Source organism: Podarcis gaigeae (genome assembly GCF_964106915.1).
Source record: "Podarcis gaigeae genome assembly, chromosome: 5".
Classification (NCBI taxonomy): domain Eukaryota; kingdom Metazoa; phylum Chordata; class Lepidosauria; order Squamata; family Lacertidae; genus Podarcis; species Podarcis gaigeae.
Window position 1 is genome coordinate 19591408 of NC_139681.1, and position 144179 is coordinate 19735586.

At 44.2% G+C, this 144179-nt stretch overlaps 5 long non-coding RNA genes across 5 annotated transcripts; 1 reads left to right on the forward strand and 4 right to left on the reverse strand.

Moving 5' to 3' along the window:
• Positions 1–2464: 2464 nt before the first annotated feature.
• On the forward strand, positions 2465–38630 carry LOC310844451. Its single transcript, XR_014564140.1, has 3 exons — positions 2465–2570; positions 27378–27482; positions 38513–38630. It is a non-coding gene; the product is annotated as an uncharacterized lncRNA (long non-coding RNA).
• Positions 38631–46124: 7494 nt separating this feature from the next.
• Positions 46125–48111, reverse strand: LOC310844404. The gene is made up of 3 exons (XR_014564087.1): positions 47910–48111; positions 46907–46938; positions 46125–46716 (listed from the first exon to the last, which is right to left on the reverse strand). It is a non-coding gene; the product is annotated as an uncharacterized lncRNA (long non-coding RNA).
• A 5609-nt stretch (positions 48112–53720) lies between these two features.
• LOC310845320 lies at positions 53721–57985 on the reverse strand. Its single transcript, XR_014564635.1, has 3 exons — positions 57903–57985; positions 57231–57400; positions 53721–54355 (listed from the first exon to the last, which is right to left on the reverse strand). It is a non-coding gene; the product is annotated as an uncharacterized lncRNA (long non-coding RNA).
• A 3686-nt stretch (positions 57986–61671) lies between these two features.
• LOC310844432 lies at positions 61672–62747 on the reverse strand. The gene is made up of 2 exons (XR_014564121.1): positions 62175–62747; positions 61672–61865 (listed from the first exon to the last, which is right to left on the reverse strand). It is a non-coding gene; the product is annotated as an uncharacterized lncRNA (long non-coding RNA).
• Positions 62748–67529: 4782 nt separating this feature from the next.
• Positions 67530–116703, reverse strand: LOC310844399. The gene is made up of 5 exons (XR_014564083.1): positions 116600–116703; positions 93952–94118; positions 92290–92347; positions 68662–68807; positions 67530–67835 (listed from the first exon to the last, which is right to left on the reverse strand). It is a non-coding gene; the product is annotated as an uncharacterized lncRNA (long non-coding RNA).
• Positions 116704–144179: the final 27476 nt, after the last annotated feature.

The following is a 144179-nucleotide window of genomic DNA, read 5'->3' on the forward strand; positions in this document are numbered from 1 at the left end:
GCTCCGCCTTTGGTCACTGCTCAGTGGTCTGGACACTTTTCGTCATAGCCAACCTGATGGTCTGGAACAGGAGAACAGAGACTACTCCTGCTGACCGTGATCTGGAACCCTGATTGGTTCAGGGTCCTAAAACAGGAGTTGCGGAGGCTCCCTGGTTAGACGTTTAGTTCAAGTGCATGGCGAGCTGCTGAGATGCAACGGAGAGGGCAGGGCACACAACAACAGCACTCTCCCCTCTTGTGCAAGTGTAATTTAGTGAGTGGGAAGGCAACTGTATAGGTCTAGACTCTAGAGGATTTTATTATGGGGGGGGGATAAGTGAGAAACATATGACTGTTGCTATGATTTTAAGCTGAGTTGCATGATGGAGCTGCTTAGTTGTGTATATGTGATATATATAAAACTTGATTTTTAGGGTCTGAGGTGGGACACATGGGCTTAAAAGCAATAAAAATCTGTTTTTTTAAAATCCAGATGTTTCCCCTGAAGAGAGCAACTCCCACAAAAGAGTAACTTGCTTTAGAAACAAGACCATTATCAGTATGATGGATAAAATATGAATCATCTGCATCCTTAAACAACAACAAGAACTAAAATTGTGACAAACCTTTGTAGCAATGTTGGAGGAGATAGGGCTTCACAAACAGGCTAAGTAGCAATAGCTACAGAGTGCTTCAAAGTGAAGTGTAGTCTCTCATATCACTGCAGTTTAGCACACATTTGGGACCACTTTCCCTTGGTTACCACAAGTTGTACCACAAATAAATACTGAAATTAGAAAATATGTGGTGCAGCCATACTCTTGTGCTTTGGATTTGTAGTTGACCCATTTATTAAGGCCTCATTTCCTTCTGTCAAAGCACTGTTGGTGATTGAAACTTGTCACAGCCACCTGACAGTTACACATTTGTTCACTGAAACAATTTCTTCTTGCAAAGGCCAAGGAACCATTGGACAGGGGAAGGGGTCGTGTACAAATCCAACCCCCTTCGCTTTATTTCCAGAGTGTGCTTTATTTCCAAAGTCGGAGTTGAATTAATAGTCAGCACAGCTTCGCACAGCGTTATGAACTAAGTGGGTTTATGGTGAGCTTTGATGGAAAGGATTTATGGAGCAAGTGGGTTATGCGGAGAGATTTGAAGGAACAGAGGGAAGTGGCACCATATTGATTAGGAATGGGGAACCTGTGCCCCTTTAGATCTTGTTGGAATACAACTCCCATCAGCCCCAGTCAGCAAGGGATGATAGGAGTTGTAGTCCAACAACATCTGAAGGGGCTCGGGTTTTCCACCTCTGAAGAACTAGGGCAGTAGTTTTCAATCAGTGTCCCGTGGCACCCTGGGGTGCCTTGAATGATGGTCAGGGGTGCCACAGGCAACACTGGCCTGTATCCCTCTTTCCTTCCCTCCCTCCTCTGATGCCCTCTCACACCTCTGCCTCCCAAAGGCTTGCACAGCTGTTGTTGCAGCAGCCCTGACTACAAGCTCCCTAGGCCACTGGTGTGTCTGGGGCTGGCCAGGGGTGCTTCCCAGGCTCCTGTGGGGCAGTGTGAGGGGCAACCTCAGAGACCAGGGCCAGCAGCAGAGGCTGCCCAGAGGACCCCCAAGGAGAGGGGAGGTGAGAGGAGGCTGAGGGAACACCCCACAAGGGAGGGTGTTTGAAAAAGGGTGAGAAGCTCCTAGCTTTGCAGGCAAGGGATGACATAACTGGGCTCCTGAGCCCCACAGGGGTGCCACAGAAAGAATGTAGTTTGGTCAAGGGAGTCGTGGACTCAGAAACGTTGAAAACCTCTGCACTAGGGGCAGCAAAAGAAAACAAGGGAGCAAGAGATCTTTGATCATGTTGTCGTCTGGATTGTTTGCTCCTAAAAGCAAGCAAGCAAGCAAGCACCAGAGAGTGAATGAAAGAGAGAAAGAAAAACAGAGAGGTTACAAATCAGCATTAAGTAGGAGGAAAACAATCCAGTTCCTGAACAGTAAGCACTGCAGCCTAGCTAAATCGTACACTTAGAAACCTGGTGTTTTGGGGCATATTGCTGCAAACAGATGGGAAATATGCCTTGTGATTGCCAAGGTTTCCCAAGCCCCACACACTTTGCCATGGCAGTGTATCTGGAAGTTTACAAGTGGGAGGCAATTTGGGAACTTCTCTCCAGCGCTTGTGTTCCCTCCCTTCCCCCCTCTTCTGCAAGAGGAGCAAGAGATGCCTTTGGCTTTTCTTTGGCAACACCAGCAAATGGCGAGAACCTCACATTCCTAGAGATCTTTCATCCAAATGGCTTCCTATATACAAAAGCAATTTGCAGGCATCATTGACTGATTGCACAAACCACGGCCCCCAATGCTCCTGATTGGCCTGTCGCAGCAGTGGGACCGTGGCTGCGTCTATTTTTGCTGCCAAGGCAGGTTTAAAAGCAGCAGGCTTGAGGCCCTTCTTGTCATTACAGCTACAGCCATATGCATGCCCACCATCTGGTTCTGAGGGCAACATATGTATCTGACAACAAATGCAGGACCTGACTGTACGACTCACTGACAAAAGCTGTACTGCTCTGGAGATGTGAATCAGAGGTGAGTTTGTGCTCTTCTACTTGTGATTAAAAGAATGCTGTCCGAAAGGTATCCTTCTCATGGGACTGGATGAAAATAGAGCATAAAGGAATGATGCATACTGACTAATGTCATATAGGTTACACACACACACACACACACACACACACACACACACACACACTTTATTTATTTGGTCTTTCATATTAAAATTTTACAAAGATGTATTAAACATAAATCATCAAAACAAGATTCCAAGGAATCTCCTGGACTTCCATCCTCCCCTTTGTGGGTCCTATTATTGATCATTTCATCCTACATCTTTTGTTGTTGTTGTTTAGTTTAGTTGTGTCCGACTTCGTGACCCCATGGACCAGAGCACGCCAGGTACTCCTGTCTTCCACTGCCTCCTGCAGTTTGGTCAAACTCATGTTGGTAGCTTCAAGAACACTGCCCAACCATCTCGTCTTCTGTCGTTCCCTTCTCCTTGTGCCCTCCATCTTTCCCAACATCAGGGTCTTTTCCAGGGAGTCTTCTCTTCTCATGAGGTGGCCAAATATTGGAGCCTCAGCTTCACGATCTGTCCTTCCAGTGAGCACTCAGGGCTGATTTCTTTAAAAATGGATAGGTTTGATCTTATTGCAGTCCATGGGACTCTCAAGAGTCTCCTCCAGCACCATAATTCAAAAACATCAATTCTTCGGCGATCAGCCTTCTTTATGGTTCAGCTCTCACTTCCATGCATCACTACTTGGGAAAACCATAGCTTTAACTATACAGGCCTTTGTTGGCAAGGTGATGTCTCTGCTTTTTAAGATGCTGTCTAGGTTTATCATTGCTTTTCTCCCAAGAATCCGGTGTCTTTTAATCTTGTGACTGCTGTCACCATCTGCAGTGATCATGGAGCCCAAGAAAGTAAAATCTCTCACTGCCTCCATTTCTTCCCTTCCTATTTGCCAGGAGGTGATGAGACCAGTGGCCATGATCTTAGTTTTATTGATGTTGAGCTTCAGACCATATTTTGCGCTTTCCTCTTTCACCCTCATTAAAAGGTTCTTTAATTCCTCCTCACTTTCTGCCATCAAGGTTGTGTCATCAGCATGTTGATATTTCTTCAGGCAATCTTAACTCTGGCTTGGGATTCATCCAGTCCAGCCCTTCACATGATGAATTCTGTATATACGGTAAGTTAAATAAGCAGGGAGACAATATACAGCCTTGTTGTACTCCTTTCCCAATTTTGAACCAATCAGTTATTCCATATCCAGTTCTAACTGTAGTTTCTTGTCCCACATAAAGATTTCTCAGGAGAGAGATGAGGTGATCAGGCACTCCCATTTATGATGATCCAAATCTTTTACATCTCCATTGTGTCTAGAATTCACCCTTGAACTCCAAGTGATATTCCAATCCTACTAATGATTTCAACTGTTTACAATGATCTTTAAGATGTTAAAATTCCCACCCCCCATTCCTTATTAAAATTTTGGTCTTCCTGATATCTGATTCTTCCGGCCATTTTAGCCATTTCAGCATAGTCCATCAACTGCCATCTGCCATTCCTCTCTGGTAGGAACTTTTATCTTCTTTCCAGAGATGCACACACACATATCTTTTGTCCCTCACTCTCACACTCTGCCGTTACACCTATGAAGTAGCATACAGCCCACACCTCTGATCCCAGATCTTTTCCTAATATGTGAACCCAGCCAGTCGTAGCTGTTCCCAGGGTGTGGCTGCTGTCGCATGCTGACAGCTTACCTTGGGGCCGCAGGTGAGAGCTGAGTGCAGGGACAAAAGGTGGACAAACTGCCCCAGAAAGAGCATGATGTGTCCCCCACCAAAGGTACTCTCCCTCCCCCTAACACCCCATACAACCCTGCAATGCTTCCCCCCCTAAAAAAATGTTTAGGGGTACAGTGGTACCTCAGGTTAAGAACTTAATTCGTCCGTTCTTAAGCTGAAACCGTTCTTAAACTGAGGTACCACTTTAGCTAATGGGGCCTCCTGCTGCCGCTGCACCGCTGCGATTTTTGTTCTCATCCTGAGGTAAAGTTCTTAACCCGAGGTACTACTTCCGGGTTAGCGGAGTCTGTAACCCAAAGTGTTTGTAACCTGAGGTACCACTCTACTCTCCTTTTGACCCAAGAAAATCACTATTTCATAGTTCAAATCGGGAAAAATAAATACAGTAAATGGACAAAAGTACAAAGAACATGCATTACACCGGGAAAGCAAATGAGGCCGCCATCAGGGGTAGCAATGGAACTAATGATTCACCGTGCTAGAGAAGAAACTAACATTTTTTAAAAAATTAGTTTCTTCTCCCATTAGATTTACAAAATGTTTAGGGGTATGCGTATTCCTGCTTCCCCCCCCCCAAATCACTGCAGTCCTGCATGTATACTGCTCTAGGCTGGATCTACACCACTGACCTGTTTAACATTATTAGAACAATATTAGATATATTGTTCTAGAATGTCACAGGGCATACAGTGGTGCCCCGCAAGACAAATGCCTTGCAAGACGGAAAACTCACTAGACGAAAGAGTTTTCCGTTTTGGAGGTGCTTCGCAAAATGAATTTCCTATGGGCTTCCTTCACAAGACAAAAATGTCTTGCGAGTTCCTGCGGGTTTTTTCCCCTTTCCCCCCTTTTTCTAAGCCGCTAAGCCGCTTATCCGCTAAGCCGCTAAAAGCCGCTAATAGTGCTAATAGCGCTAATCCGCTAAGCTGTCAATGGGCTTGCTTTGCAAGACGAAAAAACCGCTAGACGAAGAGACTCGCAGAACGGATTCTTTTCATCTTGCGAGGCACCACTGTACATGTAATTTAAATTGTTTTCCTTACTTTGTTGTTGGTTTATTTCCGTCAAAATGCTGCAGGTTGCTCTGCAGAGCCCTCTGGTGTGACGTTTTAATAACACATTAAGAACGTTAAAAACAACGCGCCATTTATCCCTCCACGTTACCACAGCCCTTCATTGACCCTTTCTTAGTGCGGATTTCATAAAGGGAGATTTGGATTTTTCAACATCAAGTACAAAACTGTATTTTAAAAAGCACACCTCTGGCTAATCGCCTGATGTTATACTTGCCCTGAGTGTTAAGGATTAGTACGTCAGGTCATACCGCATGCAAATTTACCACCTTTCATCATATTCCGGCAAATAATTCTCTTGGTGTGCGTCATTTTAAGCTGTCACAGCCCTCTGCTTTTCCCATGGACCTGAATCAATACTGATCTCAGTTTGAAAGCACTTATGACAGGGCTCATATTTGTAGACCCACAAGCAGAATGGATACGTGCTAAAGCTAGTCACCTTGGCATTTTTGCAGCCTCACTGACGTATTAAATATAGGTATTCACCGTGACTATTAACCTTACAATGATTAAGCAATAAACCCCCACATATTTATTAGATGAATCTTGTATAGTTGCATAGTGTCTTCCGAAACAGATGTGGTTGTGGAAGAAGGTGCTACGAAGCCAGACTATAGAATAGGCAGAGAAAGGGGGGATCAAAAGTGGATATACCCTCTTGTTTCCCTTTGATGTCAGTGACTTGATATTGATCACGCGATAAGAAAAAGTAGTGAGTTTCCCTTACAATAGGAAGCGTCATTCACTCTAATATCAGGTATCACCTGACGATCTCTTGAATGCAGTGCTAAAAATACTGCCTAGAAGGGTACATTTAGGAGAAAATTACACTTGCCCCCCAAAATGTCACCTAAAGTGATTTATTTCCAGCTTCTTCTTCAGGTAAAAGATCTGAGGAGTTACAACTGAAGACTAGCGAATTTTCCTGGGGCAGGCTCCATACAACCTTAGGTTGTCATTTGATTTTGCCAATGATTAAAAAACATATTATTATTATTATTAATTTCAAAAGGAGAGGGAGAAGGCAATGTCACGCAGATATAAGGAAGAACTGAAGTTACTACAATGAGGTCACTGGAAGAATCAGTATTAATTCATTTTATTAATTGAATGATATTTGTTGAAATTATTTAATTATCAAACATGTTATCATTTTTCATTAATTAAAGCATCCTTAGGGCACCTCTCAGGGCAAATACCCTCGCAAGGTGGCTTCCGATACACAAAATGCAAATGGCTGTAAAAATGGATAAAGTAAGATACGAGCAGCCGTTTAAAAACATGGCAAATGGACAGCACATAAAATCTCACCGTCATAGCTTTGAAGATTAAATACGGTAGCATTAGAAGACCAAACAGGTAAAAAAAAAAAAAGGAGTAGGTCAGATTTGAAGAAAAAAAAAACTGCTTTAAAAATACCCGCTAGCCTGGATAGCTCAGTAGGTTAGAGTGTGGTGCTGATAATGCCAAGGTGTTTATATTATTATTATTATTATTATTATTATTATTATTATTATTATACCACCCTATACCTGGGAGTCTCAGGGCGGCTCACAGAATAAAATGAAGATATAAAACCACAAAACACATAATAAAAATAAAAATGACAACCCAATAACTGCTCCCCAAGAGCCATATTTTAAAAGGGATAGGACTCATTGTTAAAACCGAGTTTATGGAAGACAATCTTACTCGGCTACGAGTGATCGCCAAAGAAGAAGAAGATGTCAATCAGATCAACCGAAGGCCTGGTTAAAAAGGAACGTTTTTGCCCGGTGCCTAAAGGTGCAAAATGAAGGAGCCAGACGAACTTCCCTGGGGAGACCATTCCAGAGATTGGGAGCCACTGCAGAGAAGGCCCCGTTCTTGTGTTGCCACACTCCGACCCTCTCAAGGAGGCACATATAGGATGGCCTCAGAAGATGATTTCAGGGGTAGGTTCATATGGAAAGGGGCGGTCCTTGAGGTTGCGAGTTTGATCCTCGTACGGGACAGCTGCGTATTTCTGCATTGCAGGGGGCTGGACTAGATAACTTGCAGGGTCCCTTCCAACTCTACAATTCTATGGTTGTGAATTCTATGAGCTGAAGGGGCCAAATGCACCTCAGTGGGTGAAGAGTTCCCTAGACCGAGCTGCCCAGGCCTAATGCGAAATGAGTCTGGGGGCTTCCTTGAATTTCAACTGGACTGTACAGTGGTACCTCAGGTTACATACTCCGCTAACCCAGAAATAGTGCTTCAGGTTAAGAACTTTGCTTCAGGATGAGAACAGAAATCGTGCTCCGGCAGCTCGGCAGCAGCACGAGGCCCCATTAGCTAAAGTGGTGCTTCAGGTTAAGAACAGTTTCAGGTTAAGAAAGGACTTCTGGAACGAATTAAGTACTTAACCTGAGGTACCACTGTATTTATATGCCACCATATAAGTTGACATAATGTGCAGTGTGGTAGCAAAGGATTCCTCCTAAACACTAAGCCTCCCCTGTATATCTCTGCCCTGCTCACTTCCTGACCTCCCATGCTGATGGTTTCTTTCAGGGACTAAGGCTTCTGCCCGCGATACCTTCCTGTGGTACTAGGCTGGAGCCATGCCAGCGCATATGCACTATGCTAGCACATTTCTGGACTCTTCTAGTGCAGGGTGGGGGATTTAGGAATGAAACCACCCCCTACCCTGAGGAATGAGTAAAGGTAAAGGGACCCCTGACCATTAGGTCCAGTTGTGGCCGCCTCTGGGGTTGTGGCGCTCATCTCGCTTTATTGGCCTAGGGAGCCGGTGTATAGCTTCCGGGTCATGTGGCCAGCATGACAAAGCCGCTTCTGGCGAACCAGAGCAGCACATAGAAATGCCGTTTACCTTCCCGCCGGAGCAGTACCCATTTATCTACTTGCATTTTGATGTGCTTTCGAACTGCTAGGTTGGCAGGAGCTGGGACCGAACGACGGGAGCTCACCCCATCACAGGGATTTGAACCACTGACCTTCTGATCGGCAAGTCCTAGGCTCTGTGGTTTAACCCACAGTGCCACCTGTGTCCCTACCCTGAGGAATAGGGACAGGCTATAACAACCAGCTGATAAAAACTCCCATGAAGTGCATGTGTTGGTAAATCAGATCTGCATCTCGTTTGAAAGAGAGAGAAAAGCCCACGGGAAATGGAGATATTGCTTGGTGTACGCTCAGCATATGCTGATGTTGAACATGGTATATTTAAGAAACGAACTGACAGACACAGACGCGAGTCTCCATGTTCACTGATACCCCTGGTTAAAGGGGGCCGTTTTAGCAGTCTCACCAACCCCTGTCACTAATTGGGCCTTTCACGTGAGTTACCCTGTTGGTTCCCCCCCCCCTTAATAAATGAGATGTTTCCATAGTAACTGCCACATTACATGGGCCCGTACTTGTGATCTGTCGGAGACACAGATCAACAGCTCAGATAAAGAAACTTCTCAACATGACATAAACACCAAGCTTCCTTAATATGCTATTGAGATGAAATAGCGACAGGCAGAATATGCTCCCCTCCTTCCATCTCTCGCCCTCCCCTAACTTTTGCATTCAGCTTGGCTTTTTTAAAAAAACGGAGTCTTTGAATTCAGTCTAGCCGGCTAATGGAAGTGGAAAGAACTGCGGCTTAAAACATAAAAGGCGTCATCATGGTTGCTCTGTCAGGGAAGGGCACCAGGTGCGAGCCTTGCCCCCCACAAAGTGTTGTCGGGTGGGCTTCTTCCTGCATTAGTGAGCTTTCTGACAGCAGGTGGCGGCGGCGAGCCACAGTAGCACCGCGAAATTGATTTGATTATTTAATTTCTATACGGCTTCATCTCTTAAACATAACTCAGAGTGGTGTACAAAGGATTGCAGTGACAGCAGACAGCATGATATAAGGTGTGAAGCTGAATACCGCCTGCCATTGGGATTGCCCACAATGCTCTCTGGGAGTACGGCAAGCAATTTAAAATGGCGGGTTCCAGCTGCCCACCACTGGCCCTCAAGAGTGTGTGCGAACAGGAGGTCTTTGTATCTAGGGGTCTTAGTAAACCACAAGCCTAACATGAGTCAACAGTGCGATGGAGCAGAAAAAAAGAAGCTAATGCTATTTTAGATTGCATCAACAGAAGGAATGTAATAGTCCCATTCTATTCTGCCTTGGTCAGACCACACATGGAGAACTGTGTCCGGTTCTGGGCACCATAATTTATGAAGGATACTGACAAGCTGGAAAGTGTGCAGAAAGGAGTGACCAGGGCTGGATTTAGATGAAGAGAGGCCCTTGGCTACTCCACTTGTGAGGGCCCTCCCCATCCCCCACCCTCACGACTCGAAGAAAGTTTGGTTATAAACAAAACTGAGTGAAGCCAAGGATAATGACAGGTACTTAAAATTCTGCAATGGAATTAAACCTTGTAAAGTTGACCTGAATAGTGAAACAGCCCAGGTGGGGCTTGTTAGCTTGGGAAGTAGGCGTATGATGCCTCAGCTGGAATAGGCTCATGTGAGGGTCAGATGCCTCTTAAAGTTCATAAAACCCAGAGTATATAACAGGAAGACTGACCTGGCCAGGCCCCCTTTGATACTTGGACACAGACTTGGAAAGGCTACCTAGAAAGTGTGGAGCAAATATAAGTGTGGTTGAGCCGCTGGTTTCAACACCTGGTTTCCTTGGGCACAAGCACCCCAGCAGGGCTCATCAGTGCTATCGCCTGTTCTATAGCCCACCAAAGAATCATAGAATGGTATGGGCCTCGGCCTTGGCCCAGTATACCTAAAAGAGCATCTCCACCCCCATCGTTCAGCCTGGACACTAAGGTCCAGCTCTGAGGGCCTTCTGGTGGTTCCCTCACTGTGAGAAGTGAGGGTACAAGGAACCAGGGAGAGGGCCTTCTCGGTAGTGGCAACCACCCTGTGGAGTGCCCTCCCATCAGTTGCCAAGCAGATAAACAACTGACTTTTAGAAGACATCTGAAGGCAGTCCTGTTTTTAATGTTTGATGTTTCATCACATTATTATTATTATTATTATTATTATTATTATTATTATTATTATTATTATTATTATTATTATTTTGCAAGGGACCCCAAAGGTTCTTCTAGCCCAAGCACCTGCAATGCAGGAATCTCAGCTAAAGCATTCAAGACAGATGGCCATCCAACCACTGCTTAAAAACCTCCAATGAAGGAGACGCCACAACCTTAGGAGGGAGTCATTTCCACTGTCAAGCAGCTCTTACTGTCAGAAAGTTCTTCCTGGTGTTTATTTGGAATCTCCTTCCTTGTAACTTGAATCCATTGGTTTGGATCCTAGCCTCCAGAGCAGGAGAAAACAAGCTTGCTCCATCTTCCATGTGACTGCCTTTTACGTATTTGAAGATGGCTATCGTATCTCCTAATTGAAGAGCTGATATTGGTTATGGTGCCCTTATTGAGTGTATGAGCAAAATTGAGCTAACTGATATGACCCCATGACTCAGGTATCACACAATGCAAACAGGCTCAGAGGACAACGAGGCTCTGACACTATCCTTGCGAGAAAGGTCTTCCAGAACCGAATTCAGGACCATCCTGATTGAAGAACACAGTCTTGCCACTCTCATGTGATGCTTCACTTGGAGCCAGACAGAGACGGTATCTTATTCATTTGGTAGAACCATAGGAACTCTCAAAGAGCTTTCAGGTGTTCTGGGTGCTTTGAACTCTTAACTGAGCACCGCTAGGCTGCCCCTGAAAGCTTTGAGCTCACAGATCAGGGCACTAAAATAGCATTTATTGGAATAAGTCAGGAGATGAAGTGCATGATCCAGCCCTAATTAAATACCTCCTGAATCTCACCATTTGCAGCGGGAAAGTTAATCACACAATAACATCAGAATGAATTAACAAATACTTCGCTCTAATATTTTTCAGACAATCCTCCCCACTCTCCCTGCTGGTTTTTGTAGGGGCACAGAAGAGAACTACTACTGTCAAATTTGATTAATCTTCTTCCACTCAGTTTTGAGGGAAGATTTGTGGCAACAGAGTCCAAAGGAAAGTGGCTCAGAAGGTGTTAAGAAAGAAGCCAGTGACCCTGAATTAGTTGGCCTCTAAATGCCAGTACAAAAGAAAGAAAGAAAAATACACTGAATATTCTAATTTGGCAGAAACATTAACCATCTACGTCTAACGTACTTGATAGAAGAACTGAAGGGTAAAAATGGACAAATCTGGAGGACAGACCAAAGTCTAATTTCTGTCAAAAGAACATGCAAGGCACGTGATAAAATAGCACCCGAAACAGCAAAGTGCTGTTCAGATTTGGCAGCATTGTTCAATAGAATTGCCCTTCAGCTAGGCAGGGCTTCTTAAATTTCTGATGGATGAGGTTAGCATTAGGCAACTGTTAGATCCCTGAAGGCTGGAGTGAAAGGGGAAGGGTGTGTGTGTAATGGCCTCTTCCAAAAGAACTACATCTGTGGAAAGCATTTTGGCCTTGTGACAGAAAATGATGGATATATGAATGTGAATGGCGTTAGGTTGTTTGTTTCTGTAGACAGCAGAAGATGCCCGTCAAAAGGAATTTATTCATTGACTGTATTTGTTACGTTAAGTTGTGCCATAACCCAGGTTTTCTGGACAATGTACAATTAAGGACTTTAAAACTACCCAAAAGTGTTTAAAAAACCATATAATTCGGTCAAATGCAACACTAACATTCAGTAAAACCAAATAACCCTAAACATAGTGAATAAACATAGTGTTGGCTGCAAACATGTGACCTAGGAAGCAGTATTGATTGCATACATTCTCTGTATTTGTGTATTTCTTTATTAGATTTATGCCCCATTTCTCAACTGTCAGGTCCTCAAAGCAGTTTGTTTGCTATTTAGATTTATTAGTCACCTCATAAAATAGGTGACGCACAGATATTTCAAATACAAAACAAGGGTAAAATGCAAGAAAAATGTAATCAAATCAATACACATTTTTTAAAAGCCGAAAGCCACCCGGTTGAAGCTAAAACCAGCCACTATCCATCAGAGTTTTGAGAACAGAATCTCCTGTTCAGGGGTTGTACACAGAGAGCTGTTGCTGCCTCACTGAGTGCACTTTTGATTCTTCAAAAGTAAAACTCTTACTCAGAGTAGCTCCAATGAAATGAATTAACATGACTAAGTTAATTCCATTCATTTCAGTGCATCTCCTCTGAGTAAAACTTAGCTGAATACCACCCAGTCTTTCCACCAGTGTCTGCTCCTGTGAATGTTTTACTGTGGTAGGAATCCCCAAACTTGGCCCTCCAGATGTTTTAGGACTACAACTCCCATCATCCCTAGCTAACAGGACCAGTGGTCAGGGATAATGGGAATTGCAATCCCAAAACATCTGGAGGGCCAAGTTTGAGGATGTCTGCACTGTGGACTCAGCTACATTAGTAAAAAATAAATAAAATAATGTTTTAAACGCATTATAACACTGTGACGCTAAATGGCGCTGCGGAGTTCTGTCTCTCGGCAATGTGATTTCCCATTATGAGGTTTACAACGCCTTTTCCTGAAACGTTTTTTTTTATGTGTCTAGATCCAGCCTATGTCTCATAGGTGTTAGCAGTCTGTATCAGCACACTTCCCAACTGAGAATAACACTTCATGCATCTGACCAAGAGAGCACCAAACATCAGTTAATGAAACTCCTCCTGAGCTCACTCTATTCTCACAGATATTTATAAAAAATTGGCCTGATTATTTACTTCACAAAATTTATACACCGCTTTATACAAAATTTATACACCTACCAAGGGGCCGTATGCGCTTTGAATGTGAGATTTTAAATAACCGATGAAAATTGCCATTGAACTTAAAGGTATCTCTGATCCAACTGTATCTTCAAATTTGCTGACATTATTTTATCCATCTGTTCACATGAGAGCTTTTTTTTTTGAGGGGGGTGGGAGCAGCATGAACATTTGCAGTAGCTCCATCTGCAATGTCTTCTACATGCTAGGAGGTGCTCTCCCCAGGGAAGAAGAAGAGTTTGGATTTGATATCCTGCTTTATCACTACCCAAAGGAGTCTCAAAGTGGCTAACATTGTCCTTTCCCTTCCTCCCCCACAACAAACACTCTGTGAGGTGAGTGGGACTGAGAGACTTCAGAGAAGTGTGACGAGCCCAAGGTCACCCAGCAGCTGCGTGTGGAGGAGAGGAGACGCGAACCCGGTTCGCCAGATTACGAGTCTACTGCTCTTAACCACTACACCACACTGGCTCTCGGCGGGTGCCTTCCTTACATATCTTTAGGTGCCTGGCAAAAGCCTTCCTCTTCTCCCAGGCCTTTGGCTAATTAAATAATCTATGGCCTTTTAAAATGTGGTGGTTATTGTTTTTGTTGGTTATTATGGTATGTATGTTTGTGTTTTTATATTGTCCTTTTATTTTGTACTGTCCTATGATCCTTGGCTGAAGGGGAGTATAGGTGCTGTGGGTTAAACCATAGAGCCTAGGACTTGCCAATCAGAAGGTCGGCGGTTCGAAGCCCCGCAACAGGGTGAGCTCCCGTTGCTCGGTCCTGCTCCTGCCAACCTAGCAGTTCGAAAGCACGTCAAAGTGCAAGTAGATAAATAGGTACTGCTCCAGTGGGAAGGTAAACGACGTTTCCGCGCGCTGCTCTGGTTCGCCAAAAGCGGCTTAGTCATGCTGACCACATGACCCGGAAGCTGTATGCTGGCTCCTTCGGCCTATAAAGCGAGATGAGCACCGCAACTCCAGAGTTGGCCACGCCTGGACCTAATGGTCAGGGGTCCCTTTAGCTTTACCTATGATACTCGGCTGAAGGGAAGTATAGAAATTTAATACTAAACAAACAAGCAAGGTTGGCTGCTATGAGAACAGGATGTTGAACTAGATGGGTCATTGGCCTGATGGGTCATTGGCTCTTCTTATGTTCTTATTCCCCCCCCCCCCCAATGTTCTTAATCACATAACTCTGCTCAGAATGGAAACCATGTGCCATTAAGCCCAGTGTACATGTGATGCTCAACAATTATGTTGGATATTGTTATGCAGGGTGGAGTGGGTGTTCTGACTTCTGATGAATTTGGACAAACACTTGTATATCTGTATTGTTTTATGGATATTCTATTACATAATTTTGTACTTCATTTCTACTGTAAATCGCTTTGGGACTCTTTTCCCTTGTGTGAAACAATAAATGCACCTACTAAACCAACGGATCAAACAGCATTGAGCTATTTGCTTTTGTAGAAGGCAGAAATTATTTTCTAAAATCCATCAAAAGGTTTCACACACTTCTGTGGCTTTATCAGGACAGCTAGGTTTGATTTTTGCCTTCTCACAAGACATTGTCCAGAAAAGCAGAAGTGCCTATTTGTGATAAGGTCAGGTTAATTGTAGAATGGGTATCTGCATCTGCTGAGCATGAATTTCTGGAATGCTGTCTTCATCTTGGAACAGCAGGGTGATGGGTATTGCCGAGTGGAGAGGCATAACACTACTTCAAAGTCAAGTCCGCCAGCCATAATAAAAGCAAGCTGCAGAAATTCAAATAAAACAGATCTGGGGAGGAGAATGATTTTGATACTAAGATCTTGTGTGATGAATTACAGATCTGCTTTAAGCAGATCGTTATGTTTTGAAATCACATGCATGGCATACCCAGCCATAGCTGGTGCAAGGCCTATCTAATTATGGCTCCAGATGGACTGGAAAGCAAAGTTTTTTGTGCTCCTCAGGCCATGCCTTCTTCTCCCCTATAATAGCTTAGGGCATGCGCCAAGAGGTAGTCTGACAGTGCAGTTCTCGCATTTTATTCAAAGCCCAGATCCTGCAATTTTTCACAACAACCCAGACACCAAGATGCTTTGCAGCTAAGCTCTTTGTAACACTTACCCCCATGACAAGATAAGCTTCACTTGCTAAATTTAATTTCTGTATATCCAGGCAGCTGTTGAAAGGCAGAGCTGTTTAAAAGGGGATGGGGGAAAGCAAAACTGCAACTCTATTTGGCAACCTGGATGAATTGTTCAAATAGTGCGCATGTATCCTGCTCACCTGAGCATGGATGGCAGCTGCGACTGCCTTGTGAAGGTCCTAATGGCTGGTGGGAGAAATATCCCAACTGCAGAAGTTTGAATTTGCCCGTTTGTAGAATTGACCAATCACGGGCAGGCAGAAGACTGATGTCACAGACGGGGTGAGGCTTGAGGGGAAACCCAACTGGAGTCTTCACTTGGGTCCACTCCCTGGCCTTAAATTGGGCCCATCTCTTCACCTGGCACTGCAGTCATGCCTGTTTCTGAGTGTCAACTGCAGATGGGCAACTTCAAGGCCTCTGATCAACTTTCTTACAGCTTCTTTCTTACCTTTGACCTGGACTTGGACTGAACAGCCCTTCAAATAGAGGACACCTTGAAAAAGAGGACTGTCCTCTATAAAGGAGGACATGAGGTCACCCTCCTCTGTCCTGATTTCCTCCCCCATTTTTCCAGGCTATCACAAGTCTAGTTCTCCTCCTCTGCTTAAATAAGGATTGTTTCGAGCTTTGTTGAGAATGCTGTTCCAGTTAACGTGAGGTATGGGAAAAGTAACCACAGCAAATGCTTTTGGGTCGTGCCTATTTTATCGCTGGGTCAGTGTTATACCATAAGGTAAAAGGTACCCCTGCCCGTACGGGCCAGTCTTGACAGACTCTGGGGTTGTGCGCCCATCTCACTCAAGAGGCCAGGGGCCAGCGCTGTCCGGAGACACTTCCGGGTCACGTGGCCAGCGTGACATCGCTGCTCTGGCGAGCCAGAGCCGCACACGGAAACGCCGTTTACCTTCCCGCTGGTAAGCGGTCCCTATTTATCTACTTGCACCCGGAGGTGCTTTCGAACTGCTAGGTTGGCAGGCGCTGGGACCGAGCAGCGGGAGCGCACCCCGCCGCAGGGATTCGAACCGCCGACCTTTCGATCGGCAAGTCCTAGGCGCTGAGGCTTTAACCCACAATGCCACCTGCGTCCCGTGTTATACCATACCAGGGAATTATTGTTTCTGATCATAGCAATGGCACAAAGCACCCAGTGCTGATGAGGCTGAACGGGCCAGGCACAAATGGTGCTGTTTTTGTACCAGTCAAGCTGCAATATGGACAATAAAGCAGGATGATCCTGCCAGTGCTTTGCTACAGAACAGTGCTTGCTCTTGGCACAAAGTATAGACAGTTAATCCTTAATCCTTGTGATCAGGCTTCCAGCACAGTAGCATTGCCATGTCTCGTAATCCTGGCAGTGGAAGCTGTGCCACAAAGCCAGTTGCTTTCTGCTGCTGCTGCTTCTGTGACACATGGGTGTGTTTATGTCTGTTTGTAGCACATATTTGCCAACTACAGCTGCACCCTGCTCCAAACCTGGTCAACGTGAGCATGGGCAGGAATGAAGCAGGAAGTGCCATGAATGATGATCCATGAATGAGGGTTCCTCAGCTTTTTGAATGGGGATGTGGAACAGAGCCTAAAAGCACAACTTAGTAGGTTATGGGTGGAGTTATTAGAATCTGGTGGGTCACAGGAGAAGCCTAGAAGAATTTGGAGTCTTTCCAATAAAACGTGGCTCTGATGACCGAACCAGTAAAATACTGGCTGGCTGGCAACTCTGGGCAGAAAGTCTGTTTTATCCCATTTTCACATGCAGGTGTGCATTTTTATTTCATTTTTGTTTTCCAGAAGTAGAGGACAACCAGGTATGGAGATGGATAAGAGAGCTGACTTGGGAATGGAAAGTGACTTAACATTTTCACCTCTGGTTGTAAAAAGGATAAAAGATAAACCGATATAAGCCACTTCTGTCCAGCCCTGATTTCTTCTTTTATCATGACAAAATGCCTAGAATACTGCTAGCATATTGTTTCTGCATAGCTGCTACCCCTGGTTCCTGCAAAGTCCATGGGGACAAGATCCAGAGAGCAATGTAAAATACAGAAAGCTGGGTCCCCTTGTTCTGATAAGTCTGGTCGTGGAAAATGTAGTAGGCAAGCTACCTTTTGGGGATCCTTGTACATCCTTTCAGGTCCTCATTGAGGAACTCCTCAGTCAGTCATTCAATTTAGAGAATGTACCGTATATACCACACTTAACCTTTCTGGCAAAAATGTTTACAGGAATTACAGGTGGTTTACAGAAATGATAAAACCAAAATAGCATGAACAAAATAATATGAAGGAAGATAAGAACCCAATGCAATTTAAACATGCATTGTATTTTAAACGCCATCCTTTAAAACAACAAGTCAACAACTGAACAGGATTAACTTCTCAAGCATCCAATAGGCCTGGGGTAAACAGCTGGGTTTTAAAAAAGAATTTTGAAGCACCCAATGGATGGAGCTTCCTGAATAAAATTTGGATAGTTGGCACGTGTAGAGGACCACCTCTGAGCACAGCCCCGGCATCTATGTAGCTGAGGCCCCTTAGAACAGCCAAGAGTGGCGTACCTGGATGTCATATGATAGGCATGTACCTTTGGCTCTTGAAGCAGCCTGAGATCCGGCAAGTAGAACAGCTGGAGCTGATTAGGGGAGGCAGAGGGATGCTGGAGGATGTGGTGGCAGCTTCAAAGAGGGATGAGGGTGGACTGGAAAGGGGGGGAGATGTGAGACAGAGGAGGCAGAGAGAAGTGAAACAGAGGCCGCTGGGGCACAGAAGGGGAAGAGGGTAACACTGAGGAAGATTGAGGTGGAGAAGAGAGACAGTGGGGGGCAGGGAATGAGGTCCCACCCTATGGAGTAGACACGGTGGCAAAGCTAGACACTTTCTCACTCAAGTCATTCCATTTATTTATATAGTGAGTTTAGTGTAATATCAGTGGTAGGAAGAGGCCTCTCGACCTTCTCATAAACTTAACTGCTGCACATAGATAAGATTTATATCTGTTGCTCTGGCCACTTTTGCCCCTGCCCCTGCCCACCCCCAATAAGGTACCATCGGACTGAAAAAGGTCCCCTGCCCGCTGTGATTCATGGCCCTTTTAAAATTAGGGGTGGAAGGGATTGAAGCTGGGTGAATGCAGCCTGCCACCATATTAGAGTCTTCCATTATCAGTACAGTACACTGGAAGCTGGTTTGGTTTTTTTTAGAGGTCAGGCTCTGAAAACCCCTCCAGACAGCTCATGCTTGTTCCAAGAGGCACTGAGGGAGACAGGAAAATATTTGGGAGCAGCAATTGCTTTTGCGTGGACAGACGGAGTCCCCAGATCCCGAGCGGTCCCCCCTATCATGTGGAATAACAACTCAAGACAACGTGCTATGGGATTAAATTGGCCACAACTTTATTAAATTTCAAATGTGGGTAGACCATGGCTCAGGCATTGGGCGTTCTCCCTCCCCAGTCCCCAGCCGGGGACCTAGGGAGCATCAGGGTTATCCAGTGTGTGTGTGTGGGGGGGGGTGGGCCGGCTCTGGAGAACATATGTTCAAGCAGAGATAGCCGCCCCTGTTACGCCGCCACAGGGGAGAGCAATGATGACCTTTCGGCGTACGGTCAAAGCCTCCCTTCAGAAACCCCTTTAACGGGGAACCCTGGTATCGCCGCCGCAAAGAGGAAGATGGACAAAAGGATTCCACCCAAGGCCTGATACCGCCAAAGTTGTGACGTTTTGCTATGGGAAAGGCGAAACCTGCCAATGCAGGGAAATTCATTTCCGGCCCTTTAACAGCGACCTTAACGTAGCAGCGCCCGCATACCTGTGAAAAAAAGTTAACCTGCAAAACCTGTGAAAAAAAGTTAACCTGTAAAATAAGACATTAACTGAGGGTGGGTAGGGTGGGAGAAGCTCTGGAGCCAAGTGAGGATTCCCAGGTAAGATCCTCCCTCTATTGTGTGGGCAGGTAATCCCTCCCCTACCTGGCCTGGTCTCCTTGGTAACGCTTCCCCCAGGTGGGATTGGACAACTGACTGAGGTAGGCGGAGACCTCCATTTATCCCACCTGAGGGAAGGCGGAGCCAAGCCTATGCTGATGGGGCCACTCCAGATCCAGGGGCTGCGCACGTCCATGCAAAGGGCGCCCCCCGTTTTAAGCGGGGAGCGGTCATTAAACACGCACCTACACCACCCTGATCGTGGCCAAGATGTCTTGTGGCTGCGAAGCCATTCTCTAGCACAAAAGGATTATTTTGTCTAAAATGGTTATAAAAACAGCGAAAGGTCTGATTTTTGGAGCATTTATGCTCCCCTCCTCCTCTTGTTTCCTAGAAAAGGTTTGTGCAGAACCAAAAAAGGGAATTAGTTCGGCATTTGGGTAACACAACACACACCAGCTAGCTGCTGAGAAAGCCAGCCTAGCAAGAGATCTTAGAACAGGGCTCCCTCTGTTTATTTATCCCTTCTCCCTCAGGCAACGCATGGATTTGTTTTTTATTTCTAATCTCCACCTCCCTTCCTCCTCCTGCAAGGAATCTTGTGCGGCTGGGAGGTCTCCAGTTTCAGCTGTAGCTTCTGCCAGCAGAGGAGGCTGGCTGAAATGTTCTGATACTCAAACATCTCATTCTCAAAGAGCACACATGCTCCTTAAAAAAATAATCACTATGCAGAGTGGTGGCAGAGAGAGAAGGGGCTGCTTTATAAATCTTAGCTTTTCGGATTTTTGGTAATAAGGATCTGGGTAGAATCAAAGGGATGCACATTCAGTGGAAGGGCCACCAATTTAAGGACATTTTACACAATCAGTAGTCCCATCCCTCCCATGTTTATGACTGGACCTCTGAATTGTTCAGTGAATAGCCTCTTTTCAGCCCGTGTGGGCTACATTTCCTCATGGGCAATTTTCTGAGGGACCCTTGGAGACCCCCCCAAAAAGTGCCCCTATTTTCTAGGGATAGCCCCAGATTTATAGAAGCCATTCCAGTTTCTGATTTGATCCCAGAATGCCCCACTTTTCCTTAGGGGGTCCATATTTTCAATGGATAAATGTTGGAGGGTATAGTAAAGGTAAAGTAAAGGTAAAAGGACCCCTGACCATTAGGTCCAGTCGTGACTGACTCTGGGGTTGCGGTGCTCATCTCGCTTTACTGGCCGAGGGAGCCGGCGTACAGCTTCTGGGTCATGTGGCCAGCATGACTAAGCTGCTTCTGGCGAACCAGAAAAGTGCATGGAAACGCCATTTACCTTCCCGTCGGAGCGGTACCTATTTATCTACTTGCACTTTGACGTGCTTTCAAACTGCTAGGTGGGCAGGAGCAGGGACCGAGCTACGGGAGTTCACCCCATCATGGGGATTCGAACCGCTGACCTTCTGATCAGCAAGTCCTAGGCTCTGTGGTTTAACCCACAGCACCACCCGCTGTGTATAGTAGGATGTCCCTATTTTCATGGGAGAAATGTCAGATGGCATGGAGTTATGTGACCTCCGAGCCAAGGAGATAAGTAATTGTACAACCTTTAGAAGACATTTGAAGGCATACTTTAAAAGCTTTGTCATTTAAGCAGTTTCCCAAGATCTACTAAATGATTCCTCAAATTATACTACAGGATGGTGCATGTATTTGAGATCATTTCCAGAACACCTATATACATAGATATTCTGGCTTTTGTTAGTTACAGGGTCTTTATAGTGGAGTACTTGTTTTTTCAAGAAGAGCTACTGCAGGATACAATGGGTAAAAATATCCTATCAAATTTTGATCCACTCTGGATCCCAATCTGGCCACATGGGATTAAGCAATATCCCCTGTGTCAGCCTTACTGCCACATAACATTTTTTAGGTTTTTGACCTAACAGCTGTGTGAATCAACTCTCAGGACCAAAGAAGATGTGATGTTACTGAATTGCTATCCAATAAATAGCACAGGGACCCTTATCTGGATCAGAACCATCCTGTGGGAGAAAGGGGGGGCGTCAGCCCTTTGGACCCACTGTGGTCCCAATCTGAATTGGGGTGTGTGTGTGTGTGTGTGTGTGTGTGTGCCTGCAATTTTTTGGGAGGCGGATTCCACCCATGCAAGGTCTAAATATGTGAGGTTTCAGGGTACCAGTGAAGGGGTGGAATCTAGAGATCTGTCCTCTCTCTTACTTTGATCTCCACTGGCAACCTCATCAGAAGACCTTATCATACGTTATAGATTGCACTGACTAGAAGGGTATGCTAGATTCTTACTACTGGCTCATGGGTACTATGCATAATTTATGCAGATGCTCATCTATGTGAACAAGCCTTTTCTACTTCCTTGTTTAATCATTGTTCATGGGATTTTTAATGCAGATGGGTTTTTTTAATGGTTTTTAACAGTTGGATAATTACTTTTTTATTTGAGGAAGAAAGACTTCAGTACCATTAAACTCCCTGAGAATCTTCCCTCAAGATATTACATAGCTGCCATCCAAAAACTGGAAGTTCCACTGTATCCAAAAATCAAGGTCATGGCCAGTGTTTGCGCAGTCGATCATAGAATCATAGAACTGTAGAGTTGGAAGGGACCACAAGGTTCATCTAGTCCAACCCCCTGCAATGCAGGAATCTGTTGCCCAGTGTGGCAGAAGAGTGGGCAAGTTGTTTGGGCAGATATCTGCTGTAAATACAGTACTGTTGTTGTGCCTTTCCTCAATACAAAGTCCAAGAGAAAAGCAAAGAATTCAGTTTTAGGAGAAGCAGATTTCTGCTGAGCCATGAAAAGATCCAGAATAAGTTAGGTTGTGCTACTGGTGCAAATAATTTCTTACAGGTCAGTGTGTGTGTGTTTGGGTGTAGATATACTGCAAAATGTTTTCCCCTAGTCTTTGTGGTTTAGGTTGTTGTAACGATTACCAGGATAATGTAATGTGAAGTACTTTGAATATTTATTTATTTCATAACCCACTCTTCAGTGTTCACATACCCCCTATGTGAGGAACAATGTTAACATACAAAAAAAGTCATTTAAATAAAACTTAATATAAAATCAAACAATATCCTAACAATGTAACTACAGCAGCCAAGTATTGGTGCTGATCGCATGGGAGAAAGAAAGGCATTCCAGAGTCGGGGTGCTACTACTGAGAATGTCGTCTCATGAATTGCCACATATCATATCTCAGTGAACTGTGGTGGTGTGAGAAAGGGATTACTGGATGACCTCAGTCACGGCAGGTGGATAAGGGAGCAGGCGATCGTTCAGGTATCTGTGTCCTGAGCTATCTACAGTGGTGTTGCCATAGTGAGGAATTGGGACTATATGACATGCTTGCATTTAATGCAACATTGCAAGCAAATGGCACAGGTTCTGCATTGCTACATCCCTAGGGGGATGCGGGTGGCATTGTGCAAAGTCTCTTGGGCTTGCTGATCAGAAGGTCAGCAGTTTGAATCCCTGTGATGGGGTGAGCTCCCATTGCTCTGTTCCAGCTCCTGCCAACCCAGCAGGTCAAAAGCACGCCAAAAAGTGCAAGTAGATAAATAGGTACCACTGCGGTGGGAACGTAAACAAGGTTTCCATGCACTCTGGTTTCTGTCACGGTGTCCCGTTGCACCAGAAAGCTGTCTGTGGACAAACGTCAGTTCCCTCAGCCTGAAAGCCAGATGAGCACCACAACCCCATAGTCGCTTTTGACTGGACTTAACCATCCAGAGGTCCTTTGCTTTTACCTTATTTACCTATCTGAAAGACCTATTCCCTCATACGAACCTATCCAGGTTTTCCGATCACACATTTTCAGGTCTATCTTTTTAGTCATAAGGGCTAGAAAGTGATTTAAAACATAAAACAAAAAACAAAAATGGAAGCTGAATTCTGCACTCAGCACCACCAACTTGTGTGTTTTTCCTCTCCACTCTGAGAGCCATCATGACATACACGCAGCCCAGGCTATAACTAGCTGTCTCCCTCTGAACTAGCGTTGCAGCTATTAGTGCATCAGCGAGACATATTTTTCCTTTAGAGTCATTCTTTCAAAGCCCTTTTATTTCCTTATTAGTAATTTGTGACTTGACTGGAATGTTTTTGGCCGCTCCTGTGTTTTGTTGCTGCTTCTGAAACAAAATCCAGATCCTGAAATACCAAATAGCAATAGGTTTGAAAATAACGGAAGGGACTTTTTCATAGTAAGCAAACTGTGTCTTTTCTGTTCACATAGCAAATATGTACTGGCTGTTCGGTGTTTGTGAAGTACAAATTGTCCCGCCTGAGCATGTGTTTTGCTTTCTTCAGCACCATCTCCGAATTCCCCACAGATCCTTTGCTGATGTTAGCAAAGCATCTCCTCCCTGCTCCTAGCCAAAAACTTTATCCTGACTTTTAAAGATGAACTCACCCATGCGCATTACTTACAAAAGAAACAGGATGGGAGCAAAAGTTTTCCTGGGGGAAGATTGTTGTTTTCTGATACCCTGAAAGCACAGTTGCTTTCCAGGGGGTGTTGCTATTATGTTACTTGTTTTAGATCAATTGCCCATTTATGGCTTGTTCAAAAATGTTCTGCACAAAGGCTGAGCTGACGCAGCCTACTTAATTGTGTGTTTACTTCCGTGAGTGCCAAAATACATCTTGCATTTTTGACACTTTGGAACGTATTTGCAAAGTTGCTATTCTCTCTCCCCCCCCCCCCCCGTTTTGTCTTTGCCTTCATAGTTATTATTGCCTGTTGTTAGTACAGTGGTACCTCGGGTTACAGACGCTTCAGGTTACAGACTCCGCTAACCCAGAAATAGTACCTCGGGTTAAGACCTTTGCTTCAGGGTGAGAACAGAAATCGTGCTCCAGTGGCGCGGCAGCAGCAGCAGGTCCTCCACGATGTGTGTACAGTGGTACCTTGGGTTACATATGTGTAATGGTTCTAGGGGTTGCTCATGCGCAAGTTGCCGCCACTCCTGGCTAGGTTACCTGGTTGAACCCTTTCTGTCTGGACAGCCCTTCACTTTGTGGCTGTCTCAGTGGCTGGCAGAATCCGTCATTGGGCGTTTCTTGAACTTCTTCCAGCAAATAAGTTCTTTGACGCCAAGTCTCCTCCTACTCTCCCTGCGTGGAAGTCTTCTGCGCAGGGAGGGTGTGGGCAGCGGAGGACCCGTGCTCTCCCCGCTGGTCTCCGGTGAAGAGTCCTGGAGTCTCCTCTCCGATTCCCCCATCTGCCCCCCTTCTCCACTGGTGTTACGCTGATTTCCTTCCCCGGCAGATGGGCTGCCTCTCTCCCTACTGGGACCCTCTCCAGCATCCCTCTGGAGCCTTCCCTCCGCCTCTAGCTCCAATGGCACTTCCCTGACGATACGCTTCAGGTTACATACACTTCAGGTTACAGACTCCGCTAACCCAGAAATAGTGCTTCAGGTTAAGAACTTTGCTTCAGGGTGAGAACAGAAATCATGCTCCGGTGGCGCGGCAGCAGCAGGAGGCCCTATTAGCTAAAGTGGTGCTTCAGGTTAAGAACAGTTTCAGGTTAAGAACGGATCTCTGGAACGAATTAAGTACTTAACCTGAGGTACCACTGTATTTACAACCCATTTTTTTCTGGGCTACATCCTCACAAAGCACCATAAATAAAGGAAAGGATACAAAGATGCAGTATATATACAATATTACATATTCAGTGCTCTTTTTTTTTCTTAAAAAAATGTTTAGGGGTGCTCTCATTTTGACTCAAGAAAATCACAATTTTATAGTTAAAATTGGGAAAAATAAATACAGTAAATGGACAAAAGTACAAAGATTCACAAAATATTTGGGGGTACACGTCCCCCTGCATCCCCCCAGAAAAAAATCACTGTACATATTTGTGTGTGTGTGTGTGTGGTGTGTGCATTACTGCAATAAAGTTGCTCTGAATCGCAAAAAGTTATTTGCATGTTCAGACCTTTAAACTCCCCTCCCTTAAATAAATCCAGACAAGACTCAAATCTTGGTTTGGTTTTTGGCACAATTTAGGCCACAACTTTATTGATTACAGCAAGTGAGTGGTTGCATAGGCTCTGGTTCGACTAGCTCCCTGCACCATAGCAGGTAGCGCTGATTCAGGGCACCAACAGAGGTCAGCCTAGGGTGAACACCTGGATAAGTGGAAAGCTGGGAACAGGCTATCTCTGCCACCCAAATGCCCCCCCCCCCGGACTCAGGCACAGGCACAACCCCCTCTCAGGGGTTGGCCAAACCACTGAGTCCCTGAATTCCTTTAATGGAATACCCTCCACATAGGGATGGCAAGAGCGTTCTCCCATCCCTATCACCTGAACCAGAGCCTATCCACAACCTTACAAGTTGTGACAATTTGATACACGGCAGGCGAAACCCAAATGGCACCAGCCAATCAGCCAAGTGGGGAAATTCCTGCCGTGCCCCTGTCCCAACGAGAGACAACACACAACGGCATAACAAGGTCAAGCGCACAGCCCTAAAAGTAGGGAGAGGTGGGCGGGTGTTCCGAATGTACGGGCTGAAAGAGGAAGCTCTGGGTCATGTGCATAGGTATATATAGGTCCCTTGATCTGTTTAGGCTGTGTCCCATTGGCCTGATCAAACCCTGCATCAAGGGACCTACCAATCGGGTGTTGTGGCTATCCAATCGTACCCACCCACAACACAGGGTTTGGTTGCCAAGTCTCACTGCAACACGTGCCCTCTTTAAGGGAGGACCTGATTTACACTCTTGGGAAAAAGCAACACTGAAGAGGTAGGTTTTACAGGTTCACTTGAAGGCTGGTCTTGTAAGAGCTAACTGAAAACCAGTCAGAAGGCAAATGGCAGAACTGGGCACTCTGGTGAATTTCAAGTGCTGCAAATATTTATTTCCGCTCTAAACAGGAGGCAGCTTAGTAGGAGAGGTGGTTGCTGATTTTGCTTGTGTCTGTTGCCTCAGACAGGATGGCTATGCTAAGTTGAAGAGAAAAGCTCAGATCCTATGAAAAGTTCTACATATGAGCAACCTCAGACAAGCAACCATGAGCACTCACACTTTACATTGTGGGTGCCCTTTGAGGGATTGCACATGGTGCTACAGTTCCCAGGGAGCATACTGGCAAACAGGGGCTGGCTTGCCTCTCAGTGTTAATTTTTGGAGGTTCATTCCCAGCCTCAGCAATCAAGTTTCTTGCTGGGAAGTGGGGTCAGCCCCATTTATAAATAGGGGGTGGAGCTGACAATAGCCAGGCAGTCAGCTCTGGAGATTCACCCTCCCTACCCTCCCTTTGTTTAATGTTTCTTGTTTGCAGGTTAACTTTTTCTTCCTGTATAGTGGGCGCTGCTACAGTCTTTGACTGGTTGGTTGCTGTTGAAGGACCAGGAAGAAATTTTCCTGCAGTAGCAGGTTTTGTCTTCCCTATAGCAATTCGTCACAACTTTGGCGGTTATGGCCTTGGGTGGAATCCTTTAGTCTTTTCTTCCCTATATGGGGTGTGTGTGTGACACCCCCTTGTGGCGGTGATTCCAGGGTCCCCCTCTTAAAGGGGTTACATAAATAGGTGTCACTGGCTATAGACTGAAAGGATGTCAGTGAACTACCCTGCGTGCGGGGATATGGGCTTGGCTGCCTGCTACACTTATGTCTCTCAGAGCACCCCCATATCCCATTTACCCTGATGAGCCCCAGTTCCCCCCAGCTGGGGGGCTGGGAGGGATACACACCCAAGGCCTAAGCCAAGGTCTTCCTACATTCGGAAGTTTAAGAAAGTTGTGGCCTAATTTTAATTCCATATAACATTGTCAGAGTCTTTATACCTTCCTTATGATCCCTGGGAGCTGGAGCTGTCGCCACCTGGTCACGCAATATTGAATCACCGGTGAAGAGAAAGCATAATAAACACAAAGCAAAGGGGTGGAAAACTTCAGCCTTGAAGGCCAAATGTGGCCACTCAGGTCTAACAGGCTGTGCTTTGCTTTCTCTTTCAATGATAAGTGCCTCTCGCTTGCCCAGATAGAGGGCAGAGAGGTGTGTCAATGTATGTAGAAGCAAGACAGGTAGAATTTACATATGTTGCTTGAATCCTGAAGCATTCAATATCCTTTGCACCGCCCCTCATTTTGCAGCAATAAGGAGATGCCTGCTGCGAGGCTGGAGAACATCTGCTCAGTGACAGCGGCTGCACTTCTCGGGCTGCTCTTACCTGCGGAGCTGAGAGAAGGTCGAGCAAGGTAAGCCACACGTTTTCTAGTCGTGTTAAAACCTCAGCAATCTTCATCACACGTTCAGTGAAAAGAGCAGGCCTGTCTTCCAACTAGCTGCAGGGCAAAGGCAGGAAAGGAAGCAGTGAGACACTTCTGAAATGAAAAGCAGTTAACTGGAGCAGTCGTGTTGTTGATGGTTTGGCTAGTGGTCCACATGTCTGTAACAATCTGTACTTCCTGCCCTGAGCTTCCTTGCAGGCTGACTTAACCTTTCCCAGCCGTGCGTCACACATTTTCGGAGACTTGGGCAGGAGGAGAAAAACAGCTCACTCAAGAGTTGGTCATGGAGAACTGCTTAGGTATGTGTTGTGTAATAAATGCGTCTTGAAACACACATATAGCAGTAGTTCTCCCTCGCAGAATTCCTATTTTGTTTTTCTTGGTTCTTTGCACAGGGAATATATATTTTGTTCTATTTTTACCAAATGATTCAGACTAAAAGGACTTTAGGCTACAGCAGTTTATGCCAGATGTTTGGTTCAGGTACTTGTAGGGTACAAAAGCCCTAGGAATCAGGCAGCAATTCTTTCTTCACTTCAACTCATCACCTCAGGGATACCTGAGGGAAACAAGGATTTTCCCAAACCTAACCCTGGTGCTACCAGGCCCTGTCCAAGGTGTGGTGGACCAGCAAATGCCCCTGCCCTCATTTTTCACCAGATGTTAAGAGCGGGGTTTTAGGGTGGGTGGGATCAGAGCAAGCAAGCAATGCAAGGGGAGGGAGCAAGTTTTGTTTTGGAAATGTTCTATGTGATTTAAAAAACTTTCTGATGAGATCGTTGTAAGCTACCCTGGGACCTTCTGGTAAAGGGCAAGTCAGAAATCTTCCAACTAAATGCATAACTAGACAGGTGAATAAATGGGTGGGGGAAGAGGGCAGGAGAGGGGGACAGAGTGGGCCAATTGGTAGGTAGGGCAGAGCAGGATGGGGAGGCGAGTGAGTGATTAGGGACAGAGGGAGAGCCACAGAGATGGAGAGGAGAGTGGGGCAGTTGTGGGGGGGGGAGTGAGCAGGGCGACCAAACAAGGTGCAGAGAGAGTGGGCAAACTGATAGATACATCTGGAGGAGAGTCAGCAAGAAAGTCAGATGGGCAGAGGCTGCCACTGATTCTGTGCTCCCCTCCAATCTGTCTTCTGATCCATGAGGCTCACTTTGCCTCGTGACAGAGCTGGCCCTTCAAGAGAACAAATGGCTCAGCAGCTTGTGATGGCCAAATGCAAGCAATTCATTGCAGACATGGAAACTTACACTCCACACTGTGGATAGAGTGCATGCAGCTGAAAGTGTGTTTAAAAATAGCTAACAACCTACTTAGGTGTTCTGTTGGAGGGAAATAGCAAGCTTCTCTATTTATTAAGAGTTTTCTGTTGGGTGTTGTTGTTGTTTAGTCATTTAGTCGTGTCCGACTCTTTGTGACTCCATGGACCAGAGCACGCCATGCACTCCTGTCTTCCACTGCCTCCCGTACCTTGGTCAAACTCCATCTTTCCCAACAACAGGGTCTTTTCCAGGGAGTCTTCTCTTCTCATGAGGTGGCCAAAGTACTGGAGCCTCAGCTTCAGGATCTGTCCTTCCAGTGAGCACTCAGGGCTGATTTCCTTAAGAATGGAGAGGTTTGGTCTTCTTGCAGTCCATGGGACTCTCAAGAGTCCCCTCCAGCACCATAATTCAAAAGCATCAATTCTTCGGCGATTAGCCTTCTTTATGGGTAGGAATGGATGAATCTGTCAATTTTGGTCCTCCCCTCCCCCCTATCTTATCTTCAGTTCATAACATTTCTCCTAGTTTACACTTTTATTGTATGCAATTTGCCTAATATACACATTTCTGCAAACATTTTTGTATGTCATTTTTAGTAATACACACATTTTTATGCACTTCTTTTGGTTGGAAAACTGCACCACAAAATTCAAGGAAGTGCAAATTTCGGAAGATAGCTATGTGCCGGTTTGCATATTGTTTCAGGAAGTGCAAATGAAGTAAGTCAGCCTTATATTGCAAACCAAACCAAGCTACTTACTCATCCCTAGTCCTCCCACAACGCTAGTAAAGATACATGTATGTATTCATTTTTACACTTACTCACCATATCAATTATTGCAGTCACTTTAAAATCAAAGATAAATTACTTCTTTGGAATACTGCTGCAAAGCAGTTCTTAAGTGTTTAGCTCTTTCAGCAACCCAGAAATTAAAATATAGCTTCTCAGTTTGTATTGATACGTATCCATTGATATGTTTTATGTTAGGCAATTGTCCAAGCTCAGTTGGTTAGAGCATGGTGCTGATAACGTCAGAGTTGAAGGTTCAATCCCCATATAGGGCAGCTGAATATTCCTGCCTTGCAGGGGGCTGGACTAGGTGATCCTCAGGGTCCCTTCCAACTCTACCATTCTCTGATTCATTGAAGTGGATTTTAAACAAATGAAAACAAAACCTGTTTCTGGCTATTTCAGTTTATGTCGAGATGATGTCTCTTTGCTCTGCTGCCGTTCTCCTTGCAAATCTAACCCAGCTTCCTTTTAAAGGGAATCATCTCGTCCTTCTCCCAATTCCATCCTTTGTTTATTGTAGGCTATTATATATCATGGTTCTGTATTGGAGAGTTGGCAGTACTATTAAAAAAACCCACACGCTCTAATTCATGTAATGCTTCCGCCCATTTGCTTTTATGCCATAATGGAAGAAAAAGATTCTTGTTCCTCGCCTCATCTTTGAAGGTGGAAATCCCGTGTGCGGTTACCTAGAAACAAATCCCATTTGACATAGTAGTAATTACTTCCAAGTAAGTGTATACAAGGCATTGCACCATACATTGCTTTCTTTTCAGCAATTAAAGAGCACAAGTCCATTGCCTCCAGTTCTCTCCAGAGTGAACCCCTTTTGGGTGCAGAGCAGAATCATAGACTGGAGAAGAGAAGAGAAGAGAAGAGAAGAGAAGAGAAGAGAAGAGGACTCTGTTATGCACGCCAAGTGAAAATGCAAGAACGAAAAGGTTCTCCCTCCCCTCCCTGTCGTGAGTTGAGCCTTCTTGAAACCTTCCTCAGAAGATATTGATGCAGAGTTCTACAGTATTAGTGTTGTGTCCATATTTTGCCTAAAGGGAAATTTTGTTTTCTATTACCTTTTGAAGATGGCCCATGAATGCAACAAATGAAGACAAAAACTGCATTTGACACAAGAGGGGTTATCAGCTTGTTAAAAAGGCAGGAAATGGGTTACAATTCACGTATTTTTGAATAATTCTAGTAAAGTTTGACATTTGCTAGTCTCTATAGCATCTACATAGCTCCTGTGAGCCAACCCAGCGCTTGATTCTACGCCTTGACATGACACATTCCCACATCCTAGGAATCTGAGGGGAGTTTCCAGTATTTAGATAAAGCAGCTCTAGTTGCCACTATCAAATTAGAAAGTAAGACTTTTTCCCCCATTAGAAACTTGATCTTTTAATTCCTAGGTTCCCAAAGTGCTTTGTTCTCATAAAACAATAGCATGAGGTATATTTTTTTTTCAATTTCCCAAGTCTACCAGCTATAGAGAACATCACTGTTAATTTTTGCAAATTTCAACAGAGATTGGAGATCTAATGGTTTATTCTTGGCACTTGGGCTGGTGTTTGATTCCATTGCACTATCGCAGGCATAGGCAACCTTGGCCCTCCAGATGTTTTGGGACTACAACTCCCATGATACCTAGCTAATAGGATGAGTGGTCAGGGATGATGGGAATTGTAGTCTCAAAACATCTGGAGGGCCGAGGTTGCCTATGCCTGCACTATTGTCTTAAATAACTTTTAAAGTGAAAAAGCTGCAGTATATGTGTTTATCTTTTTCTCAAGGTGAAACCATTCTTTCATCAGTCTGGTGACTGGGTTGCCCACCTGTTCACATAACCTGGCTTTTCTTACTCTAGATATAGTAGGACCTGATATATTAGTGCTAACATCCGCTTAGGGACTGAGATCAGGAGGTGTTCAAAGCAGGCCTCAGTCGTCATTAAATTTGTATCTTATCTGCAACTACAAAATGTGGCGATTATGCAATTTTTCTTTATCTATTTATTTCAAAAGGTTGACCTCACATTTCTTGACAAAGTTGCTCATATGGTTTTAGGGCTGGATGAACCTGTCAAGTTTAGTTTCTGTAAATTTCCTTCTCTCCCCCCATCTTAAGTTCAATTCTCACAATTTCCACATCTGTTTGACTCATACCCATTTTGTAGGCTTTTTGTGTGCATCCTTCCCCTAAAATGCACATTTGTGTATTGCAAAATTGAGAAGAGTGCATTATCTGATTGATAGCTGCATCCCAATCTGCATATATATTTAGCACTGGGGGAGTTAGGTTGGTTATGCTTTAAAATGTAGACGAAACAAATTTCTCCTCCAACTCTCTGTTTGTCCAGTTGGGAGTTTGATGCTGTGGAAAAAATGTCTCTCACCATGCGCTGAGTGAAACTGACAATTGGATCTGGGACTAGAGTTGCCGCTGCATTTTGCCTGCAGTGAAATTTTAAGGTGAAGCTGTGGAATTAAAAGGGAAAGAGCTGTGGAATTGCACAGGAAAGGGGAAGAAAAGGATTAATGAAATGGCTCAGAAGAATCTCCCTCATGCTTAGCTCTTGTAATGTTATCAGGAAGTGCTACCACTATAATGCCTCTTGTTTACTTATGTTGCAACTTGTTCCTGCATGATGTACGGATGTTAACTTCTCAACCTCCGTTCTTGCCAAGAAACTGTCACTGGAAGCAGTTAGCATTAGCACAGCTAGCCACTCAACAAGCGTTCTTGTCTACTATAAATATAACAAGCGCAGGTTGAAGACCTCAAGCTTAATGCCTCACCATAGGTTATGGGGCTGCCTGGCCAGATAATAATAATAATAATAATAATAATAATAATAATAATAATAATAATAATTTATTATTTGTACCCCGCCCATCTGGCTGGGTTTCCCCAGCCACTCTGGGCGGCTTCCACAAAGACCAAAAATACACTAAGATGTCACATATTAAAAACTTCCCTGAACAGGGCTGCCTTAAGATGTCTTCTGAATGTCAGGTAGTTGTTTATCTCTTTGACATCTGATGGGAGGGCATTCCACAGGGTGGGCACCGCTACCGAGAAGGCCCTCTGCCTGGTTCCCTGTAGCTTTGCTTCTCACAATGAGGGAACCGCCAGAAGGCCCTCGGTGCTGTATCTCAGCGTCCGGGCAGAACGATGGGGGTGAAGATGCTCCTTCAGGTATACTAGGCTGAGGCCGTTTAGGGCTTTAAAGGTCAGCACCAACACTTTGAATTGTGCTCGGAAACGTACTGGGAGCCAATGTAGGTCTTTCAAGACTGGTGTTATGTGGTCTCGGCAGCCGCCCCCCGTCACCAGTCTAGCTGCCACATTCTGGATTAGTTGTCGTTTCCGGGTCACCTTCAAAGGTAGCCCCACCTTCAAAGGTAGAGCGCATTGCAGTAGTCCAAGTGGGAGATAACTAGAGCATGCACCACTCTGGTGAGACAGTCCGCGGGCAGGTAGGGTCTCAGCCTGCGTACCAGGTGGAGCTGGTAGACAGCTGTCCTGGATACAGAATTGACCTGCACCTCCATGGACAGCTGTGAGTCCAAAATTACTCCCAGGCTTCGCACCTGGTCCTTCAGGGGCACAGTTGCCCCATTCAGGACCAGGGAGTCCTCCACACCAGCCCGCCCCCTGTCCCCCCAAAACAGTACTTCTGTCTTGTCAGGATTCAACCTCAATCCATTAGCCACCATCCATCCTCCAACCCCTTCTAGACACTCACACAGGACCTTCACCGCCTTCACTGGTTCTGATTTGAAAGAGAGGTAGAGCTGGGTATCATCCGCATATTGATGGGCACCCAGATAGATGTAATATGGCAATGCCGTGGGAAGTGCTTCGTACCATGGGCCCGAAACAGATGAGGGGCACCACTGACTCTCCTGCCTAGATTTATCTGATCCTGGAATAAAATGTCTAACATTTTGCAGCAGCTGAATTGCACATTCTCTCCACCCAGTTAGAGGTAATGAGGACAGATCCATGTGTTTAATCATGGAAGTGACCCACGGCGGAAAGACCATGGCTTAGGGGCAGAGTATGTGCTATGGATGCAAAAGGTCACAGGTCCAACCCCTGGCTAGAAAAGACCCCTCTCTGAAACCCCAGAGATCCACTACCAGTCCATTGTCAGGGGCTGGCTGGACGCAGAGGAATGGTGGAAGGAACCAGCTGGGGAACCCCCAAGGGAAACAAGCTCAGAGCCTGGGGATTGGTGGTGGGACAATGATGAGTGGTCAGCAGGAGAAGACTGTGAGGAGAATGGGAGGAGGGAGGCCAAGAGGCAGAGATAAGTCAAGCTGATGCAGAGTCATGGGTGTGTCTCCCCCTCCTGCTACAATAAGTTCCCATCCCTCTTGTCCCCCAGAACCAGAAGAGGCATGAAAAGGGCAGAGGAGAGATTGGCTTCAGGCAGGCACAGTCTCCAATTGCTTGGGAAAAGCCCTGGAGAGGAGGGGGACTTAGACAGCTGTGGGGACTCAGTCTCAGCAACTGATGCATGGGGCAAAACCTACCAGGAATGAGCTGCTGTGCTCATTTGGTAGGCCTAACACTCTGCCAAGTTTGTGCAGATCTTGTTCATGCTAATAAAGAGTTAACTCGAACTTGAAAGGTGTGATTTGCGGGCAGCTCGCTCCTGTTGTCAGTATAGCCAGCATCGAATCAGATGGACTGACACTTTAAAACTCCATTTCCTGCACTTCATTTAGAAAATGGTGGTGGGGATTTGATTTCAAGAACAAACGAGGTGAGCAGAGCAGGGAACGAAAAGGAATGCTAAACCTTCCCAGCAATGTGCCCCTTGACACGACTTTTCCCTCAGCCAAACTCCAATGCAAGAAGAAAGCCCTGCTTGCAGAAAAACATTTGGGGTGAGAGACAACATGGGATGAATGGTTTAGCACTATTTGCTATCACACCCACTTTGCCCTTAAAATTGGAACAATCCTTCACCTTGCATTTGATTGGAGCAAAAGGATCTGCTACAATCATGTCTAGCTTGGCCCTCAGTCAAAGCAGTCAGATTTCTTGGTTTCCTTTAGGGGCCAAACTAGATTGTACATAAAAGGCATGGTTGCCTTTCATATTTCTGATTGGTGGTTGTTTTAGAAAACACAACTGTAGTGTATGCGTGTGTGTGTGTGTGTGTGTGTGTGTGTGAGAGAGAGAGAGAGAGAGAGAGATTAGGACTGAAATCATGGCGCTCAGTGAGTGTTTTTTCCTAACCTTTCCTCCTTTTGCTGATGAAAATCACCAAACAAAACTATTTCCCGTCTTGATTTTTTATATTGAATGGGAGCAGACAGAGAAATAAGCAACCAAAACATGGCTCTGACGTTGCATAATGAGTTGTTTGCTTTGTTCATCCACACACCATGTGTATGACAGGAATAATTTTCTGTTTTCTAACAAAGTTCTATCCCATCCAAATTCTCTTGGCTTCTACCTCCCGCCATCTGGCAGAGGTTTATAGAAAACTCCATCAGGTCCTGAATGCTTGTGCTCTAAGTGGCACTGAGCAGATCAAGGACGGATAGATATCCTGCTGCTGAATTCCTTTATAGCATCCTTCGCCAACCTGGTGCCCTCCAGGATGTTTAGAACTACAACTCCCATCAGCCCACACTTTTGTATTCTGAATGTGTGAAAACAGAAGCATGGAGTGTTGTTTCACACGTTGCATTCCATGCTGTGAACAAGGCTGTCTGAAGCAAATTTCTTCATAACCAAAAGTGGAACCTCCTTCCAAGACATTCCACGTTAGGGTATAGCCCAGGTGAGCCTGAATCCAGCCAACATAGCTGTCTGTTCCAGGATATACCAGGCAATACCAAATCCTTGTAGCAAATTTGCATAGGTACAGGACTGCCATGAAAATGTGGGAAGACCCATGTCTTATTCATGGGTCTTCCCACATTGCTGTAGTGATATTTAAAGACTTTCAAGCACAGCCCTTTTGAAATCTTAACTGCATCCACATAAAGGGTGATTGGGATTACGCTGGTTGTCCACCCCTGTATATCAACTGTACATTCAGTTGATGAGGTACCAGTTGATCAGGAGAAATAGCAGAGATGGGTCCAACACAGAAGCTAACACCAAAAGCTAACACAACTCCTGTGTGAGTGTCTGGAAGCGGTTGGAGGATGGATGGCGGCTAACAGATTGAGGTTGAATCCTGACAAGACAGAAGTACTGTTTTTGGGGGACAGGAGGCGGACAGGTGTGGAGGATTCCCTGGTCCTGAATGGGGTAACTGTGCCCCTGAAGGACCAGGTGCGCAGCCTGGGAGTCATTTTGGACTTGCAGCTGTCCATGGAGGCTCAGGTCAAATCTGTATCCAGGGCAGCTGTTTACCAGCTCCATCTGGTACGTAGGCTGAGACCCTATCTGCCTGCAGACTATCTCGCCAGAGTGGTACTGTTGGTTTCTGCTTCCTTCACTGTGCAGCGAAGTGCTTGTCACGAGACAGGTGTTTACATTCCACAGTCAGCGTACTGTTGGGCTTCCCACGGGAAAGGGAGACTGGATGTGACGTACACTGGTTTCCTGTTTTTCTCAGTTCTCTCTGTGTTTCCGAAGAGAGAGGATGCTTCTCTGCTCGCAGCAGAAGCAAGATGCATGTATGTAATCTCTCAGCTTTGAAGTGTAAATAAAGTAATGTAGAGTATGTGGCACGTACTGCTCATTATTCCACTGCGTAAAAGACTCTGCAAAAACAACAGGTACATGCTCTGGTTATCTCCCGCTTGGACTACTGCAATATGCTCTATGTGGGGCTACCTTTGAAGGTGACCCGGAAACTACAACTAATCCAGAACGCGGCAGCTAGACTGGTGACTGGGAGCGGCCGCCGAGACCATATAACACCGGTCTTGAAAGACCTACATTGGCTCCCAGTACGTTTCCGAGCACAATTCAAAGTGTTGGTGCTGACCTTTAAAGCCCTAAACGGCCTCGGTCCAGTATATCTGAAGGAGCGTCTCCTCCCCCATCGTTCCGCCCGGACACTGAGGTCCAGCTCCGAGGGCTTTCTGGCGGTTCCCTCACTGCGAGAGGCCAAGTTACAGGGAATCAGGCAGAGGGCCTTCTCGGTAGTGGCGCCCGCCCTGTGGAACGCCCTCCCATCACATGTCAAAGCGATAAACATCTACCTGACATTCAGAAGACATCTGAAGGCAGCACTGTTCAGGGGAGTTTTTAATATGTGACATTTTAGTGTATCTTTCATCTTTGTTGGAAGCCGCACAGAGTGGCTGGGGAGACCCAGCCAGATGGCCGGGATACAAAAAATAAATTATTTATTATTATTATTATTATTATTATTATTATTATTATTATTATTTTCCCAACTCCCCTCTTGCTTTATTGAAACCACTTTTCCCATCAACGTGCTGCCCTCACTTGCTCTGCTCAAACTTCGGCCATAATTTAAAACCACTCTTTTCTTCCCATTGTCTCTCTCCGCTTGATGTTAAAAAACCCACCATTTCCCTGCCAGTGTTTCTGCATTTTGGTTTGATCAATTCAAACTTCTACCATTAGAATTTTAGCATTAGCTGTTTTTGCAGCTGCATCACTCTGTCGAATCATGCTAAGCTTGTGGTCTGCTACGACCCTAGACCCTTTTCACGTGTACTACTGGCAAACCAGGTGTTCGGCATCTTATATTTGTGCAAAAAGCTGTCGAAAGCAGTGGATGGGTGATGTTTTATGTATGGCAGAGGGGCGAGCATTCCACAGTGCAGGGGTAATGGCAGGAAATGTGCATTTTCAAGTCAACCTCCCCATTTTGTGATATTCTGTAGGCTTCGGTGCTGCGAGTAAAATTTTCCCACAGGCACTATATGCTCCATCTAGGAAAGATAAATAACCAGGCGTGCCACCCCCCCCCCCAAAAAAAAAACAACCAAATGCAAAATGGGATAGTGGTTCCTTTGGCCTGTAGCTATCTTCTCTGGGAAGAGGGATATGGAGGCTGTATCTGCAGCCCTTGCCTCAGGGTTCTGTGTGGCCAGGTTTGGGCTAATGGGGCGCCACAGTCCAAAAGAGGTTGAAGATTACTGGTCAAGGTTGAGGGTGGTTTTAGCTTCTGCCATGAGCTCTCCGAAATCAGCAAGCACAGAGGCTCCTGAAGATGAGTGTAGCTGGTTTCACATGCTGGCAGACTGAGTGTTTATTTTACCCTGCCTGTAATGAACTCCATTCGCCTGCACTTCCTGCATTTTTAAAATCACATCAATATGGTTGCTGTTTCCTTTTGAAAACTGAGTGTTACAGAGTCACAAGGTCAAATTTTGATCAGTCTTGTTCTCGTAGAAACTGCACAAGTAGATGTCAAAGGAACAACTCCAAGTTTATAAAGAAGTCTCCCCAGGGTTTCCCCCCACTCTGCAGATTGCTGGCATCCTGAACTCATTTGTTCCTTTACTACTTAGCCATAAAGGGTTTAGTCTTTCAAGGTGCTGTTTGCATCCGGTGAATGACATAATTTTGTATGAATTTTAAGCACGAGGAGGTCTGTGGAAGTTCATTTTCTCAAAGCTTAAGCATTTGCTTTATCCTTTACTGAGATGAGGAATTGAGTTTTAATTTGTACCAGAATGAGCTCCAAAAACATTGCATCAGTTTTTCAGTAATTCTGAGATCTCAGGAATTATTTGCTAAAAATTATTCCAGCCCCTCTATCTCTTTCCTTGGATTCACTTTTCTTGAAGAACTGAAACAGGAACAATGTAGAGGAATTACAGTATATACAGAGAGGGAAAATGTGCAGTCATATAAGGAAGCAGTTCTTTGAGAACTCCCAGGGTCCTACTATGGTAACTGAACGAGATGTTGTCTCTGCAAGTGTCTGGCTGTAGCTGAAGCCTTACTGCAACACAGTGAGCCCCACCTTATTTTGGAATCTTTTTCTGCAGAGGGCTGAGGTGACAAGAGTACCGTGAACCAGAGGAGAGTGACAAGACTGTGTTCTTCAGTCGGGATGGTCCTCAAGTTAGTTCTGGAAGACTTTTTCTCCCAAGAATAGTGTCGGAGCCTCATTGTCGTTAGAGCGTGTCTGTGGTCTCAGAGTAATAGACATTTCATGGCAACGAGCCCAGGTTTGCTCATAGACTCAGTAAACACACCATAGCCAACATCAAATCTTTGATCAGGAGTTATGAGAGCCATCTTCAAATACAGTGGTACCTCAGGTTACATACGCTTCAGGTTACAGACTCCGCTAACCCAGAAATAGTGCTTCAGGTTAAGAACTTTGCTTCAGGATGAGAACAGAAATTGTGCTCCGGTGGCGCGGCAGCAGCAGGAGGCCCCATTAGCTAAAGTGGTGCTTCAGGTTAAGAACAGTTTCAGGTTAAGTACGACCTCCGGAACGAATTAAGTACTTAACCTGAGGTACCACTGTACCTAAAAGGGTGTTACATGGAAGATGGAGCAAGCTTGCTTTTTTGTGCTCTGGAGGGTAGGACCCTTAATGAGTGACAGCCCTTTAAATGTTTGAAGACAGTTATCATATCTCCTCTCAGTGTCCTCTTTACCAGGCTAAACATACCCAACTCTCTCAACTGTTCCTCATGAGGCTTGGTTTCCAGATCCTTGATCATCCTGATCACCCTCCTCTGCACGCATTCTGGCTTGTCAATATCCTTCGTAAATTGTGGTGCCCAGAACTGGACATATTATTCCAGGTGTGGTCTGACCAAGACAGAACAGAGTAGTACCATTACTTCCCTTGATCTGGACACTAGACCTATGTTGATGCAGCCTAGAATAGATACTGAATGTGTGCTACCAGATTATGTGTAGTATATGTCTAAACATCAGGGCAGCTGAAAACAACTAAAATGCTTGAGCCCTCGTGGGTTTGTGTGTGTGTCCTGATTAGTAACTGCCATGCAGTTAACTATCCACAATTTTATTTGGAAACAGAGGCCTGTAGCTTCTGTCCTTCAAATGCTGCAGTTTCTCTCCAAACTATTCTGAGCTGAAAGCATCTCGCTGATCTCCCCAACTAATGAGATGAATTGATTTGCTGTATAATTCTATGCCAATGAGTTCATTTACACCTAGCACCGTGTGTGGAAACATCATTATGAGGGGGAAGCAAGCTTTTTGTAGCCAGTCTCTACCCTACGAAAAGCATTCAATTGTATCATTTTTGCCTGTTGGCAACGACTACTGTGTGTGTGAAAGGTAATGCCCAGTGATTTTAATCACTTATTATTCTTACATAAATTACTGGCATGGGTGACATATATTTTTATTGTGCTTAATTGATTTCAGCATTGAGCAAAGCAATCATTTGGAGCAGAATGTCATGGTTTCAAAAAGAAATAGCCACTGTTTAGGTGCCAAGGAATGGCCAGGCTGTTGCTGTTGCAGTTGCTTTGGCCAGCTGGTAAAGTAGCTTGCAGAATGTTTGTTTTCCCCACTTTATTTCTGCATTTCCAGGAATTTTGGATTTGTGTTCTTAGGTGAAAGGGGAGTTTTTTCCCTATTCAGCAGAGAAGATGCAAACCTGGTAAATTCGGCGCCATTTGTAGATGTAAGTTGTTTCACCGTACACCAGATATGATTTTGAGAGGCCAGTACTGGGTTTGGGGCAGTAAACTTGATGTAAGAGGGTAGAACATGGACCATTTCTGACCTGGCTGGTACCCCTTTTTCCTGAGCAAAGTTTTGGATTTCAAAACTTTTACCTTCAAAGAAATTCATACACAAAACATACATAAAACAAAGTTAGCGGGCATATTGATCTCAGATGCTCAGTAGAGAGACGGCTTGGCTTCCCCAGCTTCAATTAAAACCTAGGGTAATTCCTGCAATGGGTCTTTTTTCAGATTAGGCAGCTGGGAAGGCTGTAGAATGCTCCACAGATGCTTAATGGGGGGAAAACACCCCTCAGCCACCTCACAATTATATGGTAAACTGAGTCCTACACCCACTGAAATTTTAAAACATCCAAAGAATGAGGAAGACAAATGAAAGCCTCTTTCTAAGGAACAAACACTTTTGAGAATTGCAGGATACGTTTCAACATATCACTTTACTTACATAGAACCATTCATCAGAATTAAGAATTCTGCATAGCTCAAAAAACACATGGTGCGTTGTCTATAAAAGTGTTCAGATAACATATAATGGCATAATCCAAAGCAAAAAACAAAACAAAACCCTATCCCATTGAAATCCATGGTATTAAAGTGCTTAATGTTAGATGGGTTGCTCTGAGTTGATAATTAGCTGTTGTTCTCTGCTCTTTACATGTGAGTGTTTAACCTAAAATCACTGAGGGTATTCAATTGTAAAACTCCATCTTGAAGGAAGTTGCCTCTTTAGTCTTTCTCTGGATGCCACAGAGACAACAAAGGATGTGATAATGGCTCTCCAGGATGCAGGTTGGAATGACAGAGAGATAACAGTTTTGATTTCTGGAAGAAGTAAACTTATTTCTTGTAAGATGCTGAGTCTGTGCTGGACATGCACAAGATATGGTATGGAATTTTTTGGAGGAACCTTTGATTGTTTTTGCTCTGTTTTGAAGTAAGTTATGCAAGTAAAGTTTTGAACAATACTTATTGGTCTGGGCAATGTTTTATTTCAAAAGGAGTCGGTTTTTATGCATCCAGTTGCTTCAGGCTGCACAATATTAATATCTGCAATACTCTTGCCTGGGAGTCAGCTCTGTTTACTTACTGGGGCTCTTTAAAGCTGGTAGCCACCATGTTGCTTTTCCCTGAGTGCCGCATTATAAGGGCCATTTTAGGTAAAAGCGGCGTTCTTCACTGAGAAGGACTCCCATTTTTGTTTCCCTCCAAATGCCCTTCAATATGGAAGGTTGTGAGCAATCTAAAATGGCAGCCATTAACCAAATAGACAACAGCTCTCATGTTGAATGAGGACACAAGATGGAGGGTGAGCTTTCACTCAGCCTTAGAAGCAAATACGAAGGGCTTTTACTGGAAGGACTGCCAATTATGCTAGCCCTATGGCCACAATCTAAAGAAACCATGTTGCATATAGGGCCTTCTTTTATGAGCAGGGAGGTTTGCCTCATTTTATATGTTTTTGTATGTTTTGTGGCATTTTATGCATTGTGACTAGCTGTTCTTTTTATTCATTATATTTTAGTAATAATTTCTTGTAACTGATAAGTGTAAACTGTTTAATTATTTAATATTTAATTTTACTGTTTACTATTATATTCTAATGGGTTACTGAATGTTGCTTTATTTGATATAAGTGTTTATTTTAAAGCTTTTGTGACTTTTGCATATTGGATCAGATTGTTATTATGCATGTGATCTCTGCTGTCTATTCTGTTGCTCTTTCAGCTTGTAAACTGCCTTGTGCATAGTAATATAGGAAGGCAGTATACAAATTAAAAGTGAAATGAAATAAAATTTTCTCTGTGTATGCTGGAAATTCCTTTCTCAAAGGGGAACGAGGAATCCCCTGAATGCCGTGAGCTCTGGACTGGCGTCCACCAGAATGCCTTTTGAGATTGTTGGGGTACTAAAACACTTCATATTATGGGGTGTAAAATAATGAAGATAATTACAAATAAGGAACATTTTCTCCCTCTTCCTGCCTCATCCACTCAAAGCTTAGTTCTTCTGTCCTTATGAGTGCTGAAAGAGTAATTTGGAAGGGAAAAAAAGAGGCTATTGGAGTGAAACGTAGGCTGCAAATGATTGGAAGCTGTAATAGCATTCCTGGTATCTACCTGGCAATTTTATATAATCAGATGCCTCCTTTATTTAGCGGTTTGTTAAATCGCCGGTTATAGATTTTTAAATGTGTTGCTGTATTTCCGAGGACTTCCAAAGCTCGCCCTTCTGGCCCCGTGATTGCAATAGATGGCCGGGAAGGGCATTCCATCCTTTATTGCCTGTTTTTAACCCTTGCCATTTAAACATTTAGGTGGGGGGAAGAGAAGGTGTGGGAATGAGACTCCTATTTTAGTGAGATTAAGCCATTAAAGAAGAGGCTTCTGTGATGATTCTGTTGCAGTTAAAAGGCTTAATGGAGATGCTGCGACTGCAGCAGGAGCAAGAGCCTTGGAGAGAGACTTGTGGACTTTTGTCCGTTATGGAAATAGGAGCTTTTGCAGGGTCTAATCCTGTGGTGTTATTGTGCCATTTCAGATTTGTGCTGCATAGGGTGAATTTTCAAAAGAGAGTTGAGCTGAATGTTCAGGAACAGGCATTTTGAGCTCAAAAGGTAGGACTAACCCAGGGGTTGGCAACCTAAGGCCCAGGAGCCAGACGCAGCCCATTCGCCTTCTCCACCTGGCCCACTGACGGTCTGGAAATCAGCATGTTTTTACATGAGTAGAATGTGTCCTTTTATTTAAAATGCATCTCTGGGTTATTTGTGGGGTCTGCCTGGTGTTTTTACATGAGCAGAATGTGTCCTTTTATTTAAAATGCACCTCTGGGTTATTTGTGGGGTCTGCCTGGTGTTTTTACATGAGCAGAATGTGTCCTTTTATTTAAAATGCACCTCTGGGTTATTTGTGGGGCCTGTCTGGTGTTTTTACATGAGTAGAATGTGTGCTTTTATTTAAAATGAATCTCTGGGTTAATTTGTGGGGCATAGGAATTCGTTCATTTTTCCCCCTTCAAAATGCCCACCACATGGTCTGAGGGACGGTGGACTGGCGCACAGCTAAAAAAGCTGGACTAACCCCCTCAGGGGAAAAAAATCCTTCAGCTTGTTTAATCTCAGGGTTGTGGGCTTGAGCAAAAGCATAGGAGTCAACAGCTAGGGGTTAGGGCCTCTCCAGCCCCCATATAGTTTTTTTGAGGGGGCTGCTACCCTGGTGGATGGGCATTGCCATTCAAATGGTGAGCGTGCACTCCATCATGTGATTGATTACTTGAACACCCCCTCACACACAATATTTTATTCAATACTGCACCCCTGAGCAAAAGATTCTTGCATTGCAAGTGGCTGGACTAGATGACCCCATTTTCCCTTCCAGCTCTACAGTTCTGTGATTCCTTCATCCTGTTTTTGTGTGTTAGTGGAAACAGTGACTTGCACTCCCAGACATTAACAGGTGCCCTTTTTGCTTTCCTCACCTGCACCAAAATGAAGGGAGGCAGCATTGCTGTCACCAGGTTTAGCAGCAGGACCCCCAACACAAATGTCACCTCCTCAGATGTCTGCATACTCAGCGAAGGATTGAAGGGACAACTCTCAGTTGGACACTCTCAGTTGCTATTTGAGAACTCTCTTTGCGTAGCAGGACCATTCTGACGCTCAAACTGTGCATCAGAGTTTGCTCTAAGTAATGTCTGCAGATATGACACGTGTGACACAAACACACATACACACACACACGATAGAGAAATTTTGCTGCTCTTCTATAAGTTCCTTTTATTTGAACTTCCTTTGACATTCCTTCAGGTAATTCATCTAAATAGCACCCCTCCACATTCTCTTCCATTTTTTTGCCTTAGTTAAATTCCATTTATCTTTCTCGCTTGCTCACGGGTACGCTCTCTCTTTAGTGGAAGCCGGTTAGATTAATTTAGGCTGCATACGCACTTGGCCGCTTGCAGCACAAAAAGGTAGCTTTTCCCATCTGTGCTTGTCCTCAACATGCGGCTTTCAATCTAGATTGATTCTAGATCCTGCTCATTGGCAAAGGTGGGTGCGGTGACTTGATATGCATTTGAAACCCTCCCCTTGGTTGTGTTATCCATGCCTTTTCCTCCCTGCACATGCCTTGGGTGAATGAAAAAGGAAGCGATGATTGCGACCTTAATATACACCCACCCACAACACCATTGGGCACATGTGAATACATTGCTCATTTCTGGGACTGCTTGCATCTGTTTTCAAATAGACACACTGTGGGGTAATGTAGAATCAATCTGCAACGAGCTTTTATTTTTAGAACGGAGCTGGTTTCTCAAGAACTGCTTTTCAGGGGCAAAAAATATGCTGGGATCTAGATTGTGTGTGGACAGGATAGAAAAAACAAGTACACAGTCTTCCACTGGAAGAATTCTAGAATACAAAGGTCATATGTACACAGCCTTAGGGTCATGCCTTGTATGTCAGTAGTATGCACACAGAATCTCTTTATCACAATTGTTGTCTACCCTTCCTATAAAGAGCTAACAGAACCGCCATGCCTTATTTCCAGTTCATCCACACAGTGACCCTGGGAGTCAGGTTAGACTGAAACATGGTGGTTGGCTCAAGGTCATCCACCGAGTTACAAAGCGATTTGAAGCCTGTTGTTTCTGCTCTAACAGAGCAGAAATCAATATTCACAGATATCCAAAACTTTCTAGCATGTGCAACTGAATGTGAAATTTTGAATTCATTGTTCAGATTCACATTTAGAATATGAAATTTTAACAAAACTTTGAGTGCTTTGATATCTGTTTTTGCAGCATCAAGCTTGAGGTCCCAGAAGCTGTCAAATACTAAATACCATTGTGTGTTATCAACTCCTGCCTGATACTAATACCATTCCATGTTCATTTTTCAAATATTAAATACTTCTTCCTGCCAATCATCAAATGCTGTCAACCACTAAATGTCATTAAATACCAGTTCCCATATATAGTTGGGTACCAAGCAAATATCATCTATCAAATGCTGTCAGATACTAGTACCATTTCTTGCCAACTGTAAAATACTATCCGATATCAGGTACTCAAATATCATGGGGTATTTTAAAGAATAATATTAAATAATAATGACAAAGAGATAAAATTATAGGGAAAATAAAGAAAACAAAATACCTGTTTTTGAATATCTCCATTGATGAAAATTTCGGTTTTTGAACGGCATAAACCCAGAAGTATATGCTTCAGTTTTCAAAAAAGTATCAGAAGTCGAACATGCCACACAGTTTCTGTATTGAGTTTTCTGTATTGAATTTTTCGTTTTGAGGCTTCCGTATTGAGTTTTCAGTTTTTGAACATTTCAGAACTCGAACAATCTTCCAGAATGGATTACCTTAAAACCGAGGTCCCACTGTGAAAATAAAGGAAAAAATACAAATACAAACATGTTCAGAGTCCATGATAAGGATACCAGATGTTGACGCACAGTCGTTCAGACTATTTCAAATCGAATTCCTTCAATGCAGGAATCTGCACAAGAACATTTGGTATCCAAATTTTCAAAGGAAATCTCTGAAGTGAAATTGTTTCAGGTGTAGCTCAATAACCTTTCTGCTACATATTATGCCAGTGTTATATTAATGGCACTGCTACATTTTGGAATAGGTTCTAGCTCAGTTGGTAGAGCATGAGACTCTTAATTTCAGGGTCCTGGGTTTGAGTCCTACATTGGGCAAAAGATTTCTGCATTGCAGGGGGTTGGACTAGATGACTCTTCCAACTCTACAATTCTATGATACTATGAAATATAAAGGACAGAAAGGGGGGGGTCACATTGTTTCTCACCTAGCAGCTAAATGTAACTTGCACATGAATCATGTTTAGGTAACCAACATTGTTCAATTACCACAGTTTGTGTGGGGAAGTTTGCTTTGGGTGTTTGTCTTTGGCAGGGTAGAGGTTCCAAAATGAAGCCATCAGTGCAACAAGCCCACGGGTCTGCTTCTCCTTTTGCATAGTTACAAGCATCCTTTTAGACTCTGCTGAAAGACGAAGTACCCGGCGATGTTTTCAAGTAGCTGGCTCTTTAATGTCTCCCAACCATTTCCTCCTTACTACTGAGAATTACCTTCTGGTGCCTGATAACAATTTCAACAGCAGGCGACCCATCCATATTTTTGTAGATAATTAGCAGAACGGCTATACAGCAGAAGTGGGTCATCCTGTACTTGTTATTCACAGATGGTTCAATATAATGGATTTTGGAAGCGGCATAACAAAAAAAAATTGATACCAGTTTCAGAGAGGCAGAAGAGAGCAAAGAAAATCAAGGGGAAATGTTTATGGAGGGTTGTAGCAGGTGCATCTCTAATCGCTTACCAGAGTAAAGGTATGATGTGGTCCAGGTATTTTTGCAGACCCGCACAATGTAGTGTTAAAATGGACAAGCATCTGCATTGACATCTCTCTCCCTCTCTCTCTCTTTCTCCTTCCCTCTCTTCCAGTTTGAAACATTGCCTCTTGCTGCAGCACTACCAGGGGAAAACATAAACACAATGATGAGACCATGGAGATAGCCTTCGTCTTCAAGAGGCTACCCGGGATGCTGCCAAGAGGCCAGAAGTAGCTTAGCTCCCATTCCAGAGGTGTACCCAACTGCACTCGTTATTTTCTCCCATGTAAGACCACTGAAATATATATATTCTTTGGATTTCTTATTACCTTGCACCATAAGTTCCAGGGCAGCTTACAATCTGAAAAATAAAATAAAAATAAAAATAAAATAAAATGATTCATAATCAGGAAAATAGGGTGTGTGTGTGTGTGTGTGTGAGAGAGAGAGAGAGAGAGAGAGAGAGAGAGAGAGAGATGCCACACACATCTCTGAGGGAGAGCCAGTGTGGTGTAGTGGTTAAGAGCGGTAGACTTGTAATCTGGTGAACCGGGTTCGTGTCTCCACTCCTCCACATGCAGCTGCTGGGTGACCATGGGCTAGTCATACTTCTCTGAAGTCTCTCAGCCCCACTCACCTCACAGAGTGTTTGTTGTGGGGGAGGAAAGGAAAGGAGAATGTTAGCCACTTTGAGACTCCTTAAGGTAGTGATAAAGTGGGATATCAAATCCAAACTCTTCCTCTTCTTTTTCTTCTTCTGTGGGAAGGAAATTCCACAGCTGAGGGGCTTCCACTCTTGAGGGTAATGGAACTGGCAAGAGGGACCCAGTGAGGATCTAAATGTCTGAGAGGGTCTAGTTGTAGGGGCAATCTATCTGGAAGACAATTGTATTTCGAGGAGATAAGTGATGACCAGACATGGTCAGCTCTTACTGCTTCTGTTTATTTCCCCTCTATCTCTTGTTCTACTCTTTGATGGCTGAGAGCAGCCTTTAATGTATAATCTGGTGGAAGGAAGAAGTGATAATGCAGGGCACCTTCTGACCTTCTTTGATGTTAGACATTGTTTGGAGGAACGTGCAGTATTGGAAGAGGGGCTAGCTAATTAATAATCTGCACTAGGTAGTTGGGCAAGGCACGTAGGCTAATAATTTAGCTCTCTATAAATCAAATGGTTTTGGGGCATAGCTCTCAGAAGCTCGTGCAACCTGAGACTACCTCAGGGTCACTTCACCACTTCTTGAGGACTTCCCAGTGGCAGATGGAGGTGCTTGCTTGGCAATTTATATAATGCTTGCTGTTTAGAATAAAATCTTTAATCTTCTTACTCACTTGTGTTTGTATTGCTTCTGAATCTCATTAAAAGAACCACCTTGCATTTGGCAAGACGCTAGCGAAGGAGATGGTCTTTCATAAGTGAACGGCATAATGCTTGGCCTCTCTCTCTTCTGGGCCTCAACCACCACCACCCACCACCTAATAGCCTAGCCCTTAGCAACAGGAATCCACAGGGGATTGTGATGCAACACACCCATCGGGTATACAGTATACAAACCTTCTCTTCAAGCACACAACTCTAACCTGGCTTGCTTCTGAGTTCTGAGCTGGACATATACCCTGCCTGAGTTGAGAATGGGGATAGGGGTAACAGCAAGCTGAGGTCACAAAGGCACCAACGGCTGCCTTAAAGGGGATGCGGACAAGGCTGGTTTTAATGGCGGACATTCGGGTCTCAAATTTCAGTGGCACCCTGTGTGGTGCTAATATTTGGTGCCCCCCACCTCTCACCTTCTACAGCACCCCCGGGGCTCTGTACCCAGTGCGAACAAACCAGTCCTTCTCCCCTAAATCCGTCTCTCGCTTAGGACAGAGGTCACAGATTCCCTAAAGGCACCTCTCCTCAGCTTCCAAATGGTTTATCTCCCATTTATAGCTTGACAGAGAAAGCAAGGAGAACACATTATTGAAGAAGATTAATCCCCCCACAATGAAGAGAGGAGAATTCCTATGCTTATACAATAGGTGAATGGGGGATTTCAAGGCTGCTTGCCTCCATGTCTGTATGATTGTGTGTGTGTGTGTGTGTGTGTGTGTGTGTGTAGCAAACAGGGTGCTGATGAGTAAACCCAGCGTATGATTCAACACATCTTTAATCTAGTATTGACTTTCTCCTTTGAGATCTCTATAGCAGTATAAAACCAGCACACAAAAAGTAAATACATCTTGAGCTGGGATTCATGTCTGTGGTGGGGGGAGGAGAAGACCCAAGGGAAGAAAAAGCTCATTTGGGGCGGGGAGTGAGTTGTTCGTCTCAGGTGAAATCTCTGGTGGGGCATTCATTGTTGGGGCTGTGTGCAAGAGCATTCGCTTGCAGAGAGAGATGGAAAACTAAGATTGACATAAGAAATGAATTCTTTTCTCTCTCCCTTCCAGAGCAAAGCTGAAAGGAATACATGCAGCCAAGTGGAAAAGGGTTGTGTATTTCTCTTTGCCATTTCAGAATGCTAGATTATGGCTCCCTGACAAATATTGTGTTCATCACGCAGGGAAAGAACATGCTCAGACCTTGATGTGACATTGGAGAAATAAGGAGAGGGGGGATTTAGTCTATTAAAAATAAAGGGTGGGAAGCTACAATGAAAGAAATACTTTGCTGTCCAAGATGAGTCGTCTTGACTAGGTTTCTATTGAATATTTTCTTCTTTTTTCTATTCAGCTCAAAATCACCATATTTTGTGCATCTGAACAAATAACACCCCGTACCCAAAACAACCCCTAAACTTGCTGAACATTTCCAATTAAATGCTTCTCAGGGGTCCCTCAGCTTTTGTGTGTGTGTATGTGTGTGTGTGGCACAATTTCCCTCATCTTTCCTCACGCTTATTTTCAGACTCATTGGGATACACTGTTGTTTAATCCATTTAGCTGTATTGACCCTCACCACTTTTGTCTGCAAGCTTCCATGACAGCATCCCCCTCAGACAAACAATTGTGGTTTCACCTCCACTTTCCGGAAACAGTTGAAGACATTTTTGTTCCGACAGGTTTTCCCAGCTGGATAAAAGGGTCTTTATCACAAGTGCCCACTTGTTAGGGTTTTACTCCTGTTCAAAGTGGAATGGGGAGTGGTTATTGGTTGGTTCTTTCCTCCAAGACCGTTTTATCTTCTCCACCACCCATTTTCTTGTAGAACAATGAAACGCCCATGCACTGTGGCTTAGCTGTAGCGAGATGATTCACCTACATATGAACTCAGGTCTGCAGCAAGAAAGCTTCTGGGGAAAGGTGAAGCTTTATAAATATTTGAAATCTTACTGTGAGCACGGGAAAATGTGACACATGTTTTATAATGCAATATCTGCTGCAGCACTATTATTTCAGAGCTTGTCGCCTTTTGTCGACACTCCTCTTGCAATATATGCCATTATTTCAGAGCCAACAGCACTGTAGCGATGGATGGGCAATGGGCACTTGCCCTGGACATAGCCTGGGCAGGTGCATGAAATGGGCGCCTTAATATCTTGGACGTTGTTTTGCAAGAGAAGCACAGTGGTTCGTGCTTCCTTTTTCTATCTGCTGCACTTTATCCTCTGCCCCAAACTACGTTATTTATCTCCCTCTCCCTGTTTGACTTCCTTCCCCCTCTTTCTGAGGTTCCTTAAATTAATTTTTTTGATATCTATTCTGCATATCCAAATTCATTTAATTATTTACTTTAAACTTATACCCTTATGAACTTGCAGGTTATTACGATAATCCTGCCATTGTTTTTATCTGTTTGCAGTTTAACTGTAAATATTCAATAAAGCATTTCCATTCTTTTATAAAAAGTTTGTTATCCTGATTTCATATTCTTCTGGTAAGTGTCGCCATTTCTGCATATTCCGTAAGTTTTTGTAGACATTCTTCCTTTGCTGGGTCTTCTGCTTCTTTCCATTTACCCCATTCATTTCAATGCAAAGGAAACACAGTGCTGCAGAAGGGAAGGAGGTTGTAATCAATTGCCTATCATTGGAGACTGAAACACCCGCCATTTCTGTTCCCATTTCCATCAGAATCCTCTTAAAACCCCTACTTGCAATTTGCCAGTGGTCTGAAGGACCTGTACAGTGGTACCTCGGGATAAGTACTTAATTTGTTCTGGAGGTCCGTTCTTAACCTGAAACTGTTCTTAACCTGAAGCACCACTTTAGCTAATGGGGCCTCCTGCTGCTGCCGCGCTGCCGGAGCACGATTTCTGTTCTCATCCTGAAGCAAAGTTCTTAACCCGAGATACTATTTCTGGGTTAGCTGAGTCTGTAACCTGAAGCGTCTGTAACCTGAAGCGTATGTAACCCGAGGATGTGGAACCTCAGGCCTGGGTGCAAAATGGAACTCTCCCCACCCAAGCCAATCTATCTGGGCCTTAGGACCAGGAAAACTGGGACTGGGAGGCAGACTAGATGGAAAATATCTGGGGGCTGGATGGGGACTGATAGTCCAAAGGTGTGTGTGTGGGAATCGAGGGACCTTCCACCCTCCACAAATGTCCCCCCTCTCTCTTTGCGCATATGAGGTAAACATGGGCACAGCAATCTCAGATTTGCAGCTGAATGTCTCGTTTTGCCCTTAGGTGGATACAAAAAACGTAATGTGTGAATTGTCCCTAAGTTGAACCCTGGGATGTTCTAAATTTGGATTACTTGATTTGAGTGTATTTAAGTGCATGTTTTTTAAGACTTTGTCTAAATGTGATGCAAATCGGAGCTGATACTTGAGCATCTTCTTTGCCTTAGGTAAAAAAACAAGAATAAATGTGGTAGTTTTAGCTCTAGGGATTCCCTTGATTTGAAAATTCACTGTGCTTGTGATGGGATAGAGATGAAAGAAAAGTGGAGACAAAGTTGGGGGAAACAGTTTCTTTTATAGGTAGGGTCTGGTGCCTTTAACAACCGCATGCCCAAAGTTCAATATATAACACTTTTCCCATCACTGCATCTTCATTAGTGCTGTACTGTATTTTTTTTTAGAAGTCAGCATTTTTAGGGGAAAGTTGCCTTTTGAAGGATGCAAGAAGATGCACTCCCCTGCCTTCTATGATTTTGTGTGTGTGTGAGAGAGAGTGAGTGAAATGTTCACATTGTTCTCCAAAATGCTGCTGCTTCATTGCCTTATTTTTTTTTAATAATGAATTTTATTAGTATTTTCCACACAACAACAAAAACACACAAGATATCAAAAGATAACAATACACAACACACAAAAACTAAAAAGACCAAACAAACAAACAAAACAAAACAAACAAATCCATATCTTACAAGTTAATATTATAAACACTAAAACAACAACAAGACATTGACTTCCACCAATCCCACAGCACCTCCTTTATCTCTCATTCTGTCTTACTGTTTTTCTGTTTTCTTTATCCTCTCTATCCTAACATCTAGATATAAATCCTTCTTTCATGTCCTTTCACTTCACAAGGTTATTCCCATTGCCTTGTTTTTTTCATAAAAGGCCTTCACTGCATTAACTCAGCAGGTCTGGAATTATGTAGATGTGATGACATCATAGACCTATGTAGCCAATTAGATTTGATGGTGGTATCTTGGAGGACAAAGGAAGCAGCGTTGCCCATGCTCTCTGACCCAGCCCCATTATTGTTTGTTGAAGCACTTCAATACCTGTACTTAAAAACAAAACAAACCAGAAATTCCCCCAAGGACATAAACTTGCAAGTAGTTCCCAAGAAATGGGGTGGATGGATGGATGCGAAACTCATCCCAGGTTTTGGCTCTGTTTTAATTTGCATCCTGAGAAAAGCTTGATATGATTATTATTTTATTGCAACTTCATAGGCACTGGAGACCTCACAGCAAAAATGATAGTAGCTCTTAAAAAAGAGGAAGACTCAATAGTACAGCAGAATGCTAAGAAAACGTGTCTCGCTGCATTCACATTTTCACTTGGCTATTAATCATGGGACTTCCATACTCAAAAGCAATGTATTTATAATTGGACCACATCTCAACAGCATAAACCCCACTTGGAAGATATCATAGATGCATGTTATTATTGGTGGATGAAACCCTTAGTCTCAAATCATGTTCCAACTGGCAATGAGAGTGACACTATAGGATGCTAATTTTCACACACTCCCTCAACTTCCACCCATGGATTGGGACCTGCTGGATACTTGAGAGTTTTCCTGTTTTTATTTTTAAAGATCCAGGCATACAGTAAAATTGGGAGGTTTCCAGAAGCTGAAATGGGGGAAAGGGCTTCTTTTCAAAAGTGGGATTCCTGCCAAATGAACCTCCTTCTTAGGCTTAAACTATTCCCCACGTTCCATATCACCCGAAACATTTATAAAATGCAGAAAAGGTGAGAGACCATCATGAATAAATAATCTGTAATAGCAGAGATTTCCTGATATGAAAAGAAAAGAATTAAGATGCTCTTGTTTTCAAACAGTACCCTGGCAACTGGGGATTTTTCTAGCTGTGAGCTAGAGAATTACAAATTTTAGACAATGATGTATTGACGAAAACAAACAAAGGCTGAATATCAGAAATACTCCAGGGGCTGACAGAAATCTCAAGAAGGCACTTTCTCTCTTTTTTTTAAGGTAGTTCAGCTGACAATGACATTTGACGGCATATATTTTCAGTCTTTCGGTAGTGAATTATGAAAACTGTGTAATTTAAGTATGGGTGTCTTTGGATACTGCTATTCAAAAATGGAAAAGAAAGTTTGGGGGGGAAATTGCTCATAGAACTACAATTTGTATTATTTCCAGAGAAGTAGCTGTGTTAGTCTTTTGAAGCAAAAGCAGGGGGCGTGTCATCTTAAAGATTAAAAATTATTAATAAACATGTAAGTCTGTAAGGTGCCACAAGACTCTTTGGTAATTTTATATTATATTTACTTTAGGATCTAGGGAAATGGTTGTTTTTTAAAATTACCTTTTAATTCAAAATTAAAACAAAACATATTATCTAGAAACATATCATCCTTATTTTCCCCTTTTTCCCTCCCTCCCTCCCCCACAGAACCCACCTACCCCCACCCCCAACTTCCCTCAGTTCCAGTCTTTGATTTCTCTAAAAATCCTGTTTTCTGCATGTTACATAGTTGTATAGATCCTCAAACTATTTAAGTAATAATTATCAATAAAAAGTTTGTGAATGTTTATTCAAAACCAGCCAAAGAGTCCAGTTCGCTTTGTTGCGTCTTCAAATACTTTGTAAAGGGTTCCCATTCATTTTTAAAGTCACAGTTATCCTTGTCCCGTATTTTGTATGTCAGTTTTGCCAGTTCTGCATAGTCCATCAATTTTTCTTGTCATGATTCTTTAGTTGGGGTTTCTTCAGTCTTCCATCCTTGTGCTACTAAAACTCTCGCGGCTGTTGTCGCATACATGAAGATGTTTTTCAGCTTTTTTGGCAGATCTTTCCCTACAGTCCCTAATAAAAATGCTTCAGGTTTTTTAACAAATGTTAAATGGAACATTTTCTTCAATTTGTTATATATCATTTCCCCAAAAAATTTAATTACCTTACAATCCAGGATCTAGGGAAATGTTTAATGGATGGCAAACTGCCAGCTGGAAGAATGGATCGTGCCTCCAAGTTTTTACTTTGGGAAGGGCCAAAGCTCAGTGGTAGAGCATCAATGTTGCATGCAGAATGTCCTGAGTTCAATTCCCAGCATCTCCAGGCAGTCACTGCCAGTCAGAGTGGGTAGTTCTAGCTGGATGGGCCAATGGTTGAATTAAGTAAAAGCAGCTTCCTATGTTTCTAGGTACAACAATTAAATTTGGGGTGTGATCAAATGTTTGTGTCAGGGAACTGCCATCGGAGCCAGAGGCGGAGGGAAGGCTCCAGAGGGATGCCGGAGAGGGTCCCAGCAGGCAGAGAAGCAGCCCATCTGCTGGGGAAGGAAATCAGCGTAACACCAGTGGAGAAGGGGGGCAGATGGGGGAATTGGAGAGGAGGCTCCAGGACTCTTCACCGGAGACCAGCGGAGAGAGCACGGGTGCTCCGCTGCCCACACCCTCCCTGCGCAGAAGACTTCCGCACAGGGAGAGTAGGAGGAGACTCGGCGTCAAAGAACTTATTTGCTGGAAGAAGTTCAAGAAACGCCCACTGACAGATTCTGCCAGTGACTGAAACAGCCACGATGTGAAGGGCTGTCCAGACAGAAAGGGTTCAACCAGGTAACCTAGCCAGGAGTGGTGGCAACTTACGCACGAGCAACCCCTATAACCATTACAGTTTGCTAACCACTGATAAGGAAAATACATGTTTTCCACAAAGAAGGATTCCCCACTTTGATGTGACAGTGCTGTATGTCGCATGCATGTCGCATGTGACATCCATCTTCAAATATGTCACATGGAAGATGGAGCAAGCTTGTTTTCTCCTGCTCTGGAGGGTTGGAGTCAAACCAATGGCTCCACATTACAAGAAAGGAGATTCCGACTGAACATCAGGGAAAGCTTTCTAACAGTAAGAGCTGTTCAACAGAGGAATGGTCTCCCTCGGGAGGTTGTGGACTCTCCTTCCTTGGAGTTTGGGTGGCCATCTCTCATGGATGCCTTAGCTGAGATTCCTGCATTGCAGGGGGTTGGACTAGATGACTCCCTTGTAGAGTCCCTTGTAACTCTACAATTCTACGATTCTATGTAAATACAAACATCTGTATGTAGTTCCTTGCCTGAGAGCTCCAGTACTGCTAGACAGTGTTGAGTTTATTATGGAGCCTGGCAGTCACAAGGCAGGCAGAGTCATGCAGCAAAACAAACAAAGCAATTCTGGCTCCATGACCTCTGTCAAGAGAATAAAACAGCCCTTGAGAATACAGAAGTAGGCTAGCCCCACTTGAGACCAAGGGTATTCACCATGCACGTGGCTTTATAACTCAACTTGGAGAGGATTTTTGACATATAGTTTCCCTAAACAACGACCACGGAGCCAGAAGTCAAAGGTTTATAGACTTTCCTTGAATCTCTTATAAACAAGTGTGAATTGATCCTGATGGGATTTCATTTTTGTTGTTGCTCTTTGAAAAAACTTCAAGGCAGGTATGAATGTTGTTTCTGGATCACAGCCCCCAGTCTGAGCATTTTGAATGCAAAGCATTCGTTCCCAAACTGTGTGATAGAGTATGTTGTGGTGCCGTAAGAGAGCATTTAGGGTGCCATGGAAAAGAAATACAGCGAGCCCCAAATGCTCACCCACAAAGGAGGTTGCCACTGTGTCTCTGCATGATGTACAGCTCTCGATTTTCTTCCTTCCAGTCTGGCTCTTTGGGGAGGCAGATTCATTCTGTCTCTTTGCATGGGTGCAGATGGATCATTCAGCCACTCCTGATGCAGATGTATAGCCTACTTTTGGCAAGGTATGTTGAATGGGTTACTGCTCTGAGCTGGCCTCCTCCCAATCGAGAAACATATCTAGATCAATTACTCATACAGAGCAACAGGAAGTGGATTCCTCCTCTAAATGTGGCTCATTCATTTCCTGTTGGCTTTTGTTTATTTATGAACCATCTTGGTATTTCTCCTTGAAAGGTGGCATACAAATAACAGTAATGATAATATATTTTTTAAAATAAATTATTCCACTATGTAAAGGCCCACTATTTCAGCAATGAGGGTGAAGTGTTTGGCTAATTCTGTTTCAGGGGAAAAAAGACCTGTGGTCCTCACTGGTAGTTTGGGAAATATAACAGAAATTGGGGGGGGGGGGTCAGTTGGTCAGTCCAGTTCTTCAATAGCAAAAGCTCTCCGATTTTGTAACAGCAAAACTCCATACTCAAAACTCCATACTCTCGGCCAGGAGATATAGAAGTAGAATCAGTACCAACAGGCTAAAAAATAGCTTCTATCTGTGGGCTGTTAGGCTGTTGAACGAAAAATAACAGTGAAATTGACTTGCGAGGTGATGTGTTGTTCGATAAGAGATCGAGTGGGTTTTTGTTGGGAGGGGGAGGCTTGTTTAATTTCATTGTACGCAGGTTGTACAATGACAATAAGGGTATTATTATTATTATTATTATTAAAAGAAACAGGCCCAAGCACAACACAGCAACAGTGGCAACTGCACCAAATGAGAGGCCAAGTTGACCTGCACATAGCTACTGAGACAAAGCTACTGGGAGACTTGAAAGTGCAACCATATTGATTTTGGACCTCTGTGTAATTCTTGTAAACGGAGCTCTCATCTCCAGAGAAGCTAAATTGAGAATAAGGAAGAGAATGAAGTTTGAAGAAGCTACGTAGCTTCATTGCAGATGGAGTCAAACAGGGTTCAGATTTGTATACAAGGTAACTGGGAAAATGCGCTGTTCCCTTGGGTTATTTGGCCCATCCATTATTCACAGCTCAGCTTTAACTTGTGCTGCCTAAATGGAACACGTCAAAACATGAACAATCAGTCCATTGCGGGGAGGAGAAGGGAAGAGGGTGGCTGTGAGGACACTGTGAAGTAAGTGTCTTCAGTCAATGGGCCCTGCAAGCAGCAAGCAACCACCCTCTCTGTATCTGTGCAGGCTCCATTTAGCCATTTGCCAGTAGATGGAGTAGTTAAATCATCTGTCTGTCATCCATCTCTTTTGATCTGTTTCTAAACGGCCAATCTCCACAGTTTGTAGGCACTGTTAAATTCTCACCTCCTGGCTTCAAAGTGCCTTGACAGCCACATCTTTCTTCTGCTGGCAACGAGTTTTAGGTTTTATAGCGAACCTCTCTGAACCAAGAAAGAGGAAATAGTTCAAGGCTTCCCCGAAGGTGGAATGAGATGAAACAATGGCCTGGTGGCAGGCGGTGCTCACCCTTACTGCTGTGGTGGCAGAGGGGCGGGTGGGTAGAAGAAGGCAGAACAAATGAAAGGGGAAAGAACAGAGCCCACAATGTAATTTCAGTACTACTGTTAGAACTAACTTTTCAACAGGGAGCTGACTGCCCACTAACCCAAACCACATCATCCGTATATTTCTGACCAAAATACAAATAGAGTCCCATTGTGGCAAGACTGCAGACTTTTCCCACGAGATCAGGGATGGATAGGAAACCAGTGTAACTCTAGATGCTGCTGGACTACAACTCCCATCATCCTTGGCTATTGGCCAGGCTGTCCGAGGTTGGGTTGATGGTAGTTGAGGTCCCAACAATATTTTGTGGGCCACAGGCTGTAGGCCAGGGTTGCTCAAACTTGGGTCTCCAGCCTCTTTTTTTGGACTACAACTCTAGCTAGCATCCCTAGCTAGCAAGAACAGTGGTCAGGGATGATGGCAATTGTAGTCCCCAAACAGCTGGAGACCCAAAGGCTTATGCTATCCTACCTTGAACCTTGCAATCCCAATCCTTCTGAATGAGCCATCTGTTATCCACCCAAAAATGGCAGCTGCATGCCTTGCTCTTCCTGTTATCTCTGTGACATGTATCTGATGTCATAGCATCATGACAGCCTACCATTGTTAGGACACTGGCTACACCCTGACAACCTATGATGTGGGGGCACAGGAATGGAAAGAAATTTGGAGTATCACAAAACAAGGTAAATTGTACTAAACTTTACAGAGGAGAGAGACAATAAGGCAAGTGGCCGCCATTTTTGGTGGTGGCTCCATGTTTCTGGCATTGTACTAATGCCAGTTTACTGAAAGAAGCAAAGATCACCATTGTCATAGCAATGATTCTTCAATATCAACTTTGTTGGACTGGTCATGTTGTTCGGATGCCTGATTATCATTTGCCAAAGCAACCACTCTATTTGGAACTTAAAAATGGAAAGCGTAACGCTGACTGCCAACAAAAGAGGTCCAAAGACTCTCTCAAGGCAAATCTAAAATATGTAGTATCAACACAGACAACTGGGAAACACTGACCTGCAAGCGCTCCAATTGGAGAACAGCCTTTACCATAGGTGTCATGGGTTTTGCAGATGCTCGAATTCAGGACAAAAGGGAGAAACACGCTAAGAGGAGGGCATGCTTGGCAAACCCTCACCATGATCAGCTCCTGCCCAGAAACCTATGTACCCACTGTGGAAGGATGTGTGGATCCAGAATTGACCTCCAAAGTCACTTACTGCTTCACTTTTAAAACCGTGTTTATGGAAGACAATCTTACTCGGCTATGAGTGATCGCCATAGAAGACGACTGTACTAGCCTTTGTTTCGCTTCTTGTATAGCCCCAAAACCTATGCCAATTTGTGGCAGAATGACTTGAATTAATACCTACCATCACCATATTAAAATGTTTAGAGAAAGGAATTTATGTAAACCATGGGAGGAGGGACTTGTGGACTACTTGACTACATCCCAGCATCCTTGGCCATTGGTCATACTGGCTGGAGCTGATGGGATTTGGAGTTCGACAACATATGGAGGTCCCTACACTGATGTAAACCCCCCCCCCAAACCCAAATTTTTAAAAAATAAAACAAAGAGCCATGTCCCACATGCATAATATTTGGGTGGGTCTGAATTTTCTGGCGACAAGAAATAATATGAGCATTTCTTTTGAAGTGCAAATTCCATTCCCTCCTCAATATAGGCTTGCCTCGGTGCAAGCATTACACTAAAGGTAAAAAAAAGAAAATGGACATTCTGTGCTTGTTAATGACTCTGAAATCAATCTGCAATGGCTGTTTCATCCGCAATTCGGCTGCAGTTTGAAATTTAAGAGAGAGAAAGGGAGTATACATCTGCTTGGCTGGAAGCAAAGTGCAATTCTACACTGAGGCAATATGCATATCAATGGACACTGGCCAGAAACCAGAGCTTTGTGGGTGGAAAAAAAAATCTATTTAACAGACAATGGAAAATCAGCCAGTCTGAAGGCAACAGCCAGTGTTGGCTGTTCCTGGGAAGAAGAAAAGACAGAGTCGTGTGTAGTGGGGAAAATAAGTGCTTTTAGAAGCCCACAAAGCGCAGGTAGAGATGAGAAGAAAAGGATCAAACGTTTCAAGGGATGGCTCACAATTGAAATGTGAACCCCAGGCAATTTTCAAACGCCCTCCAAATAAATCCCATCACTGGTATGTGGCACTTGTTGCCCTTATCCTAACGTTTTTTGTTTGAAGACAAACCTTTCAAGCTCAGATCTATGCTCTGCTCATTGCATCAAGCGACTGCTAAACAAAGCTGGCAAATGATCCCTCCCTCCATCTTTTCAAGCAGATTCAATGGCCTGGTGGCTTTTGATGCGTTTCCAGCAGAAGCGGGTGTTAAGCCACCTACGCATATTCCACAGCAGCTCCCACTTAGGTTGTGGCCATTATCATAGCATAGGATATGACCTCTCATATCCACTTCTGGTCCACTGAGACTTCACTTACTAGCCAATAATTCCTGGTGGGGTAGGGGCAGGCTAAACTGTCAACTTTGGTTTCTCTCAGTTTTTCAGTTTTCCAATCTTGAGTTCAGTTCTGGACATTTCCACATCAGTTTGCATTTAAAAGATAAATAAATACATCTTTAAGAAAATGCATCACATTTTTGTGTGTGCAAATTTCTCCCAATAAACACATCATTGTATGCAATTTTGCCTAATATACACATTTTTGCATATCTATTCCCCCACTGTATTGCATTTCCCGAATTTGAGTCTCCAGCCTTTTTTTGGATTACAACTCCCACCATCCCTAGCTAGCAGGAACAGTGGTCAGGGATGATGGGAATTGTAGTTCCCAAACAGCTGGAGACTCAAATTTGGGAAGCCCTGCTCTAGGTAGTTACTGCTCAGGCTGCTGCTGCGATCAAAGACTTATGCTATCCGACATTGAACCTTGGAATCCCAGCCCGCAAAGCCACCTGCCTGAAGAGGGGCCGAACAGACTTAATAAACAAAAGTAGCTTTCAAAGTGAAGAGTTGTGAGACTTCTCCCAAATTTTCTGCATGTAGGCAACTTTTTGTATGGGAAGAACATTCTCTAATATAAGCTGGGAATGGTTCAGCTCGGACAAATCTCATTTCCTTGATCAGCTCAAGGAAAGCGATACGTTTGAGAATGTGCTGGTCCTATGTGTAAATGAAAACCTCAACTTTGTATCTCTTGGCAGAGTTTTCTTCTAATCTTCTAGTTTTTATATTCCAGTTATTTAAAGGGAAAGTTCTCAGGCGAGTTTATAAATGGCTCAGTTAAGTAAACAAGTGCATCATATATGCCTTCTTGATGTTGACCAGCCTTCATCAGTCTGGGGTCCTCCAGATGTGTTGAATTCCAGCTCCCAACCGCTTTGGCCAGCATAGTTTGCTGGTTGGGAGTTGTAGCCCAAGTTTTCAGGACACCATCTCCAAATGCTTGGTACAGCTTTAAATGCTTCCCAAGTATTTGGCTCACTATGTACCAGGCGATTAAGTATCTCTAAGATATGAAACTGCAAATCTGCCCAGGGATAGGGGAAGGGATTTATGAACAACATTTTTCTGGCTGCTTCCCAGCGAAGGATATGCATAATACTGAGTGGTATCATTTAACAGATAGAAGAAGAGAGGAAATCTTCACATTCTTTACCCATCCCTCCTTGCCCCATATATTTAAAAAATACGACCGTATATGCATTTCCTCTCACTCAACAGTTTATATGTGAGTCTCTCTCCAATGTTTTTATTTTAACATTAGAGGCTCCACAATTTTCACATCCCCCAGTCATCCAAAAGCCCTGTTTAAATGACACTACTTATTGTTCATATGATCCCAATATGGACCTGCTGTATTTTTTCTTCTTTTAAAAAACCCTCAATAGTTTTCACCAGGGTACCATTAATTGTTACAAAATGTGGTTTGCTTAATGTACTGACATTAAACAAAGCCAGATGTAGCTAAGGAGTGAAATATCCAGATGAAATTATGATTTAACGGAGAAACTATGTGTGGATTAAGGTATACGAGTGCATGTGTGTGTAGCTGACAACCATTGGAAGATGCAATCCATAGCCCCATCTGTCTTTACAAACCAATTCTCTTTATTCTTTTATTGCTGGGATGGTTTCAATATTGTATTCATCTTATACATGTATTGGGAATGGCCTTGGGAGGCCCTTGCAGGGCAGAAAGGTGTTACATAAATGTATAAATAAGATCAATAAAATAAATTTGCCAGTCATTGTCAGATGGTTTTATTTGATGCCAAATCAGTCTTGTGATATGTTTCAGAGCGACTTAAATGCCCATTTACAGAAATTGAGATGTCTCCTTCCAAAGATAGTCTGAGGGTTTTGCAAAAACAAAGAAGGCCTATAACTGGTCCATTCAAGCATGTTACCCCATTGTCCAGAAGAGAAACAGAGTACCCCTCTGGGGAGAGAAGAATCAATCAATTTCTGTCACATATGTTCATTCTATCCCATTTTCATTGTCTTTTTTTTATAAAAAGTCTGCATAAAGGTTCACATTCAAATATGAATTTGAAATGTGCTTTTTCTCAAAATATACATTTTAAAAAATACTTTGATTTATTTTACCCAAATATTAAACATCTGGGAAGTGTGCAAGTTGGTGGACAACTCAGCCATATGCAGCTAAGCGATACAAACCCAGGAGGTGTGGAATCAGGTCAGTCCATTTCAGAATTTGCAAAGAGTGAATTCCTTAAGCATCCCTCACCTTCCTCTGGTACCCTGGGTTCTCCCTTCAGACATGCACTGCCCGTCACATCTTTTGCATCCTGTTAGTATCTCCTGTTTCCAGGCTTTCTTCATAATTGCCTTCTTCATCTGGAAGATGAGGTTGATGATATATCTGTCTCTTAATGGAGTGAAGGTGGCCTTCTCATTAGGGAAGATTAACTCATAGGTCATATTATGTTAAATTGATTAAAGGAGGTGCTGGCTGCGTGTATAATAATATCGCAGTAATAAGAGTTCAGGAAAGGAAGCTTTCCTGTGTCTGCCCAATTCCAATGTGAGATTTCTGCCTCCCTCTCATGCATACACTGCTGCCTTTGAGGTGCTAAAACAAAGAATCTCTTGTTAAGTGTGCACAGAAAGGCGGGGATCCATCTTGAAATGTTAGTACTTCCTGCAGATTTGGTCCCATTCACAATAGTGAGTGTCACTACACATGCTGTTTCAGCACTTATGATGGGACAGATCCCAAGTCTCTGGAGCCTTGAGGAGATGATCAAACCGAGCAGAATGTCAGGATGACAAGTTAGAGCCAAAGGACTGTTCTGTTTCTTTGAGAGCATTTTGTTCAAGGCAAAGGTGATTGCAACAATAGCATATGCAATCCCAATATGGGGGTCCTTTGTTAATCTAACCCAATTGGAGGTAATCCAAAACCAGCTTCTAAGAAGGTTGCTAAAATTACCCAGGTGTGTAGGCAATACTGCTATACGACTCGAACTAAATGTTACATCTCTAGAAACCACATTATGGAAATGCATCCTCTGTTACTGGTTGGCATTATGGCATAAACTTCCAAATCTCCACTTGATACAGTGTCTCTGGAGAGATGACTTCCCTAGCCCTTGGGCAAAAATAATACGTGGGAAACTTGTGTCCTTAGGACTATCTCCATCTGAACTACTAAAATTGGATTTAATTTCTGCCAAGAGAATTATAACTCACAAATTAGAGGAGATGGATTTACAATTTAATATTGCGACAGGTGGTGGCACCTGTTCGCCAATAAACCTTGGCTTAACACCACCAACGAAACTTCCATCTTATTTAACTACCTTATCTGTGGTAATGCACAGGTATGCCTTTATAAAGACTAGATTCAATGTTTTCCCATCAAATGTGTTGGGTAACAGACTCTCCAACGGACAGATCTCACTCCTCTGTGACTGTAAAAGTGGATCTATAGAATCGTTATATCATATAATCTTCTGTTGTCCATTACATTCGGCTTCACGGTCCAAGTTTCTGGCCCCATATTTATCGAGAATTGCTGACAGACCTCAGGAAGCCCAAATAATATACTTATTAAACGACGAAGACACAAGTAGATCCCTTGCAGTTGCTAGATACCTGATTAATGTCTTATTTCAAAAGAGGAGAAATGGATCACTGTATGACTCTGACAGCTTAGCTAAACTTAAGAACCATCAATAAGTGCCAGAACTAAGACGCATATCCCCCAAAATCTGAGGGATTTGAATTGTGGTTTACATAGAGGGAGCTTATTGTGTATAGTGTTTACTTAATTGAAGTAAAATTGGTTTTATATGGGTGTTTTAACTGTTTAAATTGTATTGTTTATGGATAAATTTTAATGTATTGTTTTAGATATGGGCCAATGGCCGTAATAAATCAAACTAACTAACTGAGAGCATTTTGCTCTCACCTGTGACTCCCCATCCACCAGGCTGCGTCAGTGCCAGCTCTAGGCCCCTTAGCCATAGTCCATTGATGGGCTCTGCCCCCTAACCCATGCAGCTCTACTTCTTTGTCTGCCTGGCTCTGTTTCCTGAATTCACCAACCTTCACCCACTGCTACAGGGTCTGAGCCTCAGTCAACAGAGCAAGACCAATACCACTGCTTATACAGTCGTACCTTGGAAGTCAAACAGAATCCGTTCCAGAAGTCCGTTTGGCTTCCAAAATGTTTGGAAACGAACGTGCTGCTTTTGATTGGCTGCAGGAAGCTCCTGCAGCCAATTGGAAGCCGCGGAAGCCCCGTTAGACGTTTGGGTTCCAAAGAACGTTCGCAAACCAGAACATTTACTTCTGTGTTTGCGGCGTTCAGGAGCCAAAATGTCCAAGTACCAAGGCATTCGGGATCCAAGGTATGACTATGTTGACGCAATGGGGGTCTCTAGTGAGTGTGTATGTTTCAGGTTTTCTTTCAAAGGTAGGGTTTCCCATAAAAAGAAGGCCTGGTTCCCCAAGGGATCATAGAATTGCCAAGTTAGAAGCAACCCTGAGGGACATCTAGTGCAATTCCCTGCAATGCAGGAATCTCAACTTGATCATACATGATAGGTGGCCATCCTACCTCTTCTTAAAAACCTCCAGTGAAGGAGAGTCTACCACCTTCTGAGTGAGTTGGTTCCACAGTCAAACAGCGCTTACTGTCAGTACAGTGGTACCTCAAGTTAAGTACTTAATTCATTCCAGAGGTCTGTTCTTAACCTGAAACTGTTCTTAACCTGAAGCACCACTTTAGCAAATGGGGCCTCCTGCTGCCGCCACACCGCCGGAGCACGATTTCTCTTATCATCCCGAATCAAAGTTCTTAACTATTTCTGGGTTAGCAGAGTCTGTAACCTGAAGCATATGTAACTTGAAGCGTATGTAACCTGAGGTACCACTGTACATTATTCCTGATATTTCGTTGGAATCTCGTTGCTTTGGGGTTGTGAAATGTTGGATGAGGGAAAGATTGCTGGCTGTTTCACTAGACTTCTTCCAGGACTTAAAGCTACTGAAGAATAAGGTGGGAAGGAGGAGGTTCCTGCTTCACTTCTCACCTCAGTGCGTCACAGGAAGCCTGAACCTCTGAGAGGGCCCAAGCAGTAGGATGATGGCCTCCTTGATCTGATAAAAAAGTCCATTATTGTCCAGTAATGTGTCCTCACAGTGGCCAAATTGATACCTATGGTGAGCCCACAAGCAGGGTCTGGGTGAAACAGCACTCTGCCCGGTTGCCTTCCCAGCAACTGGTATTGAGAGGCATAATGCCTCAGAGAGTGGAGGGAGAACACAGCCATTGTGGTTAGTGGCCACTGATAGGCTTATTCTCCACGAATATGTCTAACCCCCTTCTAAAGCCATCCACATTGCTGAACATCACTACATCCTGGAGGAGCAAATCCCATAGTTTATGTGTTGTGTGGAGCAGCACCTCATTGTGTGCCCCATTTAAAGGTGTGCAATGGTTCTTGCCGACGTGGCGATCCAGGGCACAGTCCTTCAATGGTTGCGCTCGTTTCTCTCTGGTCGGGGACAGAGGGTGGCGCTTGGGGACGAATTGTCATCGCACCACTCCTTGGTGTGTGGAGTGCCTCAGGGTGCAATACTCTGCCCGATGCTTTTCAACATCTTTATGCGCCCCCTCGCCCAGCTTCTTCGGAGTTTTGGGCTGGGTTGCCATCAGTATGCTGATGACTCCCAACTCTATCTGTTGATGGATGGCCATCCTGACTCGGCCCCAGACACACTGATCAGATGTTTGGAAGCTGTGGCTGGATGCTTACGTGGGAGCCAGTTGAAGCTAAATCCTTCGAAAACAGAGGTCCTGTGGCTGGGACGGGACGATATGGGATTGGGGGGCAACTCCCATCTCTTGCAGGGGTGCAATTAGTGCCAGCATCGTCCGTTAAGAGTTTGGGTGTAATCTTCGACACCTCCCTTTCCATGGAGGCGCACATTGCAGCTATAACAAAAGGCGGCATTTTTTCATCTCTGCCAAGCTAAGCAGTTGGCTCCTTACCTCTCTCGCCCCACGTAGAACAAGTTACAATAATCCAGTGTGGAGGTGACCTAGCCACTGTGATCCACGCAACGGTCACCTCCACACTGGATTATTGTAACTTGTTCTACGTGGGGCTGCCCTTGAGACTGACTCAGAAACTCCAGCGGGTGCAGAATGCCGCAGCGAGACTCCTTACGGGGTCCTCGCTGAAGAGATCACATTCACCCGGTGCTGTACCAGCTGCATGGCTCCCGGTGGAGTACAGGATCAGGTTTAAGGTGCTGGTTTTAACCTTTAAAGCCTTATATGGCCTAGGACCCTCGTACCTACGGGACAGCCTCTCCTGGTATGTCCCACAGAGAAACTTACAGTCTTCAAATAAAAACATCTTGAAGGTCCCAGGCCACAGAGAGGTTAGGCTGGCCTCAACTAGAGCAGGGGCTTTTTCGGCTGTGGCTCCGATCTGGTGGAACGCTGTGTCACAAGAGACTAGGGCCCTGCAGGACTTGACATCTTTCCGCAGGGCCTGCAAGGCAGAGCTGTTCCACCAGGTCTTTGGCCAGAGCACAGCCTGACTCCCTCCTTTGGCAATCTTCGTGGAGCTCTGTCCCAATGGTTGCCATTGGTTTGATTTGAATTAATTTTATAATGAATAATTTAAGAGTGTTGTGTTGTACTGTTGTACTGTTTTATTGTTGTTAGCCGCCCTGAGCCCGGCTTCTGCTGGGGAGGGTGGGATATAATTATTATTATTATTATTATTATTATTATTATTATTTCAAAATGCCAAAAGGTGGCATTGGACTGAAAGATCATTTCAGATCTGGGAGTGATGCAAAGGCCCCAGAAGAGTATGATGATGCGTCAGCATCCTATTGGCTCCCAGAGCAGAGCAAGGAGCAGGAAAGGAAAGAATAGCTGGCAAAACCAGAAAGATGCATTTGTTCCAGCAGTCAGGCTGCCTAGCAAACCTCTCCCCCGTCTCCTCTCTGTCTTCTCCAGGCTCTTTCTCCTATCCGACAGCCTATTTCTCTTCTCATTACGCCATTCCTGTTCTCCCCTGTGATTAAGTGCACCTTCTTCCTAACCAAGGAAAGCAGTTGCCGCTTGGCTTCTGGAGACATAAATAAACAAAAAAGGTCAGAGACGCAATCCCTGGTGGAAGCAGACAAGGACTGAGACATCCTGATAAACTTTGGCTGTAGAGTTGCAAAGATGGCAATGAATTAAAGGGGATAAAAACGCAACCCAATTATGTATGCAGATGGGGAGGGAGTCTGGAAGTAACTGAACACATCATTTAAAGGAAATAAAAAGGGGGGAGAAACTAGCAACTGATTTAAATGTCTCGGATCCCTGCTGAGACTCATTTCCTAAACCAGGATATGTAGTCTGCCATTCCGTCTGGGTTTTTTCCTCCCAATTTCCTTGGCTTTTTTTCCAATGGCTGGCTTTGTATATGTGTGGGGGGGGGGGAGGGGATTGTATCAATTTATGTTTTACTTATTGTTTAGAATCCATGATGTCATACTCTGAGATCCCTTGGAATCGAATACACCCAGATTTCTGAATTTCAGAGCATTCCACCAACATTTTTATTTCACCCCAGCCCCCCACTGCCAGCCCCGCATACAAGTTTGTGATGAGCAGTTCGATTCAAAGAGCTCCTTCACTTCACAGCTTTCAACTTTCTTGCTCAGAAGTAAAATCCTCTAGAAAAATTGCTCTCCGGCAAAATGGAAGAGGTAGCAGTGCATTTTCTCTGAACCAGGGAAAGTTGTAGGCAGGTAGAAACCAGATTTTGTTGCCAGCAGAAATGTAAGGACCATCCCCATGTTCAGTAGCAGGTCCAGGTTAGGTCCAGGTTGCCACTTCTCTGTTGCAAAGTGCACATGAAGGTGAGATCTAACCCAAGGATATGATCACTTGTTTGGTTTAAGGAAGCGTAAACAGACATGTAGGATACATGTCTCATGTGGGTGAGCGGGTGGCTCTGTGGGTTAAACCACAGAGCCTAGGACTTGCCGATCAGAAGGTTGGCGGTTTGAATCCCCGCAATGGGGTGAGCTCTCGTTGTTTGGTCCCTGCTCCTGTCAACTTATCAGTTTGAAAGGACGTCAAAGTGCAAGTAGATAATAGGTACCGCTCTGGCGGGAAGGTAAACAGTGTTTCTGTGCGCTGCTCTGGTTCACCGGAAGCGGCTTAGTCATGCTGGCCACATGACCCAGAAGCTGTACGCCGGCTCCCTCAACCAATAAAGCGAGATGAGCACTGCAACCCCAGAGTCGGTCACAACTGGACCTAGTGGGCGGGGTCCCTTTACCTTTACCTTTAAACAGACATGTAATTTCAACACACAATTTTAACATGTAATTTCATTATGTGTATTAGTTTTAAAACTACTGATATTATTTATAATCATTACGTTTTATATGCCAATTTGTTTTAAACTTTTGATTTTATCAGTATTTCAATTATCTATTTTATCTATATTTTATATACATTTTAAATCTGTATCTCACCTGTATTTTTAATAATCTTTTTATGTAAACCAATTTGACAGTTAAGCGATCTATAAATCCATTGGGCAAGCTGAAACAGACAGGACTATTGGAAGCGTTGAATTCCTCCCTAAGTGTTGAAAATTGTAGTATACTGAATTGTTTGTGCACAGCTTGTGTTGAGTTGGACTCTTTAAAATTGGTGGGTCAGAAGAAGTATTGGTACTCACTTTGGGGAGTTTCCATGATGCTCTGATCATGCCTCCTTCATTACTCACTGTCCCACCGATATGAAACGATGTGATCAATGGAAGTTGTGCCTCCTGTTGAAAGGAAGCTTACCCAGGTGAGAAGAAGAGGCCCAGAAGATGACCTTCTGGAAGGACAAGTAACTCTGTCACATTTCTGCATTGGATTGAATCATCTAAGAAAGGCTGCACTTCACTTTTGACTCTTGAAGGTGTCTGCCCATCCATTTAAGGGTGAGAGTCACCCCCCCCCCAGTCTTCACTAATCCCATAGACCCACCAGCAGTAATTCATCCTTGGCTGCTAGATTCTATACGTGGCTTTAGCCAGAAGAGACCCAAAGAACAAGGCATGAAAGGTTAATAGAAGGCAGAAAGCTTCCTTGAGTAATCACAAAGGAAAGCCAAGCAGCACTCGAGGCAGATGCTCGTTCGGAAGTGACACTGAACCCCCTCTGGAAGACTCGGCACTGTATCATGCAAAACAAAACACCCTTAATTTAGGATTTAATAGCTCCGAATCTCTGGTGGGTTGAGAGAGGGATATTAATTCTGCCACAATATTGGATTAGAGTGGAGGCAATGGAAATTTGTCTTACCTGTTGTATTGATTTAACTCGAGCAGATAATGGCCTGACATGAAACAGTGGAAATGAAAAGGAATCCGCCTAAGCCTGCAATCCCAGTGCGATTCAGAGGATGTTGCAGCAGGGCTACCTGCAAGTCGGGGCTGGCTGCCGCATTACGGAGAAGTGTTGCCGGCGCTTCTGCAAGGCTGCGCCGGTAAGCTCTGCAATGAGAAGGCTCCATGCATAATTACAGGGATTGGCAGTAGGAGCAGAGTGGCTTCTGTTCTGGCTAAGGTAAAGCTAGAACAGAAGCCACTCTGCTTCATGTAAGAGTTGGACTCTTTCAGCGAAGTCCCTCTGTCATGCTACGTTATCTTGTAGTGGCAGGTTTTACAGCGTGGCCCTCCCAACAGCAACACTGCCCCTCCCTGGGAGATGACGATTTGGGGAAGGGGAAGGACCTACACTGTCCTTCTCTCGAACAAACATTACTTTTAGAATCATGCATTTGGAAGGGACCTCCAAGGCCAGCAAGACGAACCCTCTGCTCACGGGTACCAACTTGAATAAAATATGGCACATAATTGATCACATGACAAGGTGCATGCACACCATTTAAATGGCAAGGCCCATCAACTTAGCGGGCAGCCACCTCAAATATTTTATTGGGGAGGTTGAAGGCCCCGTGGCCCCTAGGAGTTGGCTCCTATGCCTCTGCTGTTGAAGGAACGCACCAGTATGGCAGGCATGAGAGAGGGGGTCAACCAGCCTACCCAAAAAACCTCTAATGCAGGGGGGTCTGCCACCTTTTGTGATAGTCCTGCTTCTTTGTCTCCTCCTGTTCCCAAATCCCTCCTGTTATGTATTCAGACGGGCTGCAGTTCTCACTCTGGGCCACCAGTATGCAAATGAAGGATTGAGAGTTGCTTTCACCGATTGGGTAGTTAGTTGGAATTTGTTACTGTTACAAGTTATTGAGCATTATATAAGGCAGCCAGCTTCACTGTTGTTCAGACAGACTTAGAGCACTGCTAACTGCTGTAATAAAGAGCTGTTGCTTAAAAGAGCTGTGTCTGTCGCCCATCTTTCCCACTATACAACACCTCCCATCACAGGACACCTCGCAAAAGAAGTCCTTGCCCAGCTTCAGCCCTTTGGAGCACTGCTGAAAAGTGCCATATAAATGTCATTCTCATGGAAATGCAGTTTTCCTTGACCCACACCGTTCAATGACTTCTGTTCCTACCAGTTTTACTAGGTGATCTCACATCTACTGCTGAGCATGGTCTTTAAAAGGCTACCTCAATTTTAACTGGAGGTCAACTCTTTCCAAAATTCCATGGAGCAAGAGGTGCAGAGGATAAGCAGCGGTTGGCATCATGATTTTCCAGCAGTTTCATAGGGTACAAAAGTATGGCCTGTGCACTGCAAAATCCACACCATCTGTTACAGGGTTAGCCATTTGGACTGAAGCTCAGCAGGGACGATTATACCATATGAGTGAATGGGGGCCACTGCTTCCTCGTTGTTGATTTGATATATGGGTATTTATTTGTTTATTGCCTATGTATCCCACCTAAGGACATCATAAGAGCCTGATGGATCAGACCAGCGGCCCATCTACCATCCTGTTCTCACACTGCCTAACCAGATGCTTGTGGAAAACCCTCAAGAAGGATTCGAACACAAGAGCCCTCTCTCCACCTGTGGTTTCTGGCAACTAGTATTCAGAAGTGTTGCAGCCTCCAGCTTTGGAGACAGAGCATAGCCATCACCCTCCAAAGAGCTCAAGGTGGTTCTGTTCCTCTCCTTTTTTTAACCTCAAAACAACTCTGTCAGGTAGGTTAGGCTGAGAGACTGTGACTGGCCCAAGGTCACCCAGTGAGTTCTGTGGTTTAACAGGACATGTGGGTTCATATGGGAGAGAGCAGTCCTTCCTAGTTACGAGCAAAAAAAGACAATTAAAGACTTCATTGTCCATTATCAAGAGCTGGACTAGTCAAAAACCTAGAGAGAGGACCCTGTTTTGTATATCCAAAGAGCATCCATACTACAGAATCCAACACAGAATTTGGAATTGCGAGAATGGGGGCAGTGTTGGTTGGGGTGTGTGTGTTTTTTAAGGACTGTGTTTTTAGGCCTTATAGAGAGATATTTGAACATGATTAGGTGGTCTTGGTGAAACTAGGTAGCCAGTGCAGCTGTGACATATGAGTTACAACCAGGATGACCTGGCAAAATTCATTACTTGAAGTGGAGATTCAATTTCACAGTGGCTTTGATAAGAGGGGCTCCTGTACTCATGCGTCAAAGTCAATAAGACTTTTGTATTGGGTAAGAGAGTCTCATGGGCAACAGTGTTCGGGTCCTCGATTCCATCATCTCCTGTCTCTTTGTCAGATACTGTTCTGCTAAAAAGGCCAATCAGGAAAAGTTCTGCCAGTCTGCTCTAATAGGTTTTTTCCCTCTGATCTAACCTGACACCTTTGATGACAAGAAGGTGAACTGTGAAATGTCTTGAGAGTGCAATGGGATTATACTTCCTCCCACCAATCAAGCCAAAAATCTCCCTCCCCTTAGATGCTCTGATGTAGACTTGCCTGCTTTAATTCACATCTCCGAACCATAGGGAAATGATCCATGGCACAACTAGGTCACGACAGGCACAAGAAGAAATATGAGTGTGCCTGTGGAACTCTGCCAAAGCAGGAACTATTCATTTTGGCTCTGAGCTTTAGAGATGTTCAGCACTGGATGAGAGATGCAGGTGCTCTCTGACTTGTATGATCATATACAGGCTGGCGTGGAAAGCCAGCGTGGTATAACCCTGGGAGACCAGGGTTCCAGCTATGAAGCTCACCATGAGCCACTTTCTCAGCCTAGCATAACTCACAGAATTGTTGTAATGATAATTAAGGAGGGGGAGAACCATGTATATTATACTACCTTGTGTTCTGTGAAAGAAAGGTGGGGTATATATATTTATATACCAATATCCATATATATGTATTTAAAACTCAATAGTATTTTTTCCTTTTGTGGGCAAACAAATTGGGCTTGCAGAGGAAAACCTCCCAGTGGATTATGTCTCCAAACCAATTAGCATTAAGCTCATAGAGATGAGTACACACACACACACACACACACACACACACACAAAACAGAGATGTTGCAAACTTAAATGTTTCAGCTGATTGCCAGCCTTTTAACAAACTGATCTAATCTATCACCTCTTTTTATAAAGGAAAAAATATATATATTCTGCTTTTCCACCCACTGAGACCTCCATGCAACTAACAACAATATAAACAAGCCAACACAATTAATAAATAATGTCCCTAAAGGCAGATAGATTATTTATATCTTTCTCACTGTTAGGAGATTCTGAATGTGCACCCTTGCTTTGTAAATTTAAAACAAGGTATTAGGCCATGGGGATTCTAATAACCAACAAAATAACCTACAGACCTCAAGACTGAAGTCAAACCATCCTTGGTAGAAAAGGCAAACACCACTCACTCCTCTTGTCAAATATCCAAGTGAAATAGAAACATCTCCATAAATCTTTTTAAAGTGCTGACAATAAAGATGACCTGGGAAATTTTCTGAAACAGGGCACTTCAAAACATGGGAAGGGCCATTCTGTCCCACTGTGTCCCCATTTCACCACCTCCTTTTTTTTTTCAGGTCCACAATAACTGCCCCAAACCCCATTGCTTTAATTCAGGATTTGCAGTCTCATAACCAGTGTCGCTTGGGAATTATAAGAAAAGTTTGGTCTGCCATCTTCATTCAAAATGGTGCCCAGTTGCATCCAAACAAACAGGAAAACCTGTTCCTTGATGTCAGGAATCTTCATGCAAAATTTTGTTATGAAAACACATAGCGAACAAACAACTTTCCAAAACATTGGCTATATCCTTATCAGTAGTTGTGTGTATGTGGTGCTCTTTCAGGAATTAAAAAACACACCTACCCTACAAATATTATTGCATTTCTCCTCCTGTTTTAGGGGCTTTCTTCCAGAGAGGGGAGCACTTTCTTGAGGAATGCATTACGTATATACTGGAGAAATCCATCTGGTTGTGAATTCTCCTCTTGTATCAAACCAAGCGCATGCGTGCAGGGAGATTAAAACATAGCTGTATTTTGGTCTAGGCAACATATTCTCTTTCCATTTGGAAGAACAACAAAGCCAACTGTCAGCTGTGCAAATAATAGGACATTTATTTTTGCAGCAATAAACATCTGAGAAGTTCTATCCAAGCCACCCAAACAATATTACAATTCAGTGCAAAAATAAGCATCCCACAGCCCTTTCCGGGAGAAAGGAAAATATGCTGATACATCGGCTCGAGGGGAGGAATTTAGACGGCTGCTTCACTTTCCTTTTTTTTTATATAATATTTTTATTGGTTTTAAGAAATACAGAAAAAAGAATAAAGGATAGTTATAAGAAAATAGAATAAAAGAATAACAAATTTCCATGTTCTTTTTCCATCAAATCTAAAGGACTTCCCCACATCCTCCAAACCCTGCATTCTCTGTCATATAAAACATCAGCAATTTGTTAACTTATTTCAAAACTTATTGTATCTTCCATTTTATCATGTTCCCTGATTTCAATTTTACTATAACCCAATTCTTGTATGCTTTGTATTGAACACAATAAAGTTGTTTCATTATTTTACCTCTAAATTCTTGTGTCTTAATTTTCATTTCATTAACTTACATTTGCTGAAGCTAGAGTTTCCTAAAAGGTGCATTTTTTTTAACATTCATACAGCTTATAGTGTTTTTTCAAATAGTCCTTAAACTTTTTCCAGTCCTCCTCAATTGTTTCTTCTCCCAAGTCTCGGATTCTGCCAGTCATTTCAGCCAATTCCATATAGTCCATCAACTGTGATTGCCATTCCTCCAGCGTGGGTAAATCTTGTGTCTTCCAATACTTTGCAATCAGGATCCTTGCTGCTGTGGTAGCGTACATGAAAAAGGTTCTGTCCTTCTTGAGCACTCTCTGGTCCACCATGCCCAGAAGGAAGGCCTCTGGTTTCTTAGGTAAGGTAAATCTCAGTACCTTTTTTAGTTCATTATGGATCATTTCCCAGAAGGCCTTCACTTTCGGGCAGGTCCACCAGAGATGAAAGAATGTCCCTTCCGCCTCTCTACATTTCCAACATTTATTGTCAGACAGATGGTATATCTTAGCTAGCTTGACTGGGGTCATGTACCACCGGTATACCATTTTCATAATATTTTCCTTCAAGGCAGTGCATGCCGTAAATTTCAAACCGGTGTTCCATAACCTTTCCCAGTCTACAAACATAATGTTGTGCCCCACATCCTGCGCCCATTTTATCATGGCGGATTTGACTGTCTCATCCTGTGTATTCCACTTAAGCAGCAAGTTATACATTCTCGAAAGTAATTTAATTTTTGGCTCTAACAATTCAGTCTCTAGTTTCGATTTTTCCACCTGGAATCCAACCTTTTTATCTATTTTAAAGACCTCCTGAATTTGCGCATAGTGCAGCCAATCTCGCACCTTGGTTTTCAGTTTTTCCAAGCTCAGCAACCTCCAATTGTCTCCAATTTTTTCAATTATTTCCCAATATTTAGGCCAATGGGCCTCCATGTTAAGTCTCTTACGTGCCTTGGCCTCCACCGGTGAGAGCCACCTCGGAGTCTTACTCTCCAATAAGTCTTTATATTTTGTCCAGACCATCAAAATTGCTCTTCTGACAATATGATTTTTAAACAATTTGTGCACTTTAACCTTGTCATACCACAAATATGCATGCCACCCAAACGCATTGTCAAACCCTTCCAGATCTAGGACGTCAGTGTTCTCCAGTAAAATCCAATCTTTCAACCAGCAGAAGGCTGCAGATTCATAATATAACCTCAAGTCTGGCAGGGCAAATCCCCCTCTTTCTTTCGCATCAGTTAATATTTTAAACTTTATTCGGGGCTTTTTGCCCTGCCAAACAAACTTAGAAATATCCTTCTGCCACTTTCCAAAACATTCCACCTTATCCACGATCTGTAGGGCCTGAAACAAAAATAACATTTTCGGCAATACATTCATCTTTACAGCAGCTATTCGGCCTAACAAGGAAAGTTTCAATCTTGACCATGTTTCCAAATCTCTTTTGATTTCTGACCAGCATTTCTCATAGTTATCTTTAAACAAATTCAAATTTTTGGAGGTCAGATACACCCCTAGATATTTTACTTTTTTAACCACATTCAGCTCCGTTTCTTTAGAGAACTCATCTGTTTCTGTGACTGTCAAATTTTTTGCTAAAACCTTGGTTTTTTGCTTATTTAACTTAAACCCCGCCACCCGACCAAAGTCAGAAATTAATTCTAACACTCTTTTAGTACTGGAGACTGGTTCCTGTAATGTTAATACCAAGTCGTCTGCAAATGCTTTCAATTTATATTGTTTCACTCCGACCTCGATTCCTTGGACCAACCGGTCCTTTCTAATCATGTTTAGCAACACCTCCAGAACTGAGATGAACAATAGGGGGGATAGGGGGCACCCCTGGCGTGTCCCTTTTTCAATTTTAAACTCCTCTGTCACCACATTGTTTACTATCAATTTAGCTTTTTGTTCTGTATAGATTGCTTCTATACCATTTTCAAACCCCCGCCCCACTCCCATCCCTTCCAAATTTTTCTTCATGAACATCCAAGAAATATTATCAAAGGCCTTCTCTGCATCAATAAAAATTAAGGCCGCTCTAGTGTTAAGATTTGTTTGTAGAAGTTCCAAAATGTCAATAATGTTTCTTGTGTTGTCAAACAAATGCCTACCAGGGAGAAAGCCAGCCTGGTCCTTATGGATCACTTCATTTAATACTTTTTTAAATCTACTTGCCAGAATATCTGCAAAAATTTTGTAATCCACGTTTAGGAGTGAGATGGGGCGGTAATTCTTAAGTTGAGTCTTTTCAGTTTCTAGTTTAGGTATCAATGTGATGAAAGCTTCTTTCCACGTTTCCGGTGCCTTCCTTCCCTCCATAATCTGGTTACAAACCTCCATCAAGGGTTGTATCAAATAATCCTTTAAAACTTTATAATATTTGGAGGTTAGACCATCAGGGGCTTCACTTTCCATCCACCATGGGCAGATCCCAGGAACAGGGATGTCTCAAGAGATCTGGTGTCAGGTACCAGCACCTGAGAGAACAGAACACAGATTTCCTCCCACCCCTTGTCCAGAGAACACATCTCCCCTGTCTAAACTCCCTTGCCAATTGAGATCCCTGGATGGGACCCCGCTAATGATATCATCTTCAAAAGAAAGCAGGCAATATCCAAACACCTCCATGCACCACATTTATGCTCACACAGATAGTGCCTTCTTCTTTTGACCACTCCTTGTGCCTCACTAGATGTCACTCTAGAAGACCCCTGTCTGGGGGAAACTTGCTGGAAAGCCACCATATGCAAACCATATGCAAACAACAGTCTATATTTCAGCCAATGGCAGACAGAAGTAGAGGTTGGGCTTCTTAGCAGCAACACTAAGGCTCAGGAATGAGTGACCAGAGGCGGCATAACATCACTATGATGTATGTGGCCCCTCTGTTTTGCCATACCATCACAAGTCGAAGGATGGATTCAAAGATTCTTAGCTGCATTCTGGGATCTTTATGTGTTCATTGTTTCTTGTGGTTAGATTTTTTTTTTTTAAAAAAAGATTTCCACTCACTCTAATCGTGACAGGTTTTTTTTTTAGAAAAATAAATAAATTATGAGCTGCCTTCAGCTTGTGGGGAGATAGCTAAATATTAAAAGTAAACAAATCAGTATTTTGTGCTATGCAGATAATGATAGATTCTTCCCATTTCCTTAACTCATTGGATATTTATCAGGCTTTGATTGGTTCTCAGTCTCCAGGTCCTGTTTCTGATTGGCTGGGAGGACTGAATTGCTTTTTCAGCCCAAAGGGAACCGCCCAGGCATGAGTATTCTGTTATCAGTCAATAACCAGTAAGTAAATGGAGACCACATATCAAGGAGCTGAAAACATCTCTGGAAAGCCTGGACCATGGATGGAAGACTTCACTGGAGTCCACATTCCAATGAAGTCTTCCATCCATATACCCAGACTTTCCAGAGACCTTTTCAGCTCATTAGGTTCTTTTTGTTGTTGTTTTGGCTTTTATGCTTTTACATGGATACTGAGCCCAACTCAAAGGCATGGATAGTGGTTATTGTCTTTCATCCAACATACCAGTCTCAATGACCTCATGCAGGTGAGCTGTTCCCAGTTGGCAATTGGTGGAACTCAGCCCACTGTGAGAAAGATGGAGGAAAGTAGGGAATGTGGTAAACTGAAACCAGGAGCAAAGAGGGAGCTTCCTATCAGAAACACCCAAAATGGATTTAGGAGGTGGAGTGAAATAATTGTGTGGGGATTCGGTCTCTTGATGGTTTGCTACATTTGTATTCCATGCTTCTTGCGATACAGCAGGGGTGGAGAACCTCAAGCCCCAGGGGCCACATGGCCCCTGGGCCTGTCTCTTTAGTCCTTGGGGGGGTCTCCCCAGGCAACCCCCATCACTAGCATTGCTTCACAACCTCCTTGAGTGTTTCTACTTGTGTCCTTGAACTCTGACAATTACTCTTGCCTGCCTGGGGGGGGGGCACAGAGGGGAGTGTGTGAATGTCTGTAGAGATTAGCCTACCATGCAAAGCACATTCTATATACCATACAGCACATTCATTGCTCTGTCTGCTTTTGCCTTTGGGCCCATTCATCACTGGGAAGTTTGCCCATAAAGTTTTCCCTCCTCATCTATAGAAAATTGTTTCTGTAGAGGACCTGGTGCTTGTCCAGTGAAAGGAGTAAATCTTCCAGAGCTTTGGGCTCCCCAAAAGGATAAGAATAAATAACCATGAGCTACAACTGCTGAGCAATAGCGATAAAGTGCCTGCTTAGGGGGTCAAGCCCTTAATCTGAGCAGAAAACGGATAGTACAGTTGCAATAGGGGTGCATGGAAATATAAATTGGTGGTCTTGGGGTGTGCGAGTTTCTGTATGCATAACCTGAAATAATGAGCATTTTTACATGTTTCTTTTTCATAGGATCATAGAATGGTAGAGTTGGTCGTCTAGTTGAACCCCTGCAACCTAGGAATATTTTGCCCAACATGGGGCTTGAACCCCAATTCTGCTATTAAGAGTCTCATGCTCCATCAACGATTTTTATCTCTAGGACTTGAGAGCAGGGGAAGGAAGTTTCCATACAGATTTGGAATTTGGGCATGTTGAAATCAGGGTATCAAAATTCCTGATACCCTTCAGTTTGAGGAATTAAACAGATGGGGAACGTACGCGAAATTTCAGTTTGGCTCTTCTGCCCCTCACTTCCAAGATGTTTCTCCTTCCGCAGCAGTGGGAGGATGAAAAAGGCTGTTTGCTTCCATGCTGGAAAAGCAGGCTCTCAAAACCTGGTCTCTTGAGCCAGCATCCCAGAAGCTGTGCCTGTTCCCTCCCAATAAACCTTCCACAATAAACTGTGTGGGATTGGCTTTCAATTATGTAAGCATCGCCAGCCAAGTCAGCTTGCAGATAAATTATTTATGCCAAGTCGCTGAATGCACGGCTGCATGAACAATGTGTTCGCATTAATAAACCCAACTGCAAACTCAAAACAGATCTGAGGCAGGAAAATTGAAGCAGAAAACCCTACATACCACTAGATATAATGCCATCAAATTTCAATGGCATTGCCTTTCTGCTTATTGCATTTTTTCACATTAGTCTCCAGTGTGCTAAAATAAGGACTCATTTTGCTCTGCCTTATCTTTTATTTGGTTTACAAGGGTTATGCAGAGCACAGCAGTGGCTGTCTTCAACCAAGTGCCCTCCAGATGTTTTGAACTACAACTCCCATCAACCCTAGCTATTCTGGCTAGGGCTGATGGGGGTTGTAGTCCAAAATAACTGGATTATTTTATTATAATTTATTATATGCTGCCCCATTATTATTTATATGTTGCCCCAGCCACTCTGGGTGGCTCTCAGCAGAATGTTAAAAACACAATAACATATCAAACATTAAAAACTTCCTTATGCAGGGCTGCCTTCAGATGTCTTATAAAAGTCAAATAGTTGTTTATTTCTGTTTGGAACCAGTTTGGCTAAGACTTCCTTAGACTAAGGAAATGAAGACTGGGGAGGCTGTAAATTTTGGTGCAAATACAAAGTTGCTGCTTTCCCCAATCAGTGTCCTGGACATGATTTTTATTTATTTACATTGTTTATATAATGTAAATAAAAAAACATATTGATTTATTTTAGTGTACAGTGGTACCTCTGGATATGAACGGGATCCATTCTGGAGCCCCGTTCGCATCCAGAAGCAAACGAAACTAGCGACGGCACGTCTGTGCACACACGCGTCCCTTTTCGCTGCTTCTGCGCATGTGCGTGACGTCATTTTGTGCACATGCACAAGTGGCAAAACCTGGAAGTAACGTGCTCTGTTACTTCCGGGTTGCCGCAGAGCGCAACTCGAATGCGCTCAACCCGAAGCGCATTCAACCCGAGGTATGACTGTAGTGTAAATAAATATATTTCTTTATTTTAGTGTAAACTAAAAGAGACAATGAGATTCAAAAATGCAATAATGCATACTGATAAGAGCTTGATACTGCTGGTAATGGATATGCTTGTGTTTCTATTTTACTCATGTGCAAACTTGCATGTTACACATGTATTCAAGGAAAGCATGGCATTGGGGGATCTCTAATCTAGAGACAGCTGCATGTCCCAATGCTTATTGCACTATGTAGCTACCAATTTAGAAATGCTGGTGTAGTCTTGCTTGCTTGGGAGAATTAGCAAGCACTGATGAATGTCAATATAAACACAGATCTCCAAATTCACAGTTATGCACGAATCTAGGGTGTTCCAGCACTCCAAAGCTCACCCTGGGTGTTCCATCAGTTTTCATGGCAAATTAATGAGTGGTGTTTGGCTCTGCATAAAAGGGAATTGTTATTCATAATGTAATGACATAGTGTACGGTATGCTGATGTTACCCCTTCCAAATGACATCCCTGACCTTTAGCTACTATGGCAACATGTGTCATTCCAGGGCACTCTGGGGACCAAATGTTGGCTCCCTCCCTTCTTCTCTCCCCCACCCCTCTATAGTGGCAAATATTCTTGGGGGGGGGGGAATATGCAAACTGGCCTTTTTCTAAGGGGTGAGGAGATGAGAAAAATGGGGAAAATCAGATTTTTTCTAAGAAAAAAAAAACTTCTTTGAAATTTCATCCCCACTCCATTAGGGACACTTGTCTGTTTGAGATGTTACAGCCCTATTTCCATAGATAGCCTTTGGCATGCCATGGAATTCTACTGGAAATGGAAATTGGAGCAGAAAATGCTGCAATTTGCATGTTCATCTGAGGTGCAGGACAAAAATCACACAAGCCAGTATGTGTGGTATTATTATTATTATTATTATTATTATTAATCTGCAAACATTATGTAAATAATCTCATTGTTTTTTACATTGTTGGTGATGTTTCCCTTCTATTGAAATGCACTGAAACTAATTATGTAAGCTGGTAGCAAGACAAATAGTACAGTGGTATCTCTGGATGCGAACGGGATCCGTTCCGGAGCCCCGTTCGCATCCTGAAGCGAACGTAACACGTGACTGCGCATCTGCGCATCTGCGCATCTGCGCATGCGCGGGTTGCGTTTCACTGCTTCCGCGCATGCGCGTGATGGAATTTTGAGTGTCTGCGCATGTGCGAGCGATGAAACCCGGAAGTAACATGCTCCGTTACTTCCTGGTTGCCGCAGAGTGCAACCTGAAAATGCTTAACTTGAAGCGTATTCATCCCAAGGTATGACTGTATACATTTTAGCAGAAGCTGAACTGTAGTAGAAGAGAAACAGAGCTGAATTTGACAAAAACAGGATGGGATGGAAATTGCTGCCTTGTTACATTCCTAGTAAGGATGACACCCCACACATTATGTGTGCCTGCTGCAGAATGCATATTTATTCATTCTGAAACAACTGACCTCATAATGTCCTATCAAATGGTGGGTTGTGCACTATGCAGTGCTTTAGCGCTCAAGCATGCGTTATGTGAGCTGCATATGCAACTAGATGAGAGATATGCTGGGGTCTCCCCCTCCCCACCAGATTTAACAAGATTCTAAGAAAGGCAAGAAATGAATTGGATACTTGAAGGTTAACCACTGTAGTTGCAGTGTGTGTGGTCACACTCACACTTTTCTAAAATGGCAATTCAGAAATATTACCCCACTCAAAGCACCACAGAGCCAATAATTTACCTGGGGATGGGACCACAAAATTGGGGCTGCCACAAGTGAAACTACCAAACTATAAAGAGCCATTAGAATAACCAGTCTAATAGTCCTGCATAACTGTCTTCCCCAGAGATGATTGCAGCCCACCTTGGTTCATACTGTGCCATATTCAGCTGGGAACACATGGAGTTACCCTAATAGAATCACTGCAGTTTTGAATGAACATTGGGGGGGGGGGGGGATACAATTTTTCAACCTGCTCATTCTCATGCCTCTTCAGAGTTGCAGCTCAATTTGACTCGGCTTTCAGCAGCTACGGAACTAAAAGCCATTGGACGTTTGGAAATCATATTCAAGGCAGTCAGGTTGCAAGGTGTTAACTTTACTGGCCATGCAAATCCCAGCATGAGAAATAGCTTCCATGCTTCTTTCCTAATGTGACTTCATTGCACCTGAAATTACATTGCAGAAATAGTATTTTGAACTCCCGTTTCCCAACGGAAAGCTTAGGTCAGGCAAAAGTAGCCTGGAGGGATACATTTGCCTGATTAAATCTGATATATTCTGAGTATCCTGCCTTGCTTTTAGCTTTTTCCTAGTCCATTTATTCTCGGCTAGTAATCAACCTCAGCAGCCACCTATTAGAATGATTACTGCTTTACAATATGTAATGTGTAATGCGTCGAGCTGACTGTTTCTTGCATATGAAATATAAGAGGGGAAACAGAAAGATTTTGACTTTGTCATTTACTGCATCCAATCACATCCAGGAAAATGCATTTTTCATTGGGGGGAGAACCCCACCCCACAAAAGTGAGCTGTTGGAGAGTTGGGCCTGCAAGACCAGTTGAGCCAGGGATTCGATGGCTGCACATCACAGGCCAATCTTGATGTAACCTGAGTAGTGTCTGTTTCCCTGCCACTGCTTCGCCTGGCCAGGGCAAAAGCAGCCATCCTTTTATATACCTGCTGGGATTGACAAGGCATCTGATCCTCACCTGAATCTCATAACTCTCCTGACAGGTTATTTGGTCTGCAGCCACAGTGTGGAAATAAAGGATGAGATTGCCCACCAGATACCAGGCACTCTACTATTCAAATTAGGCCCGAGTGTTTTTGTTACAATCCCCATCTCAATTAAGTAATCAATTTTAATCTAGAATTTAAACTACATGGAGCAGGGCCTTTTCACTGGTGGTGCCCATTGTATGCCTTGCTCTTCCCAGACCTGTTCTCTTTTGGCCTGTATATTGGAGCTTTATAATGTAGGATGAACTGGTTGACAAATCTTATCAGTCGCTAACATATGAACAGATTTTATTTGCTGCTATTCTGGGCTTCTGGCGCACCAGGGTTTACACCAGCGTAATAGAGTTAGCCAGGATTCCAGAAGGGATACAGATTTTGCAGACTTTGGTTGTGAACTGTGGCCCTACAAAAAAAAGAAAAGAAAAAGATGCGCCTCACTGCTTCAATTTGGGCCCGACTGGCTATCCCTGAATCTCATAGTTGCTGGGCCTGAGTTGCCCTGTCCTTGAATGAAGTCTTGGGTTTGCAATTTTGGGAGAGGGGAGACTGCAGCATTGGGGAGCGGACAGGCTGGCGAGGCCCCCTAGATTTAGAGGCCTGAGTTGCCTTGCCCTCGCACGAAGTCTTGGGGTTGCAGTTTTGGGAGACACTGGGGAGCGGACAGGCTGGTGAGGCCCCCCTAGATTTAGAGGCCCTAGGCATCAGCCTACTTAAAGGTAAAGGTCAAGGGACCCCTGACCGTTAGGTTCAGTCGTGACCGACTCTGGGGTTGCGGTGCTCATCTCGCTTTATTGGCCGAGGGAGCCGATGTACAGCCTCCAGGTCATGTGGCCAGCATGACTAAGCCACTTCTGGCGAACCAGAGCAGCGCACGGAAACGCTGTTTACCTTGCTGCCGGAGCGATACCTATTGATCTACTTGCACTTTGACGTGCTTTCGAACTGCTAGGTTGGTAGGAGCTGGGACCGAGCAACGGGAGCTCACCCCGTCGCAGGGATTTGAACTGCCAACCTTCTGATCGGCAAGTCCTAGGCTCTGTGGTTTAACCCACAGCACCACCTGCGTCCCACAGCACCACCTGCGTCCTACTTAGCCTATACATAAATCTGGCACTGGTCCCTCCTCCCGAAATGAGGAAGAATCGGGAAAGAGGGAATGGTGACAAGGGGTGAATTTGACCTGCTACAGTTGCAATTAGGAGAAATGGTTTGATTCCTTGAGCAGAGCAAGATAAAAGGAACAAAGGTGATACAAGGCTATACAGTGGTACCTTGGGTTACAAACGCTTCGGTTTACAAACGCTTCAGGTTACAGACTCCGCTAACCCGGAAGTAGTACTTCGGGTTAAGAACTTTACTTCAGGATGAGAACAGAAATCGCACTGCGGCGGCACGGCAGCAGCGGGAGGCCCCATTAGCTAAAATGGTACCTCAGGTTAAGAACAGTTTTCAGGTTAAGAACGGACCTCTAGAACGAATTAAGTTCTTAACCCAAGGTACCACTGTATTAGCAAAAGCTTTTGTGGGTCCTGCATTCGAGTTGTTGTTGTTTCAGGTCACATGGCATTCCCCCCAGCCTTGAAAGGCTCACCCAAAAGGGGAAGTTCTTCTAATATGTGCTGTGAACTGCCCTGTGATCTTCGGATGAAGGGCAGTATTCAAATTTAATAAATAAATAAATAAAAATATATAAACTGCAGCACAACTAAGGACCTCAGTGAGGATCTTGAACAAAGTGGACCATTTATATTTAATAAAGCAGTTGTTGCATGTTAAGTACCCATGGCCTGTAAATAAAGCGTCTATTGAAGTCTAATTATCTTAAGAGGTGCATCTAGCTCTTTGTGTAATTAATTGCACATTACACATTCAAATCAATGCATTTGCTAGTGGTAGCAGCAGACTGGCGATGAGTATTCTACTTATCAATTAAGTGCCATTGCTGTATCAAATTAATTAGATATCAGCGAATGTGTGAAACAGCTATTCATGTCTTGGGCAATATCAAATAAGTGACATTTCGGCAAGAGGTCTTTATGCTTGCAGCTGATCCAAATAGTGTGTTTTTTTGAGGGCAATTTCACACAGACCCTCCCGCAGTCCAACTTTCACACAAGTGCATTACTGTGCAGATGCCATTATAGTAGGAGTATATGAGGCAGATATGAGGCTACAAGGGTACCAGGACCCCTGTTCAGGCATTGATTACCCAGTGGCGTAGCGTGGGTTGTCAGCACCCGGGGCAAGGCAAGTAATTTGCACCCCCTAACCCGTGGATTTGCGCCCCCTAACCCTAACCCCCAGATGTTGCACCCGGTGTGGCCGGCCCCCCCCCTGCACCCCCACGCTATGCCACTGTGATTACCCATTGCAATTCGAATTGTACTAGGAAGAGTGGCAATGTACTGAGTCCTTTTTGTTGGGGATAATTCAGATGGAAATTCCCAGGTGTCAAAAAAATATTATTTATGTATGCCACTATGGTGACCCGTGTTTTGTTAGCCCCAAAATGGAAAACAAGTGAGGTCCCAGCCAAAGAAAAATGGCAACTTAAACTGAGGACCTAACTTATAGAATACGAGAACAACATTCATTTAAAGAAGATTGGAAAATGTTTATTGAATATATGGGGGGAAATTGTGTACACTTGAAAACTTTGGCAGCATTAAGATAAATTCAACAGTGTAAATAAGTTTTGATGGAAGTAATAATGGAATACTGAATGGTTTAGTTTATATAAAATACGCAGGGATTTATGCTATGCAAAATGAACCAGGGAAAGAGAGGAAGGGGAGTCATTGATATTTTAAGGTTGTTTAAATGAATATTCTAAATTGTAAAACTATATATATACACGGGATGTTATATATATATAGGGGACGTTAGTCCTCTGCCCTCAGAAGCAAGAGAAGGCACTTTTTTGACACCTGAGATGTATATTTTAAGGACACATCTAATTTCACTAATTTTAATGTTGCGTTGAATTGCATTTAATGGTGTTTTTTAATTGTTGCAACCAGCCCTGGAACCTTAGACTGCAGGGTGGGTAATTAGAAATAATTATAATTATTATAATGGCTAGGCACAGCTTGCTCCCCCAATCAAGGTGCATAGTCCCCAAGGCTGGCCAAGTTATTTCGGTACTGAGGTAGAAAAAAAGCCAAGCACCTTCCCTGGAACAACAATGCGCCGCCTTTTTGTGACATTCAGAATCAGCTGCCCAAGGCAACTGCCTCACTCTGCCTAATTGTAAGACTGGTCCTTATTCTGACCATGTGGTGGGATTGAGTGCAAAACTGGGTTGTAGGAAACAGAAAGGAAACCCAAGTCCAGAAGAGCCATGGTGAACCAATGTCTTAAGGAGGCTCTTGAACATAGTAACAGAGGAAGTGTGTTCGATATCAGGTTGAAATATACTCAGAGTCGCAAAGTGATTTCATGCTCTTTATTCAGCTCATAGTGGTGAGGAGGAATGAATGAAAGTCCCCTCAAAGTATCTGCCTTATATACATTATTTACACAATGGGCTGCACGTGATTGGCTAATTCTGGAATTCCCCTGTAGGCCAATCAGGTTGTGGATTCACTTCTATCTGGAGCTGGATTGGGTGGCTCCTGCCGACCAATCATACTGCTGCATTGTTCTAGGACCAATCAGATTGCTGCATTCTGAATCCTATTGTTCTAGGACCAATCAGACTGCTGCAGTTTGGATCCTATTCAACTCAGTACATAACACAGGCACAAGGGCATTCCAGGGTCAGGGAGCTGCAAGTTGAAAAGGATGCAGGCGGAGAACAGAAAAGGTCATCTTAGGTTTAAGTAAGGAATTGGTGCTTATTGTTGGGAAAACATTTTCAGCCCAGTTGGAAACAGAGTACTGGATTTGATGGAGCATTGGTTCAGTCTAGAAAGTTCTAAGCTAGCATTTGTCCTGAAATGCTAGTATTGTATGTGTAGGCAGTCTTTTCTTCAAGGGGAGGATTTCAAAGATTCAACCCATCATTGCCTGTTGTCTGAAATAATATAAACTGGGTGCAGATAAATCACATACCTTCCAACATTTCTCCGATGAAAATAGGGACATCCTATTCCATCATCGTTGTTGTGACAGAGTTGCCCCAGCCACTTTGGGCAGCTTCCAACATATATAGAAACATAATCAAACATTAAACATTTTTTTAAAAAATTTCCCTACACAGGGCTGCCTTCAGATGTCTTCTAAAGGTTGGTGTAGTGGTTAACAGCGGTAGTCTCCTAATCTGGGGAACCGGGTTCGCGTCTCCGCTCCTCCACATGCAGCTGCTGGGTGACCTTGGGCCAGTCACACTTCTGTGAAGTCTCTCAGCCCCACTCACCTCACAGAGTGTTTGTTGTGGAGGAGGAAGGGAAAGGAGAATGTTAGCCGCTTTGAGACTCCCTCGGGTAGTGATAAAGCAGGATATCAAATCCAAACTCTTCTTCTTCATCATCGTTACTTATCTCCTTGGCTCGGGGATCGCATAACTCCAACATTTCTCCAACGAAAATAGGGAGGTCCTACCATAACCGCCAACATTTCTCTGATGGAAATAGGGACATCCTAAGGAAAAGCAGGGCACTCTGGGATCAGATCAGAAACTGGGGTGCCTTCTGTGAATCTGCGACTGTCCCTGGGAAATAGGGACACTTGAAGGGTCTGCAATCACAGTAGCTGACCTATTCATCTGCTTTAGCTCTGAAGCAAAGACAAAGGGCAGTTGGCTAGCCGCAAGCAAAGCTCCAAATTAGTTCTTTTTTTATGCAACACAGATGCTAATTCTTTAGGTTCTGGGGTCAGGGCCTATGCAACTAGAACGCTATGCAAATAATTCCACAAAACTCTCCAACAGTTTCTCAGGTGTGGGGCTCACTGTGAGCTGTGGTTGCTGTAGCACAACTTATTTCTTTTTTCCTAAGGTTTCGTGGGGGGGAGGCTGTTGCTATTACAAGTAGCGGAACTGGGTGCCATTCGAGCCTGGCCAAAATTTTGATTCCACAGTGCCCTAGGCCTAGAATCATTCTGAGTCTCTCTCTCTCTCTCTCTCTCTCTCTCTCTCTCTCTCTCTCTCTCTGTAGTGCTACAAATAATGGTTCCGAATATTTGGTTCAAAACCTGCAAAATTGCTTTCTTTTAAATAAAGGCGTGAGGAGAAACCTCAGAAATTTTCTCAGGGAGAAAACGTCTTCTGTGAAATTTCACATCAGGATTTCTGGGAATTTCAGATTATCCCCTTGGACCACTGGTTGCCTCTCCTTGCAAGAGAGAGTCATAGCCTGGAATTTCTCAAGGGGCTATGGCACATCCTTACTCAAGCATCCTTACCATGCTTCCCCCCTTTCTTTTGTTCCAGCAGTGTCCCTGCTGAGCTGTTCCTTTTCCTCATGAAGGTGTGGTAGGATGAGACCCCTGAAACTCATTTTCGCTGGTGACCTAATCAAGGCTTTGAACCCAAGTGTCCTAAGATGAAAGGCTATTGCACATATTTTTCATTTGAAAAGCCATTTGGAGAGCACATAGACCTTTTCCCCCTGAGAGGAGGTGTCAGATTGATGTACTGCAGCACAAAATGGGAGTGTAAATGTATGTGATGTTCATGGACTAGTGAATAGGGCTAGTTTACTATGAAATGAATTACTGGCAAAACAAATGGGTCAGCTCCTAAGCCAGACACTCTTTTTGCTTTTTGACTTTTTGAGGCACCGTTAACCAAAGGAAGGCTCCGAAAGGTGTTGATTCCCGACACTTTTCTAATGATCCTGTCATTTCGCTGAAAAATGTTTTAAGTGCTGCTGAAGATTTGTTCTCATTTTTATTTTAAATGGAACAAGGACAGAGAAAAGAGCTCGAGAGGGATGGCAGGCTCAGAAATGGCTTATTGCTATATTGTCATAATGGGAAGAATTCATTTGGTTAAGGGCTTTGGGGGTAATAAACGCAGCCTCTAAATTAAAGCAGCCTTCAGAGTTAATAGCCACAAAGACTTACTCCGGTTCTTTCTGTCACAACTGTTAAAGTGCAAATAAGCATGGGGCTGGTTTATTGCGTGTGTGTTGCTAGCTCAGGACATGCTAGCTTCTTTCTAAATATGAAATGGTGCGGCTACCTGCATATTCTGAAGCAATAACCTCTCAAACAGTTAATTGATGGAAATAGCTCTGTGTAGTAGAAACCCACCACTGCCAGTATCCTATGACTGCTAGGATCTGCTGTGCCTTGAAGCAGCATCTCCAGACCCATCAGCATGACTGTGTCCCTTGTGGTGAACCACTTGAGGCTATCCACCTCCAGCTCAAATATCCCAGATAGCCTCCTGAAATGGCCGCTCCATAAATATCTCTGAATATGGGGTAGATCACGGGTAGGCAAACTAAGGCCCAGGGGCCAGATCTGGCCCAATCTCCTTCTAAATCTGGCCCACGGACGGTTCGGGAATCAGTGTGTTTTTACATGAGTAGAATGTGTGCTTTTATTTAAAATGCATCTCTGGGTTATTTGTGGGGCACAATAATTCATTCATACCCCCCCCCCCCAAAATATAGTCCGGCTCCCCACAAGGTCTGAGGGACAGTGGACCCGGCCCCCTGCTAAAAAAGTTTGTTGACCCCTGGGATAGATTGTTGCTTGGGCATACTAGCTCAGGCCTTTGTGTCTCAATGTTTTCTTATATCCACCTCCAGCCAGCTTATCAGTTGCCTTTTTTTTGCATCCAGTTCCCTTTGGATTTGAATTTGACTCTGACCAGTGAATGATGTGACAGCCCTGCATTTTGTCTTGATGACCAAGTTCCCTGGGAGCTCCCTGAGGATGTTAGTCCCTCATCCTACACATTTGGCTCTGCCTTGGCTACCTATGGCCAGTGCTCTGGGTGTACTCAAGGGTACACAGAACCAGCATCTTTTTTTCTAGAAGAAAAGCACTGATTAAAGGTGTGGCGCTTACTATAACAACTTCATGGTGAGTACCGGCAACATTTTTTCTAGAAGCACTGCCTATGCCTCATGACTAATATTGACCAGATCCCCTTGATTTGCAGAATCTCATCTGTTCACCAGTGGAGATGTATCAGGGATGCCTACTGCCTCGAGAAAATCCACTAGTATTTTCCATGATTTTTAAAAAATATACACATATTGGTATGTGCTTGTGCCCAATGTAGACATTTTTGCTCAGGAATTTCCCATAATATAATGCATTTTTCAATATTAGTTTCACTAATATGTGCATTTTTATACTCACTTTACCAGTGTATGCATTTCTGTACCTATTACTGAGCTGAAGAACTGCACTGAAAATACAGAGGTATGAAGTGGTTTCTGTTCTCGCATTGTTTCAGAAAGTGTAAATTCAGTGGGCTTGCCTTTAGACCTGAACTGAAGCAGAAAAGAGGTGTTTTCTTCCTTATGCAGTTCTTAGGAGGAAGGAACTTTGTGGAAGGCTCTTTCCTAATGGAAAGACTGTAGGTTCCCCAAACACCTTATCTTCCCTCTAAACTTGCAGATAGGCTGCACCTAGACACATCAAAGAGGCTGTTCAGTTAAACGAATTACAAACTTTGTATGAGAAATTGGGTTGGCAAAACCGGAACTCAACAATACCATCTGGTGCCACAGTGTTAGAATGCATAAACAACGCATATAAAGTACTTTTTCTTTGCCAATGTAGCTAAGTCCATAGTTGAGTGAGATAAAGTAGCTGGGGAGGCGAAGACAGACAAGGTTTGTAGATGTGTAGGTACTGAGAACTAATACAGATGTCTTTATGGGTTGTATATATATCTTTCTTTATTCCTATCTCAGGGAATAATTTTATGTGAAGATATCTAGCAAAATCTTTTTTTATCGAACCCTTTCCAGGCTCACTATTATTCCAAACTTGCTCGTACATTTCCAGCAGCTATACACATGAATGATTTTGGTCATTTTCCATATGAGCTCTCTTCTACTGTAGACACTTTCACCTCAAGGTCTAGGAGGGAGCTGGTGAGGTGCAAGAAGCACAGAGTAGACTGCATTTAGAGCTAGACTGAATGATTGCTAGGGGATTGGGGTGGGGGGAGAGAAGAGATCTATCTGCCCAGTCCAATATTCACAAATTCACTTGTGGAATTGGAATGCCGCTCCCAGTCTGATTACGCACTTCTCTGGATTTTGCAGTGCACAGAAACAGAGGACAAAAATACGTGTCATATGTAAAAGATACACAAAAATGGATTTAAAAGTGTTGAAATGTGCATATTTTACATGCAAAGTCTGCAGAAAATGGATATAGTAGAATGGAACAAGACAGAATAGACCAACATTGGAGTGCCTATGAGACGGAAACATTCTGCAATTCACTATTCATCTCATCCTTAACTATTGCTTGTTGTAATGCTACCTGTTTAGGGTGAGGGAGAAAGTTGTGCGTTTTTATAATTATGTTTCTGAGTGTACCTGCAAAATGTCCATGGCGTCCACCTTGAAATATAGCAAAGGAAATGAACTTAAGCCTCCGTTAACCTACCCAACAGGGTTGTTGTGAGCAGGTCCACCCCGGGTGTCATGCCTGTGTGTGTGTGTGACAAAATCCACCCAGGCGGATCGGCGTGGCGGTGCTTGCACACCCAGCGGGCACATTTTTGTGATTGGCGCGATCTTCATTATAAAAACCCACCCTCTGATTGCGCAAATATGCCTGGTGATCAGCTTGGTATACCCTGGCAGGCAGCGCTCACCCCCCCCAGTAGGTAGCGCTCACATCCCCGGCGGGTGGTTTTATGCGATTGGCAGTCGGTCGGATTTTCACGATTGGCGGTTGGCGCTGGCACCCTCTGGCACACTTTTTATGTGATTGTCGGTCAGATTTGCGCGACCTGCAGGCGTATCTTTTCTGTGGCCAACCCTCCCTAAAAAAAGGGGAGTACCCTAAAAAAGGGGACGTGAGGAAAAAAATTCACAGTTGGTACCACCTGACCTTGCTACACCTCTGGTTGTTAGGGCAACGCTTGAATTCTCTAGAGCTGCTTGCTAGGATGCAAACTGGATCAACAACCATTCCCCTGTAGCATATCGGTGTGGGAACATGCAACTGTGTATTCCCCCACTTCCAGAAGTAGCCAATGGCCATTGAGGGGGTGAAACACAATGTGTTGACATTACATCATGTGTTTCCACAGCTACACTTTACAGCAAGAGGAGATACTTGCCACAGGGTTGCCTTTCCCATTCTTTTAAAGCAAGCCTTTCTATATCAGTACATCAAGTTCCACCTAAAGGCTTGCACATCTCTCTTAGGGTAGTGGAAAAGAAGCTGTAGCTTGCTGTTTTATTTTTAACCTTGTGTTGGTTTCACACTTTCTAATGTGGAGGGTTTGTTTCTGTATAAAGTTAATCATCATTATCATTATCATCTTCATCTTCATCATCATCAGGGGCTACACTCCTGCTTGCTCTGTTCATCAATCACCTGTTCTATTATATAAACTAAGCTCACCTCCCCAACCCCATTTCTGAAGCCACTTCTATTTTCTATTCTGTGGCCCTGCTCTGCACTAACCTTCAACTTCCCATGCCCATGCTTCCCCTCCATGTCATTGTATCTGTTAGAATTCCTGCTCCATGACTGTAGTCATGGGATTGTTGTCTATCACATGATGGTGTATGTTTTGACTCCACAGAGTGGGAAGTGACCTTGCTTACCGTTGCTGAATTTTTCATTGAGCAAGCTCTGGTCAGCTTCCATGGAACCTCTGAGTCCCTAAGAGCAAAATTTGGAAGAAGATTATTGACAGCACAGCTGCTTTTAACTGGGCTAGAGGCAGTTGGCTGCTGGGTGGTCACATCTATAGGCCACAAGTAAATAGAAAATTTAAGCCAGGCACATAACAGCTGAATCACAATATTGCAAACCCACACTGATTAAGAGATTTCTTTTGCTTTGTGGTTTAGCCGCATTTAAGGTGTCTGAGGCATAGCTGTCAAGTGTCCCTTATTTGAAGGGACAGTCCCTTATTCCAGCACCATTTCCAGCTGTTGTCCCTTATTGATGGATGTCCCTTAAATGTCCCTTAAATTTCAAAGGAAGCAGCTCCTCTCCCTCCCTCCTTGCCAGCCAGGGAGGAGGGAGGCTCCAACTGTGTTGCTTGGCTGTGTTGCTCACCCAATAAGAAGTCTAAGAACCACTGGGGGTGGAGCTTGCATGCCTTGTGTGTGGCTAGTTAATGCAAGCTGAGGGGCTTTTTGAATGCTGGATGCCATTTTGTTGCACGTGCTGCTGCAAACTTTGCAGTGCAAAGCCAGGCCGGGGAGCCATCTTAAGTTGAGGCTGCATAGGCCTTGTGGTGCATGTGATTCAGATTCTATTCAGTTGAACCTCTGGTTACAAAGTTGTTTGGACAGTGTTCTCGAAGCTACCCAGCATGAGTTTGACCAGACTGCAGGAGGACAGGAAGACTGGAGTTCCTGGAACAGGTGAGGCTGCAGGTCCCTTATTTTGGCTGCTGGTCCCTTATTTTCAAGGGTGCTGATCCCTTATTTTCAAATCTGTAAGTTGACGGCTATGGTCTGAGGTTGAATTTTAATCAATACAAAAGAAGGTGAGATCAAGGCACTGCACTCGTGTGTGTGTGTGTGTGTGTTTCGCAGAAGGCAAACTGTGACTGTGAAGAAATGTGTTGAGGAACGACACAGCACACAACATAATTCATCAGGAATAGAACCAAGAAGTTCTGGGATCTCCCTGTACTCTTTCTTTAGCCAAACTACAGCATATGGGTCAAAAACAGACCGTTTTACCTCCACTAGGCCTGAAAAGGAAGCCGTTCCAGCCTTCTTCTTTTTTAAAAAATCCAAACAAACACACAACAATCTTAAAATCCTGCAATGATTCTTCCTGGTTTCCTCCTCTTCTTTTTTTTGGTGCCTCTGTATTTACTTGAAAACATTGCTCGTCTTTGAATATCTGGCTGTTTTTCTTTCCATGAAGGGTATGACTCATAATTGATGGCTTCATAACAAAAGTAGTTGTTTCCCAACTTGCTTCCAAATCCTTTAATATTGTTATTGAAACACAAACGCCTCGTGGGAAATCATCGTGGATGCTTTCCACGCACTCACCACTTCTCTGGTCTTTGGAGCTATTTTCTGTCGTTTGAAAGCGGGTCTCTTGCATTATCTTTAATGTGCCAGGTCTCCTGACTTGACAAAAGTCGAAGTGTATTTCAGTGCTTCATTTATAGAAATGAGAAGAGCTGAGTGTAAAGTCTGCCTGAGAGCCACATTCCCTGGGTTTTCCTTCTCCATGACTTCTGAAGTGCAGCTCAGGGTGAATTCATGTGTTTGCCTGATTCATCAAATGCCTACCTATGTTCGAATCTGGGAGGTTTTTTTTGCTGACATGGCTTCTTCAGGTGTTGACATGGTTATTGTAGGTCCATTCCATGATCCAGAACAGGGTTCCAGATTTTCTGGGCTTAGGACGAAGCAGTCGACCACAGACTTCCAGTAAGCAGACAGTGGTAGGAGGAACTCTGGGGAAAAAGAACACTAGGTTTTATGTTACAATAAGCAAGCAAGGAGCTCTAAAATAAACCTGCTCATCTAGTAAACATAAGAGTCCTGGAGTCCAGGTTCTTATTTCTAAGAGTCCTGGTCCTCTGGATGCAACATGTAAGTAATAGTAATAGTAATAGTAATAGTAATAGTAATAGTAATAGTAGTAGTAGTAGTAGTAGTAATAATAATAATAATAATAATAATAATAATAATAATAATAATAATAATAATTTATTATTTATACCCTGCCCATCTGGATGGGTTTCCCCAGCCACTCTGGGTGGCTTCCAACAAAATATTAAAATACAATAATCTATTAAACATTAAAAGCTTCCCTAAACAGAGGAGGATCACTGTAAAGTGGAGACCTCCAGAGCTGCACTCTTGGGTGGGGGGCATAAATATTCAGTACCAGGCAGAGGGCCTTCTCGGTAGTGGCGCCCACCCTGTGGAATGCCCTCCCACTAAATGTCAAAGAAATAAACAACTACCTGATTTTTAGAAGACATCTGAAGGCAGCCCTGTTTAGGGAAGTTTTTAATGTTTGATGTTTTATCGCTTTTATTGTTGATATTCTGTTGGGAGTCGCCCAGAGTGGCTGGGGAAACCCAGCCAGTTGGGTGGGGTATGTATAAATAAATAAATAAATAAATACTGAATACCAGGGATGTGGAACTTACAACCCTCTAGAGGTTGCAGGACGACAACTCCCATCATCCCTAGCCATTGGCCAAATTGATGGGTCCTAACGGGAATTGGAGTCCAACAATACCTGGTTCACCATCCCCACTTCAGAGGGAAGGGAGAAGAGGTAGTATTCTTCTTTCAATCCCAATATGGCAGTTCATTTGATTCCCCCCAAACCCACCCTGATAAAATGAGAGAAGTATGAAAAGTGTATCAGATTATTTACACAGAAAGTGAGGAAAGGTTCCAATTTAAAATTTATACAAGGATTCGGATTTCTTGGCTTCATATCTCGTTTGCCACTCCAGCAAAAGAGAGACCGGGGTGGGGGTGGGGGGAGAAGGTCACATATTTAAATCATTACAAATATATTCACTCCACATCTGATTGTAAAGTCGTCCACAGGAGTGGATTCTGTTGGCCAGTCTCCATTCCAAAATTGTACAAAGGGCTGAGCAGTTGCCTTGAAAGTGTCTATACAATTATTTCTTCCTTTCCCAACACACTTATTTATTTATTTACAGGCCATCATCTTCTTGATAAAAAATGATATTCCACATGTCAGTCCTTTATTGACCAATAGATGGTAAGAGCCTCTTTCCACTCTTTGGCTAATAACATAAAGGCTGCAGTTCGCATATTTACAACACACAAAACATGCTCTTTCCTGTTGTCCTTTCATACTTCCCAGTAAAATGGTTGAGGGATTCAATTGAATCATATATCGCACTATATCTCTGATACTGCTTCTGATGTCTGACCAATATTTTTTGACCTGAGGGCGTTCCTGCCAGATGTGAGCTAATATGCTTCTTCCTCTGTTAACTCTCCAGCATTTATTTGACAGATTTGAAGACATACTTGCTATTCATACTGGTTTGTAATACTGTCTATACAATATTTTATAGAAATTCTCCATTGATGCAACATCTGCCAGATGTTTGTTTGTTTCGCACATACATATTTCCACTTGTCTTCTGTTATTGCAATATTCAATTATCTTTCCCAGTTTCATTTTACAGAGTCTTTTGGATTAGTTGGGTCCGACAGTATTTTGTATATTTTAGACAGCAGCCCTTTGTCTTTCTCTAGTATGATAGCTTTTCAGAAAGTGCTAATGCCTCTCTGCATTTATTTCTGAATGTAGAGTGATATCCAGCATTACTTATACTCATCCATTAAAATCACTGAACTTAAGTCATGAATTTCAATTGGTCTCTTCTGAATATATATTTATTATTTATTAAATTTTCATACTGCCCTTCATGCAAAGATCTCAGGGTGGTTCACATTATAAGAACATAGTAGAAGATCATAAGAACAGCGTAAATCATATAATTAATAAATCACCAGTAAAATAGTTACAATGTTAGCAAACCAGCAACTAAGAAAACAAGCTAAAGATTGTAATTACAGCATAAATCGGGTCCTCCCTTAAAGAGGGCATGTGTTGTGGTGAGACCTGGCAACCAAACCCTGTGTTATGGGTGGGTAAGATTGGATAGCCACAACACCCAATTGGTAGGTCCCTTGATGCTGGGTTTAATCAGGCCAATGGGATGCAAGCTAAACGAATTGAGGGACCTATATATACCTATGCACGTGACCCAGAGCTTCCTCTTTCAGTGCATGCATTGGAACACCCACCCACCTCTCCCTATATTTAGAGCTGTGCGCTTGACCTTGCTATGCCATTGTGTGTCATCTGTCATTGGGGCAGGGGCACGGCAGGAATTTTCCCCACTTGGTTGATTGGCTGGTGCCATTTGAGTTTTGACTGCCACATAGCAAATCATCACAACTTATAAGGTTGCGAATAGGCTCTGGTTCAGGTGATAGGGATGGGAGGAACGCTCTTGCCATCCCTATGTTAGGGGTATTCTGTTAAAGGAATCCAGGGACTTGATGGTTTGGTCAACCCCTGTGAGGGGGTTGTGCCCGTGCCTGAGTCCAGGGGGGCATTTGGGTGGAGGAGATAGCCTGTTCCCGGCTTTCCGCTTATCCAGGTGTTCACCCTAGGCTGACCTCTGCGGGTGCCCTGGGTCAGTACTACCTGCAACGGTGCAGGGAGCTAGTCGAACCAGATCCTATGCAACCAGTCACTTGCTGTGATCAATAAAGCTGTGGCCTAAATTCTGCCAAAAACCAAACCAAAATTTGAGTCTTGTCTGAACTTATTTAAGGGGGAGGTTTAAAGGTCTGAACATGCAAGTCCTATTATATGATTAACAAACCAATAAGGAAATTATAATCTATAAAACAATATTAACAATATGGCAACAACAACAAAAAAGCTAAATGCTATTAAGTTTGTACACACACTCCCCTCTGTACACACTTCTGAATATGACCTACTTGGATATCAACAATTGTTCCTAATTTAAAGTACTGAAACAATGGTAGCTGAGCATTGGGATTTTGTGGTTTCAACTGATCATGTGATAAGATTATATTCCTAAAAAATAAAAAGTTTGAACTTGGTAATGCTGCCTCTTGTTCAGTTATTGAAGTCTAATTCTTTGTTTTTTGAGCTCTAGTTCCATTTGTTACTGGTACTAACAAAGGGATATCTGACCTGTACATAACCCAAATCTTAGGTATTATTATATTTGGATCCTGCTCAAATACACTGATCCTGAAAGCTTCCCCATATCCATTCTGATAGTGGTATAGTTTTATGATTCAAGCTGGTGTACCCTGGTATATTAAAAAAGCCCCACTGAGCTAATGCTATCAGTGTCAAAACAGGATAAGACACTGTTATATTTGGTGTTTCTATCCCACCTTATTATAGGGTTGCTATGCTTCAAACAGTAAAAATCCGGACAGAAAAGTTGTTGAGCTTTTTTACATTTTTGTGCTTTTTTAAATAAATGCTTTTCAGATTCACTTTTACAATCATTTGAACATTTCAAAACTTGACTTCCTTCCCCCTCTTTCTGCGTTTCCTTAAATTAAGTTTTTAATATTTCTGCATATCCAAATTAACTTAATTTGCTCATTTATTCATCTACTTTAAATATATACTCTTATAAACACAGGTTATTGCAGTAATCTTGCCAATGTTCTTATCTGTTTACAGTTTGTTTGTAAATATTCAGCAAACCATTTCCATTATTTAATATTAAAAAAAGTTTGTTATCTTGATTTCTTATTTTTCTGGTAAGTTTCGCCATTTCTGCATATTCCATAAGTTTTTTGTATCCATTCTTCCTTTGCTGGGACTTCTGCTTCTTTCCATTTTGGGGAGAGTAACGTCCTTGCTGCTGTAGTAGCGTACATGAAGAAGTTTCTATACAGTTTAGGGAGTTGTGCTTTCTGAGCAAAATTGCAAAAAAACAATAATTGCATTTTTGAGCTATTTTTTATGGAAAATCAGCAAAAATAGCATGGGCTACCATACATCTGTATTTTCCTGGACATTTTTAACAATTTCCACCCAGACACTGCTGCCGACTGCAGTATTCCCTACATTAGTTCTTATTCACCAGGCCTTACAAATGCTTCCAAATCAGACCTGGCTTTTTGCTTGGCCAACAGCCAGACTTTGTATAGTACCGACATCTTGTTCTGCCTGCCTGCTCTTCTGCCTGCTCCTTCTTCACATCCTTGCTCTGATACATGCTATGGTTATTTCTAGTTTGGACTACTGCAATGCACTCTCCATGGGGCTGTTACCAAAAAGGAGCAATGCAGCAGCAAGCAGCAGCTTCTTTAGCTGGCTGGAAAGCCAAACAGGATGTTGATGTTTGTGACTGTTACCATGGGAAGAAAGGGGCAGTCCATTCACTGTACTGAGCACCGGATGTTAGCTCAGTGTGTCATCTGACCTGTACTGGAAGTACATGGGTGGAGTCTATTCCCTCTGCTGTTAATGTTAAGAGAGTGCAGACATGTTTCTCTGTACTGCTGCAAAAGACAGAAATAAAGGCATGTAAATACATTTCTGTCTGTCTCTTTCCCCTCCCTGGGGATAGCAGGGAGGAGAGTGAAGGAGTGGTGTGTTCTTCTCATGTTTGAGAAGGATTGCCGATAGAGAGACCTCGCCTGTTTCCTGCCGGGAGTCGCAGACGGGGAGGTCAACAAGGAAATCAGCCGGGTGCCTGAAGAGTGGCACATTCCTCTGACGAAGCCTGATTCCAACAGGAGCTACCTCTGAAGGTGACTTGGAAACTACAACTAATCCAGAATGCGGCAGCAAGACTGGGTGACTGGGAGAGGCCACCAGGACCAAATAACACTGGTCCTGAATGACCTACACTTCTGGGGGACCACAGGTTCTCCAGCAGTGCACCAGAAAGTGAACATCCATGTCAATGTGTTGACATCTCCTTTTTCGTTTAGTGAGCTGGGGAAAGATGAACTTTGTCTCCGATTAAACTTTGAAGGGAACATACAAACCAGGCTTATATTAGAATGCTGGTATAAATGCCAGCCTATTGTCTTTGTCCATGGAGACAGCATCTTAAAAAGGAGAGACATCACCTTGCCAACAAAGGTCCGTATAGTTAAAGCTATGGTTTTCCCAGTAGTGATGTATGGAAGTGAGAGCTGGACCATAAAGAAGGCTGATCGCTGAAGAATTGATACTCTTGAATTATGGTCCTGGAGGAAACTCTTGAGAGTCCCATGGACTGCAAGGAGATCATGTTACCATAAAGCACCAATGCAGCAGCAAGCAAAGGCTGTAGCAGCTCAGTCAGCTGCTTGTGGCTGGAAAGCCAGACAGGATGTTTGTGACTGTTGCCATGGGAACATAGGGGCAATCCATTCTGTACTGAGCACCGGATGTTAGCTCAGTGTGTGAGTCATGTGACCTGTACTGGAAGTACATGGGTGGAGTTTATTCTTACTGCTGTTGAGTGCAGACATGTTTCTCTGTACTGATGTAAGAGACAGAAATAAAGGATGTAAATAGATTTCTGTCTGCTTCTTTCCCCTCCCTGGGGATACCAAAGGGGAGAGAGAAGAAACGGTGTGTTCTTCTCTCACATCTGGGAAGAATCGCCGAGACCTCGCCTGCTTATCTGCCGGGCGTAGCAGCGGGGAGGTCGACAAGGAATATCTGCCGGTGCCTACGTTGTGGCACATTCCTCTGACCCAGGCAGAATTCCAACAGTGGTAGCAGAGGATGGTTGATGGTTTTTTCGATCCATGGAAGTCTGCAACAATAGTAGCAGAGCTGCTGTTTTCATCGCTCCATGGAAGTCTGCAATGAGAGGTTGATCCTCTACACCTACAGCCTACAGACAGAAGCTGACCAGACGAAGTGACAGCCAAGCCACGGAGCCGAAGGTATGAGAAATTTCGGGCTTAAAAGAGTGAACGCAGATTGAGTTATTCTCTGGTTCACGGGAGCAGTGTTTGGGAAAAACAGCTCCGAGTGGGAAGAGGCTTGCATTCCAGAGATTCTTGTGGTTTCCTGTACAAGAAAGGAATGCACTGTTGCTAAGCAAAGCACGTCAGTGAAGTGGAAATTTACCAGTGGGCTGGCTGGACTGTAAGGCTGTGCATGAGAGAGGCGAAAACAATGGAATGTTTTGGCTACAGTATCTCATGAACTGTTGGAAAGGGACTTTCCAAAGCAGCTAGCGTTCAGAGCTGCCAGGTGGCAAGAGCGTAAACAACCAGCTATTGGATTTAGCAGGTTTGAGAGTGAGTTTTAATGCAAAGACTCAAAATGGATGCCAAGAAAGGGGGAACCCTGCCTAGCCCACCCCTTTTAACTAATGACAATTATTCATCTTGGTCTATTAAGATGAAGGCCCTGTTGCAGAATCAGAGACTGTTTGAGGTGATTGAGAACCCCATTCCTGCAGCACCAACGCGTGCTTGGGAGTCACAGAATGTGAGAGCCAGGACGGCTATAATTCTGTGTGTTTCAGATTCCCAGCTTGTGCATATTCAGGATTTACAATACACACGAGAGGTTTGGGACACATTGCGAAGAACACATCAGAGAGATGCTGGTTCTTCAGCGTTGCTGTATTTTGAGAAGCTGACCAATCTGAGGCTTGCGCCTGATGGAGATGTTCAAGCACACCTGACGGAAATGAAATATCTGCATCAACAGATGGTGGAACGTAATTTCCATTTGCAGGAGGAAGTGTTTTGCTTCATGGTGATAAACAGCCTGAATCGGACTTACAAAACCGTTGCCAGTCAGTTTGGGTCCCTTCGAGCAAACGATTTGACCTCTGAGAGGGTGTATGCCGTGATTCTTAATGAACAGGACAGACTAGCCGCACTGGAAGTGAAAGACAGGGGGAGGGAAGAACGGAGTTCTAACGCCCCCACTGCTGTTGCTACTGGAGAAAATGCTGTAGTTTTAAACGTTGTCCGATGTTACAATTGTGGACAAACTGGGCATCTTCAGCGGAACTGTAGGAAGCCACGTCAGCAGAAAGGAGCCAAGGTGAGCTCCACAAAGTCTGAGGCGTCAGGCAAAGGTCATACCACGTCAAAGGCGAAGCCTGCAAAGGCTTTGATGTCGCTAAAAGGCACACCAGAAGCAGGGAACTTCTTTGTCCTAGACACTGGGTGTACTCAGCATATGTGTCGATACAGACAGCTATTTTCGACGTTTAAGAAGCAAAGCTTCGCTGTGCAACAAGCCAACGGTCAGGAATTGGAAGCGACCGGGATTGGAACTGTGTATCTTGAAAGTCTGAACTTGACTATAAATAATGTTTACTTGGTTCCAGAGTTGAAGTTCAATCTGCTCAGCGTTTCACAGATTGCTAAAATGGGACTAAAACTGTCCTATGGTGCTGAAAGCTGTGAGATCTATAAAGATAGAGAGTTGTATCTTTCTGCCAAAGAGAAAGATGGACTGTATTTGTTGACTTTTGATCAAAGTGATTACATGGAATGTAATTCTTGTGATTCTAACATGATCTCTTTTGCAGGTCTGACCAAGAAGGACGCAAAGCAGGTGACCTCGAGGGTCGACAGAGCATTTCAGCATGTGTATGCTGATGTGATTGGTCCTCTAGCACCATCTAGAGGCAATGCAAAATATTACCTTGTATGTGTGGATTCTTTCACAAATTATGTCTGGATTTATGTTTTGGAGAAACCAAAAGAAGCCTTAGAAAGGTTTAAAGAGTTTTGTGACAAGGTTAAAAATATGCATGATGCTAACATTGCTTGTCTTTGTACAGATGAGATGCCGATTTTTCTTTTACAGGATTTCCAGAGGTTCCTGCAGAAGAAAGGGATAAGACACAAAATTGCTAGTTCCGAAGAAGCATGGAAGAGATGTGTCTGTGTTAGGGTGAACAAAGAATTGCAAAAGGGAATGCATGCGCAATTGCTTAGTTCGCATCTGCCAAATGAATTCTGGACGGAGTCGCCGATGTCATACACTTATACGTGGTTGAGAAAGGTTTCAAAAGAGTTGGGATGTTCTCCTTTTGAGAAACTGTTCCATAGAAAACCTTCAGTTGCCCATTTCAAGGTTTTTGGGTCTCATGTGAGGACAGAAACTCCAGGTGGGGTAAAGAATGCCAGAGGCATTTTTGTGGGTTATGAAAAGGGTCTCTACAGAGTAATTTTGTCTGAATCTGGTCAGGTGATTCTCACAAAATTTCTAGCGAGTGCTCCTGAACAGGAGAGAGTGATTGTTCACACATTTCCCACTGGAGATGATTCTGATGATTCTGATGGTGGTGGTGATGATGATGATGATGTTGATCTTATTGAGTTCAGTAGTACTGATGATGACAGCGATAGCTCAGGGAGTTCAGTTGTAACAGTCATGAGAGGAAATCTCACATAATGACTAGACCCTCAGAAGAGGAGGATGAACCACTGATTAAGCTTAGTACTGGTTCTCCAGAGAGTTCAGAGGCTGAACCAGAAAGCAGTGAAGAACAGCACCTCTTACGTAGGTCTGAGAGAGCAATGAAGGGTGTACCACCAAAAAGGTATTCAAAGGAGTTTGCAAACCTAGCTATTGCATGTGTTGCTGTTGTAAACGACCAAGGACAGATTGAAGCTGTGTCTAAGTCAGAGACAAAGGCACAACAGAGAGTTGCTAACCAAGGTAATGCAAATGCACTCATTCCTTGGAAGTCACACAACCAGAGAGGTACATTGGTTAAACCAGTGGCGGGTAGTTCCAAGGGTGGAACTGAAACAACAGGGGAATGTTATATGTATAACAACTGTTTGTTTTCTTCTCTGGATGACACTTTGCTCGCAGCACACATTGATACTTTAGGGGGAGTATGTTACCATAAAGCACCAATGCAGCAGCAAGCAAAGGCTGTAGCAGCTCAGTCAGCTGCTTGTGGCTGGAAAGCCAGACAGGATGTTTGTGACTGTTGCCATGGGAACATAGGGGCAGTCCATTCTGTACTGAGCACCGGATGTTAGCTCAGTGTGTGAGTCATGTGACCCGTACTGGAAGTACATGGGTGGAGTTTATTCTTACTGCTGTTGAGTGCAGACATGTTTCTCTGTACTGATGTAAGAGACAGAAATAAAGGATGTAAATAGATTTCTGTCTGCTTCTTTCCCCTCCCTGGGGATACCAAAGGGGAGAGAGAAGAAACGGTGTGTTCTTCTCACACATCTGGGAAGAATCGCCGAGACCTCGCCTGCTTATCTGCCGGGAGTAGCAGCGGGGAGGTTGACAAGGAATATCTGCCGGTGCCTACGTTGTGGCACATTCCTCTGACCCAGGCAGAATTCCAACAGATCAAACCTATCCATTCTGAAGGAAATCAGCCCTGAGTGCTCACTGGAAGGACAGATCCTGAAGCTGAGGCTCCAATACTTTGGCCACCTCATGAGAAGAGAAGACTCCCTGGAAAAGACCCTGATGTTGGGAAAGATGGAGGGCACAAGGAGAAGGGGACAACAGAGGACGAGATGGTTGGATAGTGTTCTTGAAGCTACCAACATGAGTTTGACCAAACTGCGGGAGGCAGTGGAAGACAGGAGTGCCTGGCGTGCTCTGGTCCATGGGGTCACGAAGAGTTGGACACCTCTAAAGGACTAAACGACAACAGCAATAAATGCCGGCAAAAAGCCGGTTTCAAAAAGCTCTGTTCTATTTCCACAAGAAAACTAGCACAGCTCCCCACTTAATTGCTGTGTCCCTGATTCAGAGGGAAAACTAGAAGTCATCTCGCAAGCAGAGGTGGATGATTCTGACACTGACCACAATGTTCATACCTAGAGGGAGAATATGCTTCAGTGGCGGAGAGGAGAACAACAGCAAAATTTATCTCTGTCACTCGCAATTAGAGAAGCTTGACTGAAAATCCTTGGACTGGGATGCTGCTTTATGTCCGGTCATCACACGTCATTGAACACATTATGTCCCAACTTTCCAACCTTAAAAGAAAATTCCAGGCACAATTCTGCTGGAGTTATGTAGGCTCAATGTTTTCAAGTGGAAAGTTCAGCAAATACATATATTTCGTGCAATGAAAACAATGGGACTGGAAATTGCTTCCCTTTAGCTAGATTGTGCCCAATTTTAAAATAAAAAAGGTTAATCTTTAATATTGAGGACAATCAACATCCATGTTTCATGGACCAATGTGTTTTGCTACAAAACCGAACTTATTCTGAATGGTTGAGCTCTATAATACAGTTGGGACCATCAAGCAAGAAGGGATGTACAGTTACAGAACACACACCCTGAATTATAATCTAAGTAACAACACCCTGCGATAATGAATTCAGATGGTGAATGCCACCCTCCCCAAAACATCAAAATTTGCAACCCTTCTCCAAGCAGCCCATCAAGAACTGATCATGTGCAGTGGTCAAAAAGAACTATGAAACATTTAGTAAGATGCTGTATAGACACCATGCATTTAAAGCATGGACCTCAAGAATCCTAGGAACGGTAGTTTGTGAAGTGTGCTGATAGCGCTGCAAGGAATAAATTACAGTTCCCAGGATTCTTTGGGCATCATATAACCAACATGCTTACTTCTATTTAATGCATGAAGGGGTTAAGACCATAGAGTAAGTTGTCCTGCCAGGCGTAGCTAAGTCACACACCCTCACCGTGTGAGGAACGGTTTCCAAACTCTTTGTTCTCCCACTTTCCCACCATGTGAACCAACCAGTAAGGCTGTCTGTGTTGGTTGCTCCAAGCCCAGACCGCATGGTTTTAGCAAGCCATCTTTGTGTTTCTATGCAAATAATTTAGAAACTCTTACCATTTTTGAAACTAAATTATACTGCCTGTCTTTTTGGCTACTGTATGGAAAAGCACACCAATCCGACCTTTGAAGAGTTCTTCTCTTTCCACGCTAAGCAAAGTGGAAAACTTTGGAAGAAACTTAGAAGGGAATATTTTAAAGCTCTATCAGTCTATATTCCCATGCTTTACTTTGCTGCATGTTTTGTAATTTTAAATCTCTGGTGGGTCTCTCTCAACAAAAAAGTACTTGCCCCAAACGTGAATCAAGTCATCCAGGGAATTCTGCTTTTATTCTTTAAATAAAACTACTAAAAACCAACAAAATGGCCCCACAAGGACTATTGCTCTCTAACTTCCAGAATTGATGGGAAGTCAAGGGGGCTAGATGGCGGGGAGAGAACGGTGGAGTTGGCCTGCTAGAGTTTTTAATGCAGGAGGGGGGGGGACCTTTTTTCTATGAAGGATTACTTATTCATGGGAAACATCAATTTCACTGTAGCTTATTTAACATTTAGTAAGGCCACTGGGTGCTGGATCTGCCTTGCTCCGTTGATGCCACATGTTAGCATGCAAACTACTTTTGACCTGTGCACCTAGTTTCTTCTCAGAGCAACCCTGTGAAGCAGAAAGAGCAGTGCTCCTCCCCCCAAAAATGTTTAGGGGGTACTCTCATTTTCCTACTCATATTGAAATATTGCCCCTCAATGAGGCCAAACTTAGATTTACAAAATGTTTAGGGGTATGCGTCCTCCTGCGTCCCCCCAGAAAAAAGCACTGAGTAAGAGCATTGGGACAGGTGGGAAATGGATGTTTGGAGCCAATGTAGACCCTAAACAATTTTTTCCAATACTTGCAGATTTGTAGATGCTGCTTCTCTTATGGATCCAGCTAATGCAAAGCGGGGAGGAAAACAGCATATTTACATCTTACCCCATCACCACGACTTTCCTCTGTGTGGAGTGACACTGGCATTTGGTGGAAGTGAATTACACTAGTCAACAACAAATTTGTTGTCTGCGTTTTTTCAGTTGATTCAGGACGAATCTGATGCACTGAATCCAAAAATCATATTGGTTTTGCTCAATCAGGTCAAGTTTTTGAGCTATGGCCAAATGCCGTTTTTTACATTTTTTACTTTTTTTTACATTTTTGTTCACATGTACGCTTGTGTGGAGCATTTTAGAAGAAGTTGGTGGGGGTAAAATGCCATGTCGAATAATTGTTTTGATTGGAAATGATTATTTTAATGACAATAAGTATTCAGATAGTTCTGGGTGATTATATCGAAAAGAGATCAGTTTGAAGTCATAAAACCTCAAAATCTTCCATAAATTGGTGTGGCAAAGCATAAAGTTGGGGGATCAAAACTAAGTTAATGGACTTCCGGGTTGGCGCCATCGCCGAATGGCGGACTCCCTCCGAGCTCCGGAGGGAGCCTGCTCGGCAGGGGCTGGGTCCTACCGCGCCGGCGACGCGGGGACCCTCAAAAACCATGGGCGCTGAAACCCATGGACATGGTGACTCGGCTGGCACCTTTTGCGCTCCCCCCGGCCCGCGAAGGAGCCTTTTTAAAGGCTACGGAATGGGTGACAGGGGTGGTGGTGCTTTGAGTCCTCCGCTTCCCCTGCCGAGCGAAGCCGCATGCCATTCGACGGAGAGCGCTGACTTCTTCTATTGAAAATCTGGACCTAAAAGAATAACCCGTGAGTAATTGGAACCTGGACTAAAAAGGGGGATAAATTTTTTAAAAAATTCGGAGCGAGCGGGGGAGGCGCAAAAAGGAAGTCAGCCCCCCCCCCCGTTGTAGAGGAGTTAAAGCAAAGGATTTGACATCTAAGATCGAGTGCAACCCTATTTTTACAAAGATATTAATTTCGCGACGGAAAACTATAAGACTGAGCTGGAGGAGAAAAGTGGAATTGATTTAAAAGTACCCCCCCCCCGGAACCCTGGGAGCGTTTTGCGAGAGCGCCGGGAGAAGACAAAGAGAGGTTTTGAAAGCTGTCAAAGAGCTGTCAAAGCAGAAGAACAAAATGAGAACTTTGTTACAAGGACTTTGCCGGTTACATTTGTTATAAATTGGATACAAATTGTTTAAAACAAGGAAAAACAAGTTATTTGGACTGATTGGGGTGATCTGGAAGGGAACTGAGTTATTGCAACCCACCTAGAGGAGCCGAGGGATATTACAAGTTGTTGACATGGAATTTGAATAGAACTTTCTATCTCCTGGGAAACTGCAGAAATGGAACACTATTTTGACTACAGAGGCTGACATACTAAAGAAGACAATAGACTTATCTATTGAAAAATGGAAGGGACTTGGCATTATGTTTCGTTCCTGAATAACAGAGCCTCTGCAGCTGAATTTGAAGCTTTTGGAATTAGAACATTTGTGCAGGAAAACAGGAAAGGAAAAAAAAAAGAAAAGGAGAGAGATCAACAAGAACAACAAGAATAACAAAAACAACAAGAATTGGATAAAGTTGGAAGAGGGAACATTTGGGACATCCAGATTTGAAAGGTTTAAAGAAATAAAATTGGAGTTTTTACTCCTAATGTATAAAAATCTGGATGGAAAAAATGGGCCTTTTTGAGACAGACTCCTTCCAAGATTGGACATTCAAAATTAAAGATGACTGGTAAAGGACTATGGCTTAAATAATTGTGGGAGCTCCAGGAAGACATCAGATGTTGATAAATTTTGGGAACGCAACTGGGAAAAGGGGGAGGGAAATTTGGAATCCAAAGGGTGTTAAACTACATTTTATTTCATTATATTTTAATTTGTAATGTATGTTAAAGGGGGGAACGCGTGGAAGGGAACAGGTCGATTTTAGGAGGTGGGAAAATATTTTTAAATTGGGTCAATGACAATAAGTTCAAAATTTGGGATAAGAAATTGCTGAATTTATAAGTAAGAATTGGAATACAAGAGGGGGAGGGGAGGGGAAGTCCTGGAAAGATGTTATGGAAAACAAGATTTTAAATTTGGATGTTTTGTTTCTTATTTTGTTGTAATTGGAAACTTTTAATAAATATTATTTAAAAAAAACAAACAAAACTAAGTTAATGGGGCAGCCGCCCCACAAAGTATCCTGATCTTCAATCAGCACGTTGTCCTGTTGCTCATTGTGATGAAATTCCAGTGCCTATCTTCGGAGAACTTCCTGACATTAGTGACGAAGATGCCTCCAGTGTTGAAGGACATGAAGAAGAAGTGGTTCTTGAAGATGATGCTCCACATCCATTTTCCCAAAAGGAGTTGAATGATCTAGTTCACAACCTCAGGTTGTCAAAGGACTCTGCTGAACTGTTGGCATCCAGATTGAAGGGAAAAAAACCTCCTCTCTGACAGTGCTCACATCAGCTTCTTCCGCAACAGGCATCAAGAGTACCTCCGTTTTTTCTCGGAAGAGAAGGACTTGGTGTACTGTGCAGATATTGCGCAGCTTCTGCTCAAGCTTGGAGTGCCACAGTACAAACCCAAAGATTGGAGACTATTCATTGACAGCAGCAAGCGATCACTGAAATGTGTTCTGCTACACAACAGCAACCAGTTTGCCTCTATACCCCTGGCTCACTCAAGTACACTGAAGGAGAACTATGAAGCGGTGAAGTATGTGCTGGAGAAAATTGGTTATGATCAGCATAAGTGGTTTATTTGTGTTGACCTGAAGATGGTGAACTTTTTGTTGGGACAACAGTCTGGCTTCACCAAGTACCCATGTTTTCTGTGCATGTGGGATAGTAGGGACCGTGCTCAGCATTACACAAAGAAGGACTGGCCTGTGCGGGAGGAATTGGTGCCTTGCAAAGAAAGGAACGTCATCAACGACCCTCTGGTGGACAGAGATAGAATACTCTTCCCACCGCTGCATATCAAGCTCGGCTTAATCAAGCAGTTCACCAAGGCTCTGGACAAGGATGGTGACTGCTTCACTTACTTGTGCCAGGCTTTTCCAGGATTGACCATGGAGAAGTTGAAAGCTGGCATCTTTGACGGTCCTCAGATCTGTCAGCTCATCAGAGATCCAGAGTTCGGAAAGACAATGAACGAAGTGGAACTGGAAGCGTGGAAGGCATTTGTTCTGGTAGTGAAGAACTTTCTTGGCATCAATAAGGCCAGAAACTACAAAGAACTTGTCAACAACATGCTGACTGCTTTCAGAAACCTGGGCTGCAACATGAGCATCAAGATGCACTACCTATTTTCACATATGGACCGATTTCCTGAGAACTTGGGTTCAGTGAGTGATGAGCAGGGGGAGAGATTCCATCAGGATATGAAAGAGATGGAGACCAGGTATCAGGGTCGGTGGGATGCAGTCATGATGGCTGACTACTGTTGGACTCTGAAGAGAAACCTCCCTGCCGCTGAGCATTCCAGGAGTTCCAAGAAACGGAAGTTCAAGCCCTGAAGTTTGAAAAATGGTGAAGCAACATGCAATTTACGTGTACTTACCTTTATCAATGCCCACCATTCAGTTTACAGTAAACCTGACCTGATGGAGAGAAACGGATGCCATTTCCTGATTCAGCAGTGCAAAAATACCCTAAATCAGTTGTAGAAATCTAGACAACATTCAAAAAGTAAAAAAATTGTTGCCCAGTGTTATCAGCAGCTCCCTTGTGATCTCCCCCAATCTAACAGGACAGGAGCGATGTGGGTCAGAGCCAGGTGGGAGAAACAATCACACCACTCCTATAAAGTAAAAATGTACCTGAAGGAGTGTCTCCACCCTGTTCATTCAGCCTGGACACTGAGGTCCAGCTCTGAGGGTCTTCTGGCAGTTCCCTCAATGTGAAAAGTGAGGTTACAGGGAACCAGGCAGAGGGCCTTCTCAGTAGTGGCACCTTCCCTGTGGAACACCCTCCCATCAGATGTCAAGGGAATAAACAACTATCTGACTTTTAGAAGACACCTGAAGGCAACCCTGTATTGGAAAAAAATTAAATGTCTAATGTTTTACAATTTTTTATGTGCTGTAAGCCACCCAGAGTGGCTGGGGAAACCCAGTCAGATGCATAGGGTATAAATAATAAAATTATTATTAGAACTCAGCTCCATGCATTTTCTCTTGGGGGTGAAAAGGGTGCATCTCCCTACTTCTGCACACCCCATTTTTGCTTTTAAAAAGCTTCCTGTCCCTTCCCCCATCTGATTGCCTGCTATTGTATCTAATCCAGCTCTCAATCCTGCCATTTTAAATGGTTTTAAGGTGCTCCTGACATCTTTATGTTCGGGTTTTAGTGAGTTCCCATCTGTATGATTCTTGGCTCGCATCGCGGGGTCAAGTCCCAGGCGCCTGCCGTATTTCATGGGCTTTGCAGGTGCTGCCATGCTGGTGGAAACTAGAAACGCCAGTCTTCCCTGGGAAAACCTTTCGAAACAAACCTCGAATGTTTTCATTCTTTCCCACCTGCCAAGATGTTTCCGTTCGGGTTGCAGCCAGAAAAACCATTACAGATGAAGATTAGATTAAAAGAAATAGATTTAGAGGCTAACAGGATGCCTTCCTTGGAGAGATCTCGATATTATGCTGTATATATAAAGATTTATGCCTAGTATTTATGTGTGTGTGTGTGTTTTGCCCATATGGATAGTAAACACTGAAACAGGATGCAGTTTGTGGGAAGGGGAGGCAAAAGGGTATCAGTGAGGGTGGAGAACATCTGGTTTGAGGTGTGTGCGTGTCGAGGGGAATGGGAAGGAGCGGGCACAGAGCTCGAGGGTGCAACCACTTCATTTCTCGCATAGACTCCCTTCAAGTGCGTCAAATGTCTGCATGTAAAGGCTGTCTCTGCAGACACCGAGAACCGTCTATGCCATTGTTAGATTTCCAGGCTTGTCTACAGATCCGTGAATGAAATGAAGTTGTACTTATACAGTTCCCATTAGAGATGATGAATAGTTCTCTTTCTTTTCGTTTGAGTGGGTGTTGTGGGGAAGCTTGACTGGTTATTATGGACTGTTTCCATGCATGCGCTGAGCCACCCCAGCTAAGGAAGGATGGCAAAGTCTTTATTGACAAAAGAAGCACTTGCGGCAACTCCTGTGCTACTTTGCATGACCCCGCCCCCCGGGAAGTCCCTGATGTAGAAAAGCTGTGCCAGTTTCTGACTTGATCCCAGAATGTCCCACTATTTCTTAGGATGTCCCTATTTTCATTAAGAGGGACGCGGGTGGCGCTGTGGGTTAAACCTCAGAGCCTAGGACTTGCCGATCAGAAGGTCGGTGGTTCGAATCCCCGCAACGGGGTGAGCTCCCATTGTTGGGTCCCTGCTCCTGCCAACCTAGCAGTCCGAAAGTATGTCAAAGTGTAAGTAGATAAATAGGTACCACTCTGGCGGAAAGGTAAACGGCATTTCTGTGCACTGCTCTGGTTTGCCAGAAGCGGCTTGGTCATGCTGGCCACATGACCCGGAAGCTGTACGCTGGCTCCCTTGGCCAATAAAGCAAGATGAGCGCCACAACCCCAGAGTTGGCCACGACTGGATCTAATGGTCAGGGGTTCCTTTACGTTTACCTTATTTTCATTGGAGAAATGCTTTGTGCTGGTCCATAGGGGAGGTTACCATGGGGCGAGGTCCAGGACCTGAGTTGAGGGTTGGCAGACAGTCCTCCACAGGAGAAGCAGGGTCCACAGCGAGGAGCTGGGCAAGGACAGGAACTCTGGGGGAACCGGACTGGGTGCTGGCCGAAACAGCTCTTCAACGACGTTGCTCCCGCAACCTGGGACCGGTCTGACTGGCCTTTATCTTCTCTGAGGCCAGGGATGGCCCCGGCCCCGAGGAGACCCGCCTCTCCTGGCCTTAAGGCAAGCACTCCTCCTGGTAGAAACCAGTTCCCTCCGCCTCTCTGCCCTAAGCCTCTGTAGTTCAGGAGAGGCTGAAGGGTGACTGGATCCAGGGGGAGACTCACCTGTAGGCACTGAGTCCTCAACCACCTCCGGAGCCAGAGTGGATTCACCTGGTGCCTGCTCCTGAGGATCCGGCACAGGTGCAGGCGCTTCAGAATCAAGGCCCTGCCCCAGTTCAGCCGGCCCTGGAGGCGGGGACTCCTGTGCAGGCTGGGATTCCTCCGGTTCAGCCTCTGAATTGGATTCCCAGGCCATCACATGCTTGAGGGTATGGAGTTACCTTACCCCCAAGCCATCTGAAGGCAATCCTGTACAGGGAAGGGGTGTGTGTGTGTGTGTGTGTACACACACACACACACACACACACACAGTGGTACCTTGGGTTAAGTACTTAATTCGTTCCGAAGGTCTGTTCTTAACCTGAAACTGTTCTTAACCTGAAGCACCACTTTAGCTAATGGGGCCTCCTGCTGCTGCCGTGTCGCCGGAGCACAATTTCTGTTCTTATCCTGAAGCAAAGTTCTTAACCTGAGGTACTATTTCTGGGTTAGCGGAGTCTGTAACCTGAAGCGTATGTAACCCACATTTTTATATATGTTGAAGCTGCCCAGAGTGGCTGAGGCAAGCCAGTACAATGTGTGGGGTATGAATAGTAAAATTATCATTATAGAATGGGACGTCCCTATTTCCATGGAAATATTGGAGGGTATGCACTTTTAGGCACTAGGCTGCTGTCCCTTAGTCCTCCACCCTGTGGAGTACATGCAGCAACAGGGAGACCTCCCCTCTCTGCCGGCTTATGTACCTTATATACCTTCCCCCACAAGCTGAGACTTCTCCTACACAAAAGTCGACACTGCTCTTCACGTTTCAAGCCCCTCCTGGTTCTAGGGAAAAGTGGGGAAGCTACGGACCCATTCCTCACCTGAGCCATCCCTTCTTCCTCTGCCACATCCTGCGTGCCTCCCTCTGCCTCGGACTGCCCCAACTCTCCCTCCCTCCCCCACCTTTGCAGGCAGTGCCAAACCCCATCAATTACTGGTCCCCTATCCTGGGTCACTCCCCAGTCTCCTGCCTCCACTGCACACTCTCAGGAGCCCTGTCATCAACTTGTGGGCAAGAGTGGGTACCAGTTTCTCTTCTCTGCCCCTTCCCTATCATGCCACTCAGCTATGGTGGCTAAATAGTGAGAATCACCCACCTCAAGTCTATGTAATATATCCTAGCCTAACCTACCTCAATGCATTGTTCTGAGGATAAATTGGGGAAAGGGGCACACATCATGTATACCACTTTCTTGGGGGGGGGGGAGAGATAGGATTAGGGATGAATGGACCAGTTTATTTCAAGCCTGTGTCAGTTTTGCATGAATTCATTCATAAATCAGTTCTACCATGTTTCTGTATTAACCAGGTAATATGTTAACTTGAAAAACCTACATGAAAATTCACATTTAACTTCCTATTTAATCACAATGTATGCATTTCTTAATGTATTTTATCCTAATATACACACTTCTAATGCATTTTGGCATGAATATATATATATATTTAAGCTGAATACAGTTTTGTAAAATTTAAAGAAATGCAATATCTGAATGATAGTTATGTCCCAGACCAAGAGGTATGAATTTGAGCAGTTTGCCTATCCTCTAACCCTAGCTGGAATGTAAATGTAATAAAATAAAGACATGTGAGATACTGTCCCTGTTTGCCCCCAGTACTATATATTCTTGCTCCAGAGAGATTATCGTTGAACTTAAAAGTACATACTTCTGAGTAAACATGCATAGGATTATGCTGCAAGGGACAGAAAGGAAGATTACAACATTAATTGTGTAAAGAGATTAATGTGGGTGTGTATATCGAGAAAAAGGAAAGAGAATGAAATGTGTACACAAATGTCTGTGTGTGCAAAGAGAAAAAGGAATTAAGGGATAAGTGAGGAAGCTGGTATGGAGGGGAATGACTGCATAAAGGGGAAGGGGAATCTGAATTTGAATGCGCCAAGCACCAAACACATTCATTTTCGCACAGGCTCATTTGTTGATTTCTGCAAACCTTTACTGGCCGAAGGAATGAACTTTAATGCCCGATCTTCAGCACACATGCACGTGAAATAATGGCAGCATCATGGGGCAGTGTTTTGTATCTGCTTCATCCTTTCCTTGCTCAGCACCATTCTCGTTCACTGTTTGATGGTCAGTTCTGCTTTCTACACGTCAACTTGGCCATTTTCTATCAAGAGCGCTATTGGACAGAAAGTGGGTACTGTTTGTCAAGTAAAAGTGACCTGGGGTTGGAGGGGCAGGGGAGAGACATGGAGAAGGAAATCATAAAGGGAACGGTTTACTGATTTACATTCTCTGTGTGTTGTACAGAGAGCTGGAAGGAAGGAAGGAAACATAGGGAGGGAGTGACTAGGAATAGGTTGGAAAGCACAGCCTGGGGCAATTAGAGGCAAGTTCCCTCATTGCCATAGCCCTTCTTACAGTCCTTTGCCACATTTCAGGAGTATTACTAGCTGTGAAGGCCACTTCTCTTGTAGTAAAGCAGCAGGTTTTGCTGGTGGGAGTGGCCGGTAGCACGACCAATTCTAAGGGTCACCATCATAGCTGTCAACTTACAGATTTGAAAATAAGGGACCAGCAGCCTCAAAAATAAGGGATCAGCAGCCAAAATAAGAGATCAGTTTGCATTAACTAGCCCCCCCCCCACAGCCTCCCCCCCTCGCCATGAGATCGTCACCCGCCATTTTAGTTAACCAGCTCCTTTCCTTTCCCCCATAGCAGTCAATCGAAGGAGCCTCCAAAACAAATCCAAAAGCCCCCCCCCACGAGATCGCATTTCCTTTCCCTCCACCATGTGCCCCTGCTCCAGACAAACCTTTTCCCCGGCAAGGGTGAGTGGGCCGTCAATGACGTATCCATCCGATTCCGAGAACAGGTATGTGTAACTTCTGAGCCCCTCTGAGCCAAAGGCAGAAAGCCCAGCCAGCAGCCAAACGAAGCCTCAAGCGGTGGTTTCCACAGCGCAGCAACCCGGCAAAGGGGATGCAGCAAGGAAAACCACCGTCACCTCTATGCTGGGAAGTGCTCAGCAAAGGCGAGTCCCCAGGCAACGTGGCCGGGCACAAGGTATGCAAGCTCCACCCCCCAGTCGTTCTTAGACTCCTTATTGGGTGAGCAACGCAGCCAAGCAACACAGTTGGAGCCTCCCTCCTCCCTGGCCGGCAGGGAGGGAGAGGAGCTGCTTCCTTTGAAACCTGGGAAATTTACAGGACATCATCAATCCGGGACAGCAGCGGAAAACTGCGCTGGGATAAGGGAGTTTCCCGCCAAATAAGGGACGGTTGACAGCTATGGTCACCATCCACTCTATTTATTCATTTGGGGCTTTTATCCTGTGCAGCTTTTTATTCTAGAGACACCATACACATGTGCACACACAACAGAGAGAGGACAGGGGGTGATGAAGGGCCAGCCCACCTATGAGGCAAGGTGAGGTAACTGCCTCAGGCAGCGTGATTCACTGGGGCAGCAGATTCCAAGGTCAATCTTCCTTCACCGCCTTGTTCCCGATTCATTCAGGTTCATTTATTATATTTCTATGCAGCTTTTCACTCACATGAGTCACATATAGCTCTTCCCTCACCCCTTCTTCCCTGGTCCACCTCGGGTGCTAAAATGTCTTGGGCCAGCCCTGCCATGTTATTTCTAAAAACGTAAGAGCGTCAAGAAGAGTCATGCTGGATCTAGCTAGTAGCCCATCTAGTCCAGCTTCCTGTTTGCACAGTGGTCAACCAGATGTGGGAGGGGGGAGCCTACAAGCAGGACCTAGGCCCAAGAATGCTCCCCCTTCTCTGGTTTCCAGAAACTGGCATTCAGAAGCATACAGTCTCCAACAGTGGAGGTAGAACATAGCAATCAGGCTGAGTAGCCACTGGCTATGCAAAGAACACCTTGAAATAATTATAAATCTCCACTAAAGGTAAGAGTGAATTTCATTCGGGGGGGGGGAATAATTATTTCTCTTTTCAAAGCATTATAACAGAGAGGACCTTGGAAGGTATTGCTGAAACAAAAAAAAAGATGCAAAAAAAAATCCCCTCTGCCAATTTTCACAGCATTCATCCTGTGGACTTCATTTTTTAATTGTTTTCCTGTGTTTGTTTATTAGTTTTGGAATTAAACTCTGCCATGGCGACATCTCAACTCAGTTGCTCCCTCTGCCTATGGGGCTCATGGAAATTTTGGCAGAAGTATGTTAACATCTGTTCCTTTTATTTGGCTGTAAAAAAAGAAAGAAAGTTGGAGGAAGGGAGACAGACTGCTGTTGAGGGACTCACTTTGGAGAACAATTTCACTTTGTCATGCAGCAATTATTTGTTATGAGTTTTGAATACTTTCCTGATTGAATAAGGTTTTATTTGTGTTTCTATATTTAAAAGAGAGAGAAAGAGAGAGAAGAGAAGAGAAAGATAGAGGAATTACTCTGGGAGTCAGTTCTGTAAGATGATAGGAGGGAAAGATCAGCTGAATGCCTTAATTGCAATTCTTTACAGTGCCAAGTCCAACCTTACCCATTAGGGATGCTCTGCGCACCACATGCCATTATTCTGCACCGTCTCCTGAGCATGATCCAGTGTTGCCACTGCCCCTTCTCCTTACTTTTAAAAAGAGCACTCTGCAGCACCAACTCGTCTCAGAGCATTCACTGCCCCCTTTCTCATTACTTACCCAGCATGCTACAGATATCGCCTCTGGTAGACCGGCACTTTCAATCTTCTTGGCTACTGTCAGGTCCAGGGGATGAAGAAAAACAAGTTGTTGCTGCTGCTAGGCAACTGCAGAGCCCACAGCATCCAGCAACTTCCCATTGTTGATGATTGGAGGATGAGTCCTGAGGTTGCCTAGCAACAGCAATATGCTTCCCCCTGCTCAGGCAGGGCAAGGTGGCCATTGTGCACAGAAAGAGCAGCAATCTCTTTGTAGGATCAATCGAGTCAAGAAATGCCAGTTGCTCTAGTTTCTATTATATGTATCTATTGTGGCCTTAGTCATGGTGCCTAAGTTCAGAAATTTTTTGGGGGGCATCATAAAGTTTGAGGTCGAAGTTTGCTTCTCAACTAATTATGAGCAAAGACCAAACCCCAAGGAAGTTCAAGCGTAACTTATAATCAACTGGTGGATACCACAACCCCTTCCATTTCCGCTTGCCAATGGCAGCAGTCTAGACACCGAGGATTCTGTGAGATGTTGTTTTCTGGGTACCTGATGGCCATATTGAGGATTCATGTCCCTTGTGTCTCCGTATTTCCTTACACCCTGGGGCATTGCTGCTGTAGCAACATTCCAAACATCAGGGAAGGAGGGAAGAATGGAAGTCTCTCTTATACTGCTATTCCTGCCACTGCTAGGTAAGTTTTGGGAAAGGGAAGGGAGCAACAACAGGGCAGGGGACCACAGCCAGCTAGAAGGGGCATTTGGAAACCACTTGGTTGGATACTTGCATTGACAACGAAACTCACAAAAATGATGGAGCATGAGATAATAAAACGACAGTCTCATCATTGTAAGTGCAACAGTATCCACATTTTAGAACTGGGCTTGGGGGCTTGTTTTCGAATTTTGGTGGGGAATAATTCATTTTAACAAAGTCAAGATAGAAGAACTTTGGCCATTGCCATTACATGATGAACACCAGATTCTGGGGTGAGGAAGCTCAGATTTAGGGGTCAAATGCAGACCTCTGAAACTCTCTTTCCTCTGGACTCTCCTCAGCCACACCCCTGTCAGCAGCAGGTTAGCAAGAACTCACGTGGCGTCAGTGAAGTTAACTCTTTATTCGAAGAAACAAGACAGCTCAGGTGGCCAGTCCTAGTGAGCACAGCAACTCTTCCTGGCAGAACTTAGAACAGCAATGGCGCACATCTGAGAGGTGCCGGGAATGAGTTCTTGTGAGCTCCAGCTGAAAAAAATCCCCTATGGATAGCAGTAAAAACAACATCATATAAGCACCCTTTGAGCCATTCTCTGTGTTCCCATTGGACAGAGTTCAGTGCCCTGGCTCGTACTTCTTCCTGGTTGGATGACATTGTGTATGGTTGTGACATTATACAGCCAATTGGATTTGACTGTTTGACACCACTGAGAGGCCAAGGAAGAGTGATTTAGCTAGGGTTGCCATATTTCAGTGAAAATCCAGACAACTTTTTGGTCAAAGTTATTGACCTGGGCTGCTATACATCCAGTTTTTCCCAGACGTTTAACAGATTTCTACCCGGACACTGCTGTCAGCCTGGACATGTGGCAACCCTAAATTTAGCAATGATGATGATGACGATGGTGATAACGTTTTAGCCAGGAATGCAAAAAAGAATCCTCAAAAGGGGAAAAACTGTTCAGCATAAACAAAAATGTTTGCAAAAACAAATAAATCCTATTAGTAACTTTGACCCAACTCTAATTAGGACCAGCCAATGTGGCATGTAAATTTTCAAGTCATGCAGAACTTGTCCTCAGACTAGATCATTGTTAGAATTTGAATTTCAAGTGACTAAAAGCCAAAGAAAAACAGCTCTCAGAAGTAGGAAGCTGCAGAAACAGGAGTTAAAATGAAAGAGGCTTATGTTCCTTCTACCACATTTTTCCATTTTGAAACACACAAACCTATAGAAGTACACTAACCTGGAAATTCTCTCAGGGCCTGATGAAAAGTTGAATTCCTGAACACCAGCAGAGTGATCATTTGTTCATAAATGCCAACAATGGCAATGCTGGTGTGTTCTGAAACAAAAGAGTTGAGGTCTACTGTAACAATGCAATACATACCCCTTCCTAAAGGACATGTCCTCCCTGTCATCATTCTCATACACAAAACAAGAATTTTCTTCAACAGGACCTTTCACTTTACAACAAGAAACTGTCCCAGCAAAATAAGAAATACCCTGCATTCTCAGCCACTATTACTGTTGTTGATTATTGTCGTTCTCATTTCTGTCTCTCCCTTTGTGGTGAATATTCTCATGTCATTTCACCCAGTCAAATCAGGACCGCAATGCCTCAAGGACCGTCACTTCCCATATGAACCTACCCAGTTCCTGAGATCATCTTCTGAGGCCCTCCTTCGTGTGTCTCCTCCTCGAGAGGTTCGGAGGGTGGCAACACACAGGGCCTTCTCTGCAGTGGCTCCTTGTCTGTGGAATGCTCTCCCCAGGGAAGTTCACCTGGTGCCTTCATTATACATCTTTAGGCGCCAAGCAAAAATGTTCCTTTTTATCCAGGCCTTTGGTTGATCTTATTGACAACCAACACCCTTTTAGAATTTTTTTTTGGGGGGCGGGTTATTGGGTTACTGCTTTTGGTTTGATTTTATATGTCGTGGTCTTATTGTGAACCGCCCTGAGACCTCCGGGTATAGGGCAGTGTATAAGTCAAATAATAAATCAATAAATCAATATTAAAATAACAAGTGGACTGAAAATCTTTTATTGGTACAAACCGGCAGCCATAATTAAAAAATCACAACAAGAATTTAAATGGTTGTGAGAAACTACGAGCGTCGAACATTTTTGTGTGCTTTCAAGCGACACACAGCGGCTGATGTGTGGGTCTTTTTGGACCTGAAAGAGAGTAGGCTGAGGGTGTAATTGGGGGTATAATGGGGCATAACAGGTGCGGGTCCATATGCACACTCTTACGACGTGCACGGGGGCCAGGAACCCCCATGCAAATCAGGGGGTTGTCTGTATTTTAAAAACTTGGAAAGTAAGAAGGATCCTCACCCAGCACTGTAAAACAAAATACAAACAGAGTTGGTGCCAGGAGAGTCTCCATGGAGAAATAAGGCCATGACACCCCTTACCATTAGGTCCAGTCATGACCGACTCTGGGGTTGCGGCGCTCATCTCGCTTTATTGGCCGAGGGAGCCAGCGTACAGCTTCCGGGTCATGTGGCCAGCATGACTAAGCCGCTTCTGGCGAACCAGAGCAGCGCACGGAAACGCCGTTTACCTTCCCGCCAGAGTGGTACCTATTTATCTACTCGCACCAGTGTGCTTTCAAACTGCTAGGTTGGCAGGAGCAGGGACTGAGCAACGGGAGCTCACCCCGTCATGGGGATTCAAACCGCCGACCTTCTGATCTACAGGTCCTGGGCTCTGTGGTTTAACCCACAGCGCCACCGGCGTCCCCACAGCCCATGACACAGTTTCCCCCAATGTGGGAGTCATACAGCTAAGGCAGAGGCTTGTAAAAACTGCAGGGGCCTCCTGACATTCCTCTGGGCAATGATTACCTTATACGGAGAGGGGAGTGTCAAGCCTTGACCGGATGAGGTAACAGGAGACTTTGGAAAACGGCCATGCGGCTGGGAGAACAAAGGAGATAATAAAAAGCTGCCGGAGGAGAAAGGCTGAAAGGAGCTGCCCTCCAGCATTATGAACATACTCTCTGCCTCATTGTGTCTTCTTTCTATGCTATGGTAAACCACTTGACTGGCTGGCTCCAACACCCCAAAGTCCAGGAAAACACACATTGCAAAGCCCTAGGGCAAACTTTTGTTAAAGAAAAGTTGCTCTGGGAGTGGTGGAAGGGAAGGGCTTAACCCTTTCCCTGCACATTGCTTTTCTACTGCAGCAAAAGAAGGAGGCAAAAATGAATTTTGTTTGCATTTCATTGCGAAATGCAACGTTGCGCTTTTCAAAACAGTATGTGACCTGAAACCCAGCCATCCTTTAAAATTTGCACCGCTCCTAATTTTGTGATGCAGTTCTCCAACCAAACAGAAAGTACAAAAAATGTTTGTATTTGGGGGAAATATGCATGGTCGCATTAAAACAGCATACAAAATACATTATATCAGGGAAAATGGCTTGCATAAATTAGTCAAAACTGCATACAAAATGTATTTTATTAGGAGACATTTGTACTAAAATGTTGGTGGATTTTCACGAGAACCGGGGGGGAAATGCAGATTGCTGTGTAAATGTGGAAAACCGAATTTAAGATTGGAAAAATCAGAAACCGAGAGAATGGAGCTGGCAGATTCATCCGTCTCTATCTGCAGCTCCCCTCCTTGGTTTTCTCCCTACAAGTTTCCAGAAGGACTTTTCTGTTTCTGAGGATAGACATATGTCTAGAGCAACTGGTGATGAAAGGGTTAAGCACATGCCTGCACACACACACACACACACACACACACACACACACCCTGCTGCTTCTCTGCTTGAAACTGCTCCCCAGTGAGTGGCACCTGAACTGATTAAGAAAATATCTGAGCGCCAGGTGAGCTGCCCGGCAGGAGGGCTTGCAAATTTATTCTGTGTTCTGTTTGAGAAAGGCAACCTGGATTCCTCTTGTCTCCCTTTTCATGGTGAGCTCCGCAAAGCTATCCCTGGGAGGGGAACCAATATGCTGCTTCCATCATTGGGCTACGGGGCTGCCAGTCCAAACTCTGAGAAGCTCCTATACCTTTAAGAGCTGCTATTAAGTGCTATTTTCCCCATCACAGATATGCCCTGAGACACTGCTGCAACCATATAGCTTGCCATTTTGGTTCCTAGCCCCCATCTGAGGTGATGGGAGGTGCTGTGTTTGATTTGTGATATCTCCTTCATACATGCAGGTCCCCCACGATGTGTGTACAGTGGTACCTCGGGTTACATACGCTTCAGGTTACATACGCTTCAGGTTACAGACTCCGCTAACCCAGAAATAGTGCTTTAGGTTAAAAACTTTGCTTCAGGATGAGAACAGTAATCGTGCTCCAGCGGCGCAGCAGCAGCGGAAGGCCCCATTAGCTAAAGTGGTGCTTCAGGTTAAGAACAGTTTCAGGTTAAGAACGGACCTCCGGAACGAATTAAATACTTAACCTGAGGTACCACTGTATATGTGGGAACCTGTACTATGTTGATGTAGATCATGGGATGGGTGGGTGCCTCTTTTTACCCAGTGTGGTGTAGTGGTTAAGAGTGGTAGACTTGTAATCTGGGGAACCGGGTTCGCGTCTCCGCTCCTCCACATGCAGCTGCTGGGTGACCTTGGGCCAGTCACACTTCTCTGAAGTCTCTCTGCCTCACTCACCTTACAGAGTGTTTGTTGTGGGGGAGGAAGGGAAAGGAGAGTGTTAGCCGCTTTGAGACTCCTTCGGGTAGTGATAAAGTGGGATATCAAATCCAAACTCTTCTTCTACCCACTAGGATTTATCTTCCAGGAGAGAGGAAGTGTGGGGTGGAGGGTGGGGAGAGGCAGAGGGAATGGAAGGGGTTTCCTCCAATATTCAAGCCATGTTTCTTGTTGACTAAGGATACAATGCCATTCTGGTGACTCAGCCGCTGGAATGCAAATCACTTTGCAGTCTGCTTAAGCTACAAAAACATGCCTGTCAAGAGATGGAGATGAGCTTTAATTGCTACTTCTGTGTGCTTATTTCTCCATAAAGATAGGTGTCAGGATTCAGTCTTTTCTGCACCTCAAACCAGAGATCTGCTCAGAAAGGAAAGCAGATCTCTACACTGGAAGTGACCCTGAAAGGTTGATGGAACCACATATCCCTGCCCCACAGCAGGAGCTCACCACCCCAGTTTTCAGAGGTGGATTTAGGGGAGGAGACTCTTGAGAGTCCCATGGACTGCAAGAAGATCAAACCGATCCATTCTTAAGGAAATCAGCCCTGAGTGCTCACTGGAAGGGCAGATCCTGAAGCTGAGGCTCCCATTCTTTGGCCACCTCAGGAGAAGAGAAGACTCCCTGGAAAAGACCCTGATGTTGGGAAAGATTGAGGGCACAAGGAGAAGGGGACAACAGAGGACGAGATGGACAGTGTTCTCGAAGCTACCAGCATGAGTTTGACTAAACTGCGGGAGGCAGTGGAAGACAGGAGTGCCTGGCGTGCTCTGGTCCATGGGGTCACGAAGAGTCGGACACGACTAAATGACTAAACAACAATGAGCCTGGACTAAGAGCCAATCCAAGTAGGTGCCACAGGGGGGCGCCACAACAAGGACTTAGAACGGAAGGTGAGAGGTGGGGGGCACCAAACTTTGGCATCGCCCAAGGCGCTGCTGAAATTTGAAAGCCCAAAGTCTTTGACCCGTACTTCCAGCATCTTCCCTAGGTCCACAGGAACAGAGGAAATGGCAAACCTGGCACCAGAGCCACCTCTGCAGTGCTTGGCTAGCTGTGCATGGAGTTACTCAAGAAGAGAGAGAAGCATATAGGATAACATTTAATCCGCACAACAGCCCTGGGAGGTAGGCTAGGCTGAGAGAATGTAACTGGCCCAAGGTCAGCCAGTGAGCTTCGTGGCCGAGTGGGGATTTGAACCCAGATCTCCCAGGTCCTAGTCTGAGACTCTAAGCACTACACCACACTGGTTCTCGATACTCAGAATGCAAATCCCATCAGGCTCTGTTCTGGAGTAGTAACAAAAATTAGTACTGTTTCCAAACCTGCACTTCTCAAATTCCGCCCCCCCCCCCCGCATGCCGCTGCCATCAGAAGAGGGTTCCAATTTTCTGCCTCCTCCTCAGAGCACTTTAGAGTATTATTATTATTATTATTATTATTATTATTATTATTTATTAATTTCAGTAGGCCCAGAATTTTGAGCTTATTTTATAGCTGAGAGGTGGCAGAGGGTTTATTTTCTGCTAAACATTTCTCCAGCATTCTGCAGCCTCCTCATTCTGCAGCCTGCCCTCCCTGATCTGAAAAGCCCCATGGAAAGAGTTACCCCATGGTGTCGTACCCTGGAATCGAATGGTGGGATCCTGGGAAGGCTGCTGAGGGCAGACCGCTGGGCAGATGATTTGTGGAACAAAATGAAGGATCTGCGCAAACACCCCTCAGCCACCTCAGAGGTAAGGTAAGCGCAGCAAACCCCCTGCATGCACCTTTAGGAATTTCACCAACATTTTCTCCCCACTTGGATAATTTTCTAAGCTTTTCTTCTCGGCGGATGGAAAGCGGGGAAAGGGTGGTGGTGGGAGAGAGAATGCCGGAGACATTTTCTGCACAGCGCTGCCACAAATACAAACACACTTCTTCCTGCTTAATGAATAGTCACCCTCCCTTCCTATTCAATTAAAACAATGAAGAACCCGGTCTTCTGCAAAGATAGCAGCCTAGTGACGTATCTGGAAATATCTGCCTTCCAATTCTCCTGCGGGTCATCAGAAAGGTTTATTTGAGCAGTTAGAGGCCCCATGTGACTTATAGATGAATAACGTATCTTCCTTTTCCATTAATAAAATAAAAGAAGGAAGGCTGATCACTTTGTGGATAAAAACGCATCACTTTTGGGTTGATCCAGATGGTGGCAGAGACATGGGGAGCTCCCCGTTTATTGAGCATCCATCCTCATTTGTTTGCTGGTGGATCAGGTGATGATGGCTATTTAATGAGCATTCATTCTCATTCACATGCAGGGAAGTTAGATGACGTTGTGTCCAAGCAAGTGTTATTATCCCACACTTTCCACTGTGTTTCACTATCACTTTCCTTACAGCCATCGGTTATTTTTTTGTTGTGCAAGACCTCCCAATCAACAAGAAATGTGATATCTTTATTTTTCAGGGGTGGGGTGGCAGGAGGTGTAAGCTGAATTTGCCAGCATGTTGTTGAAAGTAGTGATGGTCTGGAAGCACCCTTGGAGACAAAGCTGCTCCTTGTCTCTTTCTCCCTCTTTTTTTGGTAAAGTTTAGCATAACCCAGCTTGTGACACCAACACCATAAATCCAAGGCTTGTCAGGCTTCGGGGAATCGGCTTCCTCCCCCCGTGGCAGTAGATAAGAAGACCAAAGAAAGGAACGTCTTACCAGTTAGAAACGTTAATAATCACAGTGAGAGAACAAAGAACATATATCCTAGAAATGGTGATGCTCCCAATAAAGAATCACACCCCCTTCTGTCCCTATTAATCTACGTCACTCCTACGTCTTGTAATCTGAATTTGTACCATCTGCGCTTTCTGTGCTTTCTGTTCTGAGACTTTCTGAGCTCTTCTTGACCTTGGGCTGAGAGGAGGAATGCTGTCCAGAGACTGTGAGTCTGTTAACCCTCTCTCTTCCAGTGTTCCTTCACCTAGCTGTTCCCCATCCAGTATTTCCCAGCTTCTGCCTTCTGAACTATGCCCCTCTGCAAACCACTGTTCCAAATTGATACTGTCCTCCTGCTCCTGGGAAGATTCAGGATCCGAATCAGGAGCAGGGGGAGGCTCCCACCATTCCTCCTCAGTGCATCCTTCCTCAGCACAAGGCACTGCAGCATTATACCATTCTCCAGGCATGGAGAATGCTGGGAAATTTAGTTTTCTAAGGGTGCAGGGGGTTGTAGCTCCACAAATAATAATAATAATAATAATAATAATAATAATAATAATTTATTATTTGTACCCCGCCCATCTGGCTGGGTTTCCCCAGCCACTCTGGGCGGCTTCCATAGAAACCAGAAAACACTAAAATATCATACATTAAAAACTTCCCTGAACAGGGCTGCCTTACGATGTCTTCTGAATGTCAGGTAGTTGTTTATCGTTTTGACATCTGATGGGAGGGCGTTCCACAGGGCGGGCGCCACTACCGAAAAGGCCCTCTGCCTGGTTCCCTGTAGCTTTGCTTCTCGCAATGAGGGAACCGCCAGAAGGCCCTCGGCGCTGGACCTCAGCGTCCAGGCAGAACGATGGGGGTGGAGACGCTCCTTCAGGTATACTGGGCCGAGGCCGTTTAGGGCTTTAAAGGTCAACACCAACACTTTGAATTGTGCTCGGAAACGTACTGGGAGCCAATGTAGGTCTTTCAAGACCGGTGTTATGTGGTCTCGGCGGCCACCCCCAGTCACCAGTCTAGCTGCCGCATTCTGGATTAGCTGTAGTTTCCGAGTCACCTTCAAAGGTAGCCCCACGTAGAGCGCATTGCAGTAGTCCAAGCGGGAGATAACTAGAGCCTGCACCACTCTGGCGAGACAGTCCGCGGGCAGGTAGGGTCTCAGCCTGCGTACCAGGTGGAGTTGGTAGACAGCTGCCCTGGATACAGAATTGACCTGCGCCTCCATGGACAGCTGTGAGTCCAAAATGACTCCCAGGCTACGCACCTGGTCCTTCAGGGGCACAGTTACCCTATTCAGGACCAGGGAGTCCTCCACACCAGCCCGCCCCCTGTCCCCCCAAAACAGTACTTCTGTCTTGTCAGGATTCAGCTTCAATCCATTAGCTGCCATCCATCCTCCAACCGCCTCCAGGCACTCACACAGGACCTTCACCGCCTTCACTGGTTCTGATTTGAAAGAGAGGTAGAGCTGGGTATCATCTGCATATTGATGGACACCCAGTCCAAACCCCCTGATGATTTCTCCCAGCGGCTTCATATAGATGTTAAAAAGCATGGGGGGGAGGACGGAACCCTGAGGTACCCCACAAGTGAGGGCCCAAGGGTCTGAACACTCATCCCCCACCACCACTTTCTGAACACGGCCCAGGAGGAAGGAGCGAAACCACTGTATAACAGTGCCCCCAGCTCCCAACCCCTCTAGACGGTCCAGAAGGATGTTATGGTCGAGAAGGATGTTATGGCAAACTACAGCTCCCAGGATTCTCCATGACTGTTTATGAGGTATAATAGTGCTTTGAATGTATGGTGTGAATGTGATTGTGAGGTCACAATGCTGTGCTTTTCTGTCTTTGCCTCTGGCATCAGTGGGTGTGGGGAAAAACACTGGTTGGTGGTGTTATCTGGTAGCAGCTGGTTGTCTTTTATAATATCTGGTATTACCCTTAGAAGCACAGGATCATGGGGATGGGAGGAAAATGAAGGCCAATTAGCCCAGCTAAAGATTACTTTCATCATCATAATGTTAATCATTCAGGGGGCGGGGGCGGGTGGAGAACAAAGAGGCGTTATCCCAAGGGAATGATCCACTGTGGTGTAGCAGATGGCATGCAGGATTTGGGTGATGTATGTTCAGATCTCTCTAGGTTTGAAGTGCACCGGGTAGCCAGGACCAAATTGTTAACTCATCTCAATCAACTTTGAAATGGGTATTTATTATGGGATCCCCATGCACGCAAGATTTTTTGGAGTCTCCACGTAATGTCATCATCAAAATGCCAGCCCCTGTATATTGTTTTTCCTTGTTTACCTTCTCCCAGCTCTCTCCATCCCACATACATGGTCCTCTGCTACAGCACCATTCCTCCAGAGCAGCAAGCTGTGTGGTTGATGGGGATAACTGGGGGTGGGGAGAGCAGCCAGGTTGTTCTCCAGTTTAATATCTGATGTGTAAAAGAACTTTGGGGGCTGCAGTGTTTGCCTTGCATTTGAATCAAACACCATTAACTGCCAAAATCCGTATTTCTGAGCAGAGGAATGTAAAACTCAGTGAAACACCATCTCTGTAAAGTCTGTGCCCAGGGCAGCTGTCTACCAGTTCCATTTGGTACTCTGTTTGAAACCACTGTGCTGCCAGAGTGGTACATGTGCTGGCTATCTCCCGCTTGGACTACTGCAATGTGCTCTGCATGGGGTGACCTTGGAAGGTGACTCAGAAACGACAATCCACAATGTGGCAGCTAGACTGGTGACTGGGAGCAGCCGCCAGGACCATATAGCACCGGTCCTAAAGAATTGACACTGGCTCTCAGTACATTTCCAACACAATTCAAAGTGTTGGTACTGACATCTAAAGCCCTAAATGGCCTCAGTCTTGTATAACTGAAGGAGCATCTCCACCACCATCGTTCATCCCAGACACTGAGGTCCAGCTCCAATGGCCTTCCCAGTAGTGGCACCCACCCTGTAGAACACCCTCCCATCAGATGTCAAGGAAATAAATAGGTATACAACTTATAGAAGACATCTGAAGGCAGCCCTGTATAGAGAAGTTTTAAATGTTTGATGTTCTATTGTGCTTTTATATTTGTTGGAAGCCGTTCAGAGTGGCTGGGGCAACCCAGTCAGATGGCCAGGGTACAAATAAAAAAAATATTAATACTATAATTATTATTCTGTATTTGGTAACTTTAGTCACTTTTTCAGACTGTTGGCTTATTCTGTTAAAATATCCTTCCCTTCTCAACAGACCTTATTTGATATCATCATACAGCCACATCCATTTGTGTTGACCCAACTTTTTATCAACTGGCAGTGAGTTGATGTCATTGCATCAGGTGCAGTGAGATGACATCACTGGAGTATCATCATTGGGTGCCTCCTTGCTTTCTCCTCAGGCATCATCAATTTACCACTAGAAGCCTAAAACTTTGCCAATAGAATTGTTTTCCACATTACTCCTAGCTAAATTGACATTACAATGTATTTCCTCCCTTGGTGTATTAAATCCAAACGGATGGCTTTCCTGCTTTGCCTGCCTGCTTTGGTGAAGGGAGGAGCTCTTAGGCTGCTTTCTGTTCCTTTCGCTTTAAATCAAAGGCCCAGCCGAAAATTATTTTATTTATAACAGCAGCGGAGACACCTGCTCCTGACATGTGAGACCATTTGGATGACACAACTGGCGACCAACAATAGTAACAGCACTCTGGGCTTTCATTAGAAGCCATGTGATGCTGCTGCAGCCTTGCCAAGTCAGACATAATAATTCCACCCACTGAGAAATAAATATTCCCCGGAGAGCAAGTGAGAGCATGAGAGAGGGAAAGGAGGCTGGCAAAGAGAGATTCTAGTTGTTTACGGGGAAGGAACGGCATCTAAATATCTCTGTGTATTTGTTTCTCTATATACGGTACCTACATCGATGAACTATACAGCCAGATAAGACAAATGTGCTCTCAGTTCCAGTGGTTGTCTGTGTCTCCTGTCTATAAAATCCAGTTCTCTGTCACATGCCAGAAATACGCGTTTGTGACCAAGAAATGGGCTATGCAGATGGGAGGTATTCTCAGATCACAATGCCCTCCCTTTAATTTCTGTGAGGCAAAATAAATGGGACTGCAGTTTGAGGCACCATTGACAGAGGGGTGTAGCTGCCTATGGGTCGCCATGTTTTCCCATATTGCTTCTGTTGCTAGATATAGTGTGTGTGTTTGGGGGGGGGTGAGTTACGTAGGGCTCCTGACTGTGGCTTTACTATGGAGAAATTGGTTAAAGGGGTATGGGACAGAGCAAGAGAGAACGGTCGCTTCTCTCCATGCTCAGCCTGAAAATTTAAGAACTCCATGTCACAAATTTAGAGGAAAATTACTCTGAAGAATCCTCAGATCAGCACTTGTTCACACCAACATACCATCAGCATATCTTTCACACCTATGCAATTCACTGCCCACTGCTTCTACAACTCTGTTTCCTTCGGTGCTGGAAAAGAGCTCTGAGACTTAGGCATGCGTATGTCCAGGTATCTCACTGGGCTCGGTCCCAGCCATGGCATTATTAGTTTAAGCACAATAGTCCGAGACAACCTATCCATCTTGGTTCTAAAGAGCTCAGCCAATATTAGCCCCAGACCTTGAAAAACAGTTCAGCTGCCAGTCCAGAGACTGTCGGTCATTCTAGGCATAAATGTTGCTCATTTTCGTTGCCGCTGCCACTAAATCCTCTAGTGCTTCACAGTGTCAATTATTACTTAAGCCGTTTGTATCCTGCTTTCCCAACTATTCCTTCAAGGGCAATCTGGTCATTAGCATAGTAGGGTATGTGGCATTCTCATGAGTGGACAGGTAATTTACAGGAAAAGCTGTAAGTGTTAGGCTTCAAAGTGATGCCTCTTAGTGCCCATCAGTTGACTGGCACTGAGGGACATTGGCTATGAAGTCTGTTTGCAAATAGTTTCAACACAACCACTTGCAACTGGACTCGACTTGCTGACGGACACACCTTCGCCTGTCTTACACCCAGTATCACGTACAATGTCAGGGATGGGGCAGACAGGTGTGGCTTGGGGGAAATAGCCTCACAGGCCAAATTAAGACCTCTCATTAGGCCCAAAGGTTGCCCATCGTGGGTTACAGAGACTTGAGAGACAGGTAAGGTTATTGATGAGTGCTTGACCCTAAGTAAAATGAACAATTTTATCTTTGTCCATTCTTTTTCAAATTAGCAACTGGCCTCCTGACAGTTCTAACAGCACTGGTTTTCTTTCATACTCTGATTAGTAGATCTACAGTGCACTTCTAGGGAAGAAAGAGAACTGCACAAATAAAGAAAAATGCAATTGCTAACCCCCTTGTGAGTATCTGTACATGGAGGTTACTGCAGTGGAAATGAGAATAAGTATGTCTACGAATCGAAAGACAAAACAAATGAACAACTAAATTAGATCTGAGGAAATTGTCTGCAGCAAACAGTATAATGCCTCTTACTCTTAATGCCTTGTTTGTTATTGCCGCTTTGATTTCTATTAATCTGTTATGTTGAATAGTTTAACAAACATTTTGAATCATGGATTGCCTACAAATAGTGTTCACCACATTTGCTGTTAGTGGTAACCTCTGGATGTTGCCATAGCAACATGTCTGCTTCCTGTTTATATCATGACAAAAATTAAAATAAAAGCGGAAGAAGGCCTAAGTGCCAAATGCCCATGGAAAGGGTGGGAACGATTCATTTAGCAAGTGGAGTGGAGAAACAACAACAACAACAACAACAACAACAAACAATTATTTGCCAGGTATCTTTTCAGATAGTACTTGCAGAATTTGCTGCCACAATATCGAGATCAAATAACAGGCACAAACAACATGAGCTTATCCCAAAGGTATTCCAGCTGTCCGCTGCCAAAATGCTGGATTACACAGAGTTTAGGAGCCATCTAGGAATACACTCTTATTCTATACAAGGCCTGTATTGCAAACTAGCCCTTAGTTACCCAGGGCATTAAAAATCATAAGATAAAGAAGTGGCTTTATTCACTGCCCAAACTGTGTATATGAAGTTCCCCCAAAAAATGCAGATAAAGGACTGAACCTGATCTCGGGGTACAGATTCATACTTTCCAACATTACTCTGATAAAAATGGAGACATGCTGAGGAAAAACAGGACATTCTGGGATCAAAACAGAAACCAAGAGGGTTTCTGTAAATCTGGGACTGTCCCTGGAAAACAGGGACACTTGGAGGGTTTTATGCTAAGTTACTTTTTAAAAGCAACTTCCTAACCTGAAGGTTCGTGGACAATATGCTGGTGAAATCTCAGTTGAATAAGATTGTGTGGGGCTAAGCAAAAAGATCTGAGGTAAGGAATTTTGGCCCAAGGTGTTTGGGAGGAGTGTGGCAGCGGGGGCGGGGATATTGTTTGTAAACTTAAAAGGGGTTTATTGGGGTTGGGAAGAAAAAAAACCCACCCACGAGTTTCTTGGGTAACAGGAAATAACTTTATTCTGTCATGCAATGACAACAGGCCACAATTGTATACCCCTCCCTCACAGTCTTTCTGAGCAGGGACGAAACTAGGCTCTATTTCACCTGGGTCAAAGACCCAGTTTGGCACCCTTTCATGTGCATTTGCACACACACAGAGGCTGGAGGTGTCACATGGGGCAAGAAACCTGGCTAGCCCCCCCCCCCCTGCCCAGTAGCTATGAAACTGCTGAGACGGCATTATGGGGTTATTGTTCTGAGATGGTCTGCTACTAGGAGGAATTGTGTGGCAAGGTCCCAAACCCTCCCAGGAGGTGGAATAAAGACACATGAAACAGTATTTTAGATTAATGGGCAAAAAAGGCCACAACTTTATTGGTTACAGAATGTGAGTGGTATTGGCTTAGGCTTTGGAAACCACACGACTATATCTGACTCCTGCCCATCTGCAGGAGTCTTGGAAGGGTTAACCACCAGTAGGGGGAGCCCTGCTGATGCACATCAACTAGGAACTCCCCCAGGGTCACCTCTAGGGGTCGTGCCATGGCCCTGGTCTGGGGCTTCAGCTGGAGACCACATCCCCCGGATTCCTTTAACGGAATACACTTGAATTAGGAGGGGTAGGTGATAGCCACTACCTCCCCTCCCCTTCTTCTTCTTTTAAATATTTTTTATTGCTCAATTTCCACATAACAAATTATCAAACCATATAATCACCTACATAATTTCCCCCCTCCCCCCCAAGGACTTCCCTCAGCTCCTCTCCCAGATTTCGCTGCACATATTTTCTCTGCATATTATAAAACTGTATATGTCTTTACATATCTATCCATCATGTTATCAACAATAAATTTGTGTATGTTTAGTCAAAACCTGCCAAGGAGTCCAGTTCATTTTGTTGTGTTTTTAAATAATTTGTGTAAATTCCTCCTTGAAGTCACAGTTGTCTCGCAGTTTCTATGTCAATTTAGCCAGTTCTGCGTAGTTCATCAATTTCTCTTGCCCCCAAGCTCTTTCTGCCTGAACCGTGTCATCCCTTAAGCGGACGACACGGAGCTCACCGCCATTAGCCTCTGCAGCGAACCGGAAGTCCTACCTCCTCCCTCCCTTTCAACCTAATACTCCAATGCCTAACCGCCTAACCTTACAAAGTTGTGACAATTTACTACGAGGCAGGCGGAAAAACCCAACAGCCAATTTGCCAAGTGGAAAAATTCCTACCAGGCCCCTTGGACAACCAAGGTGACCAACCGAGGTCCATAGCAAGGTCAAGAAATAAAAGAGCCTAACTTAAGGGAGGGAGGGCGGGAGAACTGACCGAGAAGGGAGATAAACAGGGGCGAGTCCTCAGCCACGGGCAGTTTAAATAGCCCGTGCCACACCCCTGGACTGACTGAATTGGACGGCCTAAGGATGACGTGGCCGAGGAACATCCAATGGCGCAGGGGTGATCCTGCCCTGCATGTGTGGGGAAGGCTTGCTCCCAGCGCCCACGTCATCTCCCCGGAAATGGGAAATGGCTTTCCTGCACCAATTAAAGTAGCAAACCAAAGTTTGAAGTCTAAAAGAAGAAAGATAAAGTCCTTGCCACTACTGCTACCCAGTAAGTCTCCCTGAAATTTGTGAATAAATCCCCTGCCCCCAAGGAGCTGGGTGGCAAATTTGTGGGGAAGATTTTTACTGTGCGCTGAGCTTTTGGAGGTTTAGGTGAGGTACCTCCACATTCCCATCAGCTGTAGGGCTGGAATAAATCGTGCAAAACTGTATCCACTGCAGAATGATTTTTGCAGTGTGTAGTTCTGCTGGATTTGCATGATTTATGGAGATTGCAGGGTCCAGCTTTGCAGAGTGCAGGGTTACGCCAGTGATTAAGCTTGATTATTTTATATTAGCATCAAGGACACCTGACCCTGTGCTTTACCCAGTACTGAGCATTCCCCCCCCCCCCCCGCCTTCCTTAAGAGCTGGTTTATTTCCTTAACTCTGGCAACATGAGGGAGCGATGCCAGCTTTCCCCCCAGGAGAGATGGTTGGAATCCACTTGTCAGTGGCACTCGCTTATCTTTAAGATTTCTGCCTTGGGACCTTACTTTGCCAAGCGACTCTTGGAAGCTCAAGCAAATCCAAACAAGAACTAAAAATAATGCATCACCAGGGACGCATTAGTATCTGAGCGCCACGCTTCATTCCCTCTGAGGAATCATTGGGGATTTAAATGATCAGTGCTGCATGGTCACAAGTGGCTGGAACTTTAATACTTGAGATAAATGGCTCCCCAGTTCTAGTGAGGATCTTGCTTAGTGAATGATGCGCCTCCTTCAGCAGTCCAATGGAATGAAACAAAATTGGACTAATATATACAACAGAGAGGGTCTGATAAGTGCCTTGGTTAACTCTGATTCTGGTGCTAATGAGATTGGTTCCAGGCTTTCCATGATACCTTTTACTTGCTTCGTAAACACTGAAGGCAGCAATGCAACTGCAACATAGCTGCTGCTTCGATCCTTTCCATGTTGGAAACAATGTCGGCTTGTTTTTGAAAGGGAATCCTTGGCTTTTCCATTCAGATAAGTGGGATGTCGCTGCAATCTTAAATACAGCTACCTGGATACTGCTCTTTGAACACACTGGAAGTCATTCTGCGTAGATGTGTATAAGGTTGTGCTGTTGCATCTTTAACTTCAGCTGGATGTAAGTTTTACAGGACTAAAGAAACAGGGATAGCTGAAAATACATTTTTTCCATTAATTTTTTTTATAAAACAAACATACCATATCTCATGGATCACAGCAAAACATGGGAATTTATTACAATTTTTGTCCACTTAGAAAATTATGTCTATCTGTGTGTGTTTCTTGCAGTGAGACCAGGGCTGCTTTTTCCAGCCGGAAGTTGCCGGAACTTAGTTCCGGCACCTCTTAGATGGGTGCCATTGCCTTTATAAGAGAGCAAGGGGGTACAGTGGTACCTCAGGTTAAGCACTTAATTCTTTCCGGAGGTCCGTACTTAACCTGAAACTGTTCTTAACCTGAAGCACCACTTTAGCTAATGGGGCCTCCCGCTGCTGCTGTGCTGCCGGAGCATGATTTCTGTTCTCATCCTGAAGCAAAGTTCTTAACCTGAAGCACTATTTCTGGGTTAGCGGAGTCTGTAACCTGAAGCGTATGTAACCTGAGGTACCACTGGATTCCTGGTGAGTTCCAGCACCTCTTTTTCTAGAGAAGCAGCACTGAGTGAGACACATTGTCTAAACCCTTTCCACGTGCTGTTTTTGAATTGAGAGCAATGCCAAACGAATGCCGCCATGCCTTAAACTCCAAATGTGGGCCGCAAGCCTTGGCGTATCGATGAAACGCTCTGCCATCTTGCTAAGTAAGTGACAATTTTGGGGTGGCAAATGCTCTTCTCCTCAAAATTCAAGGCGGATAAGACCAGCAAATATGAGCTGGTTTCTTCTACAAAGAAAGAAAGGTCATTTCACTGACTAATTCAGTCAGATCACCGTGGAAAATAAAGAATCGTCTTGAACTGAGGATGGAGCCATAGGGCATAGCAGAACCGAATGAATTTTCCACCATGGTGGCTCGAGATCAAAAAGCTGAATGTTTTTAATTTGGGGAGTGAGGGTTACGTGCGGTTTACAAGGGGAAGGGGAGATCAAAGCCGTGTGTATCAGGTGGCCCCAGAGGGACTTTTAAATTATACCGGGGACTGGAGTAATTTGTGTGATGCTTTTAATTTCCTGTGCTACCAGTTGAAGTGTTTTAAAATTTTTGCATCCTTTGGCTGAACAAAAAAAAAAGGCAATCTATTTAGTATCTTTTGACCAGGAAAAGCCGAAGAGGCAGGAAGATTGCAGAGAAAACTTCTCTTAAATGGTAGTTGGACCATATCCAATGCCAGCTCCTGTTATAATTCTATGAAAATGAGTACGTCATGGAGTCTAGAGCCATGGCGTTCCCTTGCCTGCACCGTAGAAGGACCTATATGCCTAGACAAATGGGCTAGACTCAGAGCCCCAGGGAATGAGGCCAACTTGCTTCCATCAGGAAAGTGCAGGCTTCTCCGTGGCTTTCCTATTTTTGATTGGATCTAGATGTGTGCAGCCGATTCTCCACCTCCACAGCCCAGTTTCCAATTTGTTAGCCAGAAATATGTCAGTTGGTGGTTTAGGAGTCTGTGTAACAACTTCCCATTTTCTAAACTCTTTTTTTAAAACAACAACAACAACAACTGAAGTTTCCTTGCAACCAAAACAGAGTTAGGTGGCATCTCTCCTGCCCACTTGTCCGCTAGCTATCTTAGCTTGCCTAAGCTGTTGTGCTATTTATCCTAGCTTTGCTTATGTACTGTTCTGATTTGAACATTAAAGTTTATTCCAGAAAATGAGATTTGAGTTCGAGTCCTGCATCCTGCCAGAAGCAGACAAACTCTCTTGGGGTGGGTTCTACCTGCCACAGTGACCTGCCTAGGCTCATGACAGATTGTGCTTGTCTTAGCCTATCTTGACTTTTGTTCTATCAGATCCACACCCTCCAACATTTCTCCAATGAAAATAGGAACATTGTATTTAACAACAACAACACCACCCCCCACCTGACAGGGCTGCCTCAGCCACTCTGGATGGCTTCCAACATATATAAAAACTTAAAAAGCATAAAAAACTTCCATATACAGTCAGACCTCGGTTGCTGAATGTAATCTGTTCTGGAAGCCCGTTCAGCTTCCAAAATGTCTGATAACTGAGGCGCAGCTTCTGATTGGTTGCAGGGGCTCCCTGCACTCAATCGGAAGATGCGTTGGATGTTCAGCTTCCAAAAAACGTTCAAAGACCGGAACACTTACTTTTGGGTTTTCAGCATTTGGGAGCTGAAATGTTCCAAAACAGAGGTGTATGGGAGCTGAGGTTTGACTTTACAGGGCTGCTTTCGATGCCTTCTAAAAGTTGTATAGTTACTTATCACCTTGGCTCAGGGGTCAAGCAATTCCACACCCTCCAACTTGGAGGGTCTGCAGATTTGACTCAGGTCTTCAGAACATGACCATGCCCTTCCATCAGGTGTTACTGTTTCAGCCTGGCCTTCACCTGGATATGCCCCCCTGGCCCTCTTATAGGGTAGTGGGGCAGGCATAGCTTTGCACAAGCGAATGGGAAATCCACCTCAGGGGGCTGGCCCTGAGCTGTCTGTTCACACTGAGGATGGTGTCTCCATGTCCTAGGTGATGGAGGAGGTGACAGCGTTGACCTGGAATCAGACTGGGAGGTGAATGAATCCTTGTCAGCTGAAGCTGGTGAAGGCAGAGGATCTGGTGGTGCAGTAGTCTGGTGCTGGGAGTGGAGTGGGTGGGACTGGCAAGGACTGATGATGTGACAACCTACGGGGTCCCTCTTCAGGACTGGGCTCCTCACCCCTGAAAGCTCAAATTACTCTCAAGGTTCCAACCCAAACCTGATGGGTCCCTCTAGAAGTGTCACTGGGTTCTTCCCAAGACTCCCTCTGCCCCTCATCCCAATTGGTCCAGTCTCTCCAGGCCACTCTTTTGGGACTTAGGACAGAGCAGGTGTCTCAGCAACATTCTGAGGCCTCATGAAGGTTGGCTGGTCTGGAACTGTTGTCAAACCCTCTGCTATGGAGGGGCTATCTCTATCTGAAATGGTTGTTGCCCAGTTCTGCAGCCATTAGCTCCTTATAGCCTGGGCGTAGTGAAGACTGCATTGGAGCAGTGCTATATGAGACGAGGACTCAGATAAAGTCACATCCTTTGGCTTGGGTAGTCCTGAGGTAGGGGATAATGGTTCCTCCTCTTCTGAGTCTTCCTCTGAGCAAGAGCGAGAATTGAGGCTAGAGGACATGAGAGGAGGAATATGGGGCCAGAACCAGAGTTAGCTGGCTCGGCCTACCATTAGCTCCACATAATGTGACCCCTGCCTCCACTGGTTGTTAACAGCCCTACTCCATACCCTCCGGTGAAAATAGGGACGTCCCATTCCATATTGATAATTTTACTATTTATACCCCACAAATCTTACAAGGTTGCCCCAGCCACTCTGGGTAGCTTCCAACATATATAAAAACACAATTGAACTTTTTTTTTTAACTTCCTTATGCAGGATTGTCTTCAGATGGATTGGCGGTCAGTTAACTCCATACCCTCCAACATTTCTCCCATGAAAATAAGGGCACCCTAAGGACATTCAGGCATCAAATCAGGAACCAGGACAGCTTCTGTAAATCAGGGATGTCCTTGGAAAATAGGGACACTGGGAGGGTCTAATACTCCCTACGCTACCAGTATCAATGGGCATCATCTGCCACTATGTTGAAGGCTGGTCTGTTGATGCTTTATACTTTAGTTGCGTGTCGAGGTCCCCAGGTCCACCCCAATATATCTTTGTTTTAGAGCTGTATTTTAAAGTTAGCCACTTTGTAGGCTGAGAAATGTTTGTGTGTGTGTAATAAATATTACTTATAGATTCTACATAAAATCTAAATCTTTTGCGCAACATTTTTTCATATAGCCTACCCATGAGGCAAAGTGAGGTGACTGCCTCAGGCGGCAGGATCCATGGGGGATGTCAATCTTTCCTTCCCTTTTTTTCCTGTTGTAGATCTTCCTTTACACCCTTCTTCGCTGGCAGGGAGGGGAGTGCCATTTTGGGGTCTGCCAAAGGAGTCAACATGTATTGGGCTGGCCCTGTCACATGAAAGTCAATCTTTGGTCTTCAAACTAGAGCCACTATTACTGTCGACACTGGTAATATTCTCTTGCAAACTAATGATTTAAAGGGGGGGGGGGGGACTCATCTGCCATGACCTCAATGACCATGTGATTTGGTCCTCAATCAGGAAAGCTGTTGAGTCCCTTTTTCTAGAGGCTCAGAACAAGCACTGATCATGGAAGGTTTAAGCATAGGAAACTCTGTTAGAATTGCTTAGGCTTTCCAGCTCTCTGACCTACAGTTACAGTAGTCGACTTAAACATTTACTGTTGTAGCTATATTTTTTATTGAAAAGAAGAAAAGAAAATCCTTGTACTGCAAAGGCTACATAACCAAGAATTCAGCTGCTGCCCTCAGATTTACAAGTACCTTTATGTAAACACAATACAAAGAGAAAGGCTCTCTTTAACGACTTACCCTTTAATAACAAGACTGTACATGCTCTTAGAATATCTCATAGGAGAATCGTGGCAAATGCAACTTCATTCTTGTTGGACGGCATGTGGTCAGAGTTCAGTTTAAGTTCAAGGATTCTGCTGTACTGAAATATGGCATGGTTACATCTTACTTTGCTTTGAGTTTATGGCTTCATTACCTCAGGCCAAGGATACACAACTTTTTTTTTTGCTGGCAGTCATATGAACAAATTGGCTTGATGGCTTTCTGCAAGCTTTGATATTTATTCATTTTTCAGTTTCAGTTTTCCACGGTGGTTCGGCTTTTTGAGCCATGCGATACAGGCAAATGCTGTGTTCTACTATAAAAGAAGGCAGAGTTTGATTTAAACAAGAGCGGGTGAAAACATCTCCCTGGAACACTGCTGCGCTGCTATTGGGGTGGGGGAGAACAGATTTGCAAAAAATAAAATAAAATAATGTTTATATTCTTTACTGAAAAACAAAAAGTTCAAAATTGCAAGTGCAGAGAGTAAGGTAAGACATAAAAAGAAGAAACAAGACATAGTACCCACGTATAAAACAGAACAGAACAAACAACATCAAAAAGATACTGTGTACATTACAAAAAAAAACCCCAGACCATAATTGTACATGGTATTGATAAAAACCAATTCCAAATATCATTAAATTTGTCCATGGCAAAATTTCCAAAAAATATTTATGAACCTTGAGTGGGGTTCACTCACAGCAGTGATTCAGGAAAAACTGAAGAAAGGCTGACAAGCTGTTCAGTGCTTTCCAATAAAATGTGCATTTTAGACACATTTTAACTGTTAAATACTGTTGCCTGTCCTTCAGTCTTCAAGCAGCATGATACTCCAGAGGTGTTAGCACTGACCAGGGTTTGGTTTCCTTGAAATGAATGTCAATGAAGACTCCAATTTCTTCAAGATACATGGTTTTATTTATGCATGTATATAACCTCAGCACAAGAAGGAAAAGTTCACAGCATTAACACTCCAACAGATTTTGCCTCCCCATTCGGGTTCAGGGGGGGGCGGGTCCCCCAAAGCCATAGCCTTGGATTCAGTACAAAGCCAGACAAGCTTCTCTGTGTCTTTTAGCTCCCAGCACCAGCATACAAACCAGCTTCCTTGGCCTATTGTTCTCCTGCCTCTAGAAGGATGTAGCATTCAGGCAGGTGAGGGCAGGGAAGGCACTCCCATTTGTCTCCATGGTAACAAGGCTCACTCTTTAGTCATGTAAATAGAGGGTACCTACAGGATACCGCCATTAACCTAACAAAGAAACTGGTTTGAGCAGTTTTGCAGTTCCTTCTAACTACAATCTTGCTAACACAAACTCACAGGTTCAGTTCGAACCCAGAGGCATCGTACAAAGCAGCCCCTCAGTCCCATATCAATACATATTCTTTTCCATGATTTTTTTGGTGAACTTTGTAAAATGTGGAAGAGTGCAATCTGATGGGGAGTTGTGATCTGATTTGCAAGCAAGCATGGGACCATTGAATGGGGTTGGTCTGCTGTAAATAAATTCCTCTTTCATCCCTATTTCAATGGATTTAAATGCAAGTAATTTCTGCTGGCAGTTATATTGGTGTTGAGGTGGAACCACGTTCTTCCGGTCCTGAATGCTTATGACTGCTAATCTACCCTGGTTTTATTGGGATTCAAAAATGTGTTTGCTGTGGAAAACAGGGATGCAGTTCTGGAATCATAATTCAAAAACACAGTGCTACTGGGAGCGGGGAGGGGGGGAATATTTGTCTCCTTAAAGTTTAAAAACCACTAAACTCTCTCATTTGTTTAAAGAAGAACTTACTAGTCTGAAACCTTTAAGTCTATTGCCAGCCTACAGCAATATTCCTTTAGCTGGGTTATGAAAACCTGAAGAAAGAAAGAGAAAAAAAAGGAATGGCAAAAAAATTAATTAAACATAGATTAAAAACATAATTACATATTTTATTAATTGCACTTTAAAGATGCCCTTGAGAAGAATCCAGAGGGCATTAGTCAACAGTAAAAGGCTTAAATTTAAATTTCCTTGCTAGTCATTTTTAAATCTCATTTGAATTTAGTTTTAGTTTTGTTATTTATTTTGGATTAAATTTGTATCATTATCACACCGTAGCAGAAAATGGTTACACCTTTTATTTAAAGTGACTGATCATTAGAAATGCATTTGCAATTCACTGTAATAACACTGATTAAAATGAATTCATTTGGAATTAATGGGGCTGCCACAGAGAGTGCTCATCCTAGCTAGAAAAGCAGCACAGCTCAAATCAACATGAGTTAAAAATAAGAGGCAATTCTCAGCTTGTTAATAAACTTTCCAAAAAGAAATATAGCTGGTTGACTTCGCTTCTTGTGGGTCACATGCCAGCCTAAAGCAGTGAATGGTAGCCTAATTCACACATGCCCTCAACTGTGTGGTTCTGCTTGCCCAAAACCATGTGGTATGTTTACAATGGTGACCTGCTTCAGTCACACCAAACTTTCCACGCCAGCGTTGCTCCTCCCTGGTCACTTCTGACTTTGGTGAGATAACATTCTGAGTGATAACAGAATGGAACACAGTAGTTAGCAAAACACAGTTTGGTGGCCTTGACCTGAAGCCTTTGCCTCATCAGAGTGGTTTCATGGATATACAGGCCATACTGGGATGTACAGTGGTACCTCAGGTTACAGACGCTTTGGGTTACAGACGCTTTGGGTTACAAACTCCGCTAACCAGGAAGTGGTTGCTCCAGGTTAAGAACTTTGCCCCAGGATAAAAATGGAAATCGCATGCCAGCGGCGCAGCAGCAGTGGGAGGCCCCATTAGCGAAAGCACACCTCAGGTTAAGAACCGTTTCAGGTTAAGAACGGACCTCTGGAATGAATGAAATTCTTAACCCAAGGCACCACTGTATCAGGATATAAAAGCAGAGAGATTGTGGGTGGGACAGGCAAGGCCATGGAAAGCTTTGAAGGTTAGAACAAGGAGCTGGTGCTGGAGCTGGGAGCCAGAGTGCCGGCTTGGCCCTGCGACCTGGGTTGCCCAAGGTTGTGGGTGCCGTGAAGCATGCATGGTCCTGGCACCGAAATTTGTGGGTGCCCAGCCTCTTCATGGGGATTTCGTTGGTGCTCGGGCACCCAGGGGTCCAGAAAGTTGGCACCCATGACTAGGAGTGGATCAGAGCCCAGTGGAAGGATTTTCTGAGAAGCATTATGTAAGGATGCTTGAGGAGTTTGACTTTTACAAAATGTGATGCAAATTGCATACCCCTCCAACATTTTGGGAGGGCAATTCTGGGAACCACCACCCCGCTGACCATGTCACTCACCCCCTCCCTGCTGCCAATCCCTCCCTCGCCTGCCCGCTTGCCCCCTCCCTCCCTCCCCCTCCCTCCCCCCTCCTACCTTTGTGCACTGACCTCCTCCTTTGCAGCTCTTATTTTCCTTCTCACATTGAAATATTGCCCTTCAATGAGGCCAAACTTAGATTCACAAAGTTTTAAGGGGTATGCATACCCCTGCGTACCCCCAGAAAAAAAGCACTGGGTACACTCAATAAATATATCCTAACCTAAATGGCCAATGTTGAAGGTTCCCAGAATTCCTTGGGGAAACAAATTCTTTGTTTATGCTAGGCATCCCCAACCTTCAGCCCTCCAGATGTTTTGGACTACAATTCCCATCATCCCTGACCACTGGTCCTGTTAGCTAGGGATCATGGGAGTTGTAGGCCAAAACATCTGGAGGGCTGCAGGTTGGGGGTGCCTGGTTTACACCATTTCCAGCTCATGCCTTTTTAAGACGAGCTGAGTCAGATCCAAAGCAGCCCTCAGACTGATGCCAGATCCAAAATCTCAGCCTGAAGAGTCTAGTGAAAATTTTAGCTAGGCCCTCATATACTGAGAAGTAGGTCTCTTAGGATTGTTAGATAGCCTTTATTTCAAGATCCAGCTCTTGTTTTAAAGGATCATGCCATATAACGCTTGTCTCTCTTTTCTGATGGCACAACTTCTGTGGCTGAAATCGGGCACCCGACTTCTGGCAGCTCCTGAAATGTAGAGGGGCAGTAATAGATTTTCCCTTATTGGTGCATCAGTAGCTTTCCATATATTTTTCAGTTCCATTTGTCTCCTGCCAAGCCGCTCTAAGACCCATTTAATGGCCAGGGCCTCCAGCTGTTTTTTCTTGGGGGGGGGGGGAAGAGAGAAGATTTTATCTTGGTAGTTAAGGTTTTCCTCGGCCCATTGTAAATTGTGATTTAATCTTTTTAAAATCTCTCTTCCTCTCTCTTAGTATTTGTACAGCAGCAAAGAGGGGAGAAATGCAAAACTTTCCTGTTTTAATATTTTGTTCTCAAACAGCAACAACCGTGTTTGGGTTTTTATGAAAGTCTGATTGCACAATTTGTGCTTAAAAGGAAGAGAAGGAACGTACGTGTGTGTGCTGCAAATTGAATCTGAACATACAAATTAAAATCCAGCCCACCAATTTAGGAAGTAATATAAACCTGTATTAGCTATTGTGTGTTGTGCCAGAAAGTGAAGCCCCTTCCCTCCTTCGCTTCCCTGTATAACCAGCTAGTAAATGAGGAAAAATAAGTGTAACCAGGAAAAGTCGTCTGATGCGGACATGAGAGACAATCAAAAACAGACTTCTAAGTACTGGTCACTGTATTCTGAGGAGAATTCACAGGGAGGGATGGAGGAGAATTTCAAAGAAACACTGATTGATTTTGCCTCTTTAGGGTCAGGAAAAGGACTGAGAGTTTTTGAAATAAAAATGGTGATACCTGGACAAAGTTTCTGGGGCAGACTGGAACCAAACTCATACCCTCCAACATTTCTGTGATGAAAATAGGGACATCCTATTTCATCATCACCATCATGTTATTATTTATACCCTATCCATTTGACTGCTTTGCCCCAGCCACTCTGGGCAGCTGCCAACATATATAAAAACATAATAAACCATTCAACATACAACAAAAATTCCATAATCAGGACTGCCTTCAGATGTCTTCTAAAGGTTGCATAGTTACTTATAGCCTTGGCTTGGAGATTGCATAACTCCATACCCTCCAGCATTTCTCTGATGACGTCCTAAGGAAAAGCAGGCCATTCTGGGATCAAATCAGGCACCAGGATGGCTTCTGTAAATCTGTAACTGTTCCTGGAAAATTGGGACACTTGGAAGGCCTGAGCGGTTGGATTACCCCTTCCCACAAGTTCAGGTGCAGAGCCCCCCACTAAAGCTGTACGGGTGAGAGATGGATCAAGTGATGTGGTGGGAATAGCCATTAATCCTTGCTTTTCTAGCAGTAGACGCCAAAGGATGGGGGAGCTTGTTTTAAAAAGGGAGCTTCAGAAAGCACATTTTCTTAAGCCCCCAGCTCAGCTCAGCAGGATGCCAAAGCTTGGCAAGGGCTTCTCCTCAAGTTCTGGAGGACTTTGACTGTCTCTAAAACAACCAGGGTCATTTTGAAGTGTTTCCAACCTGCCTCTAAAGCCCCATCCGCACTAGACTGGTATAATACTGCTGAAGTATCCATGACTGATGACCATCCAACCTCTGCTTAAAAACCTCCAAGGAAGGAGATTTCACCACCTTCCAAGCAAGTCAAATTGCTCTTACCATCCGAAAGGTCTTCTTTGAGACCATTGGTTCAGGTCCTACCCTCTGGAGCAGGAGAAAACAAGCTTGCTCCATCTTCCATGTGGCAGCGCTTTAGATATTTGAAGATGGCTCTAATCTCTTGTCTCAGTCTCCTCTTTTTCAGGCTAAACACACCCAACTTTAAAGGACCATCCTAGGGGAGACAACTAGACCCCTGTGACGATACGAACAAGTTTCTCCTGTAGCTGTGAATCAACACCT